The sequence below is a fragment of the Pan troglodytes genome, chromosome 13 (assembly GCF_028858775.2).
Source record: "Pan troglodytes isolate AG18354 chromosome 13, NHGRI_mPanTro3-v2.0_pri, whole genome shotgun sequence".
NCBI classification, from domain to species: Eukaryota; Metazoa; Chordata; class Mammalia; order Primates; family Hominidae; genus Pan; species Pan troglodytes.
In genome coordinates this window covers 38,208,483-38,352,661 of record NC_072411.2, presented here as the reverse complement: position 1 = coordinate 38,352,661, position 144,179 = coordinate 38,208,483, and the positions used below count along the sequence as shown (strand labels likewise).

At 43.0% G+C, this 144,179-nt stretch overlaps 2 pseudogenes; both read left to right on the top strand.

Moving 5' to 3' along the window:
- The first annotated feature begins 63,532 nt into the window (after positions 1-63,532).
- Positions 63,533-107,195, top strand: LOC129143268 (syncytin-1-like; annotated as a pseudogene).
- A 1,650-nt stretch (positions 107,196-108,845) lies between these two features.
- On the top strand, positions 108,846-110,394 carry LOC459635 (heterogeneous nuclear ribonucleoprotein K-like; annotated as a pseudogene).
- The last annotated feature ends 33,785 nt before the right edge of the window (positions 110,395-144,179 follow it).

Below are 144,179 nucleotides of genomic sequence, written 5' to 3'. Positions count from 1 at the left end.
GAGCCCCAAAGCTGCAACTGTGCGGACACCTGTCCTTAGTTCTAGCACTCATTTCATTTTTATTCCCTGCAATAAGTTGAAACAAGAGGGGAAGAAGAAAAGGGAAAGCAGCTCTCAATAGAAGGTTTACCATTTAGCTGACTCTGACTCTGAACCTCAATGGCCTCATCTTTAAAATGGGATAGCAACCTATATCACTGGTTGCAAGAAGTACAAATATTAGTAAAAAGACTCTAAAAATGTAAAAAGCATAAAGCAAGTGGAAAAGGTCATCACAAGGTTCAGTTCTGACACCAACTAGTTGTGTGCTCGAATGGACAGTGAATATAATTGTCAAAGTCCCTTCCAAAAATTCCACGATCCTGTGAAAAGTCAAACAAAAGACACGGTGGCTCACACCTGTAATCCCAGCACTTTGGGAGGCCGAGATGAATGGATCACTTGAGGTCAGGAGTTCGAGACCAGCCTAGCCAACATGGTGAAACCCCATCTCTATTAAAAATTAAAAATTAGCCGAGCGTGGTGGTGCATGCCTGCAATCCCAGCTACTCGGGAGGCTGAGGCAGGAGAATCTCTTGAACCCGGGAGGTAGAGGTTGCAGTGAGCCGAGATTGCACCACTGCACTGCAGCCTGGTGACAGAGCAAGACTCTGTCTCAAGAAAAAAAAAAAAAAGTCAAACAGAAATTAAAAATCGCCAAGTACTTTCTGTATGGCTAAGGTGGTGCTCAACTCAACAGTATCCTCTGTACCTAATCATCTGGAGTTAGTTCTTTTAGCTTCAGTTTAAATAGTGTTGCCATCCCACATTTCTTCCCCCTTTCCCACTCTGGTAGTCTCAGAGCTACTTTAGAATTTTCCCTGCAAAGCATCCTGGCTCTGGAGAGGAAATGTGACTCTTTGGCTGAGGTTCAGGCAGCTCTGCTCCTTGCTCTTGAGTTTTAATTCCATGAACAAGTGAGGATTGAGTGGCCTACAATATGAACACTGCTGGGGGCTTAACAAACACGATGTGTATGACTTCAGACAGCCAGAATCTCCTTCCTTCTTGGCAAAGATAGACACAGCCAACCTCTCTTTTAGAGCATTTCTGTTAGACTAGACCCTCCCCATTAAAACCGTGCCCCAGATGTCATCACCTCGACTCCAGAGAGCTGATGTAACTAGCTCTGTGGGAAAGAGATTTTCCAGCTTGAGTGTTAAGTAAATTTAAGTGAACCAAACTCAGATGTTTATCCAGTCAACCCCAAAAGCAGGGAAGCGGGTGGAGGTGGTCAAGTAGAGAAGGGACAAAGGCCCTGATGCTCCCAAGCTGCCGAGTTGGGCACTGTCCTAACACAAACTGTCCCTCCTACAAGTTGACCTTGTTTCCCTGGACACACTGGTGTGCCCGTCCACATGCCTTTGCTCTTGCTGTGCCTTCCCTTCCAGAACTGCCTTCTCTCCTCCTTCCAGCCCTTTGATTGGCATACAACAAAGATTTCTTGAACACATTTTGGGGTTCAGCCCTGGGCTAGGCATTATGGATCTAGAAAGATAAACATGACATGATCAATACTCCCAAGGCGCTTGGTCCCCAGTAAGGCAGATGGAATTCCAGCAGTAAATATCTAGTGATTACAGTGGGATGAGTGCCTGATGGAGTGGCTGAGAGAGTGTGAAGAAAGAAGAGATTCCTATGGCTGGAGGGAGGGAGAAGCTTCCTGGAGGAGGCAGCAATGGTGTCTTGAAGGAGGGTTTCAAGAGACTAGGATGGGCATGAGAAGAGGATGAGAGAACAACTGGCCTGACTGCGCCCGCAGGCCTGATTGGTCTGACAAGGGATCTGAAAGGACAGTGACAAGGAAGGAAACCAACCTTTGTTGAGCACCTACTATGTGTAAGCACATATATTTTCAGATATCTTTACCATCACCCTCAATAGGTTGAATTATTCCTATTTGTAGGCAGAAAAACAGAGCTTTAAAGAGATTGAGTGACTTGTTTTAGGTCCCAAAGGCTAGGATGTGGTAGGTCCAGGACTTTTCGCCTAGTCTTCCCAACTCCAAAGTCTGTTCACTTTCTCTACACTAAGCTGCTTTCCTGGATCTGAGGCTGGAAAAGGCCGATTATGGCCACATGCTAGAAAGCTAAAGAACTTGGATTCTTCCTTCCTCCTTGCCTAGTTAAATTCTTCTAGGACTGGTTCAAACCCTACCCTTCTCACTAGGCCTTTCCTGAATGTTCCAGGCCCTCTGTATTCCCAAATACTGTTGACAGAGTCCCACTGCCCTACAAAATCTTTACTGGATCATGTGAATCCATCATGAATCCCCAATAAAAATGCAAGTTCTTAAAGAAGAGGAACAGATCATGCCCCAGAATAAGCAATTATGGAATCAGTTCTCTCTTTTTGGACAGGATATGGAGACCAGCAATGGCTGCGTTCTCCCCAGCACGGTCTGCCTGCACTCATGTTAGAAGGAGTGGGCACTCCCCAATTCCCCAAGGCCTATCAGCAGACACTGGCCTTCTCTGAAGTTTCTCTCTCTGCAAGGAGATCACAAGGAAACATGCACCACAAGAGCAGCCAATGCAACCTGCCACTGGAACACAACTGGACACACCTAGTCACTCACCCTGGAAATGCATTATGGAATTTCATGGAATGGAACCTAGAGAGCTGCACCTCCCTCCCAGCCTGGAAGAAGACACTGCCACAGGCAGCTCCAGCTCCCACGTGGGAAGACCTGCAGATGGTGCCAAGTCACAGCCTGGGAATTTATTCAGCTATCCCTGAATTTAGTGCCTAGATGGATGTGTCAAAGGGAGGAAGCAGCCTTACCTGCCCAGTGGTGTGGATTTGATGTCTCTGATCATTTCCAGGCGGTTTAACACTTCCACTCTTATAATGGTTGATTTTCCAGGTCACAAATTTCATGGGTATACTTATTACTTATAGGATAACTATTGATCATTTAATTGCAAGGTAAATACCATAGAAAAGCATGGGAAAATCACATGGTAAACAATTAGAGCCTAAGTACTGGTTATTTTGTAGTCTGCCTGGCTACCAGTCATTTATTTTCTAAGTAAAAATTTAGTCCTAGAAAATCTCTCATTGGTATATACAGGAATGCTCAAGAAGTGTCTCCTTTTTAATTCATAATTACATCAGCAGTATGTTACATATATCCTTATCTTGTTCTCCCTGAACTCTCACATGACCATTTTCTTTCCATGGTGCATTTCTTAAAGATGTAGTGAATGGAAGAAGGCCAGCTTTGGGACATGCAAACCTAGGAAAGAATAACCATCATATTACTTACAAGTGGTGCTACCTTGGACAAGATGCTTACACTGTCTAAGCCTTAGTTTTTCACCTGTCAGACGGTATGAAAATACCTACTTTGTATGAACATTGTTAGCAATAAGACCATTTATATAATGCCTCTGGTACATAGTAATAATGACTGTAAGTATCTATATGGTGCTTAATCCATGCCAGTCATTGTTTTAAGCACTCTGTGGTGTGTATTATGTCGATCTTCACAACAGCCTCCATCAAAGAGCGACAATTATCATCCCCATTTCGTGGGTAGGAAACTGAGGCACAGAGAGGTTAAATAACTTGCCTGAGGCCAACAGCTAACAGGTGGTAGAACAGGGATTCAAACCCAGGAAGACAGGCTTCAGAGTCCATGCTCTTAACCGCTACACTAGCTTGTGCCTGTAGAGAGAGGGCACAAGCTATTTACACTTGGAAGGCACTGTGAGATGATGTGGATTCACTGGAGGAGTGAGAGGGTCAGATGTTGGATTTAGGGGCTGTGGTAGGCAGCCGTTAAGATGGTCCCCAAGGATCCCCACCTCCTGGTATTTATGCCCTTGTGTAGTCTCCTCCCCTTTAGTGTGCACTAGACCTGGTGAATTTAAAATTTGAATACAGCAAAAGTGATAGGCTATGTCTACTGAGGTTAGGTTGCGAGAAGATCGTGGTTTTCACCTTGTGCAGTCTGATTCACACACACTTGCTCGCTCTGAGGAGAGCCACCTGCCATGTTGTGAGCGGCCCTGTGCAGAGGCCCACGTGGCAGGGAACTGAGCTCTCTGGTGAACAGCCAGCAAAAGCCTGAGATTTGCCAACAGTCACTCCAGGGGGCTTGGAAGCAGATGCTCCCCAAGTCAAGCCTTGAGAGGATTGCCGCCAGCATTATTGACAGCACCAACCTCAGCCCAAAGTTTTAAATGCTGAGAAGCTGAGCGAATAAAGGGTTTTTCCAGCACTTTCAGAACCTTCATCAGCAAAATCACTGAAGATAAATTTAATAAAGGAAAACAGAAAAGGAAGGAGATAGGTTTGTCTGTTTGTTGCTTTTGTTTTCTTAATAGGGACCACTCATGTCTCTGACAGCGTAGGTTAGTGAGTGAAGCTCTGTCTGCATCAGAAGGAATAAGACCTGGGTCCTGTCTCACTCCCACTCTGCTCCCTAACTCCTCCCTCAATAGCTGTATAGCATCTGTAAAGTCTGTGATAGGAGTCTCAGTTGTCCCATCTGTAAAAAGGGATAACACTTAGTCTGCCTTGGTAAACAAGGCCAGGTCATCTTTCAAGGATTCTTCTTGTTCTGAAAGGCACAGCTCTCTGTGACCTTATTCAGGCTGAGTATTGACAGCTCTATCACTGTGGTTTTCCAGCTTTTTGGCCTCAGGACCTCTTTACTCTTCTAGAAATTCTGAAGATCCGAAAGAGCTTTCATTTATAAAGTGAGTTTTATATCCATATATACACATATATATCAGTATTTTCTGTATTACACATATATATCAGTATTTTTCTGTATTAAAAACTAAAACAGAACTTGGCCGGGCACGGTGGCTCATGCCTGTAATCCCTGCACTTTGGGAGGCCAAGGTGGGTGGGTCATCTGAGATCGGGAGTTCGAGACCAGCCTGACCAACACGGAGAAACCCTGTCTCTACTAAAAATACAAAATTAGCTGGACGTGGTGGCGCATGCCTGTAATCCCAGCTACTCGGGAGGCTGAGGCAGGAGAATTGCTTGAACCAGGGAGGCAGAGGTTAGGGTGAGCAGAGATGGCGCCATTGCATTCCAGCCTGGGCAACAAGAGCAAAAAAACTGTCTCAAAAAAAAAAAGAAAGAAAGAAAACTAACAGAAATTTAAATATATGTATTTATATTCGTTTATTTAAAAATAAGCCTATTACATATTAACATAAAATATAATTTTATGATAAGTAGCTACTGTTTAAAAAAAGAGTGAGAGGAAGGGCATTGTTTTGCCTTTTTGCAAATCTCTTTAATGTGGGGCTTAATAGAAAACAGTTCATTTCTCACATCCACTTCTGCACCCATTCTTCCACAATATCACATGCTACATAGCCACTGGAAACTCCTCAGTATGCTGGTGAGAGAATGAGAGAGAAAAGAGCTAATGTCTTAGTATTATTATGAAAATAGTTTTGACCTTACAGACCCCCTTAGAGGGTTTCTTGAATCCCCAGGGGTCTCTGGACCACACTTTGAAAACTGCTGCTCTATTAATTCTTATTGGAAATGTTAACATTTCTTCTCAAACCTTCTGCCTACCCACCATCAAAAAAAAAAAAAGAACAAAATAGCACACATACACACACATACAAACACACATGGCAATTTCCACGCTCTATTTTACTACAGCCCATCTCTGGAAAACTGCAAATCAAAATATTAACCCTGAGCAAACCCTCTGCAGAAACACAAGCAGGGTGTCAGCCCATCCTCCCAAATGGTGGCTTCTAGCTTATCTATTCTGAACCCAATGAAAGTAACAAATGGCTTCTTGAGGGTTTGCATCTAGCTTCTCCAGCTGGATGAATAGCTGAGGAATTTCAAATGTTGCTTGCCTTTGAAGCCTTGGCTTCAAAAACAAACGCCTAAAGGAAATCAGCAATGAACAGGACTGCTTCAAAAGCAACAGCTAGCAACCCCCTGATCCAACAAAACCACAGAGACCCTCTAAAGTCCCGAGAGTCAGCCAATCGGGAAGCAGCCTAAACTGGGGGCAGGGGGCAACATCAGGCCAATTGGGGGTTTTCTAAGACAGCGTTTAACAAAAAGCTAAGTGGAAAAAGAAATCCCTAGATCTGTTCACACTACATAGGTGGGCTACGGGTTGGGAAGACTCCAGTTAAAGGGTTTTCATTGTAGTTCTGCCACCAGCTTGGTGTTACCAAAAGCAAGTGACTTATTCTGAAAATGACAAAGAGCACAAGATGAGCATTTAAGTTCCTTCCAGCTTTTTAATACTATATTTCTTATCATTAATGCACATAGGTCTAAGGATATATTTCTGAACCAAAGATAGAGTACATTTCTTATCCCATTTATGCCTGAAATACCTAATAATTCTTTCATTTATTCAATAATTATCAAGACCACAGTTTGTGGCAGGTACTGTTCTAACACTGAGGATACAGCAGTGAACAAAATATTGAAAAATTCTTGCCCTCATGAAAGTTATATTCTAGTAGGAGAGTTAGACAAATAAAATACATCATGTATCAGTGGTTACAAGAGTTATAGAGAAACATAAAGCAGAGAAGAGCAATTGACTGCAGGGTTGAGCGTTGTTTGTACTTTTAAATAAGCTGATCAGTGTAGGCAAACCCATATGCCTGGGAATTTGAAATATTATATAGCTTTGCTTGAATTTGGCCATCCTAAGGTCAATCAGTATTCATTCTTTCAGTTAGTCAAGTTAATCAGTGAGTTAGCAAACACTTACTTGGAAGGTTGAAGCCATTACAACCTTAAGAGCTTGGGGAGGCAGCCCCCCTGGGTTGAGATCAGCTTTTATTAAAGAGACGGCAGGTCAGGCATGGTGGCTCACACCTGTAATCCCAGCACTTTGGGAGGCTGAGGCAGGTAGATCACGAGGTCAGGAGTTTGAGACCAGCCTGACCAACATGGTGAAATCCCGTCTCTACTAAAAATACAAAAATTAGCCGGACATGGTGGCACGCGCCTGTAATCCCAGCTACTCAGGAGGCTGAGGCAGGAGAATCGCTCAAACCCAGTAGGCGGAGATTACAGTGAGCCGAGATTGCGCCACTGCACTCCAGCCTGGGTGACAGAGGGAGACTCCATCTCAAAAAACAAACAAACAAACAAAATAACAACAACAAAAAAAAAGACAGCATAGGGTGATGGTTTGCCATTGAAAATCTGAACCAGACTACCTGCGTTTGCATCCTACCTTCTAGCTAGGAGATCCCGGATAACTGACTGAACCTTTCCACTCCTCTGTTTCCCCATTTTCAAAGTGAGAATAATAAAAGTCCTTATTTGAAAGGTTATTGTAAGATACAAGCTTTCATCATATTGGACACTGTGCATAAAACCATTCTCAAACAGTAGCCATCAAAGCAGCAATCAGAAGAGAAGACCAGAAAGGAACTGTTTGCGGGCACAGGGAGACTTTTTAAGAGGACCCCCCAGACACAAATGGGATCCAGTAAGATTTGAGACTTATTTTATCTCATTTGGCTGGTTGAGTCTTGGGAAAATCAGATTATTCTACACTTTTTCTTTTTTTAATTTTTATTTTCAGTGATGATCTCACTTGTCGCCCAGGCTAGAGTACAGTGGTGTCTGTCATAGCTCACTGCAGCCTCGACCTCCTGGACTTAAGCAATCCTTCTGCTTCAGCCTCCTGAGTAGCTGGGACTACAGGTGTGCACCACCAGACCTGTCTAATTTTTTTTTTTTTTTTTTTTTTTTTTTAGAGATGGGTTTTTGCTATGTTGTCCAGGATGGTCTCAAACTCCTAGGGTCAAGTAATCTTCCTTCCTCAGCCTCCCCAAATCACTGAGATTACCAGCGTGAGCCACCGTGCCCAGCTCTATACTTTTTCAGTAGATTCTGCAGGGCTTGTGAAACAGAGAAGTCAGCTCCCTCTGAAGACCTCCACTGCCCAATAGAGCTGGCTACAAAGGAGACCATTCCAAACAGGAGAAACTGATTGTACGAGAGAAGGAAGTGGTTTTCTATGAGATGAATGACTGATATACCTCTGCTTAACTGGAGTCCAGTCTTTGCCATCCACTCCTGCTCCCAGAATATTGCCACCAAATTATCTTAGCCTGTCCTCCCTCATTTGCATAAGAATCCTGCTCCATCTGTTAGAAGGAGCAATATTTGTTCATGCTAATCTGATTGCTCCTATCACTTGTATTAAAAAACATGGAGGTCACCACAAGCTTTGCTCTGACCTTTGATTTTTCAATATCGCATCTGGGGTAAGTACTTCCTTTTAATCTCTATAGACAATAGGCGAAATTTCACTGAGGCAACTGCCAACAGAGGCAGAGCTCATAGAGCATGTGTTCATGACCCCAGGTTAGATGATTATAATAACGCTTTTTAGGCTTTTCTAATAAAGAATATGCTGAACAGGCTCCGACGTGTGTGTGCAAAAGTCTAATTGCTGTTAACATGTCACTCCCATCACGGAGAAGCAACAATGTACTGACGGCTTGTCAAATCCGGAATTGATTTTGAAATTGCTTTAATGAGGTGGTGAATAAGTTTTCAGGGGCCCAGCCATCTGAGAGGCCTCTGCGGCATCAGCCAAGATCACCTGCAGTTGCTTTGTTGATTGTTCATAAATGAGGACGAGATGCACAGAAGGTTGCTCTTTGGTTGCTGAGGATTTGCAAGCTCCGAGCTGGGATTTCTGTCGTCTCCACCTCTGAAGTCCCTTGCATTTTAGATTTAGATTTGTTTGTGTGTGTGTGCATTTTCCTTCCAGCTGCATTCCCCCAATAAACACCTCCAATTGAAAGGGCTGGGCTGGTTTTTCTCTGAAGCACAAAGAAAGATTACAAGTTCCATCTGGTTCCTCATCCAATACATGTGAGAGGCACTCTGTTAGCACCGTACCTCCCGGTTTTGTGCTTTGCCCTGCCAATCAAGATTGATTAATGGATAGACGAAGGCCTGGATACAGAATCATGCTTTTCTATCTGCATTACTGTTCACAGTAGAGGAGTTAAACAACTGTCACTTAGCCTCCATGATTCCCGCAACCACTATTTGTTTCCCCTGAAGGAAGAGAAAAATTGATAAATGTTTTCCAAACTGTCAAAGGCAGGACCCCACAGCAATTCTCAAGATCCAGCCAACTGAACCCTCATGCTGGGAACATGGCCGGGTATGTGATGACATCACACTCAAGTGGGCTCTCACCAGGTACTTCCACCTTGCCAGCCAGGTGGGGAAAGTACTAAAGTAACCTTCCAAATGTGTCCAAATCTAAAGCAACGAGTGCCGCCTAATTCCTGCGCAAGATGTGATTTTGGGTTCGTGATGAGGAAATGGTGTTTCCTCAGCCAAGAGAACTGAATAAGCTTTCCTGCTTCCTTGTCTTCCTTGTAAACAACACAGGCATTTTGACAATGAAGACAAATGTACTCCCAGCTTGCAGTAAAAATAAGAAAATTGCCAGTAACACTTCACAATTGTCGCTTTCATTACCTGCCTCCCCCGCCCAAAACATTATTTCATTCAGAGCCAAGTTAGAGTGCCAAATTGCCCTATTTCCAAAGGATCTGAGCTTTTCAAAAAGCATCTGTGTGCACTATATTCCACAGGGCATCGTCTTATTTATATTGCCCCCATGTTTATGAATGCCTGGCCAGCATCCCCATCAGGTACAGATGCTTTCAAGAAATTGAATGGTACAGGGTCCATATATCAATGTTACTATGATGTATTTTTCATGAAATCTGTAAATAAGGTCAATAGGATAGGGATATTTTGGATGACAGAATCTTTAATGGCTTTTTAGGAATGGCCTGTTTCCCTGTAAAAAGTCAATTTACTTTTTTTTTTTCTTTTTTGACTCTTGCTCATTAAGAAGTCTGATCTTGTGATGTTGGCACAGACAAAGGCCTCCACAGCATGTTGAAAAAAGGAGTAGTTACTTTTCTCTACACCAGTAATAAGAAATACAAGTTGCCTGCATGAAGGGATAGAGGATGACACCTTTGGCGTTTCTGATATTTTGTCTTTTCTTATCACCTGAAACATCTCAAGCTGAAGGAACAGGTGACTTGGTCTTCAAAGAAGAGAATGACAAAAAAGGAAGAAGAAAATGCTCGGGGTCATGAATGCTAGGATTTAAAGTTCAGCAATGTTGTTTTATAACCTCAGTGAAATTATAAGGCAGGCCAGGCGTGGTGGCTCATGCTTGTAATCCCAGCACTTTGGGAAGCCAAGGCAGGCAGATCACAAGGTCAGGAGTTCAAGACCAGCCTGGGCAACATAGTGAAACCTCGTCTCTATTAAATAATAATAATAATAATAAACTTAGCTGGGCGTGGTGGCACATGCCTGTAATTCCAGCTACTCGGGAGGCTGAGGCAGGAGAATTGCTTGAAACTTGGAGGCAGAGATTGCAGTGAGCTGAGATCATGCCGCTGGACTCCAGCCTGGGTGACAGAGCGAGACTCCGTCAAAAAGGAAGAAAGAAAGAAAGAAGGAAAGAAGGAAAGAAAAGAAAGAAAGAAAGAAAGAAAGAAAGAAAGAAAGAAAGAAAGAAAGAAAAGAGAGAGAGAGAGCGAAAGAGAGAGCAAGAAAGAAAGAGAAAGAAATTAGAAAGCAACCTCAGCTTCTCCCAAGACCTCTGTCTGTCCTGGCCATCAACTGCACATCAGGATCTATCATGGTAAGAAGTGTCTGATTGGGCCCTTTGTGCTGCTATCTGCTCCCCACTCGTCTCCGCCCCACTCCGGGCTGAACTGAGGAACCCAGCACAACTCCGAGGTCTTCTCACTCTGCTGAGGACCAAAAGCAAAGCTGAGTCACTGGGAAAGACAGATTCCAGAGACAAAGGGGACAGAAGTGAACCACAGCTCAGAATGAAGCTGAAAACTGCCAGCAGAAATGGGAAGGCTGTAGAAATCTGCTTCTAGGTCTTGGGCGTCATTTCGTTTTTCTGGGCCTTTATCTCCAAAGCTGTGAAACAGCAATAATGGTACCTCTGTGGAAGGTAATTTTGAAGAATGGGAATATTAGAGCTGCAAAGGGCTCAACCAAGGGTCAGTTCTCTGGAAGCAGTAAAGATTGGACTCATACTAGAGATCTAGACCTTGATCTTCTCACTGTTGCACATATATATGGATATATGTGTGTATATACATTTTACAGAGAGAAAGAATATGACTCAGGTACATCACTAAAAATAGAGGGATGGGTTTTAATGATAACAGTGACTTTAAAGCAACTAAAAGGAAAGGAAAATACCCTTCTACAGTAAATACATTATTTTCTTGTTATCTTTAGTATTAATATTAATAAAACAGTGTAGACAGTCTCTTCCAGATCAATGAGCATCCCCTCAGGCCTAAACACAACAGCGAAAATGAATCCTGAGTGACAGAGCCCAGAATTTCACTTGCTCCCGCCACCTGCTCTTGGGGGTCAACTGTACTGTAGTGTGTAATTACCACCCTCATCGCTGCCTCTTCACTTCCTCTCTCCCACTGTCTAATTGATGGCCCTGACACCAGTGTTGGATCACCCCTCTATGAACACGTTGGGCACAAACAACTTATCCATCCAACAGATGCTGCGCACTCAGAAACCTATCCGTGACTAGAACCAGAAGCTCAATGTTAGCTTATGTTTGCTCAGACTTGTGAAAAAATGATACAGCAAAGAACGAGATTACAGATCTACCCTAGGCAGAAAGAAAATTATCCACAGTCTTAGAATTCGGTCTTGGCTGCCACAATCCACCCTATTCATTAACGTATCCGCTGGCCCTCTTCCAGGTGAAGGATACCTGGGCTACAGTTTCTTGCCTTTCTTTTAAGTCTTACTCGCTTTCCTCTGAAATCACACACAGACAATGAAATTGTTGCCTTGGCAAATACTGAAATGGTATAAGGAGTCCATATGGCAATGGACTGTTTACATCTGCCAACAGCTGCAAAGAGAGCACTAGGACTGACACAACAACATACAAATCACCAGCTTAAATCTGGGACCCTTTTCCTGGGTGCCATGACACTTCAAAACCAGAACCAACCTTGCACCCAGGGGAATTTAGGGAAACTGATCTCTTGTTCATTTCTGAGTGGCTAGAGAATAAAACTCCTAGCTTACTCCCAGAAGTATGGCCCTTCTTTCCTCCCAAGCACCAAACCTCAACTCCCCTGGGAGACACGGATGCTCCATGAAGTGCCTGGTTTCCATTCCAGACCCTTCTCTGTTTCAGCCCATTATCGTGGCCCAGCTAAGATAAGGAAAAGACACTTCACCTTAAAAATGAGAGTGCATCACACCAAAGGCTCAGGTGACAAATGTGAAAACAAATAAATGGAACTACATCGAACTAAAAAAGTCTGCTTTTTAGCAAAAGGAAACAATCAACAAAAGGAAACAACAGCCTACGAATATAGGACAAATATTTCTATAATCCATATATCTTATAAGGGGTTAATATTAAAATTTTATAAAGAACTAATACAACTCGATAGTAGAGAAACAAATAACCTGATTTTTAAAATGGGCAAAGGACCTGAATAGAACATTTCCCCAAAGAAGACATAAAAATGGCCAACAGGTATGTGAAAAGGTGCCAAAAAAATGCAAATCAGTCCTGGCGCAGTGGCTCATACCTGTAATCCCAGCACTTTGGGAGGCTGAGGCAGGCAGATCACCTGAGGTCAGGAGTTCAAGACCAGCCTGGCCAACGTGGTGAAAACCCATCTCTACTAAAAATACAAAAATTAGCTGGGCATGGTGTTGCATGCCTGTAATCCCAGCTACTCAGGAGGCAGGAGTTATTTTCCTGAGGCAGGAGAATAACTTGAAACCAGGAGGCAGAGCTTATGGTGAGCCGAGATTGCACCACTGCACTCCAGCCTGGGCAACAGAGCAAGACTCCATCTCAAAAAAAAAAAAAGAAAAATGCAAATTAAAACCACTATGAAATATCACCTCACACCCGTTAGGATGCTTATGATTAAAAAGTTAATAAATAACAAATATTGGCAAAGGTGTACAGAAAATTGAACCTTTGTACATTGTTGATGAGATTGTATATTGGTGCAGCCATAATGGAAAACAGTATGGAGATTACTAAAGAAATTAAAAATAGAACTACCCTATGATCCAGCAATACCACTACCAGGTACAGATGTGAAGGAAATGAAATCACCACCTCATAAAGATATCTGCACTCCCATGTTCATTGCACCATGATTCACAATAACCAAGATATGGAAACAACTGAAGTGTCCATCAACAGATGAATGGACAAAGCAAATGTGATATATATGCAACAGAATATTATTTGGTCTTTAAAAGGAGATTCTGTCAGTTGCCACAACACAGATGAATCTGGAGGATGTTATGCTAAGTGAAATAAGCCAGACACAGAAAAAAAACATTGCATAATCTCACATATATATGAAATCTTCAGGAGTTTCAGACCAGACTGGCCAATATGGTGAAAACCTGCCTCTACTAAAAGTACAAAAATTAGCTGGGCGTGATGTCAGGTGCCTGTAATCCAAGCTACTCAGGAGGCTGAAGCAAGAGAATAGCTTAAACCTGGGAGGTGGAGGTTGCAGTGAGCCGAGATCATGCCATTGCACTCCAGCCTGGGTGACAAGAGCAAAGCTCTATCTCAAAATAAATAAACAAATAAATAAAAATATTTTTAAAAAGTGGTTACGGGGTGGAAGGGAAGACGAAGTGGGAGATGATGGTCAGAGGATACAAAATAGCAAACATGTAGGATCAGTAAGACTAGGGATTTAATGTACAACATGAGTATTGTAGGTAATAAAATTGTACTGTATTTGGGGTTCCTGCTGAATAAGTAAATTTTAGCTGCTCTTGTCACAGAAAATCAAAAACAAAAATGGATAACTATGTAAGATGATGGATATTCTAATTTCCTAACTATAGTAACCATTTCACTGTCTATATATGTATATCCTATAATATCATGTTATATACATTAAATATACACAATAAGATTAATTTTTTAATGAGAGGGCAGGTGTCTGGTCATTGGAAACTCTGTGAATACTGACATTAACCCCTCATTTTACCTATAAACCTAAAGCTCAAGAACTAAAACTGAACAACAGGTGCTGTGTGCTAAGAGACAACTGCAAATGAGGGTTTCAAAGGCAAATGGGGCAGGCTAGATATTTTTCACAGCAAATCTATTTCTTTCTATCACTTTCTCTAGATTAAGGGTCAGCAAACTCAGGTCCACAGGCTCAATCTGGCCTATTACTTGTTTTTGTTAATAAAGTTTTATTGGAACACAGCCATGCCCATGTGTGTATTGTCTGTTGCTGTACTGACACTACAAAGGTAGAGTTTACCTGCCTTTGTGGTTCTAATTACCACAGAGAACATATGATCCATAAAGCCTAAAATATGCACTATCTGGCCATTTACCAAAAACATATACATGTGACCCCTGCTCTTTTGGTTGTCCTCACATCACCCAATTATTGTTAGTGGTAGCATTCACCAGTTGGCCTGTTACTGGCTCTTTTGGTTTATGATGGAAAAGCTCACAAAATCCAACCAAAAATATACATATATAAGAAACTCATGGCCACTAGATCCTGGTTATAAGTGGCTAAGAGTTAACAATTACATACAAGGAAATTAGTCCAGTAATTTTTATTTAAAAATGACAAGTCAGGAGTTGTATGGAGAAAATAAAGATAAAAGAACTCTGCTCTGTGGAATATAGATGAAAAAATCTTATTGAAGATTGTTGCACATCAGGCTCCACTATCCAAAGTCCATAGATATGAAAATGAAGGAAATCCCTTTAGGGATTTGCTCAAGAGAACCCAGATTTGTTTCACTTGATCAAATACCAACTATTAATTGATTCTTCACAAAGAAAACTTTTTTATAAGGAGTACATTGAAAAATGAGAACAAAGAAATGGGTATTTGTTTCTCTATGGACTATGTAATGTGAAATCTAGCATACTTCCCAACTCTGCCCCATGCCTGCGGGCCATTTTAGAAGTCACTGTTTAAACCTTCTCACTGAGTCTGACATGAAGTGAGATAAGGCCCTGGCAGGACTCTGACTGGTATGTTTTCTAAGAGATGCATAACTGGACTTTACAGCAAACGTACATGTCTAAGGCTCCCTCCAACTCCAACCCAGGGCAGAACTTGACCCAGGTTCCTTTGACTTGACCAAGGAATTGAAAATTGACATGTATTTGGAGTGAAGCCAGGAAAGATCACTCCTGGGCTGACTCAGATTTTCTCAGTTATTGGGTCATACACCAAAGGAGTTGAGTGCCTAATATTGGGAGGCTAACTTGTTAGTTTGCACTGCAGTCTGGATGGCTGCATAGATGGCCCAGCCGTCGTGACCAAGCCTTATGGGTGGTGGGCAAATAGCCTTCGACCTCCCTATACCAACCCCAGGCTAGAGTGGGGCAGACACAGTCAGGCAGCATACACTTCCCTATCCATACCTCTCACACACATAGGCACACAGAGATAGCCTATTTCTTGCAATTAAAGTACAAGTCACATCTGGAATTCAAGGGCAGAAGGAATCTCTCAAATAAGAAAAAGAAGACTGCTACAAATGGCGTCGTCTCTTGATTTAAAGCTCATCTCCTTTAGAATACAATGCCCCTTCTCTGTACATGTTGCACACTATTTTGTACTTAAATTGTGTCTTATTCATCCATGCATTCCCAGCATCTGACATAGTATATGGCAAGTAGGTGTTCAATAAATGTTTTTCCTGGCGGGGCGTGGTGGCTCAAGCCTGTAACCCCAGCACTTTGGGAGGCCAAGGTGGGTGGATCATGAGCTCATGAGATCAAGACCATCCTGGCCAACATGGTGAAACCCCATCTCTACTAAAAATACAAAAATTAGCTGGGTGTGGTGGTGCGCATCTGTAGTCCCAGCTACTTGGGAGACTGAGGCAGGAGAATTGCTTGAACCCGGGAAGCGGAAGTTGTAGTGAGCCGAGATCGTGCCACTGCACTCCAGCCTGGTGATGGAATAAGATTCCGTCTCAAAAAAAAAAAAAAAAAAAAAAAAGCATAAATGTTTTTCCATGTGTCTATTCAGATTCAATCAATAAATGTTTATTGAACACCTACTATATGACAAGTGCTTTGCTAAGTACAATAAAATAATAAAATAAAGCAATGAATGAGACACAATCTGTATGCTCAGCATGTTCCAAATCTAGAAGGAGAGCAAATAAACAGACAATTACAATACAGGGTGATTGTGTTTCAATCAAGATTTCTAGAGTTGAGCATCTAACCCTGCCCTGGAGTGGGTGTGGGAGTAGTTAAGTCAGGGCTGAGAATCCTTTCTCTCTCTGGAAATGTAGATAAATGCTGCCACACTGAAACTGGCGACCCTTATGGGGTACAATGAGGAGAGTTTACTTTTTGACCATTAAATCCATGATATTTATCAGCAATCATCATTCACTGTAATGTGGGTTTGCTCTTCACAAACAGAGAAACTTAACAAAGGGCTGTTGAGCCTCCTCTCGATGTGCCAATATTCCTTACTTCTTGTCTTGCTTTAGGCATGCGGCAGTTAAAAACAACAAAAGAAAAAATCAATTCGTCAATAAGATAGAATCAGATCATAGAATGTTAGAGACTATAAAAGGGCATTTAAAATACTAGAGTCTGTTTGATGCCAGATGATGAGTTTGACCAGTTTCATTCTTCTGTTCAATTGATAAAGTGACTGATAGGTAATTTGGGCTTTGCCAGAAGGAAGAGTCACACAGGAAGTCTTGGCACGTGGGTAGCCGTTTGATAAATGTATTTAAAATGAATGCAGGCAAACACCTCAGGGTGTGTAGAGGAAATGTAGGCCTCAAAATAGAGAAGCTCACATTGACCTTCTCATCAATCAACAGTTAATATCCAGCAGTGTTCTGGGAGGAAAGGAGAATGCAGAAGAAATGATACGTGGTCTCTGATCCTAAAGAATATATAAAAGATATAAGCAGGCAGTTTGTGGAACAGGGAAGTCAAAAGTATATGAAGAGATGCTCAAACTCATCAATTATCAGGGAAAATGTAAATCAAAATATTAAACATTACTTCAAACCAAATAATGGAGAAATATTTTAAAACTGGACAAAATAGTGAGTGTTGGTTCAGACATGGGATACAGGATCCTTTACGCATGGCAGGTGGGAATGAAAAGTAGTGTAGCCTTACTGTGAGTAATTTGGCACATCCTAGTCAAACTAGGTTTATATGTAACCTGTGCATCATCAATTCCAGTTCCGGTTATGCACATATCCCAAAGAAACCTTCACACAGATTCATTCATAAAGGGCCATGAATGAGGACATCCATTGCAACACTATTTGTAATGATGGCATGACATTGGAGGTAATCTGGGTATTCATCTCTTGGGGATTGGACAGAGGAAATATGGGAAGAAGGAGTACAAGCCATGGTGTACTACCACATTGGAAGCCACAGACTAGATGTCCACATAATAACATGGAAGGATACTGAAAGCATAGCAATAGCTGAAAAGAGTGAGAAAGAGAATGAGAGATAAAAAAGACAATGCTATTTAGGAAAATAAAAATGTTTGCTCATAAAATAAGGGTATAATTTTGTAATAAGGCTTCACAAAAAATGATATTATTTAAACACATGAAAACAGTTGCCTCTGGAGGTAAGATGAGAAAAGGGATAAATACAGACTTTGGTATCTAAAAGTGGGATGTTGCTGTAACAAATATCTAAACATGTGGGACTGGCCTTGGAACCTAGCAGTAGGCAGAAATTGGGAGAAATTAGAGAAGCACGTTAGAGAATGCTTAATTATCTTGAATAGACTTAGTAGAAATCTTGACTTTGAGATCCCTGCTGGTGAGGGCTGAAAGAAAGTGAAGAGCATGCTATTCATGCTCTTCAAGTGAAGAAAGAAAGTTATAATGTAGTAGCAGAAAGTTTAGCAACACTGTTACCTGCAGTTATGTGGAAAGTAGAAAATATGCCTCATGAACTAAGTGGTCTAGTTATGGAGGGTTTCTAAAATGTTGCAGGTGCCAGTGGGCCTCTTTTTCCTACATGCAGTAAGATGCATGAGAAGAGAAATAGATTGAAAGACTGTCATACCAAAAAAAAAAAAAGCCAAAGCCAAGTTTTGAAATTCTTCAGCCTTTCCAGACAGCAAACAATGCTAAAATTAAGAAATGGCTTCCAAGCAAATATCAAATTGAGGGCACTGCTAGGAAAACATTGTCTAAATACAGAAACATGGTCCAAAAATGTTTTGTTTTTTTTTTCTAAAGACTTATGTTTGGAGAAATATTGCCAACCTGGATTAAGAGGGACAAAATGAAGAGAGGCCTTTGAACCCCCAGAATTCTACTGGCAGGAAGCAGGCTGAATATGCAGTACCTTCCATGAGAAAGAAAAATGACCAAGAGAGCAGAAACAATGCCCCGAAGAGTGGAGCCAAGAGCCATGGGGAATTATTCTCAGGCCTTAAGATCTAATCAAGGAACTCCTAACATTTGCTTGCTGGGATTTCAGAATGTCTATGGGCCAGTGACACCCTTGTGCCTCCAATTTTCTCCCTTGTTGAACAGTAATGCCTTCCTGGCCCCCAGTTGTATATTAGGTAATCTGGGGTGGGGAGGGCAGCCAGATAACTTCTATCTTGAGTTCCACAGGTCTGAAGATCAAGAGGATATGTATTTAAGGTACTATATTTGTGGAGATTCATCCCTACATGAACCTGATTTAGATGCAGTTCTGCAGTTTGAGCTGATGTTGTAACTAGATGCACATGCAGGGGAGTTGTAAATCACTGGGGCCAGAGGGTGGACTGTGGTAGGCAGCCTCTTAGATAGCTCCTAATGATCCCTGCCCACTGATGTTCAGGTCAAAGAGTGAGAAAGAGAATGAGAGATATAAAAGACAATTCTATTTAGGAAAATAAAAAATGTTTGCTCATAAAATAAGGGTATAATTTTGTAATAAGACTTCACAAAAAAAATGATATTCTTTAAACACATGAAAACAGTTGCCTCTGGAGGTAAGATGAGAAAAGGGATAAATACAGACTTTGGTATCTAAAAGTGGGATGTTGCTCTAATAAATACCTAACAAATACCATAAATATATTGTGTAATAACCTTCCCTTGAGTGTGGGTTGGACCCAGTGACTAGTTTCTAATAAACAGAACATGGTGAGAGTGTTGGAATGTCACTTCCAAGACTAGGTTATAAAAAGACTGTGACTTCCATCTTGAATCTCCACTCATTCGCTCTAAGGAAAGCCAGCAACCATATTCTGAGCAGCCCTATGGAGAGACCCATGTGGCAAGGAACTGATGTCTCTAGCCGGTAACCAGTGAGGACCCTGAAGCTTGCAAACAGCCCATGAGTGAGCTTACAGGGGATTCTTTCGCAGTTGAGCCTTGAGATGACCACAGCTCTGGTGACATCTGCAGACTTATGAGAGTCCCTGGAACCAGGGGACCTGTCTAAGTTGTACTTGGATTTCAGACTCCAAGAAACTGAGATAATAAATGCTTGTCATTCTAAATTAATGAGCTTTGGAGGAGTTTTATTATGTAGCAGAAGATAACTAACACAGATTTTATCCCCTAATCCAGATTTGATTTCCTAAGGGAATAATAAAAGTTTTAATGTAGATTTTTTAAATATTAAGAAGTTTTCATCCTATTTATAATTACCAAATGAGTGATTTACATTGTAAACAGCCCATTGCAATTTCATCAATTAAGTCAGCTGCAGAAATTTTTGTCTGATTTTGTGCAAGAGTATCTCTATGATCTGAATGTTTATGTCACCTCAAAATTTATATGTTGAAATCCACTCCCCTAAAAGATAGTATTAAGAGGTAGGGCCTTTGGGAGTTGTTTGGGTCATAGGGCTGGAGCCTTCATGAATTAAATTAGCATCCTTATAAAAGAGGATCCAGAGAGACCCCTCATTCTTTCCACCATGTGAGGTCAGAGGGAGAAGATGGCTGTCAGTGTGGAAGTGGGCCCCCACCAGACACGATATTTGGGGGCACCTTCATCTTGGACTTCTCAGCCCTGCAAACTGAAAGAAATAAATATCTGTTGTTTATAAGCCACCCAGTCTATAGAGTTTTGTTACAGAAGTCTGAACAGACTAAAATGGGCATATATGGGGTGTGGGGATTAAAAAAAGAGAGAGAGAGAGATAGAGGGTCAGGTGCAGTACCTCATGTCTGTAAGCCCACCACTTTGGGAGGCCAAAGCAGGACTGCTTGAAGCCAGGAATTCAAGACCAGCTTGGGCAACACAGCAAGACCCTCATCTCTATAAAAAATAAAAATAAAAAAAGTTTCCAGGTGTAGTGGCAGACACCTGCAGTCCCAGCTACTCAGGAGACTGAGGTGGAAGGATCACTTGAGTCCAGGAGTTGAAGGCTGCAGTGAACCATGATCACACCACTGCACTCCAGCCTCAGTGACAGAGAGAGACCCTGTCTCAAAAAAATAAATAAACAAAAAGAAAAAGAGAGACAGAAAGTCACATCCCCTGGTTTCTAAGAGCAGATGTCCCTTGAGGAGGCACATGAAGCTGGATAGTGTGGGATAAACCAGACCACAGTGATGGCAAGGACAGGGAGAATGGGAACACAGGTGGAGGAGTTCCTGAGGCCCCCCAGGGGGTCACTAAGAGTGTGCATTGGGCTCAAGACTCAGTGACAGAAAAAACACATCTAATCGGCTTGAGCTCAGCGCAAAGGTCCAGGTGCTGCACTGGCTTCCAACATAGCAAGATTAGGAGAGTCAAGGACATTAGAGAGACTCTAGTTCTCTCTGTTCCTCAGCTCTGTTCTCTTGGGTTGGCTCCACTCTCAGGCAGACGGTAGTCAAGAGCTGAGCTGAGCTGAGCTGCCAGGTGTCCGAGTAGTCAATTAAGACAAGCGAAAAGGAAAGTAATGGCTAAGTCTTTATTTACTTACCATGATGGTCTGAGCAAGAGGCTAGACAGGAGGAAGCACCGGCTCCCCCACAGGTCCATACCCCTGGAGCAGCACCTGGCGAGGGTCAGGTGGATCCACAAAGACAGGGGACTTGTCTCACTGGAGCAATAGGCTCCTGCCCTTTCACGGATCTGGGCTGAGGTTCAGGTGTGGAAAAGTGCTGGGCGCTGAGTTCAAGGGGAGAAAAGTGTCTTCAAGATTCCCCCTTCTCCCAATGAGCAGGACTCAGGTGACACACCTGGGAAGACCCCAAGCCAAATGGAGATGCTGGGGCTAGGAATACAGATACATGTTACAGCATGGCCGTTGATGGAAGCCCTTGAGTGCAACCTGCTTCAGAGACCCCCGGGTCCTGGCTGTGCACCAAGTGTGGCCAGGGATGGCAGCTTTTTCTGTGAAGCCTGCCAGGTAAAGCCTTTGAATTCACCTACAGTCAGGCCTGAAAGATCATAAGCAGGTTTTTGGCTGGGAGCCGAGTCCCCTCTCATCTTTTATGGTGGTGAGATGGCTATCAGTGGCTCCAGGCTTACATCTTATTCTTCTCAGAAACACCAGTAGGAAGGGAGTGTTCCATCTTAATAGTTCCAGTAGAAATTCTGAGACTGACTCCAGTCAGACTGACTTGGGTCTTGAACCCGTCCCTGAACCAATCACTGTGGCCAAGTGGACAGAATTAATGGATTGACCTGGATTGTGTCTACATGTCTGGATCTGGGGTTTGGGCAGGACCTCCCCAAGCTAGTTCTATGGAGAGTCGGAGAGGGGCACTGCTTGCCAGAAGTGGGACTGGCTCCTAGGTAAACCCACAGATGCCCACTTTCCAGTACTTGAGTGACAATGAAAGGGTTTATTTATCTCTTCATTCATTCACTGAAGATTTATTGAACATCAACTGTGCACCAGGCATTGTTCTAGGCCCTGGAGAGACAGCAATGAATAAGTATTTCAAGCTTAAATTCTCCTGGGGGTGACAGACAATAAACATGATCAGTAGGTAAAATATATAGCCTGTTAGTGATAAGGGATAAAGGGGGAAATATACATATAACGGAAATTGATGGCCCTATAGGGATAAGGGAAAAAAATTAAAGCAAAAAAGGAGGAGAGGAGGTATGTGTATAGGGCTTAGGGGATCCAGAAAGGCCCTGCTGAAGTTCATCAGAGAATGAGCATCCCAGACATCTCAGGAAAGAGCATTCAAGGCTGATGGGATAGCAAATGCCAAGGCCTCGGGTGGGAGCATGCTTGGTGTGTTCAAGGAATAAGAAGTAAAAGTTGCCAGACATAACACTGGATACCCAGTGACATTTGAATTTCAGATGAACAATAAATAACTTTTTTAGTATAAGTACATCCCGAATAGTGCATGGTCACATACTTTGGCAAAAAAAAAAAAAAAAAAAAAAAATTCCATGAAACACATTTATACTAAAAAGTATTCATTATTTATCTGAAATTCAAATTTCACTGCACATCTTATTTTTTTTATTTGGCTAAATCTGACGACTCTATCTAGGTCAGTGTGACTGAAGCAGAATGAAAGAGGAGGGATGTTATCCCCCAAAAGAAGATATTTTGACATCCTAATCCCCACTACCCCAGAAGGTGACCTTTTTGGAAATAGCTCATTGCAAATGTAAGTAGTCGTGGTCATACTGGAGTAAGGTGGGCCCCTAATCCAGGATGACTCATGTCCTCATATGAAGATGACCATGTGCAGGTGCATGGGGAGAAGGCCAAGGGGACTGGAATGACTCAGCTACAAGCCTAGGAAGGGAAAGAGAGCCGGCAAACACCAGAAGTGAGAAAGAGGCTAGGGAGGATGTTTCCCTTCAAGTTTCAGAGGCAGCATGGCCCTGCTGACACCTTGATTTCATATTTCTAGCCCCTAGAACTGCAGGACAATGAATTTCTGTTGTTTAAACAACCTAGTCTGTGGTGCTTTGTTACAGCAGCCCCAGAAAACAAAACAGGGAAATAGCAGAAGATGAGGGCACAAATCCAAGGAGGGTGATGGACAGATCGAGTAGAGCCTATAGGTAACGTGACGCCTTTAATGTTTGATTTTTTTGTTTTTTGTTTTGTTTTGTTTTGAGACAGGGTCTTGCTCTGTCACCCAAGCTGGAGTGCAATGGTACAATCTCAGCTCACTGCATCCTCTACCTCCTGGGCTCAAGCCATTCTCCCACCTCAGACTCCCAAGTAGCTGGTACCTATGTGACTACGGGCACATGCTACCACACCTGGCTAATTTTTTTTTTTTTTTTTAGACAGGGTCTCACTCGGGTTGCTCAGGCTGCAGTGCAGTGGCACGATCTCAGCTCACTGCAACCTCAATCTAATTTTTGTATTTTTTGTAAAGATGGGGTTTCACCATGTTGCCCAGCCTGGTCTTGAACTCTGGAGCTCAAGCAATCCTCCTGCCCTGGCCTCCCAAACTATTGGGATTACAGGCGTGAGCCACCGCGTTCAGCCACGTGATGTCTTGGCTTGTACTCTGAGTCAGCTAGAGAGTCATTGGAGAGTTTTGGGAAAGGAGTGGCTTGTGTAAAGAGATGAAAGAAATAATCCAGGATATCCAAGAAAGGAAGTGGCAGCTCCAGGAAATACACGCAGTTTAGTCCTGCAGGAGAGTTTAGTAAAGACACTAGGACCGAGGCTGGAAGGTGAATGGCAGCCACGTCTCAAAGTGCCTTCTGGTAACTTTAAAAATAGGGATATACCACCCCCTGTAGGCCACTGGAAGCCAATGGAAAACTTCGAGCAGAGAGATGGAACCAAATATGCCCGCTGTTCACGGTCTTTGTTATTTGTCATGATAGAGGTGGATGCCAAAGAGTTTAAGAATGACTGGACAGTGACAGAATTCCAAGTACCACTAGAGGGGAGGGAAAGGAGATAATTTTCATTAGATCAGAGGCCTTAGTCCAAGCCCCCCAACCCACACAATTGAGATAGCCACATTCCCACATACCCCTGAGGTAACTTGGAAAATACCTGGGGTTTCTCTGGAACATTAGAGAGTTTACCTGAGACTTCTGGTAGGCTGAGGGAGACGGATTCCTGTCTAAAGGGCAGGATCTGGAAGAGCAAGGAGGTGCTCTAAGAAAGATAGCAACAGACTTAACCCTGCAACTGTAAATCAAGAATCCAGGGACCCAGCTCACTGGCTCGAAAACTTCAATGTTCAAAAGAAACTCAGGGAGTTTCTGAAAATGCAGATCCTGAGTCCCACCCCGGTTATCTTGATTAAGTAAATATGGTCCAGGAACTACAGGTTGAGAAACTCTACCCTCCTGAGGGACTTGTGGATGTTCACACAGATAGTGATAAATGCTATGGAGAAAGCTTAAAGTAGGCAAGGAGGAAGGAAATTGTAGTGAGGAGGGGCACCGTTGCCATTTTGGATAGGGTAGCCAGAGAGGGCCTCACTAACAAGGGGACATTATAGGCTGAAATTACATGTAAAATTTTGCATATATGTCACTTCATGAGAAAATACACACATAACTTTCAAGAGATTCTTAAACAGATTCTGAACCAAATTAAAACTAAGAACTAATGCAGATTAGTTAGCAGAAAATGGAGGGAAGTTCAGAATCTGTTTTCATTTTCAATATCCATAAATACTTTGACCTTAAACAGTGGTTTTCAACCTTGGCTTCACATTCAAATTACCTGGAGAGCTTTAAAAAATACTGACGTCTGGATCTCATCTCCAGAAAATCTGATTTAATTGGTTTGGGAGCGTGGTCTGGGAATTGGGATGTTAAAAGCTTCCCAGAAGATTTTAATTGCAGGAAACCTAAGAAAAACCAATCTAGGGTTTCAGATGTGCCTCTCCTTGTGGTAGGAAGGCTGGGTGATTATGGCTGTTAACCTGCTAGCAAACTGAGACTCCAGAATGAGTGATGAACCCTAGGTCCCACAGATGGTGAGTAATTCAAGACTCAGGACCTGGTTCTTAGCTCCTAATTCAGTGTTCTGCCACTATCCCACCTTGGAACAGAGACCAGTGGGGTTTGATCAGGAACCAAAGGTGGCACTTGGACTCCTGTGCTAGGAAGGGCAGGCCCAGGGGAACCCCTCCTGGAAGGAGGCCCAGCATCTAGGAAGCACAGTAATGGAGGTGCTCGTCACTGGGGTGCTAAATGGGAGTGGGGCAGCTCAGAGGAAAGTGGGTGGAGAGCTGAAAAAGCCAGCTGCCCCCTAGCAGGCCAGTGAGAGAGGCCAGAACTCCAATGCCTCCTTACAGCAACCCAGTCAACCCTGGCCTCCCATCTGGCCAGATTCTAAACCAAACAACAACAACAAAAATCATCTGAGATAAATAACATTAATAGTTTCGTGACCTCAGAGAATCCAATGCCCTTCTCCATTCCTCAATACCAGCCAGGATTGCTGATGTATGGGGGAGATGGGTGGTAGGTACAATGGAAAGAAGTCACCATCCGAAAAGCAATGCTTTCATCAACTAGGTAAAAGCCTAAAACATCTTCAATCAGAACAAAGCTTTCCACTGTCCAAGCGGTAATGAGTAACAACTTCAAAAGCAAATGCCCCCGGGAGAGAGAAGACCTTGGATGAAAAGCTCAAGGCCTCGATGTTTAAACTAATTTTTAAACAGAACCCTTTTCACAAAAAAATCTGTATATGTATGTTTGTACACGTCATACTATATCATATGTATGACATGTTATATTATACATATATGAATATTACATATACACTATATTATTGCCTATCACATGTGATAGACATAATATTTATAATGTTATATGTGCATAGAACTATAAAATCAATGAAAGTAAACTTGCTGTGGACAAAGCAGGGGCTGGGTCTGGAAATTACCTGATGGGCTGGAGGTGATCCAGAATAAATGTTGTCTCTCTCCCCCCACCTGCCTGCCCATTTCTCCTTCCACCAAGCTGGCTTGCCCCTGAGCTGCCTCAGCAACCCCTAGGACAGCTTGAGAGAACTGTAGGAAGGAACTCACTAATGCACTGGACATGCACTGAGAACCTACTATGTGCTTGACATTGTGCTAGACACTGGGACTGCATATGGGGGAATAACAGCTCCTTTATTCAAGGCCCTCATGATCTCCTGAGGGTCGTGGGAGGAAAAAGGATAATTAAGCAAAATGTGGTGGGAACTGAATAAGGGAACTTACCGAGCATTACAGAATATAGTAGGGCCCCTGAGGAAAGGCACCTTGGGTGGGGGAGGGTGGCTGGGAGGTGGGAGCTCTCAAGGAAGTCCTCCGAAGAAGACCCCGAAGGTCAGTTTCATTCCTGAGAGCCAATATTCATAAGATGACTGGGGATTGGGGAGCAGAAGGGCTTTGGCAATTGGGAGATGTATAGGGCTGAGCCAGACAGAAGGAAAAGGCAGGGCATCAGGGGTGCTGGAGACCAGGGACATCAAGGACAAATCTCCCTACATCGGAGGCTTGCCTGGGCTGGCACCGGGCAGCCCCAGTGCCAGGACCCCAGGCTCTCCCAACAGCATGTAAAGAAGAGACCACAGGTCCCTCCAGACCCACAGCCCAAAGGGCAGGTCTGGGGCCACCAAACTGGGGCTCGGGCGTGAAAAAACCTACTTTTGAAGTGAAAAGATCAAAATGGCTTTTGAGAAATCAGATCTCCTCGGCTGGATTTCAGCCCTGAGAGCTGGCTTTGTTGCAGCCAAGCAGTAAAAAGAGAGCAAAAGCACAATAAAGTTCTAAGGAAGGAGGGGGCCGCTCCAGCACTGGCCTTGCCTCCGAGCAGACCCTCCTCCTGCAAACATTTGAGCAAAGCAATACACAAGAGGAAAGAAAGAAAGCAACAAAGACCCTGAGCCAGGGGCAAGGAGGCCACCACCACAAGGAACACAGTCGGACTTCCCGCTGGAGGAGCAAACTCCCTCTGCAGGAATGATGGTGATAATTGCTCACCTGAGACACTGGGGACAAACAGGAGAAGGTGGCGTGTGGTGTCACCTTCAAAGCCGCCACTCCTCTTTCACAGTGTCCCCTTAAGAAAGAAAGCAAAAAGCACAGGCAATTTTAGTGGGTTTTGCTTTTTTTTTTTTTTCCCAAGGCTCTTGTCTACTGTCTCAAAAACTGTTTTCTCCTTTGCTCCTTCATCTTCCTCCTTCTTCCCCGGGCCTCTCCCTTCTCCTTTGACACCATGACAAAGAAAAATGCCTGCATGGGCCTTGTTTTCCAGATTCAATCAAGGCTCAAAGCTTTTATCTTGTTCTTAATAGCACCTTGCACCGATAGAGCCTGGCAAGGCTTTGCGGGCCTTAATTATTTCCCCAAGATCGATGAGACCCCTCGGCCCCCTGGGCAGCAGCATCCCACGGCAGTTTTCCAGATGGATGAGCTGCGTCCAAAGCTGCAGAGCAGACAGGGATGCAGACAAGGTCCAGCACGCCCAGCAGAGCCTGCGGCCTGCGGGTTCCTCGGGTGGGTTCCTCGGGCCAGCTGCCTTGGAGGCAGGTCTGGGCTGCCCTATTTCTCAGATACCCATCTCCATTTCCGCCCCCCGAAGGGGATTTTTCAGTGAGATTACAGGCTGATAAGGCCCTCCCAGTTCACAGGAGAGGAAACCTAGGCAAGGGGACTTCCTGGTGCCACAGCTCAAGTCTGTGACAAGAGACAAGAGCCAGGCGTGAGGATTCCCCTGCCTGCCTTCTTGCCCACTGGGTCCCATCTCCCCATTAGAAGGGAGCAGTAGGCTTTCCCAGGCCTCTCAGCATAGGCAGCTTCATTTATACCCAGCATGGGGAAGCCAAAGAGTGCCCTGAGAGAGGAAGAGAGGTGCTCATTTTCTGTTCCATCGCCTCCCTGTGCAGCCATCACACAGGAGGAAATCATACTTGCAGTAAGAGCTGGCTGACAAGCTTGTCATTCACACTAAAGAGCTAGCATCAAGCAGCTCAATGTGCCGGGCACCACCTGGAGCAATCTACAAGCTGCAGCCTATGACATCAATGCCCAAACCTGGGGGAGGGTGCGAAATGCTAAGAGACTAAGGGGATTAGGAGGTTGGGCCTCTGATATCTTACCCGGTAAGAAAGTGCATTGAAGAGCAACGTAAATTGGTAATAACAGCTGCTAACTGTTACCAAGCTCTTCTCCTGTGTTTTCACAAGGTCTCTTTCATTTTACCTCGTAGCAGCCCACGAGGTATCTTGCCTATAATCATCCAGCCAGAAAGTGGTAGAGATGGGATTTGAACTCACACACTCTGGCACCAAAGCCCATGCTCCTAATTCCTTTACCAAGCTATTCAGCAAAGCTTTAGGCTTCCTGACAGGAGGCAGGAGGTCTTTAGGTAGAAGGCACAAGACACTGCCTAATTTCCTCACACATCCAAAGATGTTTTCCAGCCTGGACAAGCGACACATATTTAGTTATACTGGGTGACCTTCCAGAAGGGACAGGCTATGTGCTCCCTGATGGTGGGAACCATATTTGATTCTTTTTTGCATTCTCAGCACCTAGTACAGTGCCTAGATCAAAGCAGATGCTTTAAAAGTGCTTGCCGACTCCTGGCTCAGCCCTATACAGACCGTGCAGCCAGAGGCAAGCTACTCGACATCTCTAGATTCCAGTTCCCTAATCTGTAAAATGAGGACAATAACACAGCCCTGCCAGTGTAGCTGCATGATTAGAAGCCATATGTGCAAAGCCCCTCCCACAATGCCTGGCACAGAGTAGATGCTCAATAAACAATGGCTGTCATAGCTGTCTTCAAAGCCAATATACTAAGGTGGGATTAGACAGACCCATGGTTCTTGTCTAAAAGCAGGATGGGGCAAGAAGGAGTAGCTCACAGTATTCCCATAGGAGTTTTCCAAGCAGCCTTCTCTAAAACTTCTCTTTTATTAATAGAACTTCAGAAGGCTCTGTGTCCCTCAGCATCTCAAGGAGGAAAGATTCTGGGGAATGTTTGCTGTACTAGACACTTTGATGGGTGCTGGGTGCTCCCTTTCTTTTTTCTCCCAACAAAACCCCAATGTCATGCAGGTGGCTACACTCCTCAGTAGGGCCTTGTGCTCCCAGGAACCCTGGCCCCAGTTCCAGAGGATGAGACATGGTTGATCTAAAACCACTGTGGTGATTCACACATCATATCAGGGATTAATTTAGGCATAGACCTAGGGCATGCTTATGGCTAATGACAGAAAGTCGGTAAGAGACTTCTGGAAAGAATTTTTCTTGTGGACCAAAGATGCACGAGAGCAAACAGTCCCTTTTCTCCCCTTGGATGTGATCATGATGATGCACCACCTGGAGCTGTGACAGGCATTTTTCACCCATGAGGAAAGCTCATGCAAAGCCTAAACCAACACACTAAGTATGGCAGCAAAGAGAAGAAAGAGCTTCTTCCTTAATGGCAAGCTGGAACCACTGAACTAACCACACCTGCAGCACTCCGCCTCTGGATTTCTTGCTATGTGAGATAATGCTGCTTGCCCTTCAAGCCAGTTAAGTCAGTGATTTCCATTGCTAGCAACCGAAAGGATTCTGAAAATCTTGCCATCTAAAAAGATAATCTCAGAGAGGAAATAATCCTTAAATTACTCCAAGAGAGAACAAAATATCCTGAGTTGAATGAGAACCCCTAGGCTAAGGCTCAAACACAGACATTTCCACAAGCACAGGGTGAAGCCAATCGCAATACACTTGGGTCCAAACAGGTGAATACAGTCTTGGGAAGGAGCAGTCAGGCTTCTGATTTCAAAGCAATCCCGGCTTCTCAACCAGTGATCCCAGAAAGCTGAGGAGCAGCAGATCTAAGGAACCTGTGTTCAGACTGGAGCCACAGCCTGGCCCAGGGGTTCTGGTTTCCTCCCAACTGAGGGGCAGCCACATTCCACTCTTGGTGAGCAGATCACAAAGGCTGCTATGTGTTTTGCTAGAGAAACACACAGAGAACCAAGAGGGTGGTCTAAGCAAACACCTGCATGGCCACACCTTGCCAAACACCCCACAATGCACAAAATATCTTAACCTTCTGTACTTCCTGGGGTTCACTGCAGGAAAGGGGAAAAGAGGAACACACAGGGGGCATCAGACACCACTCAGTCAGCACAATATCTACTGCGAGTGTCCCAGGCACTGTTCTCGGTGCTGGCCAGAGATGAAGTGGTTGAAAGCTTGCCACTTCTGCCCTCAAGGGACTCGTAGAGTGGGTGGGTGGGTGTAGGCGGATGTATACAGCTCTAATATACCTGAAAAGATCCTTACAAATGCCAGGCAGTAAATACTGACTGCCAAGAAGGCTCTACAGGAGCTGCGGGCATTAAGAGAATGGAGTTACCCCAGCTGCAGGATCAGAGGATCTGAGATGGGCATGTGGCTGTTCGATCCTTTTCCATTTTTTCCAGAAGAGCTATCAGATCTGAAATTCAAAGCTGGCTTCCCACCATCAGATCTCCATGGCTTCAGCATGGACAGCAGAAAAATCCAGTGGTTTATCACGGAATCCACTGCACCAGGCAGGGATATAGCAATTCTGGCCTTGGGGCCAAATCCAGCCTGAAGACTATTTTTCTACAGCCCAGTAGCTACAAATTGTTTTTACATTTCTACTGGGGTTGTTTAAACAACAACACAAATATGAGAGGGAGAAGTCCAGGCCCTGGAAAGCCTAAAATATTTACCATCTGGTCTTTTACAGAAAAAGTTTGCCAATGCTTGGCCTAGGGAGGCCACGATGGCCAGAAACATAGCCCTTATTTGTCAAGATTTCCTGGAGGCCCTTCTGGTAAAACCTGAATGCCTTTGGCTGCTAAAGGTTCATCTCGAAGGTCTTCTCCTGGTTGGTCCAGGTGCTCTGGGTGTGAGAGAGGCAAGTTCACGGGCTGAGGGGTTTGGACTCCTCCTACTCCTCTGCGTTGGACCATGCCAGCCTGTTCCAGCCTGCTGGGGCTCCACGTAGTAATGATTCACCTGGGAACAGGCATTCCAACACACTCCCAGCATCCACCATCCCTAAGCAGCAGCCTTCAGGGAAGCTTGGGAGGGTTAGCACAGCACACAGCCCACCAAACACACATCTCCTTCTCCAAGTGGGCTGAGCAGGTAGGGAGGAGAAGGGGGACCAGATGCCTGGAGGTCGAGGGCCCCCTCAAGCTCTTCATGCCAAGGGAACACCTGCTGGAAAGCTGCAGTCCACCTAGCCTTGTACTAATCTGGTTCTTTGGGCACCAGCTCCACCTGTCCTGGCAGGAAGCCCCATCAGAGCCCCATTTTGTGGCCAAGGCTAAGGACCCTTATCACCCAGGAACAGAAGCTACAAAGGGAGCCAACCCCTTTACAATGTCTTTTATATTCTGAATGTGATTCAATCTAAGTTTTTGAAGTCTTCCAGCTGGCCCATATTTCAAACAGCAACAGACAGAAGCAGTTATTGTATCAGCTCAGAGAAGACATTTTCATAACCAATGAAGCTCATTATAGTTGAATACCCGATTCCTGCCAATGCATAATTTAAATAATCACTTCAAAGCAATTTGTTATATAATTATTGAGTCTTACATAATTACGACCCCCTGAAGAAGCAGAAGCAATTTATTTGGGGGGAAGAGGCATTAGACTTGGCTGGCAAAGAGGCTTTCCATATAGCTCTGGACACCTGGCCACAGGCAGTATTGGTGACAAGAAGGGAGGTGGCATGGCCCTGTTTGAGGAGTTTCTGGTTATTCTGCTTCTTTGGCTGGAGGGCTCCACTATCAACCTAAGCACATTGAGAAATATATTCATTTTTGGAAAAATGTTAGCCTTTGAGGGTAACAAATATTCAATAATAAAAATGAGTTTTATAGTGAAAAAATATGATACTCTTTGTAAAAAGAAATAAATATGGTTTCTCGATGTAGGCGGTGTCTGACATGAACCTCACTGAAGAGAACACCTTTTTCTTTTCTATTTTTTTATTTCCAACTTTTACTTTAAGTTCAGGGGTACATTTGCAGGATGTGCAGGTTTGTTACATAGTTAAACGTGTGCCACGGATGGCGATTAGCTGCACAGATCATCCCATCACCTAAGTACTAAGCCTGGCATCCATTAGCTATTCTTCCTGATGCTTTCCCTCCTCCCACCCCCTATCCCCCGACAGGCCCCAGTATGTGTTGTTCCCTGCCATGTGTCCACGGAGAACACCTTTTTCTGGGGGTGGTGAGTGACAGAGGGTGAGGCAAGACTGGGGCAGCGATAGTGGCCCTGAGTGCTTAGCTAAACCAAGGACCCAGCAAAAGGCTCTCGTGGCCTTAAACCGAGAGAAATCCAATTCTTAAAGATCCATATCGAATCAAAAAGATATGGTAGCACAGGAAAGATTCTGCTTTCCATCTGTTGAACCATCTATATTTGTCAAAAGAAAAGCTCAGATGTTCATAGGAGTCAGGGAGATAACACAAGGGAGGGAGGTGAACAGGTACAAGTCTGTAGAAAGTTCTGGGGACTTTGACAAGCTGGAGAACTCGTCTCTCTAAAGGAGGAAGCCACTCTTCAGCCCCAACCAATAGTCTCTTATTCAAGAATAAAGGGCCAATGTTGCCTGATCATCTAATTTTTAAATAGAATATAGAAATTCAGATTTTATGGGTAATATTCCAATTTTTCTATACTGACTCATCTTTGTAAACACTGCAGATATGGTTTGGCTGTGTTCCCACCCAAATCTCATTTTGAATTATAGCTCCCATAATTCCCAAGTGTTGTGGGACCTGGTGGGAGATAATTGAATCACAGGGGCAGTTTCCTCCATACTGTTCTCCTGGTAGGGAATAAGTCTCACAAGATCTGATGGTTTTATAAAGGGAAATCCCTTTCACTTGGCTCTCATTTCTGTCTTGGCTGCTGCCATGTAAGACATGCCTTTTGCCTTCCACCATGATTATGAGGCCTCCTCAGCCACGTGGAACTGTGAGTCCATTAAACCTCTTTTCCTTTATAAATTACCCAGTCTCAGGTATGTCTTTATTAGCAGCATGAAAACAGACTAATACAACTGTACAGGCCAATCAAAATATGCCAGTGGGCCATTCATCTACAGCCTGTCTTGTCTCTCTAATCTCTGACAGTGTTCTTTGTCAAATGGGAGAGAAAAGAGAGGGGACTGTCACAGGCTGGGTTGTCTGGAAGCAGATGCTGGGACAGAATATGAGGTAAGAATGTTTACTATGTATCCATACCTGTGGAAAGAAGCAGGCAGATGCAGGATCGGGCAGAGGGAGAAGGCAAATGTTGATGCAGGCCTGACAAAGCTCCTGCCAATCTGGCAGGAAGTTTCAGATCAAATATTGCCTGTCAGAGCTGTCCCAAGTGAGGCCAAAGTGGCTGGACTTTTATGACCCGTCTTGCTCAGTCATCTGATGCAGGTTGTCCTGGAAAGATTTGACCACAAGTGAGGCAGTTCTCAGCAGCTGAGGCCAACCCTGAAGCTCCTGATGCTGGAGGCTGTTTGATCCTTCTTTCCTGAAGGAAGATCTGGACAACTGGACAGAGCATCTCATGTCTACCATAGGTATACATAAATACACAGACACAGTATAACATGACTGGCCAGCCATGTCACAGAATCACAGGGTCCTTGGCCACCTTCTGAAGGTCATTGAGATGGCCTGGTCTGCAGGAAGGAAACTTGAACAGATGGCCAGGAGGCCTGGGGATGAATCCCAGGACTGACACTTGCTTCTCTGTTTTCTTGTCTTGAAAATATAGGAGGTGACCTCTTGTTTTCACCATTTCTGCAGTGATGATCAGATGCTGGGAATGTTCTTAGGAAAGTTATGAGCACTTCGGAAGAGTCTGTGAAGAACAGTTATACTCTTTTATGTTTTATACCACTTTATTGAGGTATGACTGACATATTAAAAACTATATATATTTAATGCATACAATTCAATGAGTTTGGGGATAAACACATACCCATGAAACCATCAAGGCCATGAACATATCCATCATGAACATATCCATCTCCCAAAGTCTCCTCCAATCCCTTTTATTTTTATCCTTGGGTTTGGAAGGCGGTATTTATTTGTGGGTTTTTTTGTTTGTTTTCTGGTAAGAACATTTAACATAAGATCTACTTTTTCAAAAAATTTTAAGTATGTAATACAGTATTGTTAGCTATAAGCACTACGCTGTAGATTCAGTATAAGCAGAACTTATTTATCTTGCATAACTGAAACATAATACCCTTTAACCATCACCTCTGACCAACATGCTATTCTCTGCTTCTGTGAGTTTGAGTGTTTTAGATTCTACATTTAGTGAGATCATACAGTATTTGTCTTTCTGTTTCTGGTTTATTTCACTGAACATAATACTCTCCAAGTCTATCCATTTTGTTACAAATGATGGGATTTCCTTCTTTTATAAGGCTGAGCAATATTCCATTGTATGTACATACCACAATTTCTTTATCCCATTCACCCATCAACAGACAATTAAGTTGCTTCCAGATCTTGGCTATTATGAATAATGCTGTAGTGACCACAGGAATGCAAAAATCTCTTCTAGATCCTGATTTTAATTTTTTTTTATATATACCTCTTGTTGTTTTAATAACAGCCATTCTAAGATACGAGGTAATGGTTCATTGTGGTTGTGACATTCATTTCCCTGATAATTAATGATGGTGAGCACATTGTCATATACCTGTTGGCCTGTTGTCTTCCTTGGAGAAATGTCTTTCAGAACATTTGCCCATTTTTAATTTAATTATTTGGTTTTTGTTATGTTTTTGCTATTCAGTTGCATAAATGCCTTCTATATTTTGGATAAAATCCCTTATCAGATATATGGTTTGCAAATATTTTCTCTCATTTCTTAATTTTGTTAATTGTTTCTTTGGCTGCACAGAAGTTTTTTTAGTTTGATGTAGTACCACTTGTTCATTTTTGCTTTTGTTGTCTGTGCTTTTGGTATCAAAGCCAAAAAATCATTGCTAAGGATAATGTCAAAGAGCTTTTTCCTATGAGTTCTTCTGGGAGTTTTACAGTTTCAGGTCTTATATTTAAGTCTTTAATAAATTCTGGGTTGATTTTTGTGTAGGGTGCAAGATAAGGACCCAACTTCCTTTATTTGCATGTGGATATCCAGTTTTCCCAACACCATTTGTTGAAGAGACTATCCTTTCTCCACTGTGTATTCTTGGCACCCTTATAGAAAATTAGGTGACTATATATGTGTGGGTTTATTTCTGGGCTCTCCATTCTATTTCATTAGTTTATGTGTCTGTTTTTATGCCAATATCATACTGCTTTGATTCCTATAATTTTGTAATATAATTTGAAATCAGGAAAGATACTTCTTTTAGCTTTTTTTCTTTCAAGATTGCTTTCAGGGTCATAGTTCCATATGAATTTTAAGATTGCTTTTTCTATTTCCATGAAAACGTCACTGGAAGTTTTATAGAGATTGCACTGAATCTATAGATTGCTTCGGGTAGTATGAACATTTTAGCAATATTAATTCTTCCAATCCATGAACATAGAATATGTTTTCATTTATTTGTGTCTAATTTCTTTTATCAATGTTGTATAATTTTCAGGGTAAAGATCTTTTGCTTCCTTGGTTAAATTTATGCCTAGGTATTTTATCTTTTTGATACTATTGCCAATGGAATTGCATTCTAAATTTTTTTTCAGATAGTTTATTGTTAGTACATGGAAACACAACTGATTTTTGCACACTGATTTTGTATTCTACAACTTTACTGAATTCACATATTAGTTCTAACAGTTTTCAAGTGGAATTGTAGAGTTTTCTATGGATAAAATGATGTCATCTACAAACAGGACAATTTAACTTCTTCCTTTCCGATTTAGGTGGTGTTATTTCTTTTTCTTGCCTGATTGCTCTGGCTAGGACTTCCACTACTCTACTGAATAGAAATGCTAAGAGTGGGCATCTTTGTCTTATTGCTAATCTTAGGGAAAAATCTTTCAGCTTTTCACCTTTGACTATGATATTAGCTGTGGGCTCATGATGTATGGCCTTTATTATTTATTTATTTATTTATTTTGAGATGGAGTTTTGCTCTTGCTGCCCAGGCTGGAGTGCAATGCCACAATCTTGGCTCATTGCAACCTCTGCCTCCTGGGTTCAAGCGATTCTCCTACCTCAGCCTCCCAAGTAGCTGGGATTACAGGCATGCGCCACTACGCCCAGCTAATTTTTTGTATTTTTAGTAGAGATGGGATTTCTCCAAGTTGGTCAGGCTGGTCTCAAACTCCCGACCTCAGGTGATCTGCCCACCTCTGCCTCTCAGAGTGCTGGGACTACAGGTGTGAGCTACATCGCCCAGCATGTATGGCCTTTATTATGTTGAGGTATATTTTTCCTATACCCAATTTGTTGAGGAATGTTGAATGAAGCAATGTTGAATCTTGCAAAATGCTTTTTCTGCATCTATGAAGGTGATCATGATTTTTATTCTTCATTCTGTTAATATGTTGGATTATATTTATTGATTTGTATATGTTGAGCCATCCTTGCCTCCCAGGGATAAATCCCACTTGATCACGAAGTATGGTCCTTTTAATATGCTACTGAATTCAGTTTGCTAGTATTTTGCTGAGGATTTTAACATCTATGTTCATCAGGGATGTTGGCCTATAATTTTTTTTTCTTGTTTTGTCCTTGTCTGGCTTAGGTATACCTCAGAATGCATTTGGAAGTTCTCCTTCCTCTTCAATTTTTTTGTAACAGTTGGAGAAGAATTGGCATTAACCCTTCTTTAAATGTTTGGTAGAATTTAGCAGTGAAGCTTTCTGATCCTGGGTTTTTCTTTGCTGGGACTTTATTTTATTTTATTTTATTTTATTTTATTTTTTGAGACAGTGTCTCACTCTGTCACCCAGGCTGGAGTGCACTGGCACAATCTCAGCTCACTGCAACCTCCACCTCCCAGGTTCAAGTAATTCTCCTGCCTCAGCCTCCCGAGTAGCTGGGATTACAGGCTCATGCCACCACGTCCGGCTAATTTTTGTATTTTTACTAGAAACCGGGTTTCACTATGTTGGCCAGGCTGGTCTCAAACTCCCGACCTCAGGTGATCCACTTGCCTCGGCCTCCCAAAGTGCTGGGATTACAGTCATGACCCACTGCTCCTGGCCTTTTTGGGATATTTTTAATTACAGATTCAGTCTCCTTACTCACTACTGGTCTGTCCAGGTTTTCCTGTTTTTCATGATTTAGTCTTGGCATGTTATATATTTCTATAGTACAAAAAAATGATTTATGCGCTACCATTATAGTACAATTTGAACATTTAAAATCTGAAAAGTCAAAATCCAAAATGATCCAAAACCTGAAACTTTTTGAGTGCCAACATGATGCTAAAAGCTTATGTGTTCATGGAAATTTATCTATTTCTTCTAGGTTATGCAATTTGTGGGCATATTATTGTTCACAGTAGTTTCTTATAATCCTTGGTATTTCTGTGATATCAGTTGTAATACCCTCTTTTCCATTTATAATTTGATTTGAGTCCTCCCTCTTTTTTCACTTAGCCTCATTAACGGTTTATCAATTTTGTTTATCTTAAAAACAAAAACAATCAATTTTATTGATCTCGTCTATTTTTTTCTAGTTTCTTTTATTTATTTCTGCTCTGATCTTTATTATGTACTGTCTTCTGCTAACTTTAGACTTAGTTTGTTCTTCTTTTTCCAGTTCTTGAGGTGTAAAGTTATTTTGTTCATTTGAAATCTTCCATTTTTCTTAGTGTAGGTGTTTATTGCCATAAGCTTTCCTCTTAGAACTGCTTTTGTGGCATCCAATAAGTTTTGGAGTGTGGTGTTTCATTTGTCCCTAGATATTTTCTTATTTTTATTTTGACTTCTTCTTGGACCCATTGGTTGTTCATGAGTATGTGTCTTGATATCTGTAACATTTTCAGCTTTCCTCCTGTTATTGATTTCTACTTTTATAACATTGTAATCAGAAAAGATATTTAATATATTTCAATATTCTTAAATTTTTAAAGACTTGTTTTGTAGCCAGACATATAATATGTCCTAGAAAATGCTCCATGTGTTCTTGAGAAGACTGTGTCTTCTGCTACTGTTGGGTGGAATACTCTATATATGTCTATTAGATTCATTTGGCCTACAATATTGTTCAATTCTGCTATTTCATTATTGATTTTCTGTCTGAAAAAATCTACCCATTGTTAGAAGTGGGTATCAAAGTTCCTTACCATTATTGTATTGCTGCCTAGTTCTCTCTTCTGTTTTGTTAATATTTGCTTTAAATATTTAGGCGCTCTGTTGTTAGGTGCATATATATTTACAAATATTATAACCTCTCGATGAATTGGCCCCTTTATTATAAGGTAATGACCTTATCTGTCTCTTGTGACAACTTTTTTACTCAAAGTCTATTTTGTCTGATAGAAGTATAGCCAGGCTTGCTCTCTTTTGGTTATGATTTGAAGGAAATATATTTTTCCATCCCTCCACTTTCAGCCTATGTATCCTTAAAGCTAAAGTGAGTCTCTCCTAGGCAACATTTAATTGGATCTTGTTCTATAGTCAATTCAGTCACTCTACCTCTTTTGATTGGAAAATTTAATCCATTGGATTTAAAGTAATTATTGATAGGTAAGGACTTACTACTGCAATTTTGTTAATTATTTTCTGTTTTGTAGTTCTATTATGCCTTTCTTCCTCTCTTGCTGTTTTGTTCTGTAGTTTGATTATTTTTTTAAATAGTGGCATGTTTTGATTCCTTTCTCTTTATCTTTTGCATCTGTATGACAGGTTTTTGCTTTGTGATTACCATGAGGCTTACATAAAATACCTTATTGTCCTAACAGTATATATATTTTTTCAACTTTTATTTTAGGTTCAGGGGTATATGTGCAGGTTTGTTACATAGGTAAATTGCATGTCATAGGAGTTTGGTATACAGATTAATTTGCACCTAGGTAATAAGCATAGTACCCAATAGGCAGGTTTTTTTATCCCCTCCCTCCTCCTGCCCTCCAGCCACATGTAGGCTCTGGTGTCTATTGTTTCTTTCTTTGTGTCCATGTGTACTTAATGTTTAGTTCCCACTTACAAGTGAGAACATGCGGTATTTTGTTTTCTGTTCCTGTGTTAGTTCACTTAGGATAATCACCTCTTGCTCCACCCATATCGCTGCAAAGGACATGACCTCATTTTTTATGGCTGCATAGTATTCCATGGTGTATATGTACCACAGTTTCTTTATCCAGTCTGCCATTGATGGGCCTTTAGGTTGATTCCATGTCTTTGCTATTGTGAATAGTGCTGTGATGAATACACACAGCATGTATCTTTATGGTAGAACAATTTATATTTCTTTAGTTATATACCCAAACATGGGATTGCTGGGTTGAAGGTAGTTCTGTTTTAAGTTCTTTGAGAAATCTCCACACTGCTTTCCACAATGGCAGAATCAATTTACATTCCCACCAGCAGTGTATCAGTGGCATTGGGTAAATACAGCTGATTCAAATGGGAGAAATGGCAAAAACAAAGGGGCTACAGACCGCATGCAAGTCCAAAATCCAGGGGAGCAGTCAAATCTTAAAGCCCCAAAATGATCTCCTTTGACTCCATGTCTTACATCCAGATCATGCTGATGTAAGAGGTGGGTTCCTGTGGTCTTGGGCCACTCCACCCCTATAGCTTTACAGAAAGAAAAAATGTTAAGAGCAGACAGAGAGAAAGGTCAGGTTACTCATGAAGGGAAGCCCATCAGACTAACAGTGGATCTCTCTGCAGAAACCCTACAAGTCAGAAGAGAGTGGGGGCCAATACTCAGCATTCCTAAAGAAAAGAATCTTCAACCCAGAATTTTATATCCAGCCAAACTAAGCTTCATAAGCGAAGGAGAAATAAAATCCTTTCCAGACAAGCAAATGCTGAGGGATTTTGTCACCACCAGACCTGCCTTACAAAAGTTCCTGAAGGAAGCACTAAATATGGAAAGGAAAAACCAGTACCAGCCACTGAAAAAACAAACCAAAATGTAAAGACCATCGACAGTAGGAAGAAACTGCATCAACTAATGGGCAAAATAATCAGCTAGCATCATAATGACAGATTCAAATTCACACATAACAGTCTGCACATGTATCCCAGAACTTAAAGTATAATAAAAAATTAATAAATAAAACAAATAAATAGATAATTTTTTTCTGAAATAAAAAAGAAAATAATGTCAGCAATTGAAAGAATTAGAGGAATAACCTCTAAAATCCCTTCTTGCACTAAACTTCCAGGATCTAACAAGTTATAGTCCAATTTCTTTAAGTCTTATTTCTCAATAAAATTATAAAAGCTAACATTTGGGCAGGCATGGTGGCTCATGCCTAGCACTTTGAGAGGCCGAGATGGGAGGATCGCTTGAGGCCAGGAGTTCAAGTCCAACCTGGTCAACATATTGAGACCCCATTTCTATTAAAAATAAATTTTAAGAAAAGCTAACATTTGATAGTAATAGAATTTGCTTGATTTCTCAGTTTTTCCCTCTGTATCAGTTATCTATTACTACATTAAAAAAAAAATCCCAAAATGTGCTGGCTTAAAACAACCTTTACATTTTTTCCTATTCCTTTATGATTTTGGGGGCTAGAAATCTGTGCTGGGCTCTGGGGCAGTTTCTCTTCTAGTCCCACCTGGGGTCATTCATACAGCTGCAGTCATCTGCAAGCTTGACTAGGACTGGAAAACCTAATATGGCCCAAGATGCATGACTCCCATGTCTACAGGCTGATAGTGGCTGTCAGCTGGTGGGTCCAGGGGTCCTTAGCTGGGTGGCTCATCTTTGCTCCATGTGGCCTTATTCCATTTAATAAACTAGATTAGGCTGTGTTACATAGCAGACTGTGGACTTCACATAGCAGCATTTTAAGAAGGCAACAGGGGAATCTATAAAGTCTCTCAAGAATTGGGCTCCAAAGTTGTACAACTTCCACTGAATTCTATGGGTAAAAGCAAATCATAGGACCATACAGACTCAAGGCATAGGATGATAATAGATATTACCTCTTGATGCAAGGAATAGCAAAGATCACTGAAACTGAACGTAAATTGTTTGCAGCTTATGCTGACATTATATTCTCACTTATCTCCACAGCCCATTGGTCACCAGTATCAACTACTTATTGAAAATCTGCCCTCACAGTGAAAACAAGATGTTCTAACTACAATCGCAGAATGTGATTAAGCATAGTAAAGACGTTTTTGGAAAACTGGCTTTCCCACACATGAAGTAAAGAAATAAAAATACAGTCCATTTCTTCACTTACACCACATCTCATTCAGTACCATCACGATGTCTACCAAAGCATTTCAGACAAAACACTAAGGCACTTTGCAACTCTGAAAGCAAAGTCCAAAAAGCTTTGACTACAATATTCCAAACTGCTGTTGGCAATTGAAAAAGGTAAGCTAAGAATGATGCATTAAAGAAAGGCCAGCTGGTACTCATAGTTCCTGAACAATTTTAAATGTGTTTCAGGTCTGAAGGCCAGGTAATTTTTCACAGTTATGCTGGAACATCACATTACAAGTAAGTCGCCTGCAGCCCTGTCATGGAGACTGTCTGATTATTGACCATATTCCCTAAGACCTTATCACTTTACAGTCACCCAGATATTTGAAAGCAGTAATCCAAGTAGTAAGTCATAGATCAGGTTGCTCAGCAGTACAGAGATCTGAAACAACACATAAATCAAAATTGTCAGGTAATTAGCCAAGTTGCTTATACAGTAAAAAAATTTGCCATCAAATCTTCCAACTCAGAGGCTGACAGACACCTGATGCTCCTTGATAAGATAGAACCTCGCCCTGACACACAAGGCAATGGGTATCAAAGGCACTCACATTATCATCTTTTCATACCATACTGAGCCAACCCTGGAAAAAAACATCAGACCCTTCCAGGGAAATCATGCCCAAAACACCTGCAGATTCCTTAGCCCCTTGAGAAGGTACTCAGAAGGAAAAAGGAGCTCAGATGCAGTTCAGATGAAATTTACCACTTCCTCAAAATCCACTCAAATCACCACTCAGATGACTTCTCTTTCTAGTATTCAGAATGTGTTCATTTCATTGTTTGAGGAGCACTTCCTTTGGGGGTTAAAATGAATTTTAAGGGTGACAGGCAAGATGGGCAAGTAGGAACAGCTCCAGTCTGCAGCTACCAGCGAGACCAATGCAGAAGGTGGGAAATTTCTGCATTTCCAACTAAGGTACCCGGTTCATCTCACTGGGACTGGTTAAACAGTGGGTGCAGCCAATGGAGGGTGAGCAGGAGCAGGGTGGGGGGGTCACCTAACCTTGGAAGTGCAAGGGGTCAGGGAACTCCTTCCCCTAGCCAAGGGAAGTAGTGAGGGACTGTGCCATGAGAAACAGTGCATTCTGGACCAGATACTACACTTTTCCCATGGTCTTTGCAACCCACAGACCAGGAGATTCCCTCGGGTGCCTATACCACAAGGGCCCTGGGTTTCAAGCACAAAACTGGGCAGCCATTTGAGCAGACATCCAGCTTGCTGCAGGAATTTTTTTTCATACACCAGTGGTGCCTGGAATGCCAGCAAGACAGAACCATTCACTCCCCTGGGAAGGGGGCTGAAGTCAGGGAGCCAAGTGGATCCCACCCGCACAGAGCCCAGCAAGCTAAGATCAACTGGCTTGAAATTCTCACTGCCAGCACAGCAGTCTGAAGTCGACCTGGGACACTCAAGCTTGGTTGGGGGAGGGGTGTCCACCATTACTGAGGCTTGAGTAGGCAGTTTTCCCCTCACAGTGTAAACAAAGCCCCTGGGAAGTTCAGACTGGGTGGAGCCCACCGCAGCTGGGCAAAGCCGCTGCCGCCAGACTGCATCTCTAGATTCCTCCTCTCTGAAAGGAAGGGCATCTCTGAAAGAAAGGCAGCAGCCCCAATCAGGGGCTTTTATATAAAACTCCCATCTCCCTGAAACAGAGCACCTAGGGGAAGGGGTGGCTGTGGACACAGCTTCAGCCAACTTAAATATACCTGCCTGCTGGCTCTGAAGAGAGCAGTGGATCTCCCAGCACAGCGCTCGAGCTCTGCTAAGGGATAGACTGCCTCCTCAAGTGGGTCCCTGACCCCTGTGCCTCCTGACTGGGAGATACCTCCCAGCAGGGATCGACAGACGCCTCATACAGGAGAGCTCCAGCTGGCATCTGGCAGGTGCCCCTCTGGGGTGAAGCTTCCAGAGGAAGAAACAGAAAGCAATCTTTGCTGTTCTGCAGCCTCTGCTGGTGATACCCAGGCAAACAGGGTCTGGAGTGGACCTCCAGCAAACTCCAGCAGACCTACAGAAGAGGGGCCTGACTATTAGAAGGAAAACTAACAAAAAGAAAGGAATAGCATCAACATCAACAAAAAGGATGACCACACCAAAACCCCATTCGAAGGTCACCAACATCAAAGACAAAAGGTAGATAAATCCACGAAGATGAGGAAAAACCAGCACAAAAAGGCTGAAAAATCCAAAAACCAGATCCTCCTCCAAAGGATCACAACTCCTCGCCAGCAAGGGAACAAAACTGGACGGAGAATGAGTTTGATGAATTGACAGAAGTAGGCTTCAAAAGGTGGGTAATAACAAACTCCTCTGAGCTAAAGGGCAATGTTCTAACCCAATGCAGGGAAGCTAAGAACTTCGAAAAAAGGTTAGAGGAATTGCTAACTAGAATAAACAGTTTAGAGAAGAACATAAATGATCTGATGGAGCTGAAAAACGCAGCACAAGAACTTCGTGAACATACACAAGTGTCAATAGCCAAATTGATCAAGCAGAAGAAAGGATATCAGAGATTGAAGATCAACCTAATGAAATAAAGCGTGAAGACAAGATTAGAGAGAAAAGAATGAGAAGGAATGAACAAAGCCTCCAAGAAATATGGGACCATGTGAAAAGAACAAACCTATGTTTTATTGGTGCACCTGAAAGTCCTGGGGAGAATGGAAGCAAGTTGGAAAACACTCTTCAGGATATTATCCAGGAGAACTTCCCCAACCTAGCAAGACAGACCAACATTCAAATTCAGGAAATACAGAGAACACCACAGAGATGCTCCTCAACAAGAGCAACCCCAAGACACATATTGTCAGATTCACCAAGGTTGAAACGAAGGACAGAATGTTAAGGGAAGTTAGAGAGAAAAGTCAGGTTATCCACAAAGGGAAGCCCATCAGACTAGCAGTGGATCTCTCTGCAGAAACCCTACAAGCCAGAAGAGAGTGGGGGCCAATACTCAACATTCTTAAAGAAAAGAATTTTCAATCCAGAATTTCATATCCAGCCAAACTATGCTTCATAAGTGAAGGAGAAATAAAATCCTTTACAGACAAGCAAATGCTGAGGACTTTTGTCACCACCAGGTCTGCCTTACAAGAGCTCCTGAAGGAAGCACTAAATATGGAAAGGAAAAGCGAGTACCAGTCACTGCAAAAACATACCAAATTCTAAAGACCATAGACACTATGAAGAAACTGCATCAACTAACATGTAAAATAACCAGCTAGCATCATAATGACAGGATCAAATTCACACATAACACTATTAACCTTAAGTGTAAATGGGCTAAATGCCCCAATTAAAAGACACAGACTGGCAAATTGGATAAAGAGTCAAGACCCATCAGTGTGCTGTATTCAGGAGACCCATCTCACGTGCAAAGGCACACATAGGCTCAAAATAAAGGGATGGAGGAATACTTGCCAAGCAATTGGAAAGAAACAAAAAAAGCAGGGGTTGCAATCCTAGTCTCTGATAAACACACTTTAAACCAACAAAGATTAAAAAAAAAAAAAGACAAAGAAGGGCATTACATAATGGTAAAGGGATCAATGAAAGAAGAAGAGCTAACTATCCTAAATATATATGCACCCAATACAGGAGCACCCAGATTCATAAAGCAAGTTCTTAGAGACCTACAAAGAGACTTACACTCCCACACAATAATAGTGCGAGACTTTAAGACCCCACTGTCAATATTAGACAGACTAATGAGACAGAAAATTAACAAAGATATTCAGGACTTGAACTCAGCTCTGGACCAAGCAGAACTAATAGACATCTACAGAACTCTCCACCCCAAATCAACAGAATATACATTCTTCTCAGCACCACATCACACATATTCTTAAACTGACCACATAATTGGAAGTAAAACACTCCTCAGCAAATGCAAAAGAATGGAAATCATAACAAACAGTCTCTCAGACCACAGTGCAATCAAATTAGAACTCAGGATTAAGAAACTTGCTCGGCCGGGCATGGTGGCTCACGCCTATAATCTCAGCACTTTGGGAGGCTGAGGTGGGCAAATCATGAGGTCAGGAGTTCGAGACCAGCCTGACCAACATGGTGAAACCCCATCTCTACTAAAAATACAAAAATTAGCTGGGCATGGTGGTGCACGCCTGTAATCCCAGCTACTCAGAAGGCTGAGGCAGAAGACTCACTTGAACCCGGGAGGCAGAGTTTGCAGTGACCCGAGATCATGCCACTGCACTCCAGCCTGGGCAACAGAGCAAACTCAGTCTCAAAAAAAAAAAAAAAAAAAAAGAAAGAGAAAAAGAAAAAAAAAAGAAACTCACCCAAAACTGCACAACTACATAGCAACTGAACAACCTGATCCTGAATGACCACTGGGTAAATAATGAAAGTTCTTTGGAACCAATGAGAACAAAGATACAATGTACCAGAATCTCTGGGACACAGCTAAAGCAGTGTTTAGAGGGAAATTTATAGTACTAACTGCCCACAGGAGAAAGCAGGAAAGACCTAAAATCAACATGCTAACGTCACAATTAAAAGAACTAAAGAAGCAAGAGCAAACAAATTCAAAAGCTAGAAGAAGACAAGAAATAACTAAGGTCAGAGCAGAACTGAAGGAGACAGAGACATGAAAAACCCTTCAAAAAAATCAATGAAGCCAGCAGCTGACTGTTTTTAAAAGATTAACAAAATACATAGACTGCTAGCCAGACTAATAAAGAAGAAAAGAGAGAAGAATCAAATAGACACAATAAAAAATGATACAGGGGAGATCACCACTGGTCCCACAGAAGTAAAAACTACCACCAGAGAATATTATAAACACCTCTATGCAAATAAAATGGAAAATCTAGAAGAAATGGATAAATTCCTGGACACATACACCCTACCAAGACTAAACCAGGAAGAAGTCAAATCCCTGAATAGACCAATAACAATTTCTGTAACAATAGTCTACCAACGAATAAAAGCCCAGGACCAGACAGATTCACAGCCGAATTCTACCAGAGGTACAAACAGGAGCTTGGTACCATTCCTTCTGAAACTATTCCAAACAATAGAAAAAGAAGGACTCCTCCCTAACTCATTTTATGAGGCCAGCATCATCCTGATACCAAAACGTGGCAGAGACACAGCACAAAAATAAAATTTCAGGCCAATAACCCTGACGAACATCGATGCGAAAATCCTCAATAAAATACTGGCAAACTGAATCCAGCAGCACATCAAAAAGCTTACCCACCACAATCAAGTCATCTTCATACCTGGGATGCAAGGCTGGTTCAATATATGCAAATCAATAAACGTAATCCATCACGTAAACAGAACCAATGACAAAAACCACATGATTATCTCAATAGATGCAGAAAAGGCCTTCAATACAATTCAACACACCTTCATGCTAAAAACACTCAATAAACTAGGTATTGATGGAATGTATCTCAAAATAATAAGAGCTATTTATGACAAACTTACAGCCAATATCATACTAAATGGGCAAAAGCTGAAAGCATTCCCTTTGAAAACCAGCACAAGAAAAGGATGCCCTCTTTCGCCACTCCTATTCAACATAGTATTGGAAGTTCTGGCCAGGGCATTCAGGCAAGAAAAAGAAACAAAAGGGTATTCAGATAGGAAGAGAGGAAGTCAAATTATCTCTGTTTGCAGATGACATAATTGTATATTTAGAAAACCCCACCATCGCATCCCCAAATCTCCTTAAGCTGATAAGCAACTTCAGCAAAGTCTCAGGATACAAAATCAATGTGCAAAAATCACAAGCATTCCTATACACCAATAACAGACAAACAGAGAGCCAAATCATGACTGAACTCCGATTCACAATTGCTACAAAGAGAATAAAATACCTAGGAATCCAACTTACAAGGGATGTAAAGGACCTCTTCAAGGAGAACTACAAACCACTGCTCAAGGAAATAAGACAGGACACAAACAAATGGAAAAACATACCATGCTCATGAATAGGAAGAATTAATATCATGAAAATGGCCATACCACCCAAAGTAATTTATAGATTCCATGCTATTCCCATCAAGCTACCATTGACTTTCTTTGCAGAATTAGAAAAAACTACTTTAAATTTCATGTGGAACCAAAAAAGAGCCCATATAGCCGAGACAATCCTAGCAAAAAGAACAAAGCTGGAGGCATCATGCTACCTGACTTGAAACTATACTACAAGGCCACAGTAACCAAAACAGCATGGTACTGGTACCAAAACAGATATATAGACTGATGGAACAGAACAGAGGCCTCAGAAATAATACCACACATCTACAACCATTTGATCTCTGGCAAACCTGACAAAAACAAGCAATGGGAAAGGATTCCCTATTTAATAAATGGTGCTGGGAAAACTGGTTAGCCACATGCAGAAAACTGAAACTGGACTCCTTCCTTACACCTTATACAAAAACTAACTTAAGATGGACTAAATACTTAAATGTAAGACCTTAAACCATAGAAACCCTAGAAGAAAACCTAGGCAATACCATTCAGGACATAGGGACGGGCAAAGACTTCATGACTAAAACACTAAAAACAATGGCAACAAAAGCCAAAATTTACAAATGGGATCTAATTAAACTAAAGAGCTTCTGCACAGCAAAAGAAACTATCATCAGAGTGAACAGGCAACCTACAGAATGGGAAAAAAATTTGCAATCTATCGATCTGACAAAGGGCCAATATCCAGAATCTACCAGGAACTTAAAGAAATTTACAAGAAAAAACAAACAACCCCATCAAAAATTGGGCAAAGGATATGAACAGACACTTCTCAAAAGAAGACATTTATGTGGCAAACAAACATGAAAAAAAGCCATCATCACTGGTCATTAGAGAAATGCAAACCAAAACCACAATGAGATACCATCTCACACCAGTTAGAATGGCGATCATTAAAAAAGCCAGGAAAGAGGCCGGGTGCGGAGGCTTACGCCACTAATCCCAGCACTTTGGGAGGCCAAGATGGGCGGATCACGAGGTCAGGAGATTGAGACCATCCTGGCTAACACAGTGAAACCCCGTCTCTACTAAAAATACAAAAAAATTTAGCCGGGCATGGTTGGGGGCGCCTGTAGTCCCAGGTACTCGGGAGGCTGAGGCAGGAGAATGGCGTCAACCCAGGAGGTGGAGCTTGCAGTGAGCCAAGATCACGCCATTGCACTCTAGCCTGGGCGACTGAGCAAGATTCCATCTCAAAAAAAAAAAAAAAGAATAACCCAGGAAACAATACGTTCTGGAGAGGATATGGAGAAATAGAAACATTTTCACACTGTTGATGGCAGTGTAAATTAGTTCAAACATTGTGGAAGACAGTGTAGTGATTCCTTAAGGATCTAGAACTAGAAATACCATTTGACCCAGCCATCCCATTACTGGGTATATACCCAAAGGATCATAAATCATTATACCATAAAGACACATGCACACGTATGTTTATTGCAGTACTATTCACAATAGCAAAGACTTGGAACCAACCCAAATGCCCATCAATGATAGAATGGATAAAGAAAATGTGGCACATATACACCATGTGATACTATGCAACCATAAAAAAGGATGAGTTCATGTCCTTTGCAGGGACCTGGATGAAGCTGGAAACCATCATTCTCAGCAAACTAACACAAGAACAGAAAACCAAACACCACATGTTCTCACTCATAAGTAGGAGTTGAACAATGAGAACACATGGACACAGGGAGGAAACATCACACACTGGGGCCTGTCGTGGGGTGGGGGCCTAGGGGAGGGATAGCATTAAGAGAAATACCTGGCCAGGTACAGTGACTCATGCCTGTAATTCTAGCACTTTGGGAGTCTGAGGCAAGCAGATCACAAGGTCAAGAGTACGAGACCATCCTGGCCAACATGGTGAAACCCTGTCTGTACTAAAAATACAAAAATTAGCCAGGCATGGTGGCACGTGCCTGAATTGCAAGCCACTCGGGAGGCTGAGGCAGGAGAATCGCTTGAACCCAGGAGACAGAGGTTACAGTGAGCCGAGATCATGCCACTGCACTTCCAGCCTGGTGACAGAGCGAGACTGTCTCAAAAAAAAAGGAAATACCTAATGTAGATGATGGATTGATGGGTGCAGCAAACCACCATGGCACGTGTATACCTATGTAACAAACCTGTATGTTCTGCCCATGTATCCCAGAATTTAAAGTACCGTTTAAAAATGAATTTTAAAAACAGCTCCTGCCTTCAAGGAAGGAGAAGAAGGGTGTGACAGACAGTGAGTAGAAATTGTGACAGTGAGTCACACAGCAAGCAGACAGTGACATTCTCACATAGATTTTCTTGTTTAACACAACACTCCTATGATACGGGTATTATTATCCCCATTTTAAAGATTGGGGAATTGAGGCTTCAGTTAGTAATCAACAGAGCCAAGATTCAAATTCAGGGAAGAGCCGAAGGAAAGAAGCAGGGCTGGGAGAGAAGGTGAAACTCAAGTGAAACACTCTAAGCAAAGCACTTTCTAGCAATACAAGACTTTGCAAACAGCTATGACTGTAATGTCAGTGAGCATGAGGCAGAGATATGACAACCAAGTGAAGAATACCCAGCTGCCTCCTGAAAATAAAAAACCTGGGGAAACGTTAGTAGTTCATGAGAGAGTCAAAATTTTAAAAGGGCCTCAGGATGGATGCTGGGTGAACTCAGGATAAGTGGAAGGAAAAACAAATCAAAAGGAGAACCAGGAGTATTTACTAGCCCCAAAGCCAACAGTGTCAAGCAAAAAAGAGTCAAATGCAGCCAAAGGGTGGAAGAAAAGGAGGCCCAGAAAAGAGTCACTGGATTTTGGAAATTGGGAGGCCACTGGAAACCATCAAAAGAGATGGAGGGTAGGTGACAGAGATGTAGGTTAGAGAGAATGTGGGCAGTGAGGCAGTAAGGACATCAGTGTAGAATCCCCATTCAGAAAGCTTCCCCAGGAAGGAATAAAGGAAATCAAATGCAATGATAGTTTAGGAGATAGGAAGATCAAAAGAAGGAATGAGCTCTTAATATCCAGGAGAGAAGGCAACGTAGAGGTTGAGTACCATTCCCAACTTCTTCACCTGCATGACTTTGGGACTGTTTGTGTAAAGAGAAATTTCTGTCATTGCTGCTGTACCTAATTAGAAAACATCTCCTCATTTTTCATCCTACCAAACTCTATTAAGTCTTCCTGTTCAGTATCCCTTGGATTTATCTTCCCTTTTCTGCCATACTGTCTGAGAGCAGGCTTGTCTCATGGACCTCTGTGCCATCCTGCTGGCTCACTTTCCAAGCTTCCCACCCCTTCCCACAACTTGAATCTGAACCAGATTAACCTGTCATAAAATCTAGTTTGCAAACATGAAAAGCACTCTACGGTGAAAGCACCCCAATATGCATTGGTTCAAGTCAGAAACCTTCAAAAATGCAAGAAGTTTCATCAGAAGCCTCCATTCCCCAAAGCCAGCCTTTCCTTAAACTCCTCCAAATACACCTTGACAGTCCGAAGACTGTCCTCAGCCCTCGCTGCACGTTAGACTCATCAGGGAAGCTCTAAAAATGCTGAGGCCCAAGCTCGTTCCAGAGATTCTTTAATTTGGTCTGCAGCGGGTCAAGGCAAGGGTATATTTTAAAAACTCCCTTGTCAATTATTTCCTGGTTCTCTTTACTGCTCTATGGGATACTCATAAACCCTGCTCTGAGCCTTTGCTCAGCAATGCTTTCCATGCCTGAGACACTTTCCTTCTTCCTTTCTATGAATCTGAATGCCACATTTCCCAAAGGCCTAATACAGTCTGACTTTTTTTAGGAAGTCTTTCCAGACCACCCCAGTCAGTAATTATCTTCCTCATCTCTAAGTTCTGATAACTCTTACAGATGGCACTGCAAAATTCAGCCCTTAATTCCATCAACATGTGCCTTCAAGGAGTTTATAGTCATGGTTTGGTATGGTTGGTATGTGATGCACACAAAGCAGAGACAGCTGCATGTAGAAGGGCAGGGGAGCATGGAGGCCCCAGTATAGCCAGGAGGCCCCTGGAGCTTCAGGCAGCAGGACGTGGGTCTGGATCTGTAGTCAGAGGGGAGGTCAGGAAAGAGCTTGTACACCAGCAAAAGATTGGATCCTGTGGTTCTCAAACCCTTATTAGTCCTGGAGCTCTGTTTCAAGGAAATTCTGCAGAAGAACAGCAGGTGGGTTCCCTCCTCACCTCCCCACCTCCTAGATATCCCCTTGTGGATGTCACACAACTAGGACTTTGAAACAGTTTGAAAACCATTGTCATAAGCCATTGAGCTTCTCAAAGGCAAAGACATAGGTTTTTCTATAATTATTTTATGTGAACAAATCTCAACTCTCCAATAGATTTACAACTCTTAAAGGCAAGAAACCTGCCTCTTATGTTTTCGCATCCCCTAGAGCACCTTGTCATTCTGGTGATAGAGTATAATAAAGAGTTAAAACACAAGCTTGAGGAAAGGAGGCTACCCACAGTTGGGAATCATAGAAGACAGAATTTTCAAAGGGCTATTAATCGTTTCAAGATTGATTTAAACATCTAAGTGGTACATGAGGAATAGAAGTGAGGTGACTTCCAAGAACTTGGAAATGCAGTAGTTGCTCTTGAAGATTTAGGTTGGCAAAATTCATGCACAATGGCTGAAGTTAGGTATTATACTAAATGAAAGAAAACCATAGCCTAAAAGAGTTTCTGTGAGTGTGTGCCCAAAGAATTTGGGAACACCTCAGATTCGTTTCAAGGTGACAGGATTGAAATGAAATTGGCTTTAACCAATGGAGAACAAATCAGCTGTTTTGTATACGGCCTGGAGAAGTTCTGTAGAAACAGAGAGTGAGCACACAGAAGAAGTGAAAACGCAGGATCAGAGGTTGGCTGTGTTTACCCATGACTTCCAGGGGAAAGAGAGACAACTGGGTGGACAGAAGCCACAGCAGTAGGGGAGCGTACCCTCGGTGAGGGTCTAACCGAGACCTGCATCTGCCAAGGTTTATGGCTGCAAACTCAGCAACTGACTCTGGACTATTTCAAGAAAACAGTTGGGAATAGCGGGTAGGGGGATGCTCTGTTGGATGGAGTAGTATGGAAAACCACAGAGGATCAATACAGGGACTGGAAACCAGGTTCAGAATAGATGAAAACCTGAAGGTCTTTGTCACAGAAGCTATTGCTCAGCTTCACCTGGGTGCTCTCCCCAGCATAAATAAACTCCAACCATACTTCCAGCATTCAAGACACAAAGTTCTGGGAGAGAGTATGATGGGTTAAGCTGAGGTCACATGCCTACTTCTCAGAGGAAGGCTCTGTTAGGAGGAGCCTTCAACCTTTAACAGAGGAGGGTACATATTGCACCAACCAATCTCCCAAAGCCTGAACATGATGGGAGAGAGAAAGATCCCTAAAAGGGAACTGGGGTGCTCAGTGGGAAAAGTCACTGGGCAGTCAATATCCACAACACAGTCTGGGGAACTCCAGCATTGTTCTCTGGCCTTTGGCCTGACCCTGTGCTCACCTGGCCACCTTTCCACTTCCAATCCACTGTCCCTGCACTGGGGCAGAGGCTTCTTCCCTGACAGCAGTTGTAAACCTTCCTTTCCAAAAGAAGGAAGATCCCTCACTGTAAGTTAGCAGGATTGTCAATCAGCTAGGATCATGTTTACCTCAAGGCAGAGCTCCTGAGTCAGGTCTTGAGATGCATGAGGGTGAAAGCCAGCCTCTGACAGACAGCTGGCCTCACCCACGAGCTCCACCTGGCTGCAAGCCTCTCCACGCTGTGGCAGTGACAGGCCCCACACTGCCAGTCTGGATCCAGAAATCTGCCATGAGGTTGACTTTCTTTGGATATACTTTGTGAATTTCCACTTTCATCCATATGAAATTAAAAATCCATCTACAAATTTTTCATTACAAAATAAAGTGTGCCTTTTCCAATCATTCCTGGACCGTCTGTTGCTACTTGAGTGATTTGCCCATCGTGTAATGGAGACTGGTTCCCTGTTACATCACTAACCATAAGCTTGAGGAAGTCAGTCCTATAAATATGCTACTCAGGCAGGAATAAATGGGCCAATGACAACAGGTGCTGAGACTTCAGAGCCAGATATACTAAGGCTGCCATGATAATATTTATCTTTTGGATCATATCTACAGTGAAAGGCCTTTTAACAAACCCTTGATTCGGTTTCCTTATTTTTCAGATGAGGAAACTGAAGCCCAGAAAGGGGAAGTGACTTGCTCAAAATTATCCAGCTCATAAGTGGAAGAACTAAGAAAACCTGATCTCATCCATCCTTTCCATTACATCATTACACTGTCTTTAAAAATGAGAAATTTCATCAACTTTCCAAGTCTCTTAAAATTAGTGAGTGCTCTCATCACTGACCCTTTGTATCCAAACAGGAGATGCTGATGCTGCACTTGCTTCAATATGATACTCAGTGAAAAGCTAATAATTAGCAAACTCAAGAATTGTAGTGCCCTGATAATTCACATTTCTGGTAATCTACTGAAAAAAAAATGGGTGGGCAAGATCTTTTTTAGAAATACATTATTACAAACATTCCTAAGTTGTGTGTGTGTATACGTGTGTGTGTGTGTACGTGTGTGTCAAACAGAAAAAGTAATTTTCCACCCTAGTAAATATCATCAATGTCAGATGCAGCCTCCGAAGTGAGGGCCCTGTCAAATCACATTTCTGCTGCATCACCTTGAGTAAGTTCCTTAACTTATTTGAAGGTCAGTTTCCTCTTCTATGAAATAAATAACCTACCTCAACTTGTTGTTTTCATTAGATAATCCACAGAAAACATTTGGCACAGTGTTTGGCCAGTAGCAAGCCCTTGAGTTTTTTAAGTTCTTAAGTTATATTAACATAATGAAACCTTTGGTGTTTGCTTTTTCACAAGGCCCTAAGAACACCTCCCTGATGTTTCAAGGCATAGCACTGGTTCTCAAACTTGGCTTGTTTAGAATCACCTGGGGAGTTTTAAAAAGTGCAGGTGCCAAGGATACACTCCTGAAGATTCTGGCTCAATTAGTTTAAGGTGCACTTGGGACTTTTCCCCCATTGTATAAAGCTCCCAGGGGACCTTGTATGCAGTAAAGTTTGAGAACCAGTGATCTACAAAACTGAACCTATAACCAGAGAACAGGCAAGACAAGGACCATCAAGCATTCAAGCTTAACAGTCACCGCAACATCACTCCATCTCCCTACCTCATTAAGATCACACTGAGAAAGAACCTGTAGCTGCAGGTTCTTCCCCTGTCCCAGAGATCTCGAGGCTTCTCTTTCCAAAATATTTCAGATAAAAGAGGCCAGGCACAGCAGCTCATGTCTGTAATCTCAGCACTTTGGGAAGCCAAGGCAGGAGGATCTCTTGAGGTCAGGAGTTTGAGACCAGCCTGAGCAACGTGATGACACCCTGTCTCTACTAAAAAATGTAAAAATTAGCTGAGCATGGTGGTGCATGCCTGTAGTCCCAGCTACTCAGCAGGCTGAAGTGGGAGGACTACTTGAGTCCAGGAGTTCAAGGTTACATGGAGCTATGGTCATGCCACTATGTTCTAGCCTGTGTGACAGAGCGAGACCCTGTCTCAAAGAAAAAAAAGAAAGAGACAGAGAGATTAGCCTAAAATTGAACTAACTCCAGACCTTACCTGGTAGATGATTTTGGAGTGGGGGGAGGGAGGTGGAGGGCATGTCAAATCTTTTCCCATTTTCTCCTACAAGAAGAGTAGCTTGGAAGAAAAAAACCCAGTTCACCAAAAGTACAGAGATGACGGTCCTGGAAATCAAGGGAGTCATTGTTTTATTTGCAATATGGAGTAATGTGTTCTTATTTACTCCTATAATTTTTTTTTTCCTACCTGTTAGTGAGGCCTTGAGTTTGGCTGCATTTTAACAAGACACAAGAGAATCAGAGGAAGCTTTTGACTGGGGCTGGACTTTGTTTTCCAGGCTTGCTGGGACAAAGGGGAATCAGGCATGTGATCTCCTTTTCCAGCTAATTTCACAGAAGACCTGGAAAAGGAAGGCAGCCTGGAGAGTCCCTATGAGGGTACCCACTGGCCCAGATTTTACCCTTTTGCTGGCCTGGCCTGAAGGATCCCAGCATGCTGCCACCAGGCCACTGCAGCTGTTCACGTGCCCCTGTTTGGGGAAGTGAGGCCTGGGAAAGCAACGGCGCAGGGTTATAGTTTGTTCCACATCAACGGAATCTTGACCCGAGAGCTGGCTTCCTCCTCTCAGCATGCTGGTCCTGGCAAGTCCCATCACAAGCCAGCCTTCCCAAAGAGGAACGCCTTACAGTTGGCTCCAGCCCCTCAGCTTCCTCTTTCTTCCCTAGTTCCCTTGCAAGGATGACCCCAGGGCCCCTGGTTCCCAGCAGCTCCAAGATGGTGGGAATCTGAAGTATGGCAGAACAGAACTGGGACCAATGGCCTGAAGCCAGCAGGAGGCTGATTTCAACTCAAGTAAACAATAACTTCCCAAGAGTCCCATCTGGGGGCAGTCTCAGTAGTTAGAGATCCACATCAGGGCAGGTGTTTACACAGGGCCATAGAAGAGATTCTGAAACCAGATGAAGTTTGACCAGTTGTTCTCAAAGATCCTGTCCCCACCAGAAAGTACACATCTATGAATCTTCAAGTTAGCATCAATTCCCCAAGATAGAAATAGGAGTAAGAAATCATTTTCTTACTGTTTCAAACTTGTAAATATGAAACATTTCAATCATACTGACATGTAGAGAAAATAATATACTAGATCTGTAGAAGCCCATCACCAAAATGAAACATGTTTTGCCATATTGGCCTTAGATTGATCTCCCTCTCTCTCTCTCTCTTAGATTGATCTCTCTCTCTCTTTCTTTCTCTCCACCCCCACCTTCAAAGAAAAGTATCCAGATACAACTAAAGCTCTATTTCTTCATCCTTTCCCTCCTTCTCCAAAGGTTACTATTAACCTGAAGTTGGCTTGTATCATTCCCATGTGTGTTTCTATTTTCTAATAAATATAAATGTATTAATAAAAATTATATTGTTTACATTTTAATATGAATTGCATCTATATATGTATATACGTATATGTAGCACATACCTGTCCTTTTACAACCAACTTTTTCATTCAGCATTGTTTTAAAGTTTATACATGTTGATAGAAATTGGGTCTAGTACGTTTCTATTAACTGCTATGAAGTCTAGTATTCAATTCCATTACCACATTCCATAAACCACAGCTTGTGGGCTATGTAATCAGCACTCTTTCATGTGTGTACATATGTTGTGTGTACACATATATATATACATATGTGTATATATATGTATCTATATGTGTACATACAAACACAAATCTGTATACCTGTATGATGGTTTCTCCAGGCTGTTTATCCAGGAGAAGAATTGCTATTTCATAGCAGAAATGCATCTTTGACTTCAATAGATACTGCCAAATTGTTCTCCAAAGTGACTGTACCAATTTACACTCCCACCAGGGACTTCCCTTACGGCCACATCTCACCATCCCTGTTGTCATCACACTTAATTAATTTTTACTAATCTGGTAGATGTGAATGGTATTTCATTGTTTCAATTTGCATATCCCTTATCATGGTGAAGCAGTTATAGTTTTGAGCCAAAAACAGAGTCTAATCCCTCCCCAGCCCACACACACACACTCAGTGGAGGCAGAAGGATGCATGGGGGTGGGAATGAGCCCAGATAGTGAGGTTCCAGGGACCCAGGGCTGGAGCAAGGATTTTGCACCTTGGGGTCAAGCACAGATTAAAGTCAGAACAGAAGGCTGACTTCCAAAAGGACAGACCAAGGAGTTGCCAATGAGAAGTGGCCAAGACCAGGAGTAATAGCAGCTTGGATAGAGGCAGAACCCTGAAATCGCAGAGGTAGACAAGAGCAAAACACACTGGAGTCAACGGGAAATGGTCCAAGTTATTTCCTAAATAACAAAGGCAGTTGTTTGCAGCTGGCAGCTGGAGAGAACAAGATTGAGGTTGGGGCAGCTGAGCAGAAAGGAAGGGAGAATAACAAGTGCCAATGTCCCAGAAGCCCAGCCTGCCACTGTCATTCCCTGGCCCGCCATTACTCTCCACTGTGGATCCTGAGTGCCCTAAGTAACTCTCCATAGGTTCTGCTAAACAAAGCCCCTCAGGTCAACAGGCCAACAAATATGGGCCACACTTTGGTCTGAGAGTTTGGGGTTTTCATTTCTTAAGAGCAAACAACAACCAAAGCACTGCAGTGGGTAAATGACTTATTTTTGGCAAACTGTTTCTCCTTCTGGTGGCTTCTTTTCAAAACATGTTTTGGAAACATTTAACAGTCTTTCCCATAGCACTGCTTCTCAGGGAAGTTAAACAAAGCCAAATTGACCGACTGACTTCAAGGCATGTGTGCTAAAATATGCCTCCCATATTAAAGATATTGGAGCTTTCTGGGAATAACTCATTTCCTTGGGGGACACCAGAGGTGTGGGAATCCCATACATCTCCATGCCCTTTTACCAGGCAAAACTCTGAGAAGCAGAGGCATCTATCAACGTGTGTGACAGATATGGTCTTCTTAACGGGGACAGGAAACCACTCTAACCTCAATGGGTCCACAGTTTCAAAGTCAATTTTCCCTTTGGCTCCCTTTTCTAAGGACAATAGTCAAGGAAGTGTCTAGAGAGACAAGCATAAAAGTGTGTTATGGCATCTTGAGGGACTAAGAAACCAAGACCCTGAGATCTCCTTTCCCTGATCTGATACCATGCAAGTATAAAATAGGATGAAGCCATCAGTTCAGAATAGACTGTATTTAATAAAACTCTAGAAACATAAACAAGTGTCTGGAATTATTCTGCAAACCCAAGCTGTGTGAGGGTCATTTCTCACTATTCTGACCTTTTTAAGATAAAACGTGACAAAGATATACTACATTTCTGATGACTCTTGAATAACAAGGTCACGCATGACAGTATTGGTCATTTCTAATTCCTCTTGGCATTGGAATCTATCATTGAATACCTTTATCTTTAAAGTAAGCTTTAGAGCCAGTTTATTCATGCATTTGCCCAACCCCCCAACACACACAATAACATCGTGTTTATATAAGAATATCGGTCATGTCCTCTGGGATACCCAAATGCCACAGAGCCATTTCATTCAAGATTCTCAGTTGAGCATCTGCTATGAGTTGATTAGAAGAGGCTACAAGTAGGTCAGGGTCAGAAGGGTGCAGCTCACAAAGCATCACAGATGGTTCAAAGGAAGAGCCTTTAATGAATGGATCCCTCATAGAGTTGTGGGCCAGGTTGAGGGAACAGAACAAGAATGGTGAGGCACCCGGGGACCAACCACCAGTGGGAAGTGACAGCCACACCAAGGCTGAAGGGACACCAGAAGGAAATAGTGTTACTGGAGCCCAGTTGAAGCTGGAGTCCTGAAGGATGGCTGCCAGTGGGAATTGAGGTGATGGAGGGGCGCAGCTAATGTCAGAGACCCAGGACAGAGAAATATGCCAATGTCTCTTTCCTCCCACCCTCAGATCTCCTGCTGGGTTCCCCCATTTGTTAAACCCAACTGGAAGCCAGCTGGCAAGGATGGCTGAATGATGCAATCCTTAGGTGTCAGCCCCCACTGGCCACAGAGCAGGGTGGGGAAGAGAAAGAATAGATCAGGAGCTGGTTGGCTCATTTCCCAACCCACTGTGCTTCCCGTTTGAATCAGCTGCATCCTTCAGTCACAAGGCACACACAGCAAACTCAGCACAAATCCTTTCTTGATCTCTTGATCAATTAGCTCATAAATCCTCCTGATCCATGGTCAGTCTCCACATTTCTTAGGGGAAAGATAGTCTAATTCAGAGTCACTTAATTCAGGAGTTAATCAGGCCGGGCACGCCTGTAATCCCAGCTCTTTGGGAGGCCAAGGTGGGCAGATCACCCGAGGTCAGGAGTTCAAGACCAGCCTGGCCAACATGGTGAAACCCCATCTCTACTAAAAAATACAAAAATTAGCCGGGCATGGTGGTGGGTGCCTGTAATCCCAGCTACTCCGGAGGCTGAGGCAGGGAGAATTGTTTGAACCCGGGAGGCGGAGGTTGCAGTGAGCCAAGATCGCGCCATTGCGTTCCAGCCCAGGCGACAGAGCAAGACTGTTTCAAAAACAAAAAAACAAACAAACAAAAAGATTCAATCAAACAAGAGTTTCCCTTATAACTTGAATAAGGTCATATCCAATTAGGTAGGTGAGGACCCATACTAGGCTCAAGCAGCAAATTCCATTTCTCCAGACCAATTTGCTTCTGGTTTTCAGCAGACAGGAGGGGGCTCTCTTCATTTTCTGGAGAAATGGCCTCGGATAGGCACCAGGCAGTTACTTTGTGGGAATAATGATGGGAATAATGGCCAGCACTTAGCCCTTACCAAGTAGAGGCACTGTTCCACAGGTTTGGGGTGTGTGTTGGTTGTTCCCCACTTGCTGAGGCACGAGATCAGAGGGTGAAAGGGGGAGGTGGGGTACTGACTCTTCTGCTCCTCTGGCTGTGTTGGCAGTGGCTGCCTGCCTCTCCCTGTGCCCACAGCTCCCCAACTAAGGGCCCCTCTCCCAGGGCTACACTTCTCCCTGAGTTTTGAGAAAGCACTCCTTCTGCTTGCCCCTTCAGATCTGGGATGATAACAGCTTCTCTTGCAGGTTTCTCCATCCCTTGTTGGTTCCCAAACCCTACCCACACCTCTGTAGATTGTCTTTTCATTAAACCTCTCCTCCATTATCCCTTTCAGTGTGTCATCTGCCTCTGGTGGTTCCCTGGCTGGTACAATGTACGTAAACCAGGTTAATGATGCTGAAGATCCCGACTAGAGCCCCACATTCACAAGTGCACCGTGGGAACTGATGCTAGCAAGTATGATTCTGTTTCCTCCAGGGACATAGTGACAAGATCTGCCTTCAGCAAAGACACAGCATACTTCATCTTGCATTCTTTTTTCACAAAAGGAGTGGCAAACCCAGAAATAGGCTGAGTAATCACTATCTTGAGAGAGTATTTGGCATTCAGAGAAAAACACCAGCTTTGGGATCAGCCTTCCCTAGCTCTCCTACCTACCTCTGGCTGATATCGGGCAAGTTACCACTCTGGGCCTCAATATCTTAGTCTGTTAAAGGGGACAAAAATATCTAGTCTACACGGTTATTAAAAAGTAACAAATTTTAAATGCCTGGTCCAGAGTATGTCTTTAATAAATCTAAATTCTCTCCCCCTTTACTTTAAGGTTTCCATTGTTTTCTCTCGGGTCCTGGACTTGCCTTTGGGTCTCAGAATCCTCCTCCTGTTCTCCTCCTTAACATGAGTTGAGTTCACTTTACCCAACCATCTTGAATCCTTAAGTCCCAAGGGCTTCATTCTTAGACTGTAATGGGAGGATGGGTTTCTCAATGATTCTAGGTACCAGCGATTTTCCTTGTGATGTAACACACATGCACACACACACACACACACACACTTGAGCACACACACGGAAACCTGATCCAGGACAAGCTCATTCCCACTTATGACTCATGCTTCCATTCAGATAATAGCAACTGGTCTCCAGAGAATATTACAGGGGATAAAACAGCAGGGAGAACAAATGGATCAGAGTGAGAACACTTTTTGGAAATAATAGTCACTAAGGGCCCAGGGAGCTGATGCCTGGCTTGGCTAGAATTTAGTAGGTATTTCTTCCAAGGCAATTTTTAATTGGTGCTCAGTTCTTTGTGGCAAATTCAAGAGAGTTTCCAATTAGTTCAGTCATGACCATGGGGTGGAACCAGTCCGGGCTTCCTCTTCTAATGATTAGATCTGAAATGATGAAGCCTATGAAATTCCAATTTGGAGTTCTCCAACAAGCCATCGCCAGCCTTCATACTTTAGGAAAACATTTCAGGCAGTGGTTCTCAAATTTTCATTCACATCAGAATCACATTCCGAGAATCACGATCATATGCCCCATCCAACGATTTTATAATTGCCCTTGCATTTTTAAGAAGCTCCCCAGATGATCCTCATGAATATTAAAGGCTGATAACAAATGATGCTAAGGGACTTAAAGAAGAGCTGTCCCATCCCCTCAGTGCACCTGCCAGATGAATTAGAGAAAGGCGATCTGTCACTGGTGAACACACCCACGCACGTTGCCACTGGCCGATGACTAAGGCAGCAGCAGGGATGAGCCAAGGGACATTTCTCTCTGGCTTTCAAAAGGAGCTTCTCTCTGACTTATTTCTTGCAAAAGATTTGGCAGACACATTCAATACGAACTTTCCACATAATAAAATTTCTCGTGGACAACTGATGAAGTGTGTTGCTTGGTAAGTGAAGAAAGTATAGAGTGTAGGCAGCAAACTGGGTCTCCATTTGGAGAGTGAGGGAGCAATTCTGGGTGAGGCAGAGAGTGAGCATATGGCAGAAGCACAGATGTTAGAGCTGGAAGACTCTGGGCTGCCTAAATTTATATTCTGCCTTCACAGTGTTGCACTGCCTGCCTAGGTCTCCACACTTCCAGCATAGTGGCCACAAGCCACATGTGGCCATGAGCCCTTGAAATATGCCTGGGCCATATCAAGATGTGACATAAAACACACACCAGCTTTTGATGAGTTATTACCAAAAAAAGTCAATTAGGGCTGGGCACAGTGGCTCACACCTGTAATCTCAGCACTTTGGGAGGCCAAAGTGGGTGGTTCAGGAGTTCAAGACCAGCCTGGCCAACATGGTGAAACCCCATCTCTACTACAAATACAAAAATTAGCCGAGCATGGTGGCGCATGCCTGTAATCCCAGCTATTCAGGAGGCTGAGGCAGGAGAATTGCTTGAACCTGGGAGGCGGAGGTTGCAGTGGGCCGAGATCACACCACTACACAACCTGGGCAACAGAGTGAGACTCTGCCCCTCAGAAAAAAAAAAAAAGTCTATCAATTAAATCTCTCTCAATAATTCTTCTAGTGATTACATGTAGAAATGGCATTTTTGATATACTAAGTTAAATAAAACATCTGTTATTAAAATCACTTTCAGCTACTTATTTTTTATTCCCTGTGACTCACAGAAAATTTTAAATCATGTATGTGGCTCCCATTTTGTCTCCCATTGTATTTCTAGTGGACAGTGCTGACCATACTAATATTTACCTGATTGTTTTTTCTTTAAATTTGACTTACCTTTTTTACCTAACTAAACTTAGTTTTATCCTAGGTACCAATAACCATGAAATCATAAGTTTGATGTGCCAGTTAAATTTTTTCTAATAAGCATTAAAATAAATATATAAAATAGCCTGTCCATCCATTACCTAAATTTGGTTTGTGTTTTGCCAGTGGTACCCAAAAGCGCATTTGGGGAAACACGTGTCTAGTCTAAGCCCTTTGACACCCAGGAAGAGGGAAAGAGAACATGGGGTCCGAGGCAGAGGCAGCTGGGGCTGTTTAGTTTAGTATCATCTGTGAGTTGCAGGGGGTTGGGGTTACCTGGGGCTTCCAGCTGCGGGAACAGCCCCCAACACAAACAAGCTCCCAGTCACTCGCGGGCATGGACCATAGATTGCGTGACTTTCAGCACAGTGGGAGTGGCTTCTGGTCACACTCTCTGGGCTTCCACTCCGCCCTGACATTTCATCACGTAGGCGCCGTTCTTAAAGGGCCAGTAAGAAGTGCAGCTTGCTTTTGAGTAACCGTGGAGGCAGGCCATGCCCTTCAATAACCCCTGTCTGCCTGCTGCCTGCCAGACCACCACTGGCCTCCCTCTGCCTCTCCCTCTCCCACCCCCCACCAGCACTGCTTCTGGGTGGTAGTTGCCATTGCCACAGTTCAAGGCTCCTCTGGCTCACAGCCTGGCCCTGCCTGATCTCAGGGGAGGAGTTTGGTTTTGTCCTTTGGCCACAGTCCTCCTGAGAGGCTGTGTGAGCCCCTTGACTTGGCCAGGGGTAAGGATCCTCCCATGAAGATGAGAGGCCAAACCAACAGCCCTGTCCCACAACTTTTTGTAACCCCCTAACCCAGCAGGTGCTTGATCAGTGCAAGTGAGGAGCCAGCCAGGGCCGGGGTGGTAGCGGGGGCGGGGGTGGCAGTAGGTTCCTACTGTTTCTGCCTAGATCTCCCCTCTAACCCGCAATGTTTCCTCCTGAGGAGGAGGAGGAGGCTTGGGGCCAGTCCCAGCAGCCAGGACTCAACACAGGTGCAAAGTGAGAGAACTCTGGCTTTCCTCAGAGGAGCCTTCTAGAACATTTTGGGCCCTTTAAACTGGCCCCCGCAGGAGGTCCAAAACAGTCTCCTCACAGACATCAGGGCACGCCCAGCAGTGGTCCTGGGCAGCTCCCCGTTTTGTCAGTCTTGCTGTTGCTTCCCCAGCCTCCCTGGCGTTCTCATTCCTCAGAGCTCCCGTCTGCTCTCAGTCTTCTTCATGTCTCAGGCCTGCCCCGATGGCCACTTTCAGCTAACGTGATTTCAACCTTCACCCAATAACCAGATATAAGCTCCTCACAGCCCCAGGTGAGATATTCCCTGCCCCAGAGCGGACGGCGGGAAGCCCACCAGTCAGAGCAGCTCCCGCCTCCCCCACATGACAGAAGAATGCCCTGCCCAGAGCCTGGCCTGTCCCCTCAGAAGGGAACCTGAATGGCTGCACCCACACACAGGGCTGGCAGGGCTATCTAGTTCCTCATGAACCCATCTGAAGACCAAAATGGGAATTTGGTGGGAGTCCTGGCCTTCAATCCCAGCTCGGCCTCTATTTACTCATCTTTAATTTTTTTGTTTGTTTTTTTGTTTGTTTGTTTTTGTTTTTTTGAGACAGACATCTCACTCTGTCACCCAGGCTGGAGTGTAGTGGCCCCATCCGGACTCACTGCAACCTCCGCCTCCCAGGTTCAAGTGATTCTCCTGCCTCAGCCTCCTGAGTAGCTCGGACTACAGGCATGTGCTACCACACCCAGCTAATTTTTGTATTGTTAGTAGAGATGGGGTTTCGCCATGTTGGCCAGGCTGGTCTCGAACTCCTGACCTCAAGTGATTCGCCCACCTTGGCCTCCCAAAGTGCTGGGATTACAGGCATGAGCCACCATGCCTGCCCATTTATTCTCCTTTAAATGGGCACTGGGATGTTGTGAGGTCACGTAGAGTTGAAGTGTGCAGCTTGAAATGCTAAGGAGATGAGGGAACACCAGCAAGGAATCCAAACTGTTTGTGCCTCACCTCCATGAAAATGATAACAATAGTGAGTAACCCTGGAGCAGTTACAATATGCCACCTGTTCTTAGCAATGTATCACCTCATACAATCTTCATCACAACCTGAGGGAAAAGATTCAGAGAGGTTAAGTCACTTGCCCAAGGTCGCACAACTTCTAGGCAGCAGAGCCAGTCTGTCCTTAACCTGAGTGCACTGCCTCCTTCCCTGTGCCTTGTAAGAGATGGCAGAAAGGGAGAGGGGCAACCAAGGAGGGGGAAGGAGGAAATATATTCAGTGCAGCTGCCCCAACGTCCCTCAAGGACAACCACAAAGGGGTGGTGTGGACAAGCATAATGCAATTGGCCCAGGTGGCTTCCTCTCATTTGTCCCTCTTATCACCACAGTCCCACACTCAGCAGAGTCCCCTCAAGGTCGTGCGCCACACGCCTGTCCCCAGGGGTCTGTGACAGGCTTTCAGGGTCTGTGCGGTTGACAGCTTGAATTTGACAAGATCTGTGCTGAAAATGAAGCCCCTTAACTGACTCACAGAAAGCCACCCCCGGCCCTCCCTGGGGGCCCCCGTGATGGATGGGCCTCTCTCTGAGGCCTCAGTGGGCCGGCTGGGGAGGACCGAGGTCCTCAGGGCCTCGCTGGAGCTGGCAGGAGGTCAACCGCCGTCTGAATGACTGCTCTGTGCCAGCCGCCTCTCTCTTCCTCAGCACAGGCCAAGGTCTGTCTTTGGCAAGCTCCACACGCCCCAGAGGGCTGGGCACACTCCTGCCCCGATGCTCCCCTTTCTCTCTGCAGGGACAGGGCATAGACCCCGCTTCCAAACCCCATTTCTCCTCACAGCCCAGGGCCTGGAGGGAACCCACTGGATGCAAAGCCAAGGTAACCTCTCATCCTATTGCGCCATTCCCTGTCCACCTCCTATAGACACAGACACACACACACTGTCACAAAACGACAAGATGGTATGCATGCCGCACCTAAAGGGAATCAGGGAATGAATTCATTCATTCGCTGATTCATTTATTCAACAAATTTTTCCCTGGCACCTTCTAGATACCAGGCCCTGCTGTGGGCACAGGGGACATAACAGGGATGGAAATAGATGTGTCCCTGTCCTCAGGGAGCTGACTATCTGGTAGCAGTTTTATATGCGGGAGCTCCTGGGAAGAAGAAAATGCTACAGGATTTTTAGAGGCCATGATCCCAAATGCAAAGGATAAGGCTGTGGCAGGGCAGCACTCCCCACTCGCAGCCTCTGTCTTGCTTTCTTGCCTTCTCAAGGTATTTGCTACTCAGCGAATTCCCTGACTACAGGTTCCCCAAACCAGTTGTGTTCAGAGTCTGGCTGTGAGTATCTTAAATATACAGATTCCTATAAACCTACTCCTAGAGATCCTTCTTCTGTAGGTCTCCAGTGGAGTCCAGGAAACTGTATTTGTAAAAACTTTCCTAGGTGACTCTGAGACATACCCAGGTGTGGGAAACCCTTACACTTGGCTCTGAGTTCCTTATTTGTTACACTTTTTTTTTTGTCTTTTTTTTTTCCTTTTTGTGGAGAACGGGGTCTTACTACATTGCCCAGGCAGGTCTCAAACTCTTGGGCTCAAGCTATTCTCCCACCTCTGCCTTTCTAAAAGCTGGGATTACAGGCGTGAGCCACCGCGCCTGGCCCGAGTTCCTTATTTGTCTAGGTATCTGTAGGACCTAGATCAGTGTGGGAATGAATGAATGAATGAATGAATGAACAGACAAATACATGTTTGAGGCATGTTTGGAAGCTTGCATGTGGCTGTGGTCAGCAGTAGAGGCTTAGAGGACTGGTAAAGCAGTGTGGCCCAGAGTTGCTGGGCTTACTAATACCACACGATGGGTACACAGGATGGGGGCAGGATGTGGGTCCCGAAGCCAGCAGGCCTGGGCCATCTTGCCAGTAGAGTCAGATGAGCTCAGTGTATGTGGAGTGCTGATGACTCAGAGGAAAGTGGAGTTCACAGTCCACAGACATCTCGGAACATCTCAGAACATCCCACAGCCCATCTGTGCCAGGTCACCCAGAGATGGACGTGGACAGACAGTGTGGGATGGCCCTGCACCCTGAAACTCCCAGGCACTACCTTGCATTGTCAGTTTCTAATTTTACACACACTGGGGAGAGGTCTGCTGTGGGCCAGGCTGGCCACCAGCGCTGGGGAAGTAGGGACTGGCCTAGCCACAGGCCTCAAGGATGTCGAAGTCTGGTGGGGGAGACAAGCATGGAGAGAGACAGAGATGGCAGAGGCCAGGCCCGGACGGGAAGCCTCTGGGCATCCTGGCTGAGGACAGGGTGGCACACCCAGAGGAGAATGAATCATGGAAATGCCGAAAGCTAAAGAGAGGGTAGGAACCCCAGGGCTGGGGTAAAAATGTATAGGGTTCAGTTGGAGAGTGATGTGGAAGGATTCCCACACTGAGATTTCAATGCAGTTTCAACCACTTCCTAGCTATGTGACCTCAGACTTGACCTCCCAGAGCCTCAGTTTCCTATCCCATAAAATAAGAATGATAATAATTCCTACCTCTCAAGATTATTGTGTTGACAACACAAGAAATCAGGTATGAGAACATGAGCACACAATACGTACTCAATAAAATGGAACAACAACAACCACTCACTGAGCCCTTTTCATACACTTCTTATATGTATAACACAATCTGAAGGAACTGTCTGTCCTTAGCCCCAGCTTTCAGATAAGGAAACACAGAAGAGAAGGAGATAAATGGTGAAGCCAGAACATGAACCCAGGTCTGTCACATGCCAGAGGCTTCACTGTAATACTAAACCATAAGCAAATATATTTTTGAAAGAGAGGATGTTCAAAAATCATAGTATCTCTGATTATCATGATAATCAAAAGTAGCAGCTCATTGGAATTTCATTCAGGATTAGAAAAATTGGACTGTATCCAGAGGATGCTACTAATCTCTTCCTTGTATTGAGGACTTACTAGGTGCAAGGCACTGTACCAAGCACTGTTAGAACACCACACAAAACACCTTGGTTTATTATTTTACAGATATATCAAGAGGGACTTGAAAAGATTAAGTGCCTCCCTAAGGGCATTCAGTAAGTGAAAATGGCTAAGCCAAGATTTGGACGGAAGGCTCCTAGTCCTTGTTGCCTTGTTCCAGTCCAGTCCTGCTGTACTGCAGATTCCCACCAGAGATCACAGAGCAGAACATGCAAAAGGTAAGACTCCTGGGACACATGAGGTATTTCCCAGGTGATATCCTCACTGGGACTGGTATCAGACTTGGTGCAGGTGAGAAGGAAGAAAAAGAAAGGGAACAGAGACAGAGTCCAACCCCAGGGTTAGCCTCTGTCCTTTCTACAGGCCACCAAGAAACTCCTGCTGCCCTGATTGACCTCTGTTAGAGCTTCAGGGACAGGGTGTAGGAAGACACCTTCCTACATGGAAGCAGCAGTTAGAGGGACTCTAGAAATCTCATTTCACCGCAGGTGTCCATCCCTTTCTGGTGGCATTGATAACTTTGTGACGGCCCCATCTGCTTTGGATGGCTTCTCCATAAACTCCAGGCACGTCAGATTTCTTTTGTCTGTATGGGTGAAAGGCCATTTGTTGTTGTTTGCTGGTTGGTTGGTTTGGTTTCTTTTTTGAGATGGAGTCTTGCTCTGTCGCCCAGGCTGGAGTGGAGTGCAGTGGCATGATCTCGGCTCACTGCAAGCTCCACATCCCGGGTTCACACTATTCTCCTGCCTCAGCCTCCTGAGTAGCTGGGACTACAGGCGCCCACCACCAAACCTGACTAATTTTTTTTTTTTTTTTGCATTTTTAGTAGAGACAGGGTTTTACCGTGTTAGCCAGGATGGTCTTAATCTCCTGACCTCATGATCCGCCCACCTCAGCCTCCCAAAGTGCTGGGATTACAGGCGTGAGCCACCGTGCCCGGCCAGTTTGGTTTCTTTTGTCAACTAAAAATGAAATGCAGGCCTTCTAAACTGACGCTGGATGTGGAAGCCCACTGACGGGTGGGTTCCTTCCCTCTCCCCATCTAAAACCTCCCATCCATCCATGATGCCTGTCCTTCCAACCTCATGAGTTGGCTTTGGAGAAGAAATGAGGTCATTTAAAGCATTACAACAAAACAAGGGAGTTTTTGTTTGGTTTGGGATTTGGTTGGTTTTTCCCTTGTTTTAAGTCATGACACTGAGCAGTATTGCCTCTCTTTCAATGGGTAAGGTAAGCACTTAATTCTGTAGTTCTAACTGAGGAATATGAAGGCCTGAGCTGGGATGTTGCTGAGCATGTGTGTCTCACATGTATGTGTGCGCACGTGCACACACACACACACTCTTACACAATTAGCCAGACAGACTTCCAACATGCCCCTCCATCATCACCCAGGTAAGACAAGTGAAGGGAGAATTCAGAGACAAGAGATTTTCCTTGCTCTTGTGACCCTATTGGCAGAAACACTGGAGGCCTAGACATTTCCACAGCTCCAGTGGTCCCACTGCTTGAGGTGAAAGTAGGAGACAAGAGGAGAGGAGATTTGGCCTTCACCTCCCATGCCCCTGGGAAGTAGGGCAGTCAGAGGCAGCTCATCTGGAAACTGAGCCTTTGTGAAGTCCAGCTACAGCCTTGGAGATGCCGGTGGAACATACCCACAGCCATGCTCTGATTCTTCACAGCTGCCACAGCTAACCATTGCTTTTGCTCAGTGAAGACCTCACATGGAGAAGGAGCAGAATGTCAAGCCTCAAGTGTTTCTTTCTTTTTTTTTTTTTTTTTTTGAGACAGAGTCTCGCTCTGTCGCCCAGGCTGGAGTGCAGTGGAGCGATCTCAGCTCACTGCAACCTCTGCCTCCGGGGTTCACGCCATTCTCCTGTCTCAGCCTCCCGAGTAGCTGGGATTATAGGCACCCACCACCATGCCTGGCCAATTTTTGTATAGTAGAGATGGGGTTTCACCATGTTGGCCAAGCTGGTCTTAAAATCCTGACCTCAGGTGATCCGCCCACCTTGGCCTCCCAAAGTGCTCAGATTACAGGCATGAGCTACCATGCCCAGCCTGTTTCGATGTTTTTTATAGATTCCCCCCGCCACACCCACAAGCTGCCATTGCCTTTAGGTAGGACAAATGTCCTCTCTTCTCACTTATCTTAGACAATTCCTTAAATCCATCCCTCTACTTTGACTAAAATATAAGCTAAGTCTGGAAAAGCTCAGGCCAGGAAGCTGTGTAAGTGATATCATAAATGTTCTACTCATGGATATAAATGTCTTAGGGCTTTGTCCCCTTCCAGCAAAAGTCAGGCCATTCTGTGGAAAGAAAGGTTAAATGAAGTGAAAATTAGTGACTAAAATGTTCCTCTTTCTTTAGTGAGAAAAAGCAAATCTGCATTTAGCAGCTTTTCTGCTGTCCCAACTCCAGGTATTTAATTGGAGCTAACCACTTTTGAAGTGGAGAGAAAAAGGGAGAGAAGTGAACCCAAGGATGGGAAAGGAGACAGGGCGAGACACCAGAAGGATGGCTGAGCCTGTTATGCCCAAAGCACCCTCATTCTAGAGCTGCATCTATGGGACTGGTAGTTCTCCTTAAGAGAGAGAGAACCACCGTTGAATTATTTGTAGGGACAGGGCAGAGATCACCCACTCCCACCACATCCACACAAGGGGGAGAAAGTCCCAATGTCTGAAAAACAAAAACTTATAAATAGGGAAGTGTCTGAGGCTAAGAAAACCAGCAGACACCTGACAATTTTCCTTACGCAAATCTCAACTAGTATACCAAAACAAGTGACTAAAGCTGGCATCACTTATGAAGAAGTTGACCTCTGTTTTCTACAGTCAGATGACTAGAGTCAGAGTCTTAAAAAACAGGAAGTGCCAGATGTAGTATCAAATGACCCAGACAGTGAAAAGTAAGGCAGAAAACTAAATTGGAAGACAGGAAGTCACAATCACACCACAAACAATACAGATATTTGTCTGAGATATGCTTGGCGGGGTGCCTTATCATGGCCAGAAAATGGAGGAGCACGGCCGAGATGTTTAGCAGAGGCCAGGCCACCAGCAAGGGCCAAACTGACACCCTCCTGGAAACCTCTTCTCTGCAGCTGAGAAAAACTTCAGGGCTTATATTGCTGGATGAAAGTGCCATTTGCAGGCTTAAGGCCAAATACCATTACTAAGCCCTGGGATTTAGCTCCTGAAAGAAAATCTCTGGCCCTCCCCCACCCCACCTCCTCCTTGCCCATCGTAAGAGTAGTGGCCCTCTAGTGTTTCTGGCAATGATTCCTCCTCCAGGTAACAGCATGTTCACCTTGCCCACCCCTCTCCTACTCTCAGTCTCCACTCAGCTGATTTGAGTTGGCCCATGATGCTGACAGCAAACCCCTGGTCATACTGACTGATTCAGGAGTTACCCTTTTGGAGCCCACAAACATGACTCCTGAGATTCTGCTGGAACTATTGGGAAATATAAGCTGTTCATCAACTGGAATTACTAATCTGGTAGCACAAAATCTTAACAGCTGCCAGAAGCTACCATGTGGACAGAACCTGCTGGGGAATTAAAACCAACACAAAGGAAAGCAGCACAATTAACACAGAGAAAAAAAAGAGACTTTGTCTTTAGGATTTGATTCCAAACTCCTGGATCCATCTTTACCTGAAGCTAGGCCACACTGCTGGATGTTTCAGCAGTGAGTCCAATCATCTCTTCTGATGGTTTCAGCTGGGAATCTGTTCAAAGAGTTATAATACAGTAAGCAAAGGGTCTAGTTTCTGGTCTTTATGAGGTATTCAGCGGGACCCTCTCTCCTCTTCATTTGTACTGATTGTCTGCAACTATATTCACCATGAGCCTTAAGCGAAACTTCTTTGTCTCTCTGAATCTTTTCTCCTCTGGGATAAAGAGGTTCAACCAGAACAGGACTCTAAGGTCCTATGCTTAAATGATGATTCCAGAACTCCGTGATATTCTCCTGAAATGTTTCAGATCCATTAAAGCTCAGAATACACTCAACTTTCCATTCCAGTGAATGATTTCTATACCTTTTCTATATAGCCCAGAGGGTCAGTATTTGCCTGGACACTTTTTCAATATTACAGAAAACAAGTAAGAAAAATATAAGTTATCTGGAAAATATTGGTTGAGGAAAGTTCTTCAACTAAACATTACCTATGACTCTCTTCTCTAAAATCGAGGTGGCCAAAAGCCACAGGTATCGGAGATGTAAAAGTACTGCCCGTTTCTGCCACCCAAGATTTCTGTGGTCCCTGGGTAGGTGGTAGACTGCTAGTACCACAGACAATATGTGAAGGCACAGTCCTCAGGAAAATACAAGTTCCTTAAAAAAAAATTTTTTTGAGACTGTGTCTTGCTCTGTCACCCAGGCTGGAGTGCAGTGGTGGGATCACAGCACTGCAGCCTCAAAGTTCCTAAATTTAATTGTACACCTCTTTGATGAACTTTTTATTATCCAAAATTATTTAGGCTGTAAGTGACAAAAACACCAGCTCAAAATGGTTCAGACAAAACAGCTTATTAATTTGGCTTGTGTAATTTTTTAAACGATCCACATTCAGGTACCCAGGTGCTCAAACACTGTCTTCAGGAACATGTCTCTCTCCCTCTGCCTCTCGGTTTTACTTTATTCTCTGGGCAAGCTCTTCTTATTTATTCATGTAGATAATCTACCAGCAGCTCCAACTTTATACCCTACCAAGTTAGCAGCCCCAGAGGAAAGCAAGCACCTCTTTGTCAATAGTTACATAAAAAACCCCAGAGCTAATACCCATCGGTCCAGCTTGACTTATATGTGTCCATCTCTGAAACAAGCACTATGATGCCAACTGGCCGGACCTAGGTCACACACATATACCAGTACTCCAGAGGGTGGGGTCAGCTCTATCTGGCCCACACATTGGCTAAGGCTGAGGAAGGGATGCTGACCCCAAGGAAAATTAGAATGCTGCTTCTAAAGGAAGGGGAAATGGATGTGTGGCAGGGAAAAAACAAACACTGCACAGCTCTTGAGCCAAATACAAAAGGCCCAGCCTGGGGTGCCGTATGTTTCCTTCTAAATGGAGGCATCATTCTTTTCTCAAATGGGAGTAAAAAGCCCTATAGAGGGGTAGTGAAGAAGACACAGGAGGTCAGCTCCGTGGGCTAGAGATTGAGGGTCAACACAGGCATTTGTCCCATGTGAAACAGCAACCAGTGCTTTGCAGGGCTGTGGAAAAGTTTCATTATTATGTATGAGAAGAACCTAGGAGGCATCTGATGTTGTCAAGGCTGTGCCCTGAGATGTGTTTGATGCCTTCCCTCTGCTCGTTCAGGCCCCCATCTGCCTGGACCATTAGGCACTGCCACCATCATCTATGTGGTTAGCCAGCACACATAGACCAGGGCCAGCCACTGCAGAGGTAACCGGCACTACCAGGCATCTCACAAGAGCACTGGCATTGAATGGCCTCTCCTTCTATCGTGACCAGCTCAATTCCACTGATATTCCAGCTGGATCATGGCAAAGGCCTATTGACGAAAAACAATAGGGCTAGATCAAGGCTCTGGTGCACCTGAGTCACTGTGAGTCATATCCCCTGGAGGACCTTCTCAGCTCACCATTGTCATTAGTTAAAAAGACTCACGTAAGTCCGGCACACAGGAATGTCAAGTAGCAGCCAAGTTTGGGGGTGTTGTCCTTTGGCTTGGAAAATAATTCTCCACTAAGAAGTCCACTGATAATGGCACTCAAATGTCCCCCAAAGGTTGTTAATTTTAATTAGGGAGAATTTAAACTATAGCATCCGAAGGAATGACTAATATTTTAAAGAGTGTGAGGTATTTGGTTTGCTTTGCCAGTCTTGTTTTAGCAATTTTGGTCATTCCTAATCTTCTGCAAGGACTTCCAAGGCTAAGTCTTAAGTCTGGCGAAGCAGAAACCACCCTGGTGCCTCCAAATTTTCCACCACCTTCTTCTTCACAGTATAAAATTGCCCGACCACCATCACTCACGGACCCCTTTGTCCCCTTCTCTTCCCCTCCACCCCAGAGAAGTCTGGCTGACAACCACGGTAAATGCTAATGGAAGAGATGTTGTAACTAAATGGCAGTGCATTTATATCTACATGTGTCTTCTGCAATATAAGATAAACAGACTAATCTTCCTCACCAAGCTTAGAGGGATAACGAACAAAAATTATAGTTGAGTAACCTGCCAACATAAATATTTCACAAAAGCTAAGCCACAGTAAATGGAGCCAAATTGTAGAATTGGAGTGGGACTTTCCAACAAAGATCTCCCTGAAGCATTCTCAAGTTCATTCTCTTAATAGAATAATTTCCAGTTATTTTGATATTTGGTTTTTCTAGATTTACTACCATTTTTACCATACTGATGAAATAAGTACTAATATTCACTTGCATAAAACAGCGATTTATTAGACACATGCAATGTGCCAGACATTATGCTAAACACTTTATATGGATTATCTCCTTTATCCTCAGAACAATTTTATGAGAAGGGGCTTCATTATCCCCATTTTGCAGATAAGGAAATTGAGTCTCAAACAGGTGATACGATGTGGAGCCAGGAATCAAACACAAGCATCTCACCCATGGCCCATGTTCTTAACAGGGTTCATACCACATTTCCACATATGGGAAGAATCTGTGGCCCAGAGTGGTTACATTAGAGCACCTCCTCCCCTGAGAGCCACACAAGGGCCCATACCACCTTCCAGTTCATGGCTCCACCTTTGTCCTTCTCTCACAACCTTCCCAGACCTGGCCTATACCCACGTCTCCATCACTTTCCCATTCGCGGCTGCACATTTTCTTCTCTGTCCCCATCCATCACTCAGTTCCCCACCACCCCTAAATGAAATACACAAGCCAAACTTACTCCCACTGCCAGGCTTTTCTGCAAGCTGTTTCCTTCCCTGGAAGGCCTGCCTCCTCTTCGCCACCATTGGAGACCCTGGGTCAAGTCCCATCTCAAAACACCACCTTCTTACACAGCCCTCCTACCCTCTCTACCTCCTAGAAACTCCTGTGGCCCACTTGGCTTTCTTTACCATTCATTTTGAAGCTTAAATACTGCCTTCTGATATTGGTTAGCTTTGAATGCACACATATTATTAGCCCAACTAGCTTGCAAACTGCTAAACAGCATGAAACACACAGCCTGGCTCCTTTGAGTCACTTTCGCACCTAGCACAGGGCCTGGCTGCATCACTCAGCTCAGCCCCAAGGCAGTCAAGATAATTGAGTGCGTTCCAGCTGCAGGGGTATTTGGTATATATAAGACATCCCACATAACTGTTGGTTTGTGCTTGATTACCGTAACACAGCCCAAATCAATCCCTGAAAAGGGACAGGCCGCAGTAGAACCAGTTCCCAGCTGTGACACCCACGTGGCCGCCCCTCACAACAGTGTGTCTGGGGCTTGTGGGAAAGCCCTAGGAATAGCCAGCTGTTCTTGCACATTGGAAGCTAAGGCAAGGATGCTACATTGGCCTTGGGGTGGAAACATGTACAGCATGCTTCTCAGATCCTCTCCGATCCTGAGTGTTCGAAAAAAATACCACTTACTGTTTTTGTTTTTATCATTCTCTAAGTAATACTATTTATGATTAAAAATAAAATAAAATAATGGGCCAAGTGCAGTGGCTCACACCTGTAATCCCAGCACTTTGGGAGGCCGAGGCGGGTGGATCACCTGAGGTCAGGAGTTCAGGACCAGCCTGGCCAACATGGTGACACCTCATCTCTACAAAAATACAAAAATTAGCTGGGCATGATAGTGGGTGCCTGTAATCCCAGCTACTCGGGAGGCTGAGGCGGGAGAATTGCTCGAACCTGGGAGGCAGGGGTTGCAGTGAGCCAAGATTGTGCCACTGCACTCTAGCCTCAGTGACAAGAGTGAGACTCTGTCTCAAATAATAATAATAATAATAATAATGGAAAATATGAAAAAGTATGAAGAATACATTTTTATTGTCATCTATTATCTCATCTTTTTGGTGTATTTCCTTCAGTTTGTTTTTTTATATCTGCCTGGCACTGTGCTAAACCATAGAGATTTTTTAAATGTGAAGACCCATCCCAGCCCTCAAGCCTCTTGCAGCCTAGGAGTGAAGCTTACAAGACAACAGTAAAAGATCATACAATATGAAGACTGAGGCAAGTACAATGGACTAGGCCATGCAGTATGGAACACACAGAAGGAGAAGTAAAGACAAAGACTGAGAATTCTGAAAGGGCTTGGCATTTGGTTTTCAACAGCACAGTTACTGAGATCCTGCTATGTGCCAGAATGGTGAGGAACTGATGAGATCCAGAGACAGGAACTGACTTGTTCAAGGTCACTCAGCTAGTTAGGACCTTGACAGTTATTTTTGCAATACTTACTGATCATCTATTCTGAAACCACAAGATCCTAAAAAAGATTTCATTTAAATGAATACACACAGCAAAAAAGTGGGTATATACACTTTTATTTATATAAAATATATATACTTATATATATTTATTTTTATTTTACACACTTACATACACAAAGATACCCTTTATCAGGCTCCATGTTGATGCATACAAAATGCACTTACTTTATTGAAAAGACTGAAACTACATGAAATTGGGGAACATCCTGGAAAATCTGGGACACGTGGTTTGGTCACCATAATTATACTATGTGCTTTTTCTCAATCCAATAGGGATTTCTTAAAATAGCCTTGCATTCCAACAGGATATAAAACCCTGTTGAAGATGCCCCAATCTGGAATCAAAGAGTCAGACTGGCTAGAAACAGATCTGGTTCATTTCACCCTCCAACTAAAATAGGATGCAAAACTAAACAGTGTCGTTAGAGAGACAGAACTTCATTTCCCCCAAACAGTCCTTTTAACCTAGAAAGCAAGAGGGCCCGGGCCATTGGCAAGCAGAACAATTTCTTGCTATTTTGCATTTCCTTCCTCAGAACTATCTTTAATAGTTTGAGCCATGGAGGAGAAAGAGAACAAACTAAAATTAATTTTTAATTGAATAAAACAACAAAATAAAGCACAGGCAGAAGCTCCCTAAGCCCCAGAATTCTACGTGCTGTCAGTCCAGGGCTCAGTTCATACAGACAAAAGGAATGAGGAGATTCGAGCTCTGTTCTGCCTGATTAATTCAACATTGTTCAGCAAAGGTCTGTCCCAATGGTTAGAACAATGACTAGATGATAATCACAAAGCCCTCAGTGAGCAGTTAAAAATGAATTTGTCTGAAACGTTCGCAGTGTCTACTGAGCAACATCAAAGGAGCTCAGGGCACAGCCGACTTTATGGAGTAACAGGTTTAAAAATGAACATTTTTCAGCTTGCTAACTCTAAAAGCCCAACTTGTGTTCTCAGAATCCAGGAGAATAAATCACCCAAGCAAAGAAATAATAATACTGAAGACATATGATGCAATTCCAAAAAACCCATTGTATGCCAATTATTAAACCAGAATGCTGATCACATCCTTATCAAAGCTGTATGTCACCTTGTAGATCACAGGAAAATATGATCTACAAAATAGAATAAAAATCACACTGTGAACTTCATGAAAAATGACTAAAGGAACTCTCTTAGTTCAGCAAAAAAGTTCAGGCTGATCGCCATTTTTTGATGACCTTCTTGCATGGATAAACTCAAATGCATTTTCTTTCTCCCTTTCTCTTCGCAAGAATAATTTTGTTAAGAAACCATTTACGACATCCTGATGAGCAGCACCTAGAAGATGACGTTCTGGCAACAGGAATTCCCAACACAGCAGAAGCTCCTTCCAAGCTCTGAGGCTGAGGAAGTGGGGAGTTTGGCTTGTTTTCAGCATCCATCCAACTCACCGATCCTCCCGTTTTGCTTTATTGTGTGTGTTGCTATCTTCCACACATCACTGGATCCAAACTTTTCTCTCCCCAGAGCCCTTTCATTTCATTCGTCTTTTCTATTACTCTTTGGGTCTGTTTACTTTCCTTCCCAAACTTTGTTAATTTCAGCAAATACATATATTAAGCACCTACTCTTGCAAGACACTACATCACTTTATCTCTCTTTGTAACACTCCAACATACCCATTTTCCTTCCTCAGAAACGCTATCTTCTAGATTCTTTAAAAATTCTGTGTGGATAGGAGGGGGATGATAAGTTCTTGTGAAATATTTCAGACTTACAAAAAAACTACAGAGTAATATAACAAAACATCTATGTACCTACTGCCCACGTTAAAGGATAAAACATTAATACAATTGGCATCTCTTGTGTACCCCCTCCCTGGTCACGTCTCCTCTCCATCTCCCCAAATATAACCACTAAAGTGAATTTGGTTTTTATTATTCCCATGCATTTTAAAACATTTGTACTCAGTATGTCTATATCCAGTCACAATTGGATACACAATATATAGTATGGTTTCACGTTTTCTTAAACTTGATATGCATGGTTTTTCTTTATACACACATTTTCTTTCTTCTGTTTGCTCTTTTGCTCAGCATTGTGCAGTTGAAAAGTCATCCATGTTAATACATGTAGCTCTTGTTTATTCCACTCTCATTACTGTCTATTATTCCATTAAGCAAGTTCACCCCCGTACATTTATCCAGTCTCTGCTTGATGGACATTTGAGTTAATTCCAATGTTTTTGTTATTACAAGCAGTGCCACTGTGAACATTCTTGCATGAGGCTTCCTGCACACATTCCCAATATCCTCTTTAGCTTCACCTACATATTGAATACCAGAGGAGTTGCTATTCCTTAAGTTGTCAATGAAACTCCTTCTGACCCAGCTATATTTCCCCACGCCTGAACTCTGGCCCTTTTCCATCTCATCCAAGCTACTTTGATCAGTGAGGCTGAAAAATTCCAATAGATACCACCCCCAGGCTCCCTGGTCTTCAGCTCTGACTCTCGTCAACATGCCATTGAGCCAGGGAAGTTGCATTCCCATTCTGTGAACGTCAGTGCAGAATCAAGTCATGGAGCCAGGGAAGTCGCATTCCCATTCTGCAAACCTCGGTGCAGAATCAACTCGTTGCTATTGGGTTTTATATGACACTTCTGACTCACTGTTTGTTCCCTGACACAAAGCAGGTGATGCTATCCTGAGAAATTAATTTGGATTTCCTTTACACTTTAAATTGTAAAACAAGAATGAGCATCTCAGCCTGGGTGGTCTGTTTCCTAGCTTATTTTTCCTAATCCCTTTCCCCGCAGTTGGCTGAAAGCACCATTATCCGCTCCTAGCAAGGTCTAGGATGTCATGTCCCAGATTTGCTCAGTTCATTTGGATTGCTTGATTTCCTTTATCATCTCTCTTGTCTGTGCTTCCAGATGTTATTAAATAATCTTCTAGATATGCCTTTAGGATTTGCTGCAAAGACACTTGAGATAAAGTATCTGTCAGAACCAACCTGGTAAGAATAAATGGGAAATATTTGGTATGAGAGTTGGGACCTTCCCTCCAGCAGTGATTATTCCAAGACAGAACAGTTTCCGACTGAAGACAGAATCTCTTCCACAGTATCCTTTATCAAGACATTAAAATCTTCCTCCTAGTGCCTAGAAGTCAAATCTCCTTTTTATCGTTTGCTTGAATACTGTTTTCTTAATGACTTTACAAGAAGGATACATGTGAAGAGTCTAAATAAAACCATGATAGAAATAAGGATATTTGAGAAATCAGAATATTGAGAAGGAATACTTGACTAATAGCGAAGTGCAATAAACTGTTAATAGCCATAATCATTGACAATCCAGGCACAAAAGACAACTGTTTTTTTTTAATGGAATGATTTTTTTTTTAATTTCAATAGGTTTTGGGGGAACAAGTTGTATTTAGTTACACGGATAAGTTCCTTAGTGGTGATTTCTGAGATTTTGGTGAACCCATCACCTGAGCAGTGTAACTGTACCCAGTGTGTAGTCTTTTATCTCTCACCCCCTCCCACCATTTCCCTGAGTCCCCAAAGTCCATTGTATCATTCTTATGCCTTTGCATTCTCACAGCTCCCATTTATGAGTGAGAACATAAGATGTTTGGTTTTCCATTCCTGAGTTACTTCACTTAGAATAAGAGTCTCCAATTCCGTGTGGGTTGTTGCAAATGCCATTATTTCATTCGTTTTTATGGTTGAGTAGTACTCCATGGTATATATACCACAATTTCTTTAACCACTCGTTGATTGATGGGCATTTGGCTGGTTTCATATTTTTGCAATTGTAAATTGTGCTGCTATAAGCATGTATGTGCAAGTATCTTTTTCATATGATGACTTCTTTTTCTCTGGATAGGCACCCAATAGTGGGATTGCTGGATCAAATGGTAGTTCTCCTTTTAGTTCTTTAAGGAATCTCCACACTGTCTGCATAGTGGTTGTGCTAGTTTACATTCCGATCAGCAGTGTAAAAGTGTTCTCTTTTCACCACATCTATACCAACATCTATTATTTTTTGCTTTTTTGATTATGGCCATTCTTGCAGGAGTAAGGTGGTACGGAATTTTGGTTTTGATTTGCATTTCCCTGATCATTAGTAATGATGAGCATTTTTTCATGTTTGTTGGACATTTGTGTATCTTCTTTTGAGAATTGTCTATTCATGTCATTAGCCCACTTTTTGATGGGATTGTTTGGTTTTCTTCTTGCTGATTTGTTTGATTCTGGATATTAGTCTTTTGTCAGATGTCTAGGTTGTGAAGATTTATCCCACTCCATGGTTGCCTGTTTACTCTGCTGATTATTTCTTTTGCTGTGCAGAAGCTTTTTAGTTTAATTAAGTCCCATCTATTTGTCTTTGTTTTTGTTGCATTTGCTTTTGAGTTTTTGGTCACGAAGTCCTTACCTACACCAATGAAAAGACAAGATTCTTTACCAAAAAATGGTATCAACCAAGACAACAAAAGGAACTACTAATAACAAAGAATACATGAAGAACACAACTGAAATATACATCCCCAAAGGACTTATATATTATAAAACTGGTGTTGGGAAGGAAGACAATACCTTCTAAAATTGCCACTTGGAAATCTAAATTAAGAATTTGTCACCAAAAGCATGTAGGGCAAGTCTTCCCCATTGAGTTACACATGCACACACACACATACACATATGCTCACAAAGCATGAATGCACATATGCATGCACACAGTGTATGCCTGAAACTTGCAAGTACTTTAAATGTTTACAAGTGAAATAATATGGAAACATTTCAGAGGTGCTTTGTCTTTGCCACTAGACCAACTATGCAATTATATTCTATTTAGTGAGCCTTCATTATAGTCTCACATTGTGCCAGTTACTTTTATGAGGATTTAATACACACCCAAACTGAGGCAAATTGCTTCATATGTATTATTTCATTTGCTCCTCACGGAGGATATTCTTATCCTCCTTTTTTTCATAAGGAAACTGTAGTTTCAATCAGTAAATAATCTACAGAAGTTTCCTCAGTGAATGAAGAGCAGAACTATGAACCCAAGGTTGTCTGTTGGACTCCAAAATCTAAGGACTCAAGCACTACCCTAACATGGGTCCACACAAAAGACAACCATGATACTTAAAATCTTTTAGTCCTCACAGTACCTTGAATATAGTAGGTGTGACAGATGGGTGAGTGGAGGGATGGATGGATGGACAAACGGAAGGATGGATGGATGGACAAATGGACAGATTGGGGAGATGAAGAGTGTTTTTTCTCTCCATAATAATGGATGTATATAAACAAACATCCTTCTGGATATGGAGAGCCTCTATTACTATCTATAGTAGGTAGGTAGGTAGGTAAGTAGGTAGGTAGGTAGAAAATCAAAACACTTGATTTATCTGTTTCATGAATTTAATTTTCCCTTAGAGTTTCCTTTAACCTTTGTATCTCAATATACAGCACAGATGGAAGTATTTAGAAATGAGGTTTCCTAAATTGTGCCTTTATGCCCTGAGCTCATTTGAGGAACACACGAAAATAGCAAGTCTAGGGCCTAATCCCTATATGGATCTGGTGGTTTCACCAGCTCTTGCCATACCAAACCTTTCTGTGCAGCCAGCTGCCTCCCCTGAACAGGAGAGGCCTGGCCACAGCAACCTCCAGGGAAAAAAAGGTTAGGGGGATGTCTGCACACCCACATCTGCTATATAGCAACCCCCATGCCCCAAGCAGAGCCACAAAATCCTCTCCATATAAGGAGATCAGCATTTCTCAGGATGGCCAAACCTTGAGCATGAAAGTAGGAAACCCAAGTAAGGAAGAAAAAACCTGCACATGAGCTGCATGAAGCACTGGCGCCAGGGCTGACACCAGAGCCAGGGCAGTCCATGTCCGACCAGCCACAGGCTCTGCACAAGTGGGGCACTCCTACATAAACACTGATGGGACACTCTAGGAAGGTTTTTGCACACATTGTTTAATGAATCTTCATCTTGCTGACGTTCATATTGTGTTGATCCCATTCTGCAGATGAGGTGAGTAAGGTTTCCAAGAGGTCAGATGATTTACAGGACAGAGCCAAGAGTCAAGCCCGAGTCTGTCTGATTTCGAAGCTAGCCTGCTTCCAAACACACTGAACTCCTAATGGTCCCTTCCTGTTCCTGACCCATCTATCTGTCACCCAGCTGCACAGTACAGCTCCCCAGGTGCACAGTAATGTGAGACTTAGTTAAATAACAGTAGTAAAGACCCATATAAAATGTTTACAGCTATATTAAGTTTTCCTCATTGCAGAGTGATTGGGTGCTTCCTGCATCTGATGAGCATTTGGCTTTAAGATGTAACCGAGACTGCTCAAAGTACACAAACACAGCCCACAGGAGAGTGGACGCTGTGTCAAAGGTGGGGAAATGACCAGTGTGATCCATTTTGTGTGCAAGCTATGACGATGCTAGAGACTTTGGTCCAGTGGGTCTCCCTGAGATGAAAATAAGACCCTAGTGCAAAACAGTAAGCATGTTGATGCATGTTCCCGGGAACACAGCTTTCACCTATTTCCCAAAGAGGAGCTAGGACCCCCCAGAAGATGGGAAGCATCATCTCAGGGATTCCTTTTAATGACCAATTCTTTAGGTGTTGTCCCAGGGAAGCTGTGGAAAAGGCTCAGTGTCAGCACCTGTTTGGCATTCAAAGCCAAACACAGGCTATTTTCCAGACCTTCTGTGCTTTGTCTTCCAGGACAGGAAACGCAGATTAACATCCTAAACAGACCCCTCTCCAAGTTAAATTCAGGATTCTCCTGAAACCCTGTCCAATCTGCCTGCAGTACTTCACCATGAGCTACAGTGCTTGCAAAGCTGTACTGTGTTCATTACCAGGCACACACTTCACAGCTGATATCAAATTTCCACAGACAACAACTGTGAAAGCAGGCAGCTAACTGGCTCTTAGCTGTTAGCCAAAGAGCATAGATTCTCAAGAAAGAGAAGTCAAGGATGAAGCCACGGCAAGATTGACATTTGGAATCTAAATTTGACACTGCTGGAAAGGTCCAAAGCCCTCAAGCCCTTGTGCTCTGGAAGGCGTTGTTTCACTAAAAAGGAGAAGGATGTCCCCGACAGGTCAAGCAAATGTTTTCGGGACACTGTGGGGTTCCCAGCCACAAACCGCGTGTCAAAACAGAGACCTCGAAGGTGTAGGCATCAGACAGAATTGACGTGCGGCCAAGGGAACAGGAAACAATAAGATAATAACCCTCACTGAAGCCTAGAAACCAAGAACAAACAAACGCACACCCAGGGTCCCTGGGATATCACATCACGGGCCTCCTGCCAGGGAGTGCTGAGGGGGCACAGAGCTGCCCTCCCTTGCCATCTCTCTGAAGCCCCCACCTTGAATTCTATGCAAAAGCTGTGCTCCCCTACAGCTAGTCTGGAAGGGAAAGAACTTTCTTTAAACTACAGCTGAGGAAGTCAAGACTTCAAGAAGCAGTTTGAATAGCAGGGAGCTGGATAGAGAGCAGGCACAAGATCGAAAGTTTCCTCCACAAAGAATCAGTCAGGTCTGCAGTCTCACTTTTGTATCTAATAGGAAATCTAAGGAGCAGAGGACATGGCCCCAGCAAAACATTATAATAAGAAAACCCATGATATACAATGTATGACTTCTTACCATAAACATGCATTACTTTTCTATTTCTTTAAAAGCCACTAAAAATATAAAAAATAAAAATTCAATGAAGTAGATATCATGGGTATTATTGTCACCACATTCTATGAGTAACTCCCGTACCCAAGATCACATAGTTAACTAGTGGAGAACTAGAACTCAGGCCTTCTAAGGCTTAACTATTTCTTCAGTTCACCTCACCAGAGGCATCTAAAATAGCTGCCTGGTTCCAACTTTTTATAGGCGGTTTCGTAGCAGTAAAGGTGACTTTACAGGCCAAAGGAATGGTGACTCCCTTCAGATGTCAGCAAGGTGGGAGAAAGAGCCTGGATGACTGTCTTATTCAGCTGAGGCCTCCTGTATACTTTGCATGCACAGATGACAGCCTCCCATGCCCTGGGCACTCCTCAAGGTTCTGGGAATGCAAAGGTGTTAAGAAATGGACCCCAGGCCAGGCGCAATGGCTCACGCCTAAAATCTCAGCATTTTGGGAAGCCAAGGCGGGCGGATCACAAGGTCAGGAGTTCAAGACCAGCCTGGCCAATGTGGTGAAACCCCATCTCTACTAAAAATACAAAAATTAGCCAGGAATGGTGGCACACGCCTGTAGTCCCAGCTACTCGGGAGGCTGAGGCAGAAGAATCACTTGAACCCGGAAGGTGGAGGTTGCAGTGAGCTGAGATTAAGCCACTGCACTCCAGCCTGGGCAACAGGAGAGACTCCGTCTCAAAAAAAAAAAAAAAAAGAAAGAAAGAAAGAAATGGACCCCAGCTGCCTGAGTTCTCACAGAGCATGGTGGGGGGGCAGAGAAGTAAAGAGAATTCACAACACGGCATGAGAGTACTGAGATGGTAGTGGGTGCAGGATGCCACAGCAGCATTTACCAATGTTTATTGGGTCCCACATTAGGCCAGGCCCTGGGGATTCAGGGACAAATAGGAGGAGGTCCTTATCTTTGAGGATCCCTCTAGCCAGGGGAAGTAAATTAACTCAGCCTAATGGGATCAGCCAATAAGTGCTTTAGTGGACATTTGAATAGAACTCAGAGGATGGAGGAGAGGATTCTGAGCTGCAGGACACCTGGCACTCACTGTGCAACTAGCAAAGGCCCACATTCAGCGCTGCCCAAATGCACTGCCGTCTCTTCTGCCGCTGTGGTCCTCCACCCTTCCCTCTGATTGTTAGAATAACTGAGAAAGTTCAGGGGTTCACTTCACTTCAAAGCGATTTTCCTCATTGTAGTTGTTCTTGCTGTTCTTGTGAAGCAATCCTTCAGCTCTCTGTTTGCCTTCTCCTTATCATTGTTTTCTCTGCCAGACCTGGTGGGGCCTTCAGAGAGAAATCCATTCGGGAATAACCCTCCTCCCAGAAAAGTCCATCAAAGGCAGCTCCTGTGGGTAAAAGGCTCCACAAGCGGAGGGCAGCTGTAGGAACCACACCAGCTGCTCTCATGGGTCAATAGGTCAAGCCCAACAAAAACTCGAGCTCATATTTCTGACCCTGAGGGCCTCAATAAACTTTAGAGGGCATTTTGAGTATTAAGGTGATACTTGTAAAAATAACTAGAAGTGTAGCATTTCTACTACGGTGTGAAAGCAAAGTAAAATTGGAAATGGCTGACGAACGGCTGTCATTGAGTCAAGCAAGTGAACTGAAAAACATGCCGGGAAAAGAAAACACTTGAAGAGTTGAAGGTATGGATTCTAAATTGATCCTCCAACACAAGGAGGCAGTTCAAGTGTAGAGGTTAGATATAAATCAAAAGGGAGCCTCAGTCCTCTGGAAGGAAGAAGGAAGCCTGAGAGTATTTGCAGGTCTCTCCATGGAGCAATAACACAGAAGCTAACAGTGAACGTTTTCTTTTTTTTTGAGGCAGAGTCTCGCTCTGTCATCCAGACTGGAGTGCAGTGGCACTATCTCAGCTCACTGCAACCTCTACCTCCTGGGTTCAAGTGATTCTCCTGCCTCAGCCTCCCGAGTACCTGGGACTACAGGTGTGTGCCACCACACCCAGCTAATTTTTGTATTTTAGTAGAGATGGGGATTCACCATGTTGGCCAGGCTGGTCTCAAACTCCTGACTTCAGGTGATCTGCCCGCCTTGGCCTCTCAAAGTGCTGGGATTACAGGCATTAGCCACCGCACCCGGCCAGTGAATATTTTCAACAGCTTGTTTTCTTCTGCTAAGCACGGCGCCTTGCTAAATAAAGGTGGATCCTAGTAAGCGTTGCTTAAAAATATTGTAGTGTGATTATTTTCACTAGAATTATGTTTGCATTGCAAATGTTGGTGCATCTATTGATGTGGCCTATAGGCATTCAGGTTATTTTTATAAAGGCAAATGAACTAAGGAGATGGCCCCACGTGTCTCAAGGCCTCAACCAACTACTCTTCTTCCTTTCTGTCCCTCTCTCAGCAGCAGGAAATTTGATCACTGAGCCTATAGCAAAGGCAACCAATCAATAGCTCAGAGTGGAAAAAGCCCATCTGGGAAAACTCATATAACTGACCCAGCAGAAGGGAAGTAATCAGAGTACGCCTCATGCCTTGTCCCTACTGGCCAAAAATACACAAATTTGGGAATATGTATAAGCAAAAAAACCTGGTAGATTACTATAGAAGAATTAAGACAAGGATCAGGAAAGGGAACAGTTTGATGGAAATCAAGAACCTTTGATTACTCATCTCCTGCAAGGACAATCTGAGAGAAAACACAGTGACATCATTAACCATCAATCATTTATTTTTGGTTCCAGGCCACTTCAATAAAGCAAATGATGCTAAAGCAAGCCATATGAATTTTTTGTTTCCTTGTGCATATAAAAGTTATGTTTACACTATACTGTAGTCTGTTAGGTATTCGATAGCATTATATCTAAAAATGGTACATATCTTAATTTAAAAATACTTCATTGCTAAAAAAATTCTGACAATCATCTGAGCTTTCAGCAAGTCACACTCCTTTTGCTGGTGGAAGGTCTTGCCTCAGTGTTTCTGGCTGCCGACTGATCAGGGCAGTGGTTGCTAAAGGTTGGGAGGGCTGTGGTGATTTCTTAAAATAAAACAACGGTAAAGTTTGCCACATTAATGGACTCTTTCTTTCATGAAAGTTTTCCTTGTAGCATGCATTCCTGTTTGACAGCATTTTACTACAATAGAACTTCTTTCAAAATTGGAGTCAATCCTCTCAAACCCTTCCACTGCCTTATCAGCTAAGTTTATATAATATTTTAAATTTTTTGTTGTCAGATCAACAGTATTCACAGCATATTCAGCAGGAATAGATTCCATCTCAAGAAACCACTTTCCATGCTCAACCATAAGAAGCAACTCCTCGTCTGTTCAAGTTTTATCGTGAGATTGCAGGAATGCAGTCACATCTTCTGGCTCCACTTGTCATTCTAGTTCTCTTGCTATTTCCACCTAACCTGTGGCTACTTCCTCCACTGAAGTCTTGAGCCCTTCAAAGTCAACCATGAGAGTTGCAATCAATTTCTTTCAAATTCTTGTTCATGTTGATATTTTGACCTCCTCCCATGAATCATAAATGTGTTTAGTAGCATCTAGAATGTTGAATCCTTTCCAGAAAGAATTTTACTTAGACCATATCCATCAGAAGAATCACTATCTATGGCAGCTCTAGCCTTACAAATGTGTTTCTTAAATAATAAGACTTGAACATCAGAGTTATGCCTTGAACCCTGAGTTGCAGAATGGCTGTTGTGTTAGCAGGAATGGAAACAACATTAGCCTCCTTGTACATCTCCATTAGAGCTCTTGGGTGACCAGGTGTATTGTCGATGAGTATTTTGAAAGGAATATTTTTTTCTGAGCAGTCAGTCTCAACAGTGGGTTTAAAATATTTAGTAAACCCTGCTGTAAACAGGTGTGTTGTCATCCAAGCTTTGCTTTTCCATTTATAGAGTACAAGCAGAGTAGATTTAGCATAATTCTCAAAAAACCTCAGGATTTTGAAATTATAAATAAGCATTGGCTTAAATTTAAAGTCACCAGCTATATTAGCCCCTAACAAGATAGTCAACCTGTCCTTCGAAGCTTTGAAGCCAGGCATCGACTTCTTTCTAGCTTAGAAAGTCCTACATGTCATCTTCTCCCAATACAAACAAGGCTGTTTCATCTACATTGAAATTCTATTGTTTAGCTAGCCACCTTCATCATTTGTCTTAGTTAGGTCTTCTAGATAACTTTCTGCAGCTTCTCCATCAACACTGCTGCTTCACCTTGCATTTTCATGTCATAGAAATGGTTTCTTTCCATAAACATCATGGACAAACCTCTGCTATCTTCAAACTTTTTTTTTCTGTAGCTTCCTCACCTCTCTCAGCTTTGATAAAATTGGAGAGAGTTAGGGCCTTCTTTTGGATTAAGCTTTGGCTTAAGGGAATGTTGTGGCCGGTTTGACCTTCTATCCAGACCACCCAAACTTTCTTCACATCAGCAATGGGGCTGTTTTGCTTTCATATCATTCATATGTCCACTGGAGTAGCACTGTTAATTTCCTTCAAGAACTTCTCCTTTGCATTCACAACTTGTCTAATTGTTTAGTGCAAAAGCCTAACTTTCAGCCTATTTCGGCTTTCTGCATGCCTTCCTCCCTAATATTAATTATTTATAACTTTTGATTTAAAGTGAGCATCAAGTGACTTTGCCTTTCTTTCACTTGAATACCTAAAGGATATTGTAGAATTATTAATTGGCCTAATTTCAATATTGTTGTTTTTCAGGTAATAGGAAGGTCCAAGGAGAGGGAGAGAGATGAAGGAATGGCTGGTTGGTGGAGCAGTCAGAACACATACATTTACTGATTAAGTTCGTCAGCTTATGCGGGCACAGTTCAAGACAATTCCAATGGTAACATCAAAGATCACTGATCACAGATCATCATAACAGATATAATAATAATGAAACAGTTTGAAATACTGTGAAGATTACCAAACTGTGACACAGAGACTGCAGTGAGCACTTGTTGCTGGGAAAATCACACCAACAGACTTGTTTGATGCAGGACTGCACAGGCCTTCAATTTGTAAAAAACGCAATTGCTTCAAAGGGCAATAAAGCAAAGTGCCATAAAACAAGGTATGCCTGTAATTCACCTCTCTTTCTCCTCTTTCCTGGCCCCATCCTCCCCAAAAATATCACAACTGACTTTTTAAATCCTCTCAGCAAACTCTCCCAGCATCAACGTCACCTCTTTTTTTATGCCTTCAGGGATGTAGCCAAAGCTAAGGAATATGTCCTGTTCTGTGGAGAGCAGATGATCAATAGGTGGTTCCCAGCTAATGGAGTGACTGGAGCAAGGGTGAGCCCCCCCGTTCTCCAGCAGCTGTCAGAATTCACTACCAAAGTGCTGAACTGAAGACAGCCCAAGATAGCACAAAGAGTAATTTGGACAGTGGAGTGACCATTGTTCTCAGAAAGAGGACAAAGCTGGGGAAAATGGAACACATTAAAAAACATTTAGAAACCCAGACAATTCAACTCTCTTTCGGGGGAAGCATGGGGAGAGACAGGAGGTATTTTACTAGGTCCTCTGATCTGGAGGAGCAGAGCTGTCCATATGTGTATATGTGCATTTTTCTAGAGTGAGTGCAAAGCTGTCATCAGACTCTCAAAATTCTCCCAGAACCTTCCTTCCCTCTCTATCCCAAAGAACCATTAAGAGACTGCCCAGGAAACTGGGTCAAATGTAAAACATCGCACAAGGAAAGAATTCCAAAGTCGGACACCCAGGAAGTCTGCCGTCTGCCTTCAAACACAAGTGTGTGGGGATCTTTGGCTCTGTGGCTTCATTGAGCTCATGTATTGGCTCCCATTGAATGTCTTGTACTCTTTCTTGGCCAAACTTTTGTAGGTACAGTTTGAAAAATGCACTCCGATTTTCAAAGACCCCAGCCGAGGATCTCCCTCAACTAAAACCCTCTCTTCCCACCCCACATAAACACCTCAATCCCCTGAAGAAGGAGGCTTAAGAGTTTCCAAGTTTGTGACTGGTTATTACTCCAATGGACAATTCACTGAGAACTGAAAAGTTTGAACTTTCAAAATTTGAATAATTTCAGTTGTGGCTATTCAAATAATAAAATGTTAATGTTTTTTTCTCACCACTTATTCACTGACTCATTGAGCACGAGTTTATTGATCCAGGCCCTGGGGATGTTCCATGAGTGACATCATTCCTCTCCTCAGGAAGCTCATTGTCCAGGACTCAGTCTACCTTCAGTTACCCACAGTGACAATTTTCAAGCTTGCTACAGGATCTAAACTAAGAATCCACCAGATGACTGTCTATGACAGTTGTCCTACTCTTTGAAAGTGACTTTAAAACTTACTGGCCAATTCTATCACAAGGATTCCGATGAGGACCACCTGGGGCTGCCGAGAGGATTAAGTGAGAAAAGATAGGTGAAAGGTCTTTGTAAGCTCCAAAGCACTTTATGAAAGTAGTGTATTGTGACAATGACCTCCTTCTACCCAGTTCTTACAACTTACAGGTTTTTCTTTTTTTTTTTTTTTTTTTTTTTTTGGTGGTGTTATGGAAGAAAAGAAAATATCAGTAAGGCTATAAAGATAGACTTTGAAATTTTAAGGGCATTGCAAAACCTGGACTACTCCTTTTGCCACTGCCAGCACCACCAAGAAAAGGAAATATTTTCACATGGGAAGGAGGATACAGAATGAGGGGACAATTTAAAGCAGATAGCCCAGGAATATAGATATGGGTGGGCGGAGGTGCTGAAAGCCTGGAACATGAACAAACACTCCCCTAAATTTTAAAAGAAGAAGAAAATAGATGCTGCAAACAGACCTCAAAACAAACATTAACCTTGGGCAAGAATTGAGAACTGATTATAATAACAGCTGCTAATATATGAAGGCTTGTCATGTGCCAGATACCATGCTAAGCATTTTTCATGTATTAATTCACTACCATTTGGTAACAACTCAATGATAAGAAATTAGTTAATACACATATAATTAGAACAGTGCCTGGCACATAGTAAGTACTCAACACTCTTGCAGGATTATCAGCTCCATTTTATAAGTGTGGAAACTGAAGACAAAGAGACAAGTCAATGTGTTTATATTCACACAATGAATTTCAGTGACAGACCCAAGCTGGCTGATCTTAAAATCTGGAGGAAAAACATCTTCAAGGACCTTTCTATATTTAAATTTTTATCATTCTTTGAATGACTAATTCAATTCAACACACAGAACCTACTTTAAGTAAAAGAGTCTAAGTTCCAGGAGAACTTGGAATTTTTAAGTACCTGCTTTGGGTAAAAGATTCCAAGTTCTAGGAGATAAGGGAACTGGGTTGTATCACTGCTATATCCACAGTCGATTAATTGCAGGCATTTGGAAGGATAAGAATTAAGTCATGATACTGCAGATGCTCACAAGCCAGTGGAAAGGTACCTGCTTAAAAACCTAATATCTGTCTGGTTGATATATGGACTACAATAGAAGGATGTGCTGGGGGGATGAGAAACTACAGATCAGGGAGAAACCTCTTGAGCTGCGTGTCCTTCGCTGTGAGTCAATGTTAGAAAGCTTTGAAGCATAACCAGGCAGGAAGGGACTGATGCCCTCTTGGCATAATAAGGCCAGTGTTATTAGTCTGCTATAAATAGGGTTAAGTTTATGTTAATAGAAAGAATATTAATTTCTCCTGATGACCAGATGGGGGTCTTTAGAAGGAAATTAGTCCCAGAGGTCATAAACTGTCTTTGAGTTCTTATACTTTGGGAGAAAGCCAACCCAGCCTGGAGTTAAAGCCCCACTGTGTGTTCCACCCCACCCCAAAAAAATCCTCTAGGCCAGATCTCACCCCTAAATGGTACCAGGGAGTGAGGTGCCCGGAAAGAGGATACAGTGCCCCACCCAGTCTGCCACCACCACTTCCATCTCATGCCACACTTGAACAAAGAAAGCTTTGGAAAAATCACATAAAACCCTTCAAAAAGAACTCCTTAAACCCTCCATTAATGTCCTAAGGGAGTGACCTTAGGGTGATTGTGTTGAGGTAGCAACATAACAGTCATTCAGAACTACCTTTTCCCAAAGCTGTTTATAGATTGCAATAGCCACATGACAGTTCTCACCTTTAAAACATATGTGGAAGGTTTTAGGCAGGGCTGCAAAGAAAGTTTCTAAAAGGGAGGAGAAGGCATTCTCAGCTGTCATGCACCCTTTTGCCTTTCAGTCTTCCATTATCCTCCTTCATGAAATCCAGAGATAGTGTCTGGAGGCATGGCAGCCCTTTCACAGCCACAAGGAAAATGTCAAGAGACTCATAGAACTCTCATCTTAAAATCCCTGAGTTACCAAATCAGTATCACAAACTGAATACCTAAGGATTTCTTCTTATATGATAAAAATGAATTCTTACTGTGTTTAAGCCATTGTTATTTGGGTTTTCATTCCCAAAACTGGACTCAAAACTCAAAGCAGTCATAGACTACTAAAGAGCAATGAGGTACAGTACAAAGAGCTAGGAGGTCAGACTCATACTGGAGCCCTAGTTCTTTAGGAGCTGTGTGACCTGAATCAATGACCTTCCTCTGTAAAGGGGAGTGTCTTACTGTGGGTGCTCCCAAAAGCCAAGTCTGAACAAGGACTTAGGTGGCAGCAGGTGATTTATTTGAAAGGTGATCCTATGAAGCCAGAGAAAGGTAGTGGACAAGGAAGGAGGGAAGATCAATAAAGAGTGTGCTATTGAGCTGGGTCTCACTGTGGGCAATTCTGATTCAAACCCCTGAGGGACCTTCAAAGAAAATTCCATAGAACCTTCCTACTGAAAATGTGGGCCATGGGCCAGCCTCAGCATTAGCTGGCAGCATGTTAGAAAAGCAGAATCTAGTCCCCATCCCAGACTTCCTGAATGATAATTTGCACCAGGAGATCCTGTGCACATTCAAGTTTGAGATGTCCTGGTATAGAATGCACCTCAGTGCTGGATGCTGGAAAGGCAGAAGGCTCTTGTCACTCATTAGTAGAGGAACTATTTGCTCTCTTGCATTTCCTGGCTGAACAGACTTCCACAGCTTAGGAGAAAACCCTAAAGAAGGAGAGCTGGGAGACTCAGCAAGCACTTGAGGTGGAAACCCTTCATGAGGGGAAAAACTGATCACCCAGGCTGAGGAGATGAGGTGTGGAGCACTAGCAGCATCCACAACTGTGGGTAGTTATAATACCTAGTTCATATGGACATTGGAGACATGAAATGAGCTACTGTATACAAGAGGAGAGTCGCCCAATAGTCTATTGCTGTTATAATCATAGCTACAACAACCAACCTCATTTGAAAAGACATCTTATGACTTCTATGATAAAAGCTAACCTAGTTCCTGTATCTCCAACTCCCTGAGATAAGGAGAAGCACAGTCCTTGACCTCAAGGAACTTATAACCTTGATAGGGAGATAAGGCTTGGGGACATGAAGCAATACAAGACTGGCGTCACACATTATGTAATAACACACTCACATCAGTACTAGCAAGAGTCCTTTTGTGTGCTTATTATATACTTGGCACTCTTCTAAGGGGTATGTGTGTGTGTGTGTGTGTTTTAATTCATTTGATCCTTATAAGAACCCAATAAGGTAGGTTCTATTATTAGCACCATTTCACTGATGAGGAAACTGGGGCACCAACAGGTGAAGTGACCTGCCCAGAGGCTATACATTTAATCTCCACACTCCACTAAAACTAGTATAGCTCCACATTGCCTGTCACCCTTCCTGCAGTGAGCCTCTCACTGTGATTTTAGACATGTTCTCTTTTTCCATGCTTAACTCTCCTTCAAGGTAAGCAAGTCGCTTAATGCTGTCATCATTGTATAGACAGTGTGGGAACTGGAATTCAGTGAGATTACATTTCAGAGCAGAGCAATAGCCAGGGCTCCATTAAAGGCTTCAGAGGAACCAAAACCAGCTGAGCTCCTATTCACCCGGAGGTCAGGGAGGTGAGGTGGACAGTGCCTAGACCTGGAGTCAGGAATGCTGAGTCCTGAGCCGAGTGTGGCCACTAACTCAAGCCATTTAGCCATTTAGTCTCATTGTTCTCATCTACGATCCAAAGGGGGTAGGATTAGCTCATACACTAGTGTTCCCTTTAAGCTCTAAATTCCGATGCTGGATGACTTGCTTAAGCCCTCTATTCATCTCTCAATCCTCCTGGGAAAATAGCTATAATGCAAAATCTGAAAGTAAAGAGAATTTTTCCAGTCTTATTTGCTATAACGTTTTTTCACCAAAGATTTAAATATTGATCATTTAAGAAGCTGCAATGTCAAAGACCCACATAATGATATCTATAAATATTCTGTGGATGTCACCTCCCATCTAATGTCAAGGTGTACTGTACTTTCAAGATTATTTCCTAATTTTAGAAAGCATTTGCACTTGGACTAACCTGGCCTTCCACTTTATACTCTACATGTCTAATTCATTTGCTCTCTGTGACCTGATGTAGCCCTCAGCACCCTTGCTCCTTCCACAATTGTACCATATAACTTCATCATTAATGCCACAATATGGACTCACCCCAGCAACTTCTTACCATGTGTGCCAGGTTACTTTCTTGCTGCAGCGATGCAGTCTTCCTACCAGTATGCAGTTTTTTTAATGGATCAAAGATCAGAGCCTATCTTATGAAAAGTCACCCTCCAGGCTCCAATTTTCCAGAAATCCATCATTTGAAAATACCGGTTAGACAACTTCAACACAAACAGAAAAATGCCATTCTGTAGGCTTCAGGAAAAACATTTGTGAAGGTGCCCTATCCAGTCAGTTCTCTCTTTGTCTGCCCACAATCCTCCTCCACCCTCGAAAGAAGGTCCTATGAATTGAGAGGAGGCTCAGGCCCTAAGAAAAAGCCCAGAAAGGGGGTGATGTGAATGGCACATTGTTCTATTCTGCCAGTTGCTCTGACTCAAGGACCACAGGTTAATTTCATAATATTCCCTTTCCACTCCTCTCTCTATTTTTCTTTTAAAACAAACAAGGCACCAGCGGGACTCTCAAAGCAATTTAAAAGTCATCTTATAAGCATCTATCACTGTGAAGGATACAGCGTCCACTATCTGCAAAGAATTGTAGAGACACAAATAGCATGAACTCAGTTCCTGTCCCTCCAACTCCCTAAGATAAACACAGCACAGTCTCTGACCTCAAGGGACTTACAACCTTGATAGAGAGATAAGACTTGGGGACATGAGGCAATGCAAGACCAGTGCCACACATTATGTAATAACACACTCACATGAGTATTAGCAAATGTCCGTGCCTGGAATTTCCCCTGTTCTCTTCCCCTCTTCAGTGCCTTCAAAGCCTTCTCTTGAGTCAATGTTGTTATTTGTGCCTAGTTGAAAGACTGCTCTCTCCTGCACCTAGGCAGCAGAGACAAAGACCCTGACTTCTCTGAGCAGCCTGAAAAGTGACAAAGGGGAATTGGCACACTTGGAGTTGAGAAATTGGCAGAGAGGTGATAAGATAGCGTTTAAAGTCACAGATGTTGCTCTCAGCATTTATTGATTGTAATTCAAGAGAGGAAAAAGGAATAAAATTCTCCCCACACCGGATGTCCTTTGGAATATGCACCAAACAGTGTCTAGGGAAAAACTGGCATGTTCTTGAAACACATGTTACTCCTCTCCCCTCCCACACCTGCAGCAGACATCACTAATCAATGACAGCACTCTTCGCTGCTGAGCACTGTGTGTCCTTAACACTGTTCTCAGCCCAGCACTCCAGGCAGCCACTGCAATTGACCAGAGTTGCCACAGGAGATGAAGTCTCTTCTATCCCAGCTAGTGAAAGGGAGTGAAGACACCTGGTGCTGCCCTCTAAGTCCCCTCACCTTCTCACAAACACATGTTCATCCACACCTCCTAGCCATTGCAGGTCAAGACACTGTACTTGAATGTTCTCCCTTCTGCTTTTCCAAAGCAGATTCATCCTTTCAGGTCTGGTTCAAATTTCATTTTTTCCAAGAAGCCTCTAGGGTGCCCAAACCCAATCTTCCCTCACCCAATCTCTCTTTCCTTCCATTTCCCAGGGCTGCCTTCTGATACCACACAAGGGAGCTCTATCCTATGCCCCCCAGTTTTGTTTCCTTATTACTCTTTCTTCCTCTACTAGACTTTAAACCTCTGATGTCTTCCAAACTTTTTTAAAACTTTGTTCAAAAAAAAAAACACCTAACACAGGACATCGGATACAGTAGAATATCTGGTAAAGAGGGGTTTTGTTTGTTTTAAATTTCAGTAATGGAATTGTTAACTTTGGGGGTGACTTTTAGTTTTGCTTTCTAGAAGCAGAGGCTGCCATTTGCTTTGGAGCCCCTCCCCTCTTTATTTGGGGAAGCTCATAGGCCTTTCAGTTCCATCAAAGGAAGATAAGTCCCCACTCATTGTCCCTGGAGGAAACTGTGAGGTCTTCTTATATTTGCATGTATGTGCCAAAGAGAGACATGTAAAGTGAGCTTCCAAGCCAGACTGTACACTTGAAAGCAGAAGAAAAATGGTTTTTCCTAGAGAGAAATGCATACTGGACTGTTAGCTCTCCCCATTCCCTACCTGTCATGGACTGAATATCTGTGTCCTCTCAAGATTCATAGGTTGACATTCTAACCGCTGATTTGATGATATTAGAAAGTTTGTGGGGGTGATTAAGTCATAAGAGTGGAGCCCTTGTGAATAAGATTAGTACCCTTGAAAAAAGCCCCAGAGAGCTCTCTCTCACCCCTTCTACCAAGTGAGAACACAGAGAGATAACAGTTATCTATGAAGCAGGATGTGGGCCCTCACCGGACACTGAATCTGCCAACACCTTGATTTTGGACTTCCCAGCCTCCAGAACTGTGAGAAATAAATGCTTATTGTTTAAGCCACCCAGTCTACGGTATTTTAGTAACAGCAGCTCGAACAAACTAAAACATTACCCCCAGTGGAGTTAATAAAAGTGAATACCTGGGACTCTGGGGAATGCGCTGAGGACCACTAGGCTGGGTCATGGAGCCCACCCTTAGTTAGACTTCTTTAGGGGAGGGAGAGGACTGTGTCTGGGCTTGGAGAAAATGTGCAAGGAGTGGTTTTTCCTTGAGATATGGGGCCAGGGCAGGGATGGCAATGAGCAGAAGAGCTTGTGGCTGAGTCAGACAGTCTGGCTTTCAGCAGTGGCATCATGACAACCCTGATGGCAGGGGACAGCAGGTCTGCAGCCAGATTGACCAGACTTTCTGACCACAGTAACCAGGCTGATGTCCTGGGTCAGAGTAGCAAGCCTAGGAGTCCCCGAGAACATCCTGGGAGAAGAATAGCCACAGGAAAATGGACTTCTCCATTCAATGAGGGGTTAGAGATACATGGGGTCAGAATCATGTTAATTGACTATTAAGATACAGAGAGAGAAAGCTGCTGCATGTGATCTCTTTCAAGTAGGTGACATACATCTGGGGTCCTACCTATTTGGACCCTATCTCTTCTTACTTCTCCCGCTTTCCTAAAGGGCTCAAGTTGAAAATCATAAATTCTAATCTAAATTCCTTGTTTTATGCCTAAAAGAACCAGAGCCCGGAGACATAGAGAAGATCATTCAAAAGCACATGCCAAGCTAAAGACAATACCAGGGACAGGACCTCATCTTCTGACTCTTGGTCCAGTTCTCCCTCCAACTCAGCAAACAGCCTTTGGATTCCGCTTGGGAGTAAGTCTTCACTGAATGCCCACCATGTGCTCAGCCCTGTGTTGTGCTGAGTGAAACACACAGATGTGTAGGACTTAGTGCCTGTCCCCCAACCCACACCCAAGAATCTTACAGTCAGGTTGGGGAGATAAGGCAAGGGAACCCTGACTTCCTCATGCTGTGGGTGGTACTAGAAATCAATCTTCCTGCTTTAGATTTGTACCATTGCTATGTCTGAATATTTGTGATCCTCCCTCACAACCAAAACTCATCTGTCAAAACCTAATCATCAATGTGATGGTATTAGGAGGTAGGGCTGTTAGGAGGTGATTAGATCAGATAATGGAATTAGCGCCCTTTTAAAAGAGGCCCCAGAGAGCTGCCTTGCTCCTTCTACCATGTGAAGGCACAGCAAAAAGGTACCATCTAAGAACCAAAAAGCCACCCTCACCACATACCAAATCTGCTGGCACTTTGATCTTGAACTTTCCATCCTCCAGAACTGTAAGAAATAAACTTCTTCTATTTATAAGCCACCTAGTCTAAGGTGTTTTGTCATAGCAGCCAAGCTGACTAAGAAAGCCTATCTATACTCATGAAAGAGTAATGCAGTTGGGGTATTATTACCATTGGCCTAGCTCAAGAGATGTCTAGCAACCTTTCCCTCTATCCCCAAGTAGGGTTGCCAGGTAGAATGCATGCACTATTGCATGGGGCATACTTATACAAAAAAAAAATGCATTATTTATTCCAAATTCAAATTTAACTGGGAATCCTGTATTTTTTATCCTAAATCTGGCAGGTCTACCCCCAAGTCCAGATGTTGAGGGAATTGTGCAACCACTGGCCTTATCTTGAGTTCAGCAGTATCCTAGGGTAAAAGACACAGAAGAAGTACATAGGTAATCAGTGGGGACTGAGCAAAACCTTGGAGCATGAATGGATGTCACTCTGGTCAGGCAATGATGGGCCAAGGTGCCAACTGTTGATGAAAGGAAAGCATCGCCAGACACCCACTGCAAGCTCCGCTGGCAGAAACCTGGGCTCCTCTCAAGTGCCATTATCAGTTTCATTGTTGTGCCTGAACAACACTTCTCTTGCTGGTCTTTTGTCAGCTCCATTCTCCCAGCTTTACCCATACAGCAGACCCACCCTCTCCTTAGTAACTTCTCAGGCTTGGTTCTAGCTCTTGAGGCCACCCTGTGCTTCCCTCCTTCTCCCTCTCTGCACTCCCCTTGCCCACATTCTTACTGGCACTGAATAAATCCTTCTTTCTACCAAGGCACTTCCTTCCCTCTACCTCCTCCTCAAACCCTCTTCTCCTCTTATTCCCTCAACATAAACACGATGACCCATCTGACCGAGAGCTCAAGTAAAGTAAAAATCAGTTCCCACCTTCTGAGAAGCAGGAAGAACAGAAGCCTCACACCCTCCCTGGAGGTTAGGGGAAACATCTGTGCCTGCCTAGCAAGGAAAGGGAAGAAACACAAAGCATTTCACTTCTATATTAGTTTAAGTATAGAATAAGTGGCTACTACAAGACCAAAATTGCAGAGTCTAAAACAAGACCTAAATTTCTCTCTTATACTTAATATCAGGAGGCAGATAGACAGTCTAAAGCAGGTAGACAACTTGATTCCCTAAAGCCAACCCAGGACTCAAGTCCCTTCTTTTCTTCCATTATCCTACTGGCATGTGCCAGCCTATATTCTAGCCAGTAATAAAGGGAAGAGGGCAAAAAGGGGAAGGCCGAAAACATTCTTTTAATAAGGAACAACTGTGGACTTCTCTTCACAGGATGTCAATTTACATTCTTCTATCATCAGCCACATCTAGCTGCAAGAGAGGCTGAGAAATACAGATTCTAGCTGGGTAGCCATGTGCCTTCTGCAAGTGGGGAAGAGAAATGTCTTATTAAAAATAAAGAAGGCACAATTATTATTCTCTGCCAAAATTAGAACAGTCTGAAAATTCAAATCTCACTGTAATGTACCAGCAATACACAACTACAAATGATGCAATAGAAGGATGAGTAGTACAAATGACATGGTATTAATATAAGGGCCCCAAGGAGAGAGGATTTGTTGTGAGGTTTATGATGGGGATAAAATTTCACCTGGGTCCTGGGAAGCCAATAATCACTAAACTTTCATTTCTTTGAAAGGTAATTTTTAACCAGAGTCCCCAATACCACTAAGGACATCTACTTATTACAACAAATTGTTAGAAAAAAAACACTGGATCCTTGATAAGACTGAAGCACACACTCAAGACATTCATATCTCCAGTTACTTTGCAAACAACATATTAAACCTCAGGCCTCTCTCTCTTTCTGGTTTTACAGGTGTGTTGTAAGAAGTTAAGCAACTAAAACATCGTAAGGAGATAAAAATTAAGTTTAATTTCCTCTCATAGCCCTCCACTCCTCCTGAACAAAGTCATTTCCTAACGTATTGCAAGACAACGTTAATCATCCCCACCCCATTAAATCTATTTGCTTTCATTACATGTTCCTAATCCAGTTGAGTATGGACAAAACATTGGATTTACTTCCCATGAATTTCACCTTTTATTTTAATAACTACTTCCTTTGCCTGTTTTCCCTGGCTTGCCTTTCATCTTCTCCTCCCTAATCCTTCAGCTTCCTCATGATCTGGGATACAGAAAGCTCAAAGAAGCTCTAACAATGCCCTTTCTTCACATCGGCCAGCTCCCATATCCACCCCCAGCTTGATCTACGCCCCACTGGTTCCGAGCATTAGTCTGATCTCAGGGTCAAGAGTATAAGAACTACAGCAAGATATTTTGCAGGCAAAGGTACTGGGCTATGGCAAGCTCCCTCATCTGCTCTGTAACAACATTTGAAGCAGGTGTAAAAAGTCACACCAAACCCGTCTCCCTTCGAAGCACAAGGTCAAAAGGATAAGAATCAAGGGGCTGGTGCAATCCTAGTCATTCTCCTTGTTCACTCCCTCTTGCAGCCAGGTCAGGAGGGTCCAGGGAGAAATTAGCCTCAGAATTATAGTCTGAGCACCTTGGCTTTCCCTAAAATGAATGCTTCAGAAATGCCCAGTAGGCAGATCATTAAAACCTTCTTAAGCATTGTTACGGGAAGGCCTCTGAGAGCCACAAATCTTGCCATAGAGGTACACTATTTATCCAGTCAGCATTTCCATAGTGAGCTGATGGCTGGTGAAGGATTTAACAAGGTGGCCCTCCAAGTCCCTTCACTTCACAAAGTGCCTTTTACAGGTGGGTAGGCTGACCTTGAGCAGGTTCATGTCTTTTCTCTGAACCTGTTTCCTCATCTGTGAAACAAAAGGATTTGATCAAAGCCTACAAGCCTGAGTTGTAAGGAGATGGTTTTAAGTACCCTGTTCCCTCTGTCTATTCCAAAGAGCCTGGATTCCACTCTGGAATGAAATGGTGGTTCTGCCTTGGGAAAACTGGCCCAAACTCAAATAGACTAACTGGTGACAGAAAGGCCATTTAGCCTGAATATTTAATTAGACATTGGGAGTAGACATCTCTCCAGTGTCTGCTGAGCTCGCCACAACCCCCTTTTCTTCCCAATACAGTTCACATGGTTGGGCTTCCAATAGCCCTTCTGGTGGTTAGACCAACTATGGACACCTGACCCACGGACAGCCAATCAGATTGCCTCCCTCAGGAACTGGGGTTGGCAGGTCAATTTCCCCCTAAAACTGAAATCCTAATGTGTTTGTGGGCTGCTCTGGGTTAAGATGGAAAATGCATGCTCACTTTCCATTCATTCTTTCTAGTCTTTGAACTTTAAAATGTGAGGTGTTCATTCTCACAGAACCTCAATTGCCTACGTGTATCTGCCCAACAGAACTTACCATTTCTCCTCAAGGTAGGAATGGGGGTGAAAAAATACCAGTTGGTAACCCCCATTTGGTACCAGAAGAGCTTCCTTGCTGGTTTTCCTGGCTTGGAGGCATGGTGTGGGAGCTTAGGCACATAGACCAGCCTAGAAGGTGAGCTTGAAGATAGCATTAAAGGTAACCACCTGAACTGATGATTCAGAGCTAGAAAGCCCATACCATTTAATTAGCTCCCTTTGCACTGGCCTCAGTGGCATTTGAATAACACGATCTTGGCACTTACTGCAAGTTGTGAGGCTAATGAGGCTTATCTCTACAGCACTTATATGGACTTTGAAGGCCAGGGCAGTGCAGTGAGAAACAGAGGGGAGTTGTGGAAAGATTATGTAACAGGGCCTCTGGGCTATAAGGCTGCATGGTCAGCCCTATGGACCAAAGAAGAGACTGTTGATCTGCTGATAGGGTGATGACACCCCAGCTTTGCTTTTTATTAGCCGTTCTATTACCGGCAACCACAGTATCCATAGTTAAAATCTAATCTGAATGCTCCTTGAGAATCCTTGGGCGCAGAGGTTCAGAAGAGAGGCTGACAAGCCTTGTGTCTTGTGAACTACTCTGTCCCCACAGCAATGCCCAGACATCTGCGCCACAACTTGCTCTGACTTCCCTTTTTCTGTGCTTCAAGCAGCCTTTTCCATTCTTTGCACTAAACAAAGTTTGCTATCACTCGCCTCCCTCGACGGTTTCAGGAGGAGAGCTGTTGGTATGTGTGCTCACTTGTGACCTGGTGCTCAAAGCAGTGAACTAGAGAAACAGCCTGGTGGGTGGAGTGGCTAAAAGGAAATCGGGACTCAGGATAAGGAGGAGCAGCCCACTGATGAGCTAGGTGCCCTTGGGCAAGTCCCTTAACTTCCCTGACTTTCTCTTAACTCCTCTGTAAAACAAACAGAGAGGATAAGGTGATTTTCAAGACCCTATGACTACATGGTGTGATTTCCCTTGCTCCTTCCTCCTGCAATGCCTCCTGTGTCCTGAACAGTTCCTGTGAAAATTACTTCTAGGAAAGGTATTTGCCCCTCCAAAGCCTTTTCCAGATGCTGCTTGCCTGAAAGGGAGCAAGCTCTGATTGGGATTCACCCCACACTTTTCTCCTCTAACACCAGAAATGCTCATTTGTATTGATGACTTGAAGACTGGAAGCCTGTGTTGCTCTGGCGATAGACAGTTGAGTTTATTGGAAGTGAACACCACGCTTTCAATTCACATCAGTCTGGGTCCTCGGATTTGCATGATTGCACATTCAGAGACAGGCACCTGCACTCGGGGCATCCTTGGCTGCCCACACGTTCCACTGAGCCAACCCCAGCTGCTACAAGCTGCCTGTTTAAACAAGGCCTGCTGGGAGTTGAGCAGGGCTACTGAGGTGAAACAGTGTGTTAGTGGTTGAGGCTGTTCACACAGAAGAGTCCCCTCTGTTGACCAAGCCTGTCTGGTAGCTCCCGGGACAGCTGCAAAGGGTGTGCGGCCCTAAGGAGCCTCCTCCCTCGTGGGCTGGAGCATCTGCTAAGGCCTGTTCTTTATTCCTACTCAGCATCAGAGTGAGTCCTACCATGCTCAGCTCCTCCACTAGGGAAACCTCCCTGGACCTCAGTCCAAATTCAGAACCTCCTTCATGAAGATTTCATAGTAGCAGACAATCCATAGTTAATGTCAGGGTTTAAGTCCCAATGTTACATTGACTAGCTGTGTAACCCAAGGGCTTTTGGAGCCTGTTTCCTCAACTGTAAATGAGGATAATAATATTGCCTACATGGTTGGGCTGCTGAGGATTAAATTAATTAATACATGTTAAACACTTAGAACAGGCCTGGGATGTGGAAAATGCTCACGAAATCTTAGTCATTATTTTGTCATTAATTTGGTTGAGAGAGGTCAGATGTGGAAAGCACCTGGAAAAAGACAATTTAAGTTCATCGTTGAAACGCAGTAATCTTATTTAAGTATCAAAATGCTCCTTGTAAGCAAGATGGAATTGTTTAACTGTGACACTGGGTACTATAAACTGCAAAGTAATCTCTCATGACATTTTAGAGTTTGAAGATTAAAATGCACTACTTAGAATGCAGTCTGGGGAAAGGGTAGAAGAATGGGAAGAAGGTCTTCTCCTTTAACCAGGTCGGTAGACCACCCCTCAAGCTTTCTAGTCTCCCTCCCCATGGAATGACTTGCCCCCTTGCTCAGCTCCAAGCAAGAAAACTGAAGAACCAGGAAGTTAAATGATTTTTTGCTGATCTGCGATTCAAGACCAGGTTCATCTGGATCAAAAATCCTTTGCTGATTCTGCCTCTCCATCCAGTCAAGCACTGTGCCAGGCAGACACTCTGGAGGAAACACAGATGTATGACATGGCCCCAAACCCAAGTGTCAGCACTCTGACAGGAGTGCCTAATATTACACAGAAGTTCCGGAATACAGTTGAGAAAACCTCTCAGCAATTGAGAGAGAAAGAGAAAATTAGATGATCAAAGCAAGAGATCCAATATCCAACAAACAGGCATTCTAGCAAAAAAGAGAGAGAATGAAAGAGAGGAAACCATTAAAGAAATTTAATAAAGTTCCTCAGACTTGAAGGACATGAGCTTCCTGAATGAAAAGGATCTGCTAAGGATATAGAACTGTAAGTGGCAGGGAATCCATTATCATGAAATTGTATATAATCAGGGATGAAGAGAAGATTCTAAAGGCTTCCAGAGAAGGAAAATAAGATACAAAGGATGAGGCCAGGATGGCACCAGAGTTCTCACCAGCAACACTGGAAACTCAAAGAAAATGGAGCAACACTCCCAAAGTTCTGAGTGAAAACTATTCCCCAGCTAGATTTTAATATCAAGACAAAGTCAATTGAGTGTGAAAGTTTAAAAAGTCATTTTCCAAAAAAAAAGTGAAGTTTTCAAAACATTTACTTCCCATATACCCTTTTTCAGGAAGTAGTAGATGTGTTCCATCAAAATAAGGGAGTAACCCAGTGGTGTGCTGTAGCTGGCTCAGGCCAGCACCCAAGATTGTCTCTTTTCAACTCTGAGTTTAGTGACATCACATTGGTCACTTAAAACCAGCCATGATGGGACTATTGATACCACAGAAATCAGCAAACACTATGAACTAGGGCTTCCCATCCCCCTCAACCCTCCCTGACCCCCAGGTGGTTGTTACATGTACCAGCACACCACTGGAATAAACCAAGAAAGAGAAAGATAAAGGATCTGCTATGGTCTGAATGTTTGTGTTTCTCCAAAATTCGTATGCTGAAACCCAGCCCCAGTGTGTTGTTATTAAGAGGTGGAGCCCTCACAAATGGGATTAGTGCCCTTATAAAAGAGGCCTGAGGAAGCTTTTTTGCCTCTTTTGCCCTTCTGCCATGTGAGAACACATAGAAGGTGCCATCCATGAGGAATGGGCCCCCATTAGACACCAAATCTGTTTGTGCCTTGATCTTGAACTTCCCAGCCTGCAGAACTGTGAGCAATAAATTCCTATTGCTTATAAATTACCCAGTCGAAAGTACTTTGTTACAGCAGCCTGAACTAAAACAAGACCTTTAGGAGAAAAAGCCCAGTGAATTCCAAACATAATGATGAGAGAAATCTCAGTATACCTGAGAAGAAATCAGATAGAAATAAGGTTCCAGGGCCAGGCATGGTGGCTCACGCCTGTAATTCCAGCACTTTAGGAGACCGAGGTGCATGGGTTACTTGAGGCCAGGAGTTACAGACCAGCCTGGCCAACATGGCCAAACCCCGTCTCTACTAAAAATACAAAAAAAAAGTAGCTGGGCATGGTGGCACGCGCCTGTAATCCCAGCTACTTGGGAGGCTGAGGCAAGAGAATCGCTTGAACCCAGGAAGCAGAGGTTGCAGTGAGCTGAGATTGTGCCATTGCACTCCAGCCTGGGTAACAGAGCAAGACTCTGTCTCAAAAAATTAAAAATTAAAATAAAAGAAATAAGGTTCCAGAAAAAAATGTCTTTCAAAAAGAAGCTAAGACTGATAAATTATCTGAGAGTTTCAACAATGTTGAGAGATCTTTTAAAACTCTGGTAAAGACTTTAGGGACATATTAGTCACAGATATCAATACCAAGAAAAAAAGGGTAATTATTAACTACAGGGGAAATACAACATTTCACAAAAAAGAAGGAATTGTAACTGTAGTACATTATTTGGCTCTGCTATAATTAATGTTGATATAATCACAGTGAAAGGAATATTAATATTGATGTGACTAACACTACAATATAACTATCAAAATAATGCAATGAGGGAAACTGGGAGACGTTAAAAGTAGTAGAATACTTTCTAAATCTAGGAAAACAATAAATAAAATGTAATATAAAAAAATTTGTAGCATAAGCATGTTATATAGAATTAAGAAAAGGCTGGGCACGGTGGTTCATGCCTGTAATCCTAGCACTTTGGGAGGCTGAGAGAGCAGATCACTTGAACTCAGGAGTTCAAGTCCAGCCTGGACAACATGGCGAAACACTGTCTCTACAAAAAATTCAAAAAAAATTATATATATATCCAGGCATGGCGGCACATGCCTGCAGTCCCAGCTACTTGGGGGGCTGAGGCAGGAGGATCACCTGAGTCTAGGAGGTCAAGGCTGCAGTGAGCTGAGATCACACCACTGCGCTCCAGCCTGGGTGACAAAGCATGACACTGTCTCAAAAAAAAAAAAAAAGATCAGAGCAGAATGAATGAAATAAAGAAAATGATATAAAATATCAATGAAACAAAGAGTTGGTTTTTTGAAAGTTAAAACTGACAAATATCAGGCTCTGTTGAAGGGCCAGTGCTGCAACTGCGCACTTGTGCAACTCTTAACCCAGCCACATTTCTTCCAGACAGTGAAGAAAAGATAAAACATAACTGCCAATAAGTAATTGCTCAAACTTATGCCACTCAAGGGGACCTTTTAGAGGTTCCCTTGACTGATCCTGACCTCACCTGTGTAAAATTTAGCAATACTATAGACACAACCAACTCCCAATCCATCAGGTGGGTAACTCCTCCCACACGAATAGTCTGCCTACCCTCAGGAATATTTTTTGTCTGTGGTACCTCAGCCTATCGTTGTTTGAATGGCTCTTCAGAATCTGTGTGTTTCCTCTCATTCTTACTGTCCCCTATGACCATCTACACTGAACAAGATTTATACAATCATGTCGTACCTAAGCCCCGCAACAAAAGAGTACCCATTCTTCCTTTTGTTAATGGAGCAGGAGTACTAGGTGGACTAATTGGCGGTATCACAACCTCTACTCAGTTCTACTACAAACTATCTCAAGAACTAAATGGTGACATGGAACGGGTCACCGACTCCCTGGTCACCTTGCAAGATCAACTTAACTCCCTAGCAGCAGTAGTCCTTCAAAATCGAAGAGCTTTAGACTGCTAACCGCCGAAAGAGGGGGAACATGTTTATTTTTAGGGGAAGAATGCTGTTATTATGTTAATCAATCTGGAATCATCACCGAGAAAGTTAAAGAAATTCGAGATAGAATACAACGTAGAGCAGAGGAGCTTCAAAACACTGAACCCTGGGGCCTCCTCAGCCAATGGATGCCCTGGATTCTCCCCTTCTTAGGACCTCTAGCAGCTATAATATTGCTACTCCTCTTTGGACCCTGTATCTTTAACCTCCTTATTAAGTTTGTCTCTTCCAGAATCGAAGCTGTAAAACTACAAATGATTCTTCAAATGGAGCCCCAGATGCAGTCCATGACTAAGATCTACTACAGACCCCTGGACCGGCCTGCTAGCCCATGTTCTGATGTTAAAGACATCGAAGGCACCCCTCCCAAGGAAATCTCAACTGCACAGCCCCTACTATGCCCCAATTTAGCAGGAAGCAGTTAGAGTGGTCATCAGCCAACCTCCCCAATAGCACTTAGGTTTTCCTGTTGAGAGGGGGTACTGAGAGACAGGACAAGCTGGATTTCCTAGGCTGACTAAGAATCCCTAAGCATAGCTGGGAAGGTGACCACATCCACCTTTAAACATGGGGCTTGCAATTTAGCTCACACCCAACCAATCAGAGAGCTCACTAAAATGCTAATTAGGCAAAAAGAGGAGATAAAGAAATAGCCAATCATCTATTGCCTGAGAGCACAGCGGGAGGGACAATGATTGGGATATAAACCCAGGCATTCGAGCCAGCAACGGCTACCCTCTTTGAGTCCCCTCCCTTTGTATGGGAGCTGTTTTCACTCTATTTCACTCTATTAAATCTTGCAACTGCGGGGAAAAAAAAAACCACTGACAAACCTTTAGCCAGGCTAATGAAGAAAAAAAGAGAGAATATCCAAATAAAATCAGAAATAAAAAAGGAGACATACAACTGATACTGCAGAAATTTAAAGGATCAACTATATCCCAATAAATCAGAACATCTAGAAGAAATGGACAAATTCCTAAAACGTACAACCCACCAAGATTGAACCAGAAAGAAATCCAAAACTTGAACAGATGAATAACAAGTAATGAGATTGAAGCTGTACTAAAAAGTCACCCAGTAAAGAGAAGCCTTGGACCAGATGGCTTCACTGCTGAATTCTACCAAACATTTAAAGAAGAACTTATACCAATCCTACTCAAACTATTCTGAAAAACAGAGGAAGAGGGACTACCTTCAAACTCATTCTATGAGGCCAGTAATACCCTAATACCAAAACCAGACAAAGATACATCAAAAAAAAAAAAAAACTACAGACCAATATCTCTGATGAATATTGGTGCATATATTCTCAACAAAATACTAGCAAACTGAATTCAACAACATATTAAAAAGTTCATTCATTATTACCAAATGGGATTCATCCCTGGGATGCAAAAATGGTTCAACATCCACAAATCAATCAACATGATACATCATATCATCAGAATGAAGGACAAAAACCATATAGTCATTTCAATTGATGCTTAAAAAGCATTTAATAAAGCTCAACTCTCTTCATAATAAAAACCCTCTAAAAACTGGGTATAGAAGGAGCATGCCTCATCATAATAAAAGCCATATATGACAGACCACCAGCTAGTATCATACTGAATAGGGAAAAACTGAAAGCCTTTCCTCTAAGCTCTGGAAGATGACAGAGATGCCCACTTTCACCACTATTATTCGACATAATACTGAAAGTCCTAGCTAGAGAAATCAGACAAGAGAAAGCAAGAAAAGGCATCCAAATTGGAAAGGAAGGAGTCAAATTATCTTTGTTTCCAAATGATGTGAGCTTATGTTTGGAAAAACCTAAAGAATCCACCAAAAAACTATTAGAACTCATAAATTCAGTAAAGTTGCAGGATAAAATATCAGCATATGAAAATCAGTAACATTTCTATATACCAATAGTGAACAATTTGAAAAAGAAATTAAAAAGTAATCAAACAACTCTATAGGAAATAATCTAATAATCTGATTTAAAAGTGGAGGAAAAATTTAATTAGAAATTTCTCAAGAAAAGACACACAAGTGCGGCGTCAGAGGGATGGTGGCCTCAAGCAGCTACTGCAGCACTGGGGTGTCAGTTGTTGGTCCGACCAAGAACACTTCAGTTCTGCTCTGCAAGGATATATAACAACTGATTGGTGTGTCCATTTAATACAAGAATATGGAAACTGAACAGCCAGAAGAAACCTTCCCTAACACTGAAACCAGTGGTGAATTTGGTAAATGCCCTGCAGAAGATATGGAAGAGGAACAAGCATTTAAAAGATCCAGAAACACTGATGAGATGGTTGAATTACCCATTCTGCTTCAGAGCAAGAATGCTGGAGCAGTGACTGGAAAAGGAGGCAAGAATATTAAGGCTCTCCATACAGACTACAACGCCAGCATTTCAGTTCTAGACAGCAGTGGCCCCCAGCGCATATTGCATATCAGTGCTGATATCGAAACAATTGGAGAAATTCTGAAGAAAATCATCACTACCTTGGAAGAGGGCCCGCAGTTGCCATCACCCACTGCAACCAGCCAGCTCCCGCTCGAATCTGATGCTGTGGAATACTTAAATTACCAACACTATAAAGGAAGGGATTTTGACTGCGAGTTGAGGCTGTTGATTCATCAGAGTCTAGCAGGAGGAATTATTGGGGTCAAAGGTGCTAAAATCAAAGAACTGAGAAAACACACAAACAACCATCACGCTTTTCCAGGAATGTTGTCCTCATTTCACTGATAGAGTTGTTCTTATTGGAGGAAAACCCAATAGGGCTGTAGAGTGCATAAAGATCGTCCTTGATCTTATTTCTGAGTCTCCCATCAAAGGACATGCACAGCCTTATGATCCCAATTTTTACGATGAAACCTATGATTATGGTGGTTTTACAATGGTGTTTGCTGACCACCGTGGACGCCCAGTGAGATTTCTGATGCGGGGAAGAGGTGGTTTTGACAAAATGTCTCCTGGTCGGGGTTGGCGTCCCATGCCTCCATCTAGAAGAGATTATGTTTATATGAGCCCTCGTTGAGGACCACCTCCCCCTCCTCCCGGATGAGGTGGCCAGAGTGGTAGCAGAGCTCGGAATGTTCCTCTTCCTCCACCACCACCACCTAGTGGGGAGACCTCATGACCTATAACAGAAAAGGGAGACCTGGAAACCGTTACGACGGCGTGGTTGATTTCAGTGCTGATGAAACTTGGGGCTCTGCAATAGATACATGGAACGCATCAGAATGCCAGATGGCTTATGAACCACAGGGTGGCTCCAGATATGATTATTCCTATGCAGGGTGTCATGGCTCATATGGTGATCTTGGTGGACCTATTATTACTACACAAGTAACTATTCCCAAAGATTTGGCTGGATCTATTATTGGCAAAGGTGGTCAGTGGATTAAACAAATCTGTCATGAGTAGGGAGCTTCGATCAAAATTGATGAGCCTTTAGAAGGATCCGAAGATCGGATCATTACCATTACAGGAACACAGGACCAGATACAGAATGCACAGTATTTGCCGCAGAATAGTGTGAAGCAGTATTCTGGAAAGTTTTTCTAAGACTAGTGAAGAACTGAAGGAGTCCTGCATCTTTTTTTTTTTTTTTTTTCAATCTGCTTGTGTTTAAAAAGCTAACATTCCTCTGCTTCATAGGTGTTCTGCATTTAAGGTGTAGTGAAATCTTTGCTGTTCACCAGATGTAATGTTTTAGATCCTTACAAACAAGGTTGGAGGGGGGAAGGGCATGCAAAAAAAAAAAACTAACATTGAAATTTTGAAACAGCAGCAGAGTGAGCCAATTTTATTTTTTGTTATTGTTGGTGGTTTGAAGAAATTCCCCCCATGTAATTATTATGAACACCTTGCTTTGTGGTCACTGTAACATTTGGGGGGGTGGGACAGGGAGGAAAAGTAACAATAGTCCACATGTCCCTGGCATCTGTTCAGAGCAGTGTGCAGAATGTAATGCTCTTTTGTAAGAAACATTTTATGATTTTTAAAATATTTAATTAACCCCAAAAAAGAAGACATACAAATGGCAAACAGGCATAAGAAAAGGTATGCAACATCACTGATCATCACAGAAATGCAAATCAAAACTACAATGAGATATCATCTCACTCCAGTTAAAATAGCTTTTATCCAAAAGACAGGCAATAACAAATGCTGGTGAGGATGTGGAGAAAAGGGAACCTTCTTACACTGTTGTTGGGAATGTAAATTAGTAATCTCGTTTACAATAGCCATAAATAAAATTAAATACCTAAGTATTAACCAAAGAAGGGAAAGATCTTTATAAGGAAAACTGTAAAACACTGATGAAAGAAATGGAAGACAACATTTACAAAATAGAAAGCTATTTCATGTTTATGGACTTGAAAAATCAATACTGTTAAAATGTCTATACTACCCAAAGCAATCTATAGATTCAATGCTATTCCTATCAAAATACCAATGACATTCTTCACAGAAATAGAAAAAATAATCCTAAAATTTATATGGAACCACAAAAAAACCAAAATACCCAAAGCTATCTTAAGCAAAAAGAAGAAAACTGAAGGAATCACATCGCCTGACTTCAAATTATACCACAGAGCTATAGTAACCAAAACAGCGTGGTACTAGTATAAAAACACATAGACCAATGGAACTGAATAGAGAACCCAGAAACAAACCCATGCACCTACAGTGAACTCATTTTCAAGAAAGGTGCCAAGAACAGACACTGGGGAAAAGACAGTATCATTGATAAATGGTGCTGGAAAAACTGGATATCCATATGCAGATGAATGGAGCTATACCCCTATCTCTTGCCAAATACAAACATCAAATCAAAATGGATAAAAGACTTAAAACTAAGACCTCAAACTATGAAACTACTACAAGAAAACATTGGGGAAAATCTCCAGGACATTGGTCTGGGCAAAAAATTCTTGAGTAAGACCCTATAAGCAGAGGCAACCGAACCAGAAATGGACAAATTGGATGATATCAAGTTAAAAAGCTTCTGCACAGCAAAGGAAACAATCAACAAAGTGAAGAGACAACCCACAGAATGGGAGAAAATATTTGCAAACTACCCATCTGACAAGGGATTAAAAACCAGAATATATAAGGCACTCAAACAACTCTATAGGAAATAATCTAATAATCTGATTTAAAAATGGACAAAAGATTTAAATAGACATTTCTCAAAAGAAGACATACAAATAGCAAACAGGCATAAGAAAAGGTATGCAACATCACTGATCATCAGAGAAACACAAATCAAATCTACAATGAGATATCATCTCACTCCAGTTAAAATGGCTTTTATCCAGAAGACAGGCAATAACAAATGCTGGTGAGGATATGGAGAAAAGGAAACCTTCTTACACTGTTGGTGGGAATGTAAATTAGTACAACCACCATGAAAAACAGTTTGGAGGTTCCTCAAAAAACTAAAAATAAGCTACCATATGATCCAGCAATCCCACTGTTGGATATATACCCCCAAAAAGGAAATCAGTATATCAAAGAGATATCTGCACTCCCAAGTTTGTTTGAGCACTGTTTACAATAGCCAAGATTTGGAAGCAACCTAAGTGTCTGTCAACAGATAAATGGATGATATGGTTTGGCTGTGTCCCCACCCAAATCTCACCTTGAATTGTAATAATCCCTGTGTGTCAAGGGTGGGGCCAGGTGGAGATAAGCGAATTATGGGGGCCGTTTCTCCCATACTGTTCTTGTGGTAGTAAATAAGTCTCATGAGAACCGATGGTTTTCTAAATGGGAGTTACCCTGCACAAGCTCTCTTTTGCCTGCTGCCATGTAAGATGTGTTTTGCTTCCCCTTCACTTTCTGCCATGACTTTGAGGCCTCTCCAGCCATATGGAACTATGAGTTAATTAAACCTCTTTCTTTTATAACTTACCCAGTCCTGGGTGTGTCTTTATTAGCAGTGTGAGAGCAAACTAATGCAATGAATTCAGAAAATGTGGTACTTATACACAATGGAGTACTATTCAGCCACAAAAAATGAATGAGATCCTGTCATTTGCAACAACATGGATGGAACTGGAGGTCATTACGTTAAGTGGAATAAGCCAGGCACAGAAAGACAAACATCACATGTTCTCACTTATTTGGGGGAATCTAAAAATCAAAACAATTGAACTCATGGAGCTAGAGAGCAGAAGAAGGGTTACCAGAGGGAAGGTGGGAAGGAGAGGGGAAGGTGGGGATTGTTAATGGGTACCAAAAAAACAGAAAGAATGAATAAGGCCTAGGGTTTGCTAGCACAACAGGGCAACTATAGCCAATAATAATTTAATCGTACATTTAAAAATAACTTAAAAAGTATAATTGGATTGTTTGTAATACAAAGAATAAATACTTGAAGGGATGGATACCCCATTTTCCATGATGTGATTATTACTCATTGCATGCCTGTATCACAACATCTCATGTACCCCATACATACACCTACTATGCATCCACAAAAATTAAAATTAATTGTAGAAATTACAATGCACCTCTGGGAAATTATAGAGAATTGGGAAGTTGGCAAGGGTAAGGTGAGTAACCCCTTGTTCTAATCCTCACAGTACAGGCGGTCCCTGACTTATTGTGGTTCCACTTATGATGTTTCAGCTTCATGATGGTGCAAAATTGATACTTGTTCAGTATAAAACATATTTTGAGTACCTATACGATCATTCTATTTTACATTTTCAGTAGAGTATTCAATAAATTATATGAGATATTTGATGCTTTATTATAAAATAAGCTTTGTGTTAGATTATTTTGTCCAACGGCAGGCTAATGTAAGCGTTCTGAGCACGTTTAAATTAGGCCGGGCTAAACTGTGATGTTCAGTAGGTTAGGTTTATTAAATGTATTTTTGACACAATATTTTCACTTATGATGGGTTTATCAGGACATTCAGGACACTGCCCCATCATAAGTTGAGGAGCATCTGTACTATCTTATTCTTTAACTGTGTCCCTGATTATTTTTAACAAGCAAGGAGAGGAGCCAGCATGACATCGATGATCTCAGTTTCAGGCCTTGTGGCCTCCTGAGATGAAGAGCAAGACAAAGTGAGCTGGGGGAAGATGGAGAGCTCTAGACTTCCCTCTGTCACAGGCCTATGAAAGGAAAAGAGAACAATCAGAGAGGAAAGCAGAAATAGGACAGACAGGAGCAATAATCCATGCTGGAGCTGGTCAGCCGAGACCTTCTAAGACTGAGTCAGCTTCTTTCTGAACTGTTCCCAAACAAGTCTGCTAGCTATAAAACTCAGAGTTCAGGGATAACAAGTATTATTGACAATAATGTAAAACACATGATGCAAAAGTGTCCCACCATAAGGGATGGTTTAAATAAAAATAGTATATCCAAATATAGAATCCTGGAAGACATTTAAAAGGATGCTTAGAGGGCTATTAAATAACATGGAAAGGCATTTAAAGTCTATTTAGTTTAAGGGGAGTAAAAGGGGAGAATCAAAACAGGAGAGTGTACAACAGCATACACAGCATGCCTTTTTGGTTTAAAATAATATATACAAAATATTAAAACTATATACATACACATGTGCATAGAAAAAAGACTGGAAGAAAACAACTAATAAGTAATATTTATTTTAAATTGTCTATATTTTTAAAATCACCTACAATGAGCATATATTCCTTTCATAATAAGGATAAAACCATAAAGGTGCTGCTGTTTTTATTTTATTTTATTTTATTTTATTTTATTTTTAGACAGGGTCTCACTATGCCACTCAGGCTGGAGTACAGTGACATGATCATGGCTCATGGCAGCTTCAACCTTCTGGGCTCAAAACAATCCTCCCACCTCAGCCTCTACAGGCAGGTACCACCATACCTGACTTTTTTTTTTTTTTTTTTTTTTTTTTTTTTTGAGAGAGGAGTCTCCCTGTTGCCCAGACTGGTCTCAGACACCTGGCCTCACGTGATCCTCCAACCTCAGCATCCCAAAGTGTTAGGGTTGCAGGCATGAGCCACTACCCCCAGCCATACATTTTTAATTAATAAAATGAAAGGTACGATCTTAGGTGCATCCCCTCATCCTCATTCCTGCTTCTCAGTCCCATCCTGTCACCACTAAGGATAGAAGAGAAGGGCTACATGTCTCCAGTAAAAGATAAATAAGGTATAACAGTTAATTATCCCAGCCACTCCTGCTGCAGGATAAATTGTGTATCGCAGTCACCCTTACTCAATATAGTAATATACGAAATGTCTACCGGCATTTCAAATTTCATTGCAAGCATTTAAATTACAAAAGACTGACACATTGGAAGAATATAACTATCATTTTTATTCAAGTTGGCCAGCCTCTACCAGAAGAGCTTCAGTTGTCTTGATACCATATTTTTTTTAGTAACACTCCAAATTTGGCCATCCCCTTCTAAAGCTGTCAGACAACAAATAGACATCCAAATGCAATGTGTGTCATGTGTATCAAAATGCTAGTGTCTAAGTTAAAATATAGCTCTTAATGTGGCTAACATCATGGCTAAGATCAAAAGGAGTACTCCCTCTCCATCAGCGTGAATATAAACTAGGACAAACATTTTGGGAAATGATTTGTAAATATGTATTTAAGCCTCAAAAACTGACTCAGAGATTCCTCTTCTGGGAACATAATCTAAGAAAACTATTGAAATGCAGAAGAGAAAAGACATTGCAGCATTATTTATAATGCAGATCGATCAGGTGAAGTGTTTAATCCCAAGGATGGGATATTACACAGCCATCAAAAAATATGTTTTCAAATAATTTTAATGACACAGCAAAATGGTTATGATACAATTGTTATGAAAAAAGGATACCCAATTGTATAATCTCAAATATTTAAACAAAATGCATAGAGTAAGTGCATAGTGGAACTTTCCCCTTGGCCCTCCAAAGTTTCACTGAAAAATCAACTTACAAAAGGCAGATTAATTGGAGAAAAGGCCTACGAGTTTATTTAATGTATAGACACAGGAACCTTCAGAATGAAGAAGCATAAATACAGGAGAAATTGTCCATTTTCATGCTTAGGTTCAACAAAGTATGGGCAGCCTTGTAGAAATATGATTGATTGAACAAAAAGGGTACGAGCTAACACTAATAGACTGAGCCAGGAAACCCAGCAAGGCCTGTGTGTCTAGATTCCTCTTGGCCTCACTGAGCAGTATGCCTTCCTTCTGGGTGTGGGGCAGGACCCTCTCTGGAATGGGGTCTTATGACCTCCACCAAACAAGGTAGGTCAGATAATTTATTTATGGCGAGTTTTTACACAGAAAGAAGTGGGGAAAGTTAGAGTAATATTTTTAAGTTTTATGTCTGGCTTTGAGGAAAAGGGGTTCTGGTTTCTATGACCCATGTTGGGGCAGAGGGATTCTAGTTCCTATGGCTAGCCTTGGGAGAGAGTAGGACTGAGGGACAGGAAGGCAGGAGAAGGTAAAGAAGAACTTTTGCTTCTGAGGCTCTTTCTGAGGCCTTCATTTTGGGGTATTGTTTTATGAGCTCCAGTATTGGCATATGTGATGGTTAACTTTAAGTTTCTACTTGACTGAATGAAGGAATGCCTAGAGAAGTGGTAAAGCATGCCTTCTGGGTGCATCTGTGGGGGGTCTTTCAAGAGGGGATTGGCCTGTGAGTTGGACTGCATGGGGAAGATCTGCCCTCAATGTGGGTGGGCCCCATCTAATCACCTGGGAACCTAGAGAGAACATAAAAGGCAGATAAAGGGTCTTTCCTCTCTCTCCTGGAGCGGGGATGCTCTTTTTTTACCTGCCCTCAAGACATCAGAACTTCAAGTTCTCCAGCCTTTGGACTCCAGGACTTCTACCAGTGGCCTTCCAGGTTGCCAGGCCTTTGTCCTCCGACTGCGAGTCACACCATCAGCTTCCCTGGTTCTGAGGCTTTCAGATTCAAACTGAACCGTGAGCCAGGTCTCCAAATTGCAGACGGCCTGTTGTGGGACGTCTCAGCCTCCATAATCTTGCGGGCCAATTCTTCTAATAAATCCTCTCTCATATATTTATATTTCTATCTAATTTATATTTATATCAATATATAGATATCTATCCCATTCATTTTGTCTCTTTGAAGAACTCTGACTAATACAGCATGGAAGATGAGAAATTCATCAAAACATTAATCAAAGTTATCTTTGAGTGGTAGAATTATGGATGACTTCCATTCTCTTACCTAGACTTTCTATCTCTTCTGAATTTTTGATACCTAAGAGGTGAAGTGACATTCCTTAGTTCGTAGAAACTAGCAAGTGCCAATGTTGTTTTAAATATATTCATTCAGAAGTGGGCTCATAAACTGATTCTCTAGAAACAAACAAAAAACATCTTAATGTATAACATTTGCTATTTCCATGGTATAAATACTTCCACTGTGACCAATTTCATGTGTTAAACAGGAGGCCTCTTGGAGATGGGCTGGAGCAGGGCAGGGGTGGCGAACACCAAGAGCAAAGGAGCCCCAAGGCAAAGGGAAGCTGAAGGAACTGGGAATGAGTTGCTCACTAAGCACATCACCCCTACCCCCAGGCTTCCCCTTCCACTCTTGTAATCCAGCTAAGAGTCACATATACCTGTAGCTGTGATAAAGAACACTGACAAGTGAGACTTTTCAGCCCTGAAGATAGATTCCAAAAAGTTGGATGGTACAGAAGCCAAACTAAGGACCATGTGGGTCAAAACCTATGATTATCAGGGGTCACCCAGAGAAAGTAGATAATTAGCAAAAAGGCCCACCCCCATTGCTTCTGATTCCTAGTATGCCTGAGGCTGGGCTGGAGAATGTGCATTTATGACAAGCTCCCAGGTGATGCTTATGTGCTGGTCCACAGATTGCACTTTGAGAACCACTGACCTGGATGGTTCAAGTTACCAGCAACAAAGGAGGAGGATTCCAGTAGGCGAGTGAGTGCAGGGAGTCCAAATATAGATTCAAGGAAGGAAGACAGCTTCTGTTCCTTCTCAACACACAATTAATACAGTAGTTTTCAGTTCATGTCTTAATAATTCACAGGCCTCTAAGGCAGCAGTCCCCAACCTTTTTGGCACCAGGGACCGGTTTCATGGAAGACAATTTTTCCTTGGACCTGGGGAGGGGGGTTGGTTTGGAGATGATTCTCAAGTGCATTACATTTATTGTGCACTTGATTTCTATTGCCATTATATTATAATGTATAATGAAATAATTATACAACTCACCATAATGTAGAATCAGTGGAAGCCCTGAGCTTGTTTTCCTGCAACTAGACAGTCCCATCTGGGGGTAATGGGAGACAGTGACAGATCATCAGGCATTAGATTCTCATAAGGAGTGCACAACCTGGAACCCTCACATGCACAGTTCACAACAAGGTTTGTGCTCCTATGAGAATCTGATGCTGCCACTGATTTGACAGGGGGCCGGCCTCAGGCAGTAATGTGAGCCACGGGGAACAGCTGTAAATACAGATGAAGCTTTGCTCGCTCACCTGCCACTCACCTCCTGCTGTGTGGTCCAGTTCCTAACAGGCCATTACCCGTCCATAGCCCAGGGGTTGGGGACCCCTGCTCTAAGGTAATTTTATTTTTTATTAGACTGGACATATAGTTGGGAGTTACTGTACATTTCCAACAGCCTTCAGCTTAGCAAGAAAAATAATTTGATATTTTGAGAAATTTACATAGGTAGAATGTAGTTGAGCCTCCTAGAAATAACGAGATTATTGTCACAGTCAACATCAGCACATGCAGCCTCAGAGAGAGCCGGTTGTCCCAGATCACTCAGTGAGGCAATGTGTGGGTCAGGTTGGGTTGGCTCCTATGTCCCTCCTCCCTCCTCCCCACTCCTCCCTCCACCTCTATCCTTTCCCCAACAGGTCCCCTCACCCCTACTGCCCCACCAGTCTCACTGACTTTAGAGAAGGGATTAAGCTTTAGATTTTTCCATGTTTTGTGTCCTCTGGCATTCTGGAATCTCTGAACTTCTCATGGTAATGCTTTTCAATGCTTGAAATAAAATACCCAGAATTATAAAGGAAACCAACTACACTGAAAGATAGTTATCAAAATAGTATTAGAAAACAAAGTTTTGATATAAGGATGTGTAGCAATGACAGATATCACTATATATTAAAGTACTTATAACAAGACCTAGGGGCTGGCCCAGTAAGGGTCAGAACTTTGAAGTACTGAAGTCAATAATAGTTTGAGATATCTGTAATAATTTCAATGTGCTATGGAAATAGCTGTGGTTTTTGTTGGTGGCAATATTATGGGTTTGCTAATGTTACTGTGGCTTGTCATCTAACTTCATAATTAAAGGACGTGCCAATTTTCACTTAGAGATGTAATTATTTTTTCCTATTCAAGTTCATGTGCCCTTTGAATTCTCAACATGTACTCCTTGGGGGACAGAGGGTCCATGGACATCAGTTAAGTCAGATTCAACAAATCTAAAGAAATCTTCAGGACACTAAAATTTATATTTCCATCTTATTTCTCATATTCTTTTAAAAATATGGCTACGTGATTCTTTGCTCTTTTTTTTAATTTTAAAACTTGGAATGAGTTATTCTTATTCAGTAATTACCCCAGGATCCACTACATGGAAGACAAAACACACTCATATTCCTGTCTCAACAGGACTTCCTAATGTCATCAATCCAGCTTGCTTCCTAAATAATATAAAACATCATTGGCTAAAAAGAAGTTGCATTTTGACTCACAGGCCTATCTTTTCAGAATCGTAAACTCAGAAATCTTGCCTGCAGGGTGCTGGCCAAATCAGATCCAGCACTAGCTGCAAAACATTTTTGGCTACTTAGAACACATTTTATTTCATTCTTTAATGCATCTTCATTAATGCCCAAAGTTTTCCCCACCCCCAGAACAAAAACATCACCCAAAAAACTTTATTCTCTTTTGGGAAGCCAAATGCTAACGTTCTCTATCATAGTTGCAAAGGTAAGAAAAAATTAACAGTGTTTATTCTTTTCCCGTCCTCCGTAACTCCACATGAACTCATTGAGGTAACTGGAAGTTAAATTTCTACTTTTTAATAGTCTTGGGCATCTCTGTGGAGCGTGCAATGCCTGGGCATTCATGTTTTGTTTTTTTCATTGCATTCCCCAAGCTCCTGCCCTTTCAAACATGTATGTAAATGAGGGGGCCCAACGAGCTATTAATGCAAATTTCTTTAAATAAGAATCCTGAAAACCAAAAGGCTGTTGGTGGTTTCAGAAAATATCTTGCAGGAAAATGCTGTGTCCATAGTGAACTGTCACTGCCTGACCCTGGGAAAATTAACTTGTGTGGAGGGAAAAACAAAGAGCAGCGATTGGAGCAAGACACCTCTGTCAGTCTCTGAGCACAAAACTATAGCTAGGCTGCAGGGGAGGAAGATTTTGAAAGGGGGTTAGGAGGGGTGCTGATTCTTTTCCTTTCCATGGACTTGAGGATTATTTTTTAATAGAAAACATCTCCAAACATTATGCTTAATAACATATGAATAAATGTGTGAAAGGGTCTTCCATGGAGAGATGAAATCCCTCCACCTATCATTGGAACCTGAGACCACTGTGCTAATATCACTAGAAAGCCCTGAAACCAAAGGTTTCACTGAATCAAAGTTTCACTGGGCTTGCCCCACATCCAAGCTCTCCCTGCCACCAGGAAGCTGGCTCCACAGTTTGGATGTCAGAGCCACTTCATCCCTAGGGCTTTTCCTGCAGGGTGGACAGACAGGATTTTGTCATTACCTGGAATCTGTTGAGAATTTGCTTCTCCCTCAAAAAACAATGTATTTTCACATCAGCATATCCTTAGATCAAGAAAGAGATCTTCTGTAACCAAGACCTTGGGAATCCAAGAGAAGAGAAACTAGCACTGGGTGAAGCAGGTAGGCCTCCATAGCTTAACCTTGCAGTGCCTCTGTCTCATTTGGGAAAGGAAGGATAACATTAATAGTACCTGCCTCATGGGATGTTGCGAGTAGCTTTCAATGCAGGGTTGAGAAGTGTCTGGAAGAAGCCATTGAATTTTATGATGTCTTTTAACCCAGCCCCAAACACCTGAAAACACATACCTTTATGGAAAATTATTAATTTTGTGAACATGTATCAGTTGCCTAAAAAGTATAGGACCTTGTCCATTAGGAGCACTTGGTCATTTTTCCAGAAACCACATTTCAAAACTTTTCAAAGTGGTAGAAAAGGAGCACAAATGCTTCTGGGAATTCTCCCTCTTGTCTGAAACCAGAGGCAGCTGCCAGCCCGCAATCCCAACACTGCCACCCTAAAAGGGTCTTGGGGAACCCACCCCAACAACATTCTGGTTTGTGGATGAGATGCTGAAGACCGGCAACACCTACCTGTCCACGGTCACCCAGCAGAGCCCACTCCAGAGCTCAGTGACCCTCACCCCCAGCCCAGACCTCACCTTTAGCTTCACAGAGCCCTCAAAACTGTAAGGTGACCCTGATTCTCCACCCTCCCTTCCAAGTGCATTCCAGAGCTGCTGACAGTTGAAGATGCAGTGCAAACCTCTGAGCTGCCTTTGAATTTAGTCTCTTGAAGCCATCTGAACTCAGAAGCTAGAATTAGAAACTAGAAAGTCAGAGGTTTGAGGGAGAAATTTTCCCTGAGAATGGTCAGCCTGCATTTATTATTAAGGTCCCAGTAATTCTCTTTACCTCTCTCAATATATTTCACTGCTCCATTAATTTTAGTACTTTTGAAAGGTCTAAATGCAACCCTGGATCTCAATTCCAAGTAGCCCTTTAAGGAACAGCAACCCTGAGAAGGCAAGGTACTTATCTACAGTTGGCTTCAACCATATGTGAGGTACATGTTCACCGTCAGCCCAACCCAAAACCCAAACATCATCACACAGCTGCCAGCCTCTAAATTCACACACCAAAGTCCAGACAAATGCTTAGGGGCCCACCACATAAATTCATACTCTACACACTGGCCTCAAACACATACACACACCTGGCATGCTCTATACACACAAACCCTACATACACATATATGCACCATGATCGACCTAACTAAACATGTGCTAACACACACACACATGAATATTACATGTGCACGCACATGCACACATACACACACATTCTCATTCTGTCTCTCTTGCTCTCTCTTACTTTGTTCCCTGCCTGATTGCTAATCCTCCAAGTCTTGGCTTTGTGACCCTGAACTTCAACTCTCAGGCCTACTTCTGGAGCTATGCATTTGGCATTTACTCTTGGATCCAACTTTGAACATGAGCTGACTCTATTGGTCTTTAACATAACTTGCTTTACTTCTCATGAGATCTGCAACCTGAATCTGCAACATCCATGCTCTAGCTCAGACCTCTGAGGAATCCAAATTCTGACACCTCCCATTTAATCAGAGATCCAACCCAACCAACCCAACCAGCCCAGTATGGGGCAGCCCCTCTTCTTCCACCACCACCTCGTTCCCAAAGCAGGAGGACAGGGTGAATTGATTAGGCAGCACAGCCCCAAAGGACATCAGAGCATAAAACGTACCTACTTGAGCCAGTTGCTCCATTCAGTTAGCCTGGAATTCCACATCTACAGGGTGGCTCTGAGTGATCTCGTCACAGGAATACACAGTCACTGCCTCACTTCACCCCTTAAAAGAAGCCATAAAGGCTGGGTGCGGTGGCTCACACCTGTAATCCCAGCACTTTGGGAGGCCAAGGTGGGCAAATCATGAGGTCAGGATTTTGAGACCAGCCTGACCAACATGGTGAAACCCCGTCTCTACTAAAAATACAAAAATTAGCCAGGCATGGTTGTGCGTGCCTGTAGTCCCAGCTACTCTGGAGGCGGAGGCAGGAGAATCGCTTGAACCCCAGGAGGTGGAGGTTGCAGTGAACCGAGATTGCACCACTGCACTCCAGCCTGGGCGACAGAGCAAGACTCCATCTCAAAAAAAAAAGCCATAAGGAATTGACCCATCCTTGAATGTCTTGAGCTTATTTCAGACACTGGGAGTTTTTGTTTTTTGTCAGAGACCAGCTTGGCACCCTGACTTTCCCTTGGCATGTTCTACAGACAGTGTGGCAGCCATCCACAGCAGCCAAGAACAGCCTGGCACAATCCCTCCCAACCTCCCTGGCTGCAGCTGCCACCAGAACTACTGACCAGGCAGAGTGTGGCTGTGCTGGGCATGCCCTTAAGACACCCACTGCCCATCCATGTCTTGATTTTGTCCTTATTTCCCAACCGCATGGTCTAGTTCAGGGCGCTGCACATTATTGAGATCTCCAAGAATGTTACCAACTGAAGTTTGGCTACTTTTTCCTCTATTGCTTTCACACAGTTTTGTTCTTGAACCCAGACAAGGGGGAGGGTAGAGGCAGGGGGAGTGATCTTGGATCCCACACGGAGAACATTCATTTCCAGTGACGCCTCTGCTGCCCACTCTTAAACCCACTCCCAGAAGAAAACAGAGACTGGAGCCCAAGTTCTACAAAACAGCCACGGGCATTTCACATGCACACAAGTGACTCACCCTCCCCCACAGACTCTGCAGTCATCTTAATAGCCCATGACCTCATTTTAATTGAAACCCATCCATTGCTGCAATGAATGAAAATGGACTTGGGAAGAGCAGCCCAATACCATTCTCCTTTCTTGCTCCTGTCTCTGACCAGAAGGAGTTATTGATGCAGGGGAGCCACAGTGGATTAGTTAGCAGTTAGCCCCCAAGACAAGCGGCTCTCATCCCCAGACTGCCATAACCTCTAGGTGAAATGAAACCCAGGAGAGACTCAGGACTGGGTATATTGATGAATTGATACTTTGCCAAGTAATTAGAAAACAAACTTTAGTATCTGAGCTCAAACATAATGGTAATATTTTATTTTTGTTGACTGTTATATAGAATTGTACATGCAGCTATACATACATAAACATATAGATGAATTTTAATTGCCTGTGTTCTGCCTATTTACAAAAAGATTTGAAATGGCTGAAAGCTATATACAAGACAAAAGTATATTTTTTTTTATTTTTATTTTTTATTTTTATTTTTTACTAATTTCAACTTTTATCTTAGATTTAGGGGTATATGTGCATGTTTATTAACTGGGTATGTTGCATGATGCTAAAGTTTGGGGTATGATTGATCCTGTCACCCAGATAATGACCATAGTACCCAAGAGTGAGTTTTTTAACCCTTCTCCTGATCCCTCCTTCCCACCTCTAGTAGTCCCTAGTGTCTATTGTTGCCATCTTTATGTCCATGAGTACTCAATGTTTAGCTCCCACTTATAAGTGAGAACATGCTTATTTGGATTTCTGTTCCTCTGATAATTTGCTTAGGATAATGGCCTCCAGCTGCATCCATATTCCTGCAAATGACATGACTTCATTCCTTTTTATGGCTGTATAGTATTCCATGGTGTACATGTATAACAGTTTCTTTATCCAGCCCACTGCTGATGAGCACCTAGGTTGATTCCATGTCTTTGCTACTGTGAATAGTGCTGCAATGAACATACAAGATGTGTCTTTGGTTGAACAATTTATTTTCGAAATTATATTTTTTAAAAGAGTAATGAAACAATTCAAATGTCTATCCACTGCTAAATGGATATATCCATCAAAGTGGAATATTATTCAGCCATAAAAATCTGTATAGTACTGATACATGTTACAACATGGATGAACCTTGAAAGCATTGTACTAAATGAAAGAAGCCAGACACAAATATGTGTATGATTCTGTTTATAATTGACTAATGGGATCTAATTAAACTAAAGAGCTTCTGCACAGCAAAAGAAACTAACGTCAGAGTGAACAAGCAACCTACAGAATGGGAGAAAATTTTTGCAATCTACCACCTGACAAAGGGCTAATATCCAGAATCTACAAGGAACTTAAACAAATTACAAGAAAAAAACAAACAATCCCATCAAAAAGTGGGCAAAGGATATGAACAGACATTTCTCAAAGAAGACATTTATGTGGCCAACAAATATATGAAAAACAGCTCATCATCACTGGGCATTAGAGAAATGTAAATCAAAACCACAGTGAGATACCATCTCATGCCAGTTAGAATGGCGATCATTAATAAGTCTGGAAACAACAGATGCTGGTGAGGCTGTGGAGAAATAGGAACACTTTTACACTATTGGTGGGAGTTTAAATTAGTTCAACCACTGTGGAAGACAGTATGGCAATTCCTCAAGGATCTAGAACCAGAAATACCATTTGACCCAGCAATCTCATTACTGGGTATATACCCAAAGGATTAGAAATCATTCTACTATAAAGACACATGCACATGATGTTTATTGCAGCACTATTTACAATAGCAAAGACTTGGAACCAACCCAAATGTCCATCAATAATAGACTGGATAAAGAAAATGTGTCATATATACACCATGGAATACTATGCAGCCATAAAAAAGAATGAGTTCATATCCTTTGCAGGGACGTGGATGAAGCTGGAAACCATCATCCTCAGCAAACTAACACAGGAACGGAAAACCAAACACCACATGTTCTCACTCATAGTGGGAGTTGAACAATGAGAACACATGGACACAGGGAGGGGAACATCACACACCAAAACCTGTCAGGGGGTGGAAAGCAAGGGGAGGGAGAGCATTAGAACAAACATCTAATGCACATGGGGCTTAAAACCCAGATGGTTGATGGGTGCAGCAAACCATCATAGCACATATGCATATCTATGTAACAAACCTGCACATTCTGCACATGTATCCCAGAACTTAAAGTAAATAAAATAAAAGTCCAGAATTGGCAAATCCATAGGGATAAATAGCTGTTACTGGTTGCTGAGGACTTGGTTGGGAGGGGAAATGGGGAATGACTGTTTAATTTTTAAAAGGTTTCTTTTTGGGGTGACAAGAATGTTCTAGAATCAGATACTAGTGGCACTTGCACAACATTGTGAATGTACTAAAAGCCACTGAATTGTACCCTTTAAAATGGTTTAAATGGTGAATTTAATGCTATATGAATTTTACCCCCAAAATAATTTTTAATAGTCATCAGGCATGACAGAGAAACAAAAGGCAAGACATTAATATGAAGCCTGGTAGAGGGAGGAGTAGTGATTATTACACAAGTGCAAACCAGAGTTATAAGGAGTGGGCTGCACTGATTCAGCCATGATTCCCAGAAGAGAGAGCAGACCAAGAAATCCAATCAGTTAGGAGACCCCCATTTTCCACAAGATAAGAGCAAACCAGTTAGTGAGGAGAAGCACAGGTCTCCCAGAAGTGGGATACAAAGGACCCCGTTCTATGAATCTCTAAAGAGGAAGCTCTATTATGTGTGGGGCTGGATCTTCCCAACATCCTTCAGCAAACACAATAGCCAGTCTCACCCACATCTCTCAGTGCAGGCTGAAGGCAGAATGCCAAAGCACCGTTCACAACAGACATGCCCATTATCAAACATCCACATACTGTGGCATAGGTCCTTTGGATTGTCTTTCAAGCCAGTGCCCCGAAGGATCTTTTCACCTTTATCTTCCCTGTATTTTTAAATACATGTCTGTATTGTATGTATCTTTTCAGCCAGTTTGAATGCTGTATTAGTAGCACTGAGTATGCTTATGAAAATGCAAATTTCAGGACCTTATGATAAACTAAATATAGATTCAAAATCTTTAAGGGTAGTGTCCATGAATATGCAGGTTAATAAACTCTCCAGTTGATTTTTAAGGACACTAAAGTTTGAGTAGCCCACTCTAGTTCCTGAGGACCCTGAAGAAGGCCACACCACACAGCCAGCCAGAGCAAGCTGTGGTACATCTCCCTCCTCTTTCCCCCAACCCTTCTCTCCAGCCACCCGAGGTCTCCAGTTCCTGTTTAGAGGTAGAATCATTTTAGGGAAAACAGATGCATGTGGTCTCTTCCAAGATCACCTCTTGCCCCTTTCAGAGCCTCCTGCTTTGGGCCTGACACCCAAGGGGTCTCCAGAACCCTACCCTCAGAGGCAGGAGGATGTTGATAGGCTCATCTACCCCAAAACATTAGGACTCCTTCTGAGTACTTTAACTGAGCAAGGAGGAGTCCTCTCCTCACTCCCAGTCCAGCCCATCTACCCACAGAAGCAGCTGATTCTCAGTGCAAAGTCCAGCCTCTGTCTCCCCAGCTATGAGGTAAGCCTGGGTCTGTGTTCACCATTCTTTGCTGGACAGCTCCAGCCAGAGGACCCCAGGGCACCTTAAACCCAACAGACCCAAACTGACCTATATCCCTCCATTATCTTTAAAGGCAGAATGGAGTGAATCGCAAGACTTCGTCAGGTAGGCATTCCTTCTGTTCCTTCATTTAGTCTGTGCCAGTGCTTCTTAAAAATTAGGGCAAAGGCTTGTACATGCAAAATCATGTACAATTTACTGAGGGGACTTAAGATATCTATTAAGGGTAATTTTGGCTCAGTTGTCTACCACCAAACTAAAGAAACTAACATACAAGTGATGTAACACCTTCATACCTATTTCTGTTTGCAGCATTTACCACTCGTGAATGGGTTTTCCCACATTGCTAAATTCTGAATGCAAGCCAAGAGCCAATTTTTTTTCTGGGAATAATCTGGTCCTCTTATCTCCCTATTTTTATATGGGATGTCTTTTTCTTATTGGTTTATAGGTGCTTTTTACATATCATGCATATTGGCCAGTTAATTGGCATACATGGTACAATTATTTTCTTCTACTGTATTGATTTTTTTTTTTTTGAGACGGAGTCTCGCTCTGTCACCAGGCTAGAGTACAGTGTCATGATCTCAGCTCACTGCAACCTCCATCTCCTGGGTTCAAGTGATTCTCCTGCCTCAACCTCCCGAGTTGCTGGGACTACAGGCACGCACCACCATGCCCAGGTTTCACCATGTTGGCCAGGATGGTCTCGATCTCCTGACCTTGTGATCTGCCCACCTCGGCCTCTGAAAGTGCTGGGATTACAGGCATGGGCCACTGCGCCTGGCCTGATTAATTTTTAATGTTGCTTGTACCACCTTTCACTATACCAACAAACATTGTTGTTGTTTTCATTGTTGTTGTTAATGCTACAGACCATTCGTGTGCTCCATTCGTGTGCTCCAACCTTCCAGAACAGTGTTTGGCATATAGAACATTCTCAGTAGACACTTGTGGATTGAAATAAATGAATAAGCAAATCTGTGCTGATGACAGGGACAGGAGACAGGGAAATTCTGGGCAAAAGAGAGTGGTTTTCTGGCGAGGGCCCCACCTTCAAGCCAAAAAGCCTAATACCAGGGCCCAAAGTGAGAACATACATCCCTATTTTCCCACTTGAATGTTGCCTTTTCCAAAACCCATGGCCCACCTCGCCCCTCATCCTGTGCCCATAAAAACCCCAGGCTCAGCCAGCAGAGAGGAGAAGCAGCTGGATGTTGGAAACTATGGTTGGACGTCAGAGAGAGGCAGCTTGACTTTAGAGAGACAGCTTGATGGTGCAGCTTTGAAGACAAGTCCGGCTGGGGATGGCCAGACTCCAAGGGAAGATTACCTTCCCACTTTGTTCCCTTTTCAGCTCCCCTTTCCACTGAGAGCCACTTTCATCAGCAATAAAATCCCCTGCATTTACCATCTCTTATTCGTTTGTGCAACCTCATTCCTCCTGGATACCAAACAAGAACTCGGGTGTCGTGAGTGTGGGTGCAAAAGGCTGTCACACTGACCCTCCACTGAGCTGTTAACACTTAAGCCATCTGTGGATGGCAGAGCTAAAAGGGCATTGTAACACTCCTTCTGGAGCTTCAGGGGTCACGGGCACCCATCCTAGATGCTGCTGCAGGGCCCACACAGAGTTTTGCTCCTGCTGGCTCCCAAAAGCACTCGCCCAGACTCCTGCACCCACTCACCTGTGCTGCTCCTCCTAAAAGGGGTGAAACACAGTGGGACCAAGATAGTGGAGTCTACTTCTTCTGGCACCAAAGCAGCCAGCTAGTTCTAGCACCCATGCACTCCAGTTCCTGCCCATGAAGGGGTCAGGGAAATATCCTGCTTCCCTGATGGGAGATGTGTAAATATCACTAGGGAAATTCTCATGTTTGGAGGTGAAAGTCTGGATGAGAAAGACCTTGCTGGTACAATACTTAAGGCTGCTTTGAGATTTTTATTCTCATGAGCTCATGGGCAGCTGCTGTCTACCTCCTCTTTTCACAAAGTCTCAGCCTCCAGGAAAGGTGCAGAGCAAAAAGATGCCCACTGTCTGGCACAACTGCAGTCTTTTCTTGCTGAACTACTTACCCATGGGTCCTTCAGCCACTAAGGAGCACAAATGAAATTGCTCAGGTGTCTTGGAAGTGGCAGCATGTCCTCCCTTCCTGCCACGATCTCGGAAACCTAAAGAATTTGGTTGAAACCACACAAACAACACACACTGCAACCTGAATTCTAAACTTACAAGCAATCGCTTTATTCTTTCCCCTCCTCTGGCCAGTCCTGTTTTTCTAACCTGACTGGAAGCTTACTAAGGGAAATAAAGCCCACTACCTTTACACACCCACACCATGCTTAGTTTCCAAGGACTGCTCCAAGGGTATAGCGCTAAGAGCACAGCTTTCGGAGTTATGCAGACACACTTTCACACCCTGGCTCAGCTGCTCTAGAGCTATTTAATCCTGACGTAACCTGGTTTCACTGTGCCTTGGTTTCTTCATCTATAAACCCTATTTTAGAGGATGGTTGAGAGGATTAACTAAGTAAATACATGTCTAGTGCTTATGGTCCTGGCTAAGAAAAAAACCCTTGAGACTTTCAGATAATCTGAATACACACTTGTTGTCTTGAGTCTGATCTGAAGGGAAGCTTTCAGTGGTGGTGCAAGAGGATACTGTAAATTAAATCTTCCATTCTAAAAAGAGATATGGTAGCTGAACACATACCTATACCCTGAGGGCTAATTTGGCCATTGTCCTTTTTACTTGAAGAGGTTGTTGTCCTAGATCCTATTTCCTGAGGCTTATTTCAGACCAACTGGGAAAAAATAAATGATGTTAGGATTTAACCCAGGCTCAAACAGGAAGGCTGGCCAGACCCAGGGCCACCTGGGGAGTCGAGGGGGTGGGAGCTCTGGCTCAGTCAACAGCTGTTCTAGGCACTCAGATTCTAGAACATCCTGGGTGCTCCCTGCTGCAGGCCTGGACTCGGGTCCTGTAGTTGTTTTTTGCAGTTGTTTCAGCCATTCCCCTGGGCTCCTTACCCTCAAGGTTATGGGTAGAGAAAAATGCAGGCCAGATTTTACCAGAGCCTTTTTCTCTCCTGGGTCAGAACAGGATTTTCTCTCAGTTTGATCTATTTTTTCATTTAAAAGTTGATATTCAACTTAACACAACGAAATCCCACTCCCCAGAGAATTAGAAAAATAAGCCACCCAAATCCTATTCAATAGGGTAAATATTGGGATAAGATAAACATCTGAGCTGCCTTAAAAAGACCATTGTATTCAAGCAAACTGCCATTTCCTTACCTTAAGGAAGGCTCTGAATTCAGAAAGCCTGAAGCTCTGAGGAGAGGACCCAGCTATCGTAAAAGAAGGTTATTATTATAGTCACCTTTAGCCAGCGCCAACTAGTGACAAGTTCCAGTTGGTTTGCTCATCCATTTAGGAACCCTGCAGGGTTCAGATCTCTATCCCTATTTCACAAAGGCCCATCTCTCACCCCCTTTTCACCAAGACTTTGTGGCTGCCTCCCTCCCATGCCCAATGGATGGACCAGATCAAACGATCTGACACCATCTTGGTTCAATTGACTTGACTTGCATTGGGGCTCAGAAAATGATACCCCAAAGTATGGCGCTTGAGCATGCTAAGTACTTTGAACTGAAGGAAATTGGAAAGCTTCAGAAGCAAGGACTCTCTGACCTTCTCCTGCTCTCCTATCTCTTACCCCTCTTTATTTTCCCTGCCAAAGCAAGTCATAGAAATCAGAATTCCTCTTCCCTAAGGTGGCTCATAGAAACTAGAACCACTTTCCCCAAAAGCAAGCCATAAAAACCTAGAAAGGCCACCCTCTCCCTTCTCCCTTGAAGACCTTAATTTCAGAGGTTCCTGACTTATACCCCAGGGGAGGGACTGTTACAGAGAAAATCCAAGAAGAATCTGGACAGGCCCTGCTGGGTCTCCGGCTTCATGACCATTAGATCACACCCTTTTGTTCAATCACATTTCTATACAGCTGTCCATTTTTCATGAAACCTAAACATAAAAACAGAGATTTCCCTAGATTTTGGGGTCTGCATTTCTGAAGGCTCCCATGTCACATAACACGTGATTAAATACATTTGTTATGCTTTTCTTTGTTAGCCTATCTTTTGTTATGGTGGTGACCCTTAAGATGGGTGAGAGATCATACCTTTCCCCCCTACGCTTTGCAGCATGACCTTAGGCTCAGGGTTCCTCCTTTAGCTTCATTCTCTCCATGTCTGTCTTTGTATTTGCCACCTTCTTTCTGGGATGATAAACTGGTCAACAGTAACAGTGCTGGCTGCATTTCACTGAGTAATTTCCCACATGGTTCTAAACCCTTTGTATGTATTTATATTTTTTTCTTTTTTTCTTTTTTTTGAGATGGAGTCTTGCTCTGTCACCCAGGCTGGAGTGCAGTGGCACAATCTTGGCTCACTGCAACCTCCGCCTCCCAGATTCAAGCGATTCTCCTGCCTCAGCCTCCCAAGCAGCTGGGACTACAGGTGTGTGCCACCACGCCCAGCTAATTTTTGTATTTTCAGTAGAGATGGCAGTTCACCATATTGGCCAGGCTGGTCTCAAACTCCTGACCTCGTGATCCCCCCACCTTGGCCTCCCAAAGTGCTGGGATTACAGGCGTGAGCCACCGCGCCCGACCTATATATAATTTAATCCTATAAATTTCTTACTATTAGGTTGGTGCAAAAGTAATTGCAGTTTTTGATATTTAAAAGTAATAGCAAAGACCACAACTACTTTTGCTCCAACCTAATATTATTAACCACATTTTTACAGAGGCATAGGAAGTCCAGTAACATACCAACTTTAAACCCTGTGTTTTTCATCAAAATCGAAGGCAGACAACAGATAGGAAGGGCCAGAGAGCAGTCTTGGCTTTTTTAAGCCAATGACTATATCCGTGAACCCTCCTGCTGATGTTTTCCCAAAGGGCCTGTCCAGCTGGTGTTGATCAGTCCTTTGCTCCAGACTGAAGGGTGAAAGTCTGGAACAAAGGACTTTGAAAGACTTGAGATGTTAAAAAGGCCATTTGATCTCAGAAAGTCACCAGAATTCCAGAAATTTCCTTAGGGTGCAAAGAGCTGCCAAAAAAGAAAGAGGAAAGGGAAAGGGAGGGGAGGGGAGGAAAAAGGAGGGAAGGGGAGGGGAGGAGAGGGAACAGGAAAGGGGAAAATGGAAAGGGGAAAGGAAAAAGGAAAGGAGAAAGGGACGGAGGGAAGGAGAGAGGAAGGGAGGAAGGAATGAAAGAAAAAGTCTTCTCTTGGTTCTGGATAACATGGAGGTACTTCATGAAACCACCTGGGTGTTCAGAAGCCCCAGCCAAAGGCATTGTCCCAAAGGGGCCACTGGGAAGTGGAGGCTTCTCTATGAAAAGTGCACTAAAGTACACGCTAAGAAGGTGGAGAGAGAGGTCACAGTTTGGTATTCTCGTTTTGGGGGTTGGGTGGTAGGTTTTTTTGCACTAGTTGTTGGGTTTTTTAAAGTTTCTCCTGAAGCTTGTGTTTTCAGATGACTATCTTCTGAGCAGTCAAGCAAATGGACAAACACATTAAGGCAAAAACAAACATTTACATAGGCAGGGAAGTCATTTCTCCCAAGTCCCCTAGTTCACAGGACCATATCCATTTAGGAATTAAAACAAGCTGACTTTTTTTTTTCTGAGGAGAGTGGATTCTTTCCAGAATTCCCATATCTAGAAAGCAGGAGAGAAACAAACTTTAATGACAGGGTCCTTTCTTCCCTTTCCACAAACGACCCAATTGTCATGAGTAATGCACTTTTTCTGTTTGCAGCCTCATCATGATCCAGCAAATGAACCCCAACAATTAGCCTCTTCATTTCCATCAGACCATGTCCTTGAACTCCAGAAAGCTGCTATGGGAGCCAACCATATATTTTTTTTTTTTTAATTAATCTAGCTGGGCTCTGGCCAGTCATTAAAACTAGGAGATTAATCATTCCTTCCTTCTTCTTTTAAACCCATACAACCCATGTAGACCGAAAATTACAGAAAGTTCAAGCTGATAGGCTTCTTAGGGATCATCTAGTACAGTGTTTTTGAATTGAACCATTAAGGGGTCAGAAAGTCAATATAATGAGTTATAACCAGCATTTTTTAAAAAAAGACAACACAGAGAATTTCATGTAGTACAAGTAAGTATGGCTTCATGAAACATGTTTCCATTATGTATATGGTTCTGAGAGTGGCAACATAAAATTGTGGGCACTTCTTACTATGGGTCCTGGTCTAAAAAGTTTGAAAATGCTAACTCCCTGGCCTTCCAGATGGGAAAAGTGAAGCCCCAAGAGAGGCAGTGACTTACCCAAGGTTCTGTTGCAAATCAGCCCTTCTCCACCCACTTCCTGGCATGCCAACACCCCTGGCTCCCTCCCATGTGTTAGCACACAAATCAGCATGCATCAGGTCCTGCCTGGTGTTGGGTCCATCAGCATTTAGCTCCTTTCAGACAGCAGGCCCTCTAGAAGGCCCAATGATACCCCATCATTTTGTCACCCCACAGCACTGAGCACAGTGCAATGCACCTGGAGCAGATGTTGAATGTCCACCTGGTGAATTACTGAGGTGAGCAGAAGTGGTCTCAGGAGGAAGAAAAGGTAAAAAAAAAAAAAAAAAAAAAAAAAAAAAAACCCAGAGTGAGAAAAGCTTTATAGAAAGGGCTGCCATGTTTGTGAGCTCCCAAACGCTAATGGCAATGATAACAATCGTTCCAAAGACGGCAGTCTACCAGCTTTTTATGTTCCCCCAGGAGCTGGGCTGAGCTCTGTGTATGCAATGCTTCATTCAGTCCTCACAACAAGCTGGTGGAATGCTACTGCCCCAGGGCCTACTGAAGTTTAGAAACCAGGTCATTTAGCTAACCAGGATTCAATCCCAAGTGCTATGGTTTCGATGTGGTTTGTCCCCGGCAAAACTCATGTTGAAATGTATTTGCCAATGTGACAGTGTTGACAGATGGTGGGACCTTTCAAAGGCATTTGGGTCATGAGGGATCTGCCCTAATGAAGGAATTAATGCAGTCTCAAGGAGTGGGGGAATGAGCGGGTTCTTGCTCTCTCAGGAATAGATTTGTTACCACACAAGCGGGTTGATATAAAGCAAGGCTACCTCTCCTGTTTGGTCTCTTTGCATACACCCATTTTCCTTTCCACTTTTTACCCATGAGGAACACAAGACCTTCACCAAATGGACTGCCCAGTCTTGAACATCCCAGCCTCTAGAATCATGAGCCAAATAAACTTCTTTTCTTTATAAATTACCAGTCTCGGGTATTCTGTGGCAACACAAAATGGTCTAAGACAGGAAATCCCAAGCAATCAGGCATCAGACTCCATGCTTTTAACCATTCCAACCCACACCTCCTCCTGACGAATCCCTCACAGAATGTTAACTGTTGCAATGATGATTAAGCACCTAATGAATCTGTTGAAAGAGTGAATGAGTAGATGAAGGCAGAAGGGACACACTCTGCCTTGCTAAGAAGCTGGAGGCTGAACAGAGAACTGCTATGGGAAGTCAGATCTAGCCTGGAAGAACAAGCTAGCACATGATAAACATTCTTCAAAATGGGGGCAGATGCTCCTGGAACAGACAGAATCCAAAGCGTTCCCATCCTTCCTTCCTTCCTCCTATTGTCACCCTTTGTGCCTCCATTGCTGACAAAACCAAAGACTGCAGCCATGTCCTCAGTCTAGTGGCCTGGAGATTGGGTTTGTAACCTAGTAAAGTCTCATGAGGCTATCCCCTAAACCAACACCTTTCCAAAATTCCTGGTTTAAAAAAAAAAAAAAGGCTTAATGTGAGGTTGAGCTGGGGAAGAGAAAACTAACTCAGCTTTTCATCGGCTTAGACTCCTGGGGTTGTCAAAGGTGGAGTGTCAAATTAAAACATACTGCAAAAATAAAAAAAAAAAACAGAAAGCCTGTCTCTGAGAGAGAGAATCTTTTCTTCTTATTCTTCACTGTCAAGGAGGCAAAGCTGGTTTGATTATTCTTTTTTACTCCCCTTGAGAAATTCTCAATATGATTGGCAAGAAATCAGGAATAACAAGATAAAGTGGTGATGTAAATGCCAGTGGAAACAGTAGATCCATTGTGATGACCTTGTCTAAGAAGTCTCAAAGTGGGAAGAAAAGCTGGGATCTGGGCTTTGATGCAGAGCCCTTGCATGTAAAATTTACAGTATCCTTCCTATCGGAAATGCTTAAATACTTTCCCTACAGGTATTTACAATCTGTCTCAACATTTGGCTGACTCCTGGCAATTTTCTGCTTTCATTCACATTAACTACTTAAAGGAAAACTCCAGGGCAGCATTTTGAGTAGCACATTGAATTAAAACAAAGGATAAATTACCAAAGAAACATTGAAGGGTCTGGAATGCAATCATCATCTAAGAAAAAAAAATCATTATTCTTCACAAATACAAAACAATGGTAAGATATTGACAGAGACCTAGAAAGCTGAGAAAACTAGTCCAGGCAAAACTGCATTTGAAATCACAATACTCCTCTCTTTAAAACTCCCAAAGCTCTGACATTCCATTGTCCTGTCTCCATTCCAATTCAGAACCTCTTTAATAATCACAATAGACACAATCCTTCCTGTGTCTGGCTTAATCTCTCCAATTGCAGTTTAATTTGAGTTTCTCAAATCTGTGCACAATAGAAAGAGAAACACTATTTACTTGTATCATAAAATTTCCCAAGGTTCTGGGATGCTTTCCTGGAAGCAATCTCAAGACTCCTGTTTTATAATGTGAATTTTATTCCCTATACCAATATTCATGTCTGTTTTCACATGAAAGCACTGTTTTCAGCTACCATCGAGTCAAACGGACACACTAGGAAAATACACTGCGCTTATGTAGTCACTGAATGTATCCCTCAGCGCACTGGCCCATGTCTCCCATGAAGAAGCCCAGCTCTGGATAAAGTCTCTGTCCATCTGAATGCTTTCAGCTGCAAGTAACAGAATATCTCATTTACATTAACCTAAACAGTGAAGAAAATGTGTTGCTGCACATCAAAAATTCTGGAGATGAGTGGTACAAGGTTTTTCAGTGCGTCAAAAATGATGCCAAGGACCAGGCACTTGGCAGCTTTCCATTCTGCCAACCTCCTTGTGCCATGCATCCTCCCACAGGAACAAGATGGTCACCGTGGTTTAGGCATTCTGTATCAATGCAATAACATCTGGTGGAAGAAATTGGATGCTTCCTTTCATGAACCACACTCCAAAGGGGGAAGAAAACCTTTCCCAAAGCCCCCAAGGAAACTCCCTTAAAATCCACTGGCCAGAACTGGATCATATACCATGCCTTGGTTGCAAGGGAGGCTAGAAAAATGGAAAATCTGATACTTCTAACTTCTAAAGTAAGAGGTGAACTCTGCCACCAAGAAGTAGATGGGATGGGGACCTCACAGCCTGCTGCTAGGCAGGAGACCAAAAGGATCTTCCACAAAGCCCCTCCGTCCCATAGGCTCAGTCCTTGTGACAGGGAGGAGGCAGAGCTAGATACAACCACTTCGAATGAGCAAGACTCTCAAGGGACCCAAGCAAGTAGCCCTAGGGACAGTGGCTTATTTTTGTAAAATTCTTCACCCTCTTTTTCCGTCTCTTCTCTTTTTTGTTGTTTTAAACAAATGCTATTGTGTATATTCGAGGTTATAGCATGATGTTATGGGACACGTATAAACAGTAAAATGGCTGCTACAGTGAAGACATTTTACTTGTTACTTTTTTTGTGACAAGAGCAGCCAAAACCTACCTATTTAATAAAAATTCCTAACACAGGCCAGGCGCGGTGACTCACACCTGTAATCCCAGCACTTTGGGAGGCTGAGGTGGGTGGATCACCTGAGGTCAGGAACTCAAGACCAGCCTGGCCAACATGGTGAAACCCCCGTCTCTCCTAAAAATAAAAAATTAGCCAAGCATGGTGCTGTGCTACTTGGGAGGCTGAGACAGGAGACTCACTTGAACCCGGGAGGTGGAGTTTGCAGTGAGCCGAGATGGTGCCACTGCATCCAGCAAATCTCCATCTAAAAAAAAAAAAAAAAAAAAAAAAAAAAAAAAAAAAAATTTCCCTAACACAATACAATTTTATTAACATTAGCTCACTACTATCTCTACTACGTATCTGCTACTTTACATCCTTTGACTCGCACCTCCCCATTTCCTGTCTCCCTCTTTCAGTCCTTTCCTGCACACTACTTCTGTCTCCCCATCTCTGTTCTCTACCTGGCACTAGGACCATGAGGTACTCCTGGAACAACTAGGATCCCCTCTTCTGCCATTGGATCAGGGCCCAGCTTCAATGGCACAGCCCTTGCTTCACATCAAGGTCACCAACTCAGATGCCTCCAGGTGCATATTTCTGTGCACACTTAGAAATATTTTCCTTCCATGGAGAGACCAGAACAGGATTCAAAAATAAACAACAAATGACACTTAACCTCAGTGTTGGGGACTGACAGGGAATGTAGCAAACTGAAAAGTCACTCTGCCTTCCAATAGGGAGAGTGAAGTTGCCCTCTAGAAATTCAGACACAGGAATGCCAGATAATCCTATTTTTCTTTTTTCTTTTGTTTTTTTTTTTGAGATGGAGTTTCACTCTTGTCGCCCAGGCTGGAGTGCCATGGTGTGATCTCTGCTCATTGCAAACTCCACCTCCAGGGTTCAAGTGATTCTCCTGCTCAGTCTCCCAAGTAGCTGGAATTACAGGTATGTGCCACCAGGTTTGACTAATTTTTGTATTTTTAGTAGAGACAGGGTTTCACCATGTTGGCCAGGCTGGTTTCAAACTCCTGACCTCAGGTGATCCACCAGCTTCGGACTTCCAAAGTGCTGGGATTACAGGCGTGAGGCACCGTGCCTGGCCGGATAATCCTATTTTTCTACAGAAGTTAGAAATCTCGATTATTTTTTTCAAAAAAAATTTCAAATGTTGGCTCAGTTTTTTTTAATGTGTAAGTCAAATACAATATGCACCTCTCTCCTTCAAAATATCCCCCACTATGTCCCCATCAAAGCATATGCCTCTCCCTAGTGGACTTGCTAGGTCTAGCAGGGCCATCTCTTAATGTCATGGCTTTTCCTGATGACTGTCCCTCACCATGACCTTGTTCTTCATCCTGGGATAATTTTAGTCCATATTATTATTTCTGGCCACCTAAGGACTCTCAAGACTTTGACATCCTTATTGACATCACATCAGGCCTCTTGACCCTATAGTCCCTGGATCATGGCCTCATTTCACATTAGTATTTCTGGTCTGCTTTCCTGCTAAGCAGCCACCCAGCCTGTCCTTCCTAATAGCATCTTTCCACTTTGTCACCATGGTGACAGCTCTTCACCATCGCCAAGACCTCTCTAGACTTGACCCCTCTGCCTTCCCCGTGTGCAGCTATTGGCAATGCAGACAGCAGGAGCACTCTGTTCTCTGTACTCCTGTAACTACCCTCCTGGTTTAAAGTCCAGGCCCTAGTCCTGGACCCCCTTGCCTGGCTCTGTACTGTCTGGTCCTGATCCTGGACTGGAGACATTGTTGAACATCACTGACACTGTGGACTTGGCCCACTATTAATTCATGGCTTCTCACTTCCACTGAGCCCTTGCCACCTCTTGCTACTACTACCATCCCACAGTGGCTCCTCCAAATATTGGATCCTCTCCTAATCCCCAGGCCACCCAGAGTCTGCCACTGTCAGTGAACAATGAGGCTGAAGATGCAAATGATGTGCAGAGGATTGCCTACTCACAGCCTACATGTCCTGAGCGCTCTGCAGTGTCCCATTTAATCGGCTCTTCAAATAAGACATTATCATCCCCATGTATAGATGTGGAAACTGACAGTCGTTGGAAATACGTTAATTGCTCACCATCAAGCGGAAGTGTCTGAGGCAAGGAGTACATCAATGGTCACTGGTGCCAAAGCCTCACCTTTTCCTTCTTACCTGCTGAACTGGCTTGGCCAATCTCCTTCTCCCCTTTCTGGACTCTCTATCTCTGCCCCCTACCCCCATTCTTTCTGCCTTCCCATGTATCTCAGAGGAAAATTGACTTCTCCTTCCTGGGGCTAACAGCCACACTATGCCCCATCATTGCTTCATCTGTTTTCCCCTCCCATGTTCTCTTGGTTCTTGATTCTTCCATTTCTACCTCTCTACTCAACACTTCCATGAGTCCCTTCCCACTGACTGCTTTCGCTCCACCCACGGTCAAGAACCGAGATCCCTGTGCTGGAAAACCTTCACATTCTTCTCTCTACTACCCACTTATGTTTCCTCTGCTTTCGTCATCATCTACTAGTTAGTCCCTAAACAGATTCAAGCTAAGGTGTGAATGGATGATATCCCTTCTAAAAACTATATTTGTTCTATGAAAGCCTTTGGAACTTTACCTACAGAAAGAACAAGTTTAGGAGAAGAAAAGTTCAGAAACAATGAATTTGAGTTGGGTGATAACAGACTAAATGGATGGGGCCTTCACGTCTCTCGTATTATGGAGAGAGTAGGGGATCCCCGGCTGGATCTCACACACAAAGGACTCATTCCAATTTCTTCCCAGACATGCTGCAGATGTTGATCCTCACAACCCATTTGAGGCAGGTATTATGGGCCCTGCCTTGCAGTTTAGGAAACTAAGGTCCGGAGAGATTAAGAATCTTGCCCAGAGTCACACAGCGAAGTAGTAACATAAACTGCGATTTAAACAAGTCGCCTGATTCTACAGGCCCAATCGTTTCATAAAGTGACACAATGTCATTGGGAAGTTCAAGGTCCTATGACTGTAAGTGCTAAACCAGACCCACAAGACAAAGTACTAAAACCCACACTCACTGCTTCTGAGTTCTACAAGTAACCGCTAGCCCCCTGCCTCCCCACACTACCCTCAGAAGACAAATGGCTGACATTAAAGGGCATGGTGGAGCTCATGGTCTCCTTAGATTTCCATCTCATTCCCAGATACAAACTCTTCCAGGTAGTACCTCAACCTTTAATTACCAGAAGCTGGAAAGACCCAGGAGCAGTGGCCCGCAAAGTCCATGGTTAGTATGATTCAATCTGGGAGAAGACAGAGGCCTTACAGGTTGTGCAGGCCATAAAGACCCATGTGAAATGTTTGTTCTGAGATATTATTAGGACATATTTTAACATGGACCTAGCTTCTTAAAAATCCTACCTGTCCAAGGGCTGACAAGGGACCCCAGGGTTCATTTAGCCCCTGTGCTGATTAGGATTATCTGGCACTAGTCCAAAATGCACTGAGGGACCTTTTTTTTAATGACCAGGTAGCAATTTAGCAGAACTTGCCTTTACAGAACCTGAAAAACACAGAAAGTCAAAAATGTTCTTAGCATCAGTACATATGTTTTCATACTAAAAGCAGAAGCAGATCAGACAAGGTGTTGGAGCAATGTTCCTATTGCAAGTCTTTACAGATAACATCTTCAGATAACACTAAGAAACCCAGGACGCAATCACTGAAATAATTGTTGCTACAAAGCTCCGGGGCTATTAAGAAAAGAAGAAGGAAGAAAAGACTCTCAGCTGTACCAGCAAACCTTCAAGGCTCGCCTGCTGCAGGGTCTTCCAGTGTGCAGATTCAGAGCTCATTGCACAATGAGCTTTGTGTGGAGCTCATTGTTAAACAGGGCAGCTACTCCAGCAAAGGAACCACTGTCGGAATTCCAGCCTCCAGTGAAAGGGTTATCAGCAGCTATTGTTTTAATGTTTCTCAATTTGCACTGTTTAGGGGAGGAAATGGTCCTCTCCTTTATGGCACCAATTCATTAAAACATATTGGCCTCTTTCCTCAGGATCCGGAATAATTTGCCATTTATGAAATGTCCTCTCTTCAAACAATCTGTGCAAATACTAAGTTATACATTTGAAGTTCATGACCCCTTTATGTTCCCAGCTCTCCCTCTCCCACAATTTGCTGAGCTGTAGGGCAGGAAAAACCCCTGTGAAGCGCTGTGCAGGAGGATCCAGGCATGCCTATCTTCCCCTCCCAAACAAACGGGGTCTCACTGTTAGAATTAAGAATGGCCCATCCTGCACCACCCCCTTCCCCCGCTTCCACAATCCTGCTCTTCTCTAACCCCTTATTAAGGAAACAATGAGGCAAATACACCAGGATATTCTGGGGCGGACAGTGATCTCTAGCAATAAATTACTTCCTCACTTAGTGGCTTTTATGGGTCAGGGAAACCATATGGCCCATGCAACTGACTGTAGGTCAAACCCAGCAAATACGATGTTCATACATCTCACCCTGACCACATCAAAAGATTGTGGGGGAGTGCCCAATACTAAAGTTTTTCAGCCCCCCACACCCCATGTGCATGCAGTTGACTCTCAGTGACCAAGCTTCCTCCCTTCCTTGCTAAGTTGTCATCTCTATTGTCCCCTCTTCTCAGCGCTTGGCTTGCCCTATCTGGTTCTCCCTCTGCCCAGCATCTTTCAGGCACAGCCTGCTGCAGGGAATATTCCTTTGGGATTTATTGCCCTGACTGAGGTACTTCTCCACGTCTTTATCTTGCCTTCTCCTCATCTTGGTGACAGGAATGACACAGCATATGTTTCCTCTAGCACACATTTACCAAATTGGGCAGGGAGAGCCTGGCCCAGTTTACTTAGCCCCCATTCCCACTCTTTCACTGTGGGGGCCTCAGGGCCACCCTTTTGTGACACAACTTTGACTAGGACATTGCTTCCCAGCCCGCTGCTACTTCGAGGGTTCTGAAGCTGTGCTTCTCAAACTGGGGTTACAGATCCTCAGTCAGCAGCAGCGAGAGGCAGGAGGGATCAGGAGGTGCATGAAGCCACAGGATAAACCAGCCACTTCCTAGGAAGTGTCAGTTGGAAGAAGAGGAATGAAAGAAATGTAACCAGTAGGTAAATTAAAACATCTTCGGCCAGGCACGGTGGCTCACGCCTGTAATCCCAGCACTTTGGGAAGCCAAGGCAGGCGGATCAACTGAGGTCAGGAGTTTGAGACCAGCCTGACCAACATGGTGAAACCCCATCTCTACTAAAAATACAAAATTAGCAGGACGTGGTGGCACATGCCTGTAATCCCAGCTACTCGGGAGGCTGAGGCAGGAGAATCGCTTGAACTCAGGAAGCTGAGGTTGCAGTGAGCCAAGATAGCCCCATTGCACTACAGCCTGCGCAACAAGAGCAAAACTCTGTCTCAAAGGAAAACAAAAACAAAACAAAAAAATCTTCATGGTCAGGTGCAGTGGCTCACACCTGTGATCCCAGCACTTTGGGAGACCAAGGCAGGAGGATCCTTTTAGCCCAGGGATTTGAGAATAGCCTAAGCAACATAGCGAGACCTCATCTCTGCTAAAAATAAAAAGTAAAAAATGAAAATATTAACCAGGCATGGTGGTACACGCCTGTAGTCCCAGCTACTGGGGCAGCTGGGGTGGGAAGATTGCTTGAGCCTGGGAGACAGAGGTTGCAGTGAGCCATGCACTCCAGCCTGCGTGACAGAACAAGACCCTGTCTCAAAAAATAAATAAAATAAAAACATCTTTGTATTAAAATAGGTCTGAATTTACCATAGACTGGAATGCAAAAATTTGTGTAAGTTTACACAGACTTTTCATTTGTAGAAGGCCACACTAGGTCATTACTCTCCCCCGCAACTCCCACCTTCAAGATGAGTTTCCCTCTTTTGTTCCCAGAAGTATGTTGATGAAAAGTGTGAGTACTGGGCTAGGCACTGATTCTCCATGCTATTTACTAAGATAATAACTGTTATTACTATTTCCTCTGAGGTGATTTTTCTCAAGCAATGTTATTATCACATTTTGGGGGATGAATTAATAATAATAATTATGCACCCACTATGTACCTTTTCAAGGAAGGGATTATTATTCCATTTTACATTTTACAGATGAGTAAATTAAGACTCAAGAAAAGTTAAGCAATTTCCCCCAAAGTCTTTAGTTAGTAAGTGGAAGAAGCAGAATATGAACCATTTCTATCTGACCCCCAAAACTACTTTTTGTTGCAGTAGGAAAAAAAAAAAAAAAACACACACACACACAGTCAAACTTAAAAAAAAAAAAAAAAAGGAGTCTTGGATAGCCAAAAAGTAAACTGCAGTCTAGGTTGGGCATGGTGGCTCACACCTATAATCCCAGCACGTTGGGAAGCTGATACAGGAGAATTGCTTGAGCCCAGGAGGTCAAGGTTGCAGTGAACTATGATCATACCACTGCACTCCAGCCTGTGTGATGGAGAAAGATTCTGTCTCTAAAAAACATAAAAACTATAATCTACTATTTATTGGGCACCTACCATGCCCGTTATTATTACAAATTATTGTAAACACTTCATAGATCTCATTTAGTCACAACCACCTTGGGAAGAATGTACTCATATTATACCCACTTTACTGATAAGAAAACTAAGTCAGAGTTACATTTCACGAGGCAAGGAACCATATCTGTCTTGTTCACTGTTTTATTGTTGCCTTGCCCTGGCATGTAGTAGGCAATAATTCGGCAAATCATTTGTATGTTATAGTCACATTATATCTAATTTAATATCAATAAGGCCAAAGTGGGATAGGTCAACCATAATGAATCTTGTTCATAATTTCACCCCTAGTATCTAGCATAGTTTTGGCACATAGTCTACATTAGTTGAATAAACTTATATATATATAATATATATAAATATATTTGCATAGTATTTAATTCACTATTAATATATTTACTATGTGGTGTTAACCTGCTTAGTATTAGGTATACGTATAAGCTGATATATTACTCAGGACTCTGGGTTGCAAATGACAGAAATTAAGCTTAAACTAGCTCAAGATAAAAGAAACAAAGGATGAAGGAAGGAAAGAAGGAAGAAATTGGCGCACATAACTAGAAAGTCCAGAGGTAGACTTCAAGTAGGGCTGTATCCCAGGGCTCCACCAATAACATCAAAATCAAGACCATTTAAATGAAGTTTTAAGTTCAACTTTTCTTTTTCTTTTTTTTTTTTTTTTTTTTTTTTTTTTGAGACAGAGTCTCACTCTGTAGCCCAGGCTGGAGTGCAGTTTCACAATCTCAGCTCGCTGCAACCTCTGCCTCCTGGGTTCAAGGGATTCTTCTGTC